The sequence below is a fragment of the Mixophyes fleayi genome, chromosome 3 (genome assembly GCF_038048845.1).
Source record: "Mixophyes fleayi isolate aMixFle1 chromosome 3, aMixFle1.hap1, whole genome shotgun sequence".
In the NCBI taxonomy this organism is placed as follows: Eukaryota; Metazoa; Chordata; class Amphibia; order Anura; family Limnodynastidae; genus Mixophyes; species Mixophyes fleayi.
In genome coordinates this window covers 27,550,541-27,683,893 of record NC_134404.1, presented here as the reverse complement: position 1 = coordinate 27,683,893, position 133,353 = coordinate 27,550,541, and the positions used below count along the sequence as shown (strand labels likewise).

General features: G+C 40.1%; 1 protein-coding gene across 1 annotated transcript; it reads right to left on the bottom strand.

Moving 5' to 3' along the window:
• Positions 1-30,929: 30,929 nt before the first annotated feature.
• Positions 30,930-107,888, bottom strand: LOC142143437 (cytochrome P450 2K1-like). The gene is made up of 9 exons (XM_075201278.1): positions 107,712-107,888; positions 101,515-101,677; positions 74,858-75,007; positions 59,709-59,869; positions 59,222-59,398; positions 45,342-45,483; positions 36,310-36,494; positions 34,298-34,439; positions 30,930-31,211 (listed from the first exon to the last, which is right to left on the bottom strand). Exons 1-9 carry the CDS (start codon positions 107,883-107,885, stop codon positions 31,033-31,035), a joined length of 1,473 nt encoding a protein of 490 aa, XP_075057379.1. The 5' UTR covers positions 107,886-107,888; the 3' UTR covers positions 30,930-31,032.
• Positions 107,889-133,353: the final 25,465 nt, after the last annotated feature.

The following is a 133,353-nucleotide window of genomic DNA, read 5'->3' as shown; positions in this document are numbered from 1 at the left end:
TGTAATTTTTTTTTGCAGAGAACACACCTGGCAATAAATGAAGGAGGCGTTATAATTTTTTTTATATCACTAAACTATGGTATCATTAATATCTCAGGCTTATTAGCACACTAGAGGCAATTCACTGAGGTAATACACCATATTTTTTGTATCCAGATACTCCTGTTTGTCTGAAAGAAATGTTCTTTCAGCCTAATACTACTTTAGAACCACTTCTTTAATTAATTAATTATTTAATTAATTAATTACACATTTTTCACTTTTCACAATTGAAACTGGATTTGCTGCATTTGAATTTTAAAAAGCAATAGTTTAAAACTAAAATGTGTGTATTATAAGGCACAGTCAACCTTCTACTTGAAAATACTTGAAAATGAAAGGATTTTTATTAGTAACTCAAAAGTTCCATGCTCATATACAATATATATTTTACATGGGGAACAGAACTTCAAGGGGTGTTTTATTCCAAATATATTTTACATGTGAAAACTTTGTATCCCTCTTCCTCAAGAATGTAAGCTCTCGCGTACAGGGTCCTCTCTACCTATTGTACCACGTCTGTCTATTGTCTGGCTCCCTCGTTCATCCTGTCACATCTTTTGCTGCACTCTGCGTGAATCCCTATAGCATTACTGACACTCAAGCCCATTCTATACAGACATGAGCTGTTCCTTTATACTGCCAATACCACACAACTGTATTCTTGCACTGAGTTGCAACTGTATATGGGCATGCGGCTGCTACTGCATTCAGGCATAGGCTGTTATTGTGTACTGGCGATAAATTTCTACTGCATTCTGACAATGGTTTGCTACTGTATAATGGCAATGGGCTGCTATTGAATAGGGGCAAGGATTTGTACTGTAAATGGACCGGGGAATCTTACAGAATACTGAAATGGGGTTATTAATGTATTCCGACAGGGACCTTTTATTGTATACTCAGATGAGTTTGTTTCTGTATATTAGGCATGAAACTATATTATATATTTGACATTTGGAGTTATAAAACTTGCTGGTGGGTGGTATTAATGGTGTCAGAGCTTGCAATTTCTCATCTGATTGCAATTTCTCATGAAGTTATTTAGCTATGTACAGTAAAACTTGTCCATTACAGGGTATGGAAGAACTAACCACTTTGTGTCTCTAGTTTCTACAGTACACCAAGCGTATGATGTCTCTGGAAGTACATTTTAAGACTGGTGGCACACTGTTTACTCTATGTGTATAGACTGTTAGATGTGTTACAGAAAGAATATTTTCAATGTCCCATGTTATTAATTAGTAGATAATGTTTTAATCCTCTCTCACAACATTCAACATACATATCTTCTCCTACACTACATTCTCCACCCCCAGTTCTTTATCTGTTGTTACTGATGATGCAGTTTTCACATTCCTATCTTCCCTTTCCCCGTCAGTCTGTCACCTTGATCTCATTTCCTCCTAAACCACCAACCCTCCCTCCAAAAATGCTTGTTAGCACCTAGGACCCTTCTTCCACCTGTCCCCCTCCAGTGGAAAAAATTATACAAATTACAAATAAAACGTAAATGTACAAGTACATGTGAGATTTACAAAGGAGGTTTACACTTGAGACAAAGGGTAATTAAGATTTTGAAATTGTGATTGTGAGAATTTTCAGTCTACAGGGAAAGGGCAATACTGATACAATCGGAGCTGGAGGAACTCAAAGTGGAGATGGGACTGTAGCTGGTAGAAGACACAGATGGGAGTGACATGTCATAAAGGAAGTGAGAGGCAGGTTAGTCATGTGGCCAATGATGTGTACACAGGTAGGTTTTAGGATCTCCTTTCTCATCCTTCTTGACCTCACTGCACTTTTCAAAACTGTTAAACACCCTCTTCTACTGCAAACCCTTCACCCCTTAATCTTTTAGCACTGTAATCATGGTTTGCCTCTTACTATTCTAACAATTGTTTCTTTTTATGACACATCCATTCCTCCCAACTTGTTAGTGTCAATCAAGCCTCTGTTCCCAGTCCTCTGCGTTCCTATTTTTATAATTCTTCTCTCAGTGAACTAATATGCGGCTTCAGCCTCCACTACCACTTCTATTTAGATGACATTTACCTATACATCATCTCCCCTTATTTCTATCCTCTATTTTATCCCATGTGTCCAACTACATCTAAACCAACTCCACTTGGATTTCCCAACTACACCTAAATTTCAGCTAGTTCAAAACTGAGCTCATCGTCTACACTTTAACCGGTGTCACTACTAAACTTCTAAATACCAGAACAAAACTGATCTTCCTCTTTCTCCACTCTCCATCCACTGTTATGACTGCCCTACTTTGTCAATGACCACACTGACTCCCCATACCCTCATTCAATATATTCTTATTCCTACCCACTAACATGTGCCTTGCTTCCTCTCTAACTACTCTCTGTTTACCACCTCACTCAAGCCTCCAAGATTTCTTTCATGCTGTTACTCACTTTTGGATCTCCCTACCAAGCTTGGCCAAACTATCCTCAAAGCTTCAATCGTTCAAGCACGTTCTCAAAACTCAACTCTTTACTATAGCCTGTCCTATTCCCACCTGATTTTACTTCCTTTGTTTAAACTAATGAACCAATCTCTTCTTTGACTCCTACTTGCTCCTGTGGTCTCAACATTGCCATCTCTCTCTGTGCTATCATAAGAAGGACCCTCTGTCTCATCTCTGCACCTTCTTAGTCAAAGTTCTGTTTTTTTTTATGATTTGTTTTTCTAATACCCACTGTCCAGCACTGGGCAGTTTTGTGGCTACTTATGAATAAACAATGTTGATGTTGATAATATACTGGGCACTGCTTCTTTTGTTTAAATAATTAAGCAAATAATTTAACTCAGGAGTGTAAGCAAGACTAGAACATTTTCACACAGGGTCATGCTTAGAGAGTTTCGTGAAGTAGTTATATGTAATTTTCTGGATTTTATTTTTTATATGTTCTGTAACTTATTAAAAGCTTTTTTTTGATGGTATTAAACTTAATGTTTTTATTATTCTTCTTTATTTTTGAACTGGAAAGACCTGTAATAATTCCATTGCACATGTAAATAAAAGATGCATGTTTAGACTTTACTCAATTTATTGCAACATATCTCGTTTCACCTTTACTCTGCAAACACAACTCAGTTCACCTTATTCTTGTATATTATTATTACATAATCTTCCATCGTCACCCAAATTACATATTACATTTTTCTCACTTCTCATATTACATAAGGGTTGACAAGAGAGGAGCAGTTGCCTATGACAACATGTACAATTGTTAAATAATTAAAACAACAACAAAATAATGAATAGCTTTTTTTGGAACTGATCGAACTGTGACACCTACAGGGGTATTCAATTGTCCGCGTATTCGCGTAATATATCGCGAATACGCGGAACCGCGGACATCGCAAAAAATCAACTTCCCGGAAATGACGGTATTCAATTGTAATACCTAATCCAGCCCCATATCGCGTAATATCCGACTTGTACGAAGTGTTTTTTTTTTTTTTACCCTTTTCCCGCCGTTCGCGATTTCCCGCCCACATTTCTATTAAAAAAAAAAACAATGTTTTGCAAAGTGCCATTTTGCAGAGATTTCGATGCTGGTGGCTGATTCCTGAGACCCTCTGGTTTTGTGAGCTTCTGGATTGTACTTTTGCATCTTTATATACCTTTATTCATTATTTTCACATTATTTACATTGCATTACATTATATTTTGCATTACATTTTGCATTACATTATAGTAAGTTATATTTTTACACAGTACTAACACCACACACTAAATCAAACACTACACAACACCACACATTTTATTTAATAGCAGACATCAATATACTGCATATAGAAAAAGTGTGCAATAATCACAATTAAATAAAAGTTTAGTTACTTTTTAGTTCCAGCATTACTTTTATTTATTTCAGCTACATAGCAGCTACATAGCATACATATATCAGTATGTCTAGGGAGCATAGGGAAAATCTTTCTGAACAGGTACACCTGGATGAAGAAGATATCAGCAGTGGAGAAGAGTGGCAGCATGAAACAGAAGAAAGAGAGCGAGCACAAGAAAGAAGAAGACAGAGATTCCTTAAAAAAGTGGCTTCCAGACCCTCGCAGCAATCTACAGTGGCTGAAGAAGATGATGGTGATGATCCTGAGGAAGGTGGTAGTAACATCACCAGAGCACCTCGTTTCTCTGAGCAGCAGAACAACATCCTGGTGGACACGATAGTAACTAACTATGATGTTCTTTATGGTAAACGGGCACATGTCACAAGTCATCAGCAGAGGAACCAGATCTGGCGTCAGATCTCTGACAAGGTGACTTCTTGTGGGCAAGTTCCAAAATCTATTGAGCATTGCAGGAAACGTTTCCGGGACTGTAAGCGGATTGTAAAGAAGAAGATGGCTGCATCCAAGAGGCATGCAAAAGGAACTGGTGGTGGGAAACCTGCAAATATCACCATGAAACCCTGGGAAGTGAGGCTGTCTGAGGTCCTGGATCCTGTACTCGTGGAAGGTGTGGAAGGTGCTGTGGACACAGAGGAACCTTCAACATATTTATCAGAAGGTATGTATATATGTTTATATGTATGAGGAAGTGTAAATTAAATTTTTTTTATTTTTTATTAATTATTTAAATAATTTTAATTTTAACACTGTTAAATTTAATTGTAGAGCCAACTTCCAAACGGCCATCTAAGAAAAGCTCAAAAGGACGTCCTGACACAGCTGCCAGCCAAGTTGGTAAGTGTTTTTTGTTTGAATATATTTTACCAGTCACACACATGTACACACACACACATACATACAAACACACACACACACACACACACACACACACACACACACATATCTCATGTCTAAAATATATTCTCAAACGAAAATCATATGTTATCATTGCCCATGGTTATTGTTACTGTACATTTGTGTTGTTTGTATTCCAAATTTATTTTACAATGTACACACAGCTGTCGATTGAAATTTGTATACATACAAAGCAATATGTAGATGAACCCCACCTTGACAATAATAACATAGGATTTTGGTGTGTGTATATCATGCAGCCCAAACTTTTTTCAATGTAAATCAAATATATTTATAGTTTTTATATGCACACATTCTCAATCAACACTGTTTTATGTATACTCATTTCTCTTTATCTAAGATATACCCATTTTAATTATATTTTTGATATAGATGAATGAATATACATTAAACAGGTGGTTGTGAATGTGTGCATATGATTATATATAGATATCTTTATTTTTTAGGTGTGTGTGTACATATATAAAAATATATACACATACATACTATGGTGTAAGAGACAAGAAAACAAACACACACATACACCAAAACATGTGAATGTTTTAGAACATAAAAAAAGTATATTAAAGCTAGACATGTATATATAAGCGTGTTTATTAACATATAAATGGATAAATATAGCCATAGCGGTTAAATTGTAGATATTGATCCATTTTTATCTTAATAATCACTCTTATATATACACGCCTATCTTTAATATACTGTTCTTATGGTCTAAAACGTGCACATCTTTTTGTGTATGTGTGTGTTTGTTTTCTTGTCTCTTACACCATAGTATGTATGTGTATATATTTTAATGTGTTTATGTGTTTATCGATGTATGTGTTAAGTCAGTTGTGTGTATATATATATATATATATATATATATATATATATATATATATATGATCCTGTGAAAGAAGGCATATAAAGGAGGAGTTTGGTCTTGAACCCTATATTTTTTTTATAATTTAATTCTAATCTATTTAATGACATGGCTCATGATTCATTAAGGATCGTAAGTTTAGAAACGTTATTTAAGTATCCTGGACAAAAACATGCAACAATGCAAGGTGTGCAAGTCAGTATTCTGTTTTGCACATAAGTTAAATACTGCCTGTTTTTTCCTGTTGCACTAATTTTTGAGAGCTTATTTGTACACAGATGATATTTGTGTGTTACGTGAAAAACGTCAGTATTTTATTTTTTTGGAAAACATTATAATATTTTGCAGCCATTTCATTGTAACATTATTTTGGCCGAGTGACCAAAATTAGCAGTTTATATAGGTAAATGGTTAATGAATCAGGCATTATTTTTTTTTGCCCAAACATTAGTCATGGGGCAATTTTGAAGAGTGTCGGGGGCAATTTTTGTTTTAAAAATATGTGTATGTCATCAATCAATATCTAAAAACCATTTTCATTGTGTTTTTTGTGTAGTTCAAACACACAAAGACATCCTACTCTCTAAGAAAAAAGGATCGCGTGCGACAACAGGTATTTATGAAAAAAAAATAATTATTTTTTTACAAAAATATATCTATGTCTTGTAATAATCTAAAACAAAGCAATTTCAAACAGAAATCCCAAGAAAACGAACGAGTGTATCATCAGTTTCTACGGTGACTAACATCACTGAAAAAAGAAGAAGAGGTTGGTTTTAAAAAAAAATATAAAAAAATCTTAAATTTATTAAAATCGGATTTTTGGCCAAATTTTTAACATTGTTTTATGTTTCAGAGACTGCATTTGAAGAGCAACCATGTAGTTCAAGGACAGAATTGGCGTCATTACAGAACATTTCGGAATCCGTTGCAGGTGAATGATAGTCCAATATACATTCTACATTGAACATTGCAAAGCCTTTTTTTTTTGTTTATTTGTTAAATATTTCAAATTGTCATTAGGTTAAAATAATCTGTTGATGAGGAAATAAATCATTTACAATTAGATAATAATAGCAACGTGTTTTATTGTTGATCCTTAGAAAACCTGAGAGAGAAGCAACAAGAGGCAAGAGCTGCAGACAGTGATGTAACCCCTATTGAGGATACAGAAACATGTGATTTTGCTAGAAATGGTAAGTAAAAATTTTCTTTGGACAAAAAATTTAACTTAGCTACTATTTATAAAATTCATCATAGGCCACTGATTAAAGGTATATAGGTTAGTCGTTTACAGGGGCTTCTTTCACATTGGCCACAATGGGCAGGTGGCCGGGGGCCCTGCAGGCCAGGTAAGTCTTTCCGAAGCAGTACAAGAAAAATATTTTTAACTTTAGGACAGCTGGCGATCTGGCTCCCTCCCTGTTGTCCTCCTCAGTGTGGCACTGGCAGTGCATTTTGGGTGACTCGTCATAACGCCCGCCAGTCAAGCATTGCGGAATGTGAAGGAGGAGGAGAACAGGGAGGTAGCCGGATCGCCAGCTGTCCTAAAAGTAAGTTTGTGGGGTTTTTTTCTCTTTTTTTTGTCTTGCGCTGCCTCAGACGTATATGGGCCCAGGTGCATGTCTTTACCCGGGGGCCCAAATAGTTGGTAAGAGGGCCCTGGTCATTTAGGATATAAATCAAACGTTTTGTGTATCTACCAGTAAGTTTCCATCATTGATACAAAGTGCCAAGTTCATACTGACCTTATTATACATACAAATGTAACTAACGTCATAAAAAAATGTACTTTTTTTTTTTCCAGAATCAGAAAACTCCCATCAGTCTGGTTCTTTATCATTTTCACCAGAAATTCCTGTGGTTCAGCGTAAGTGTAGAGTCATAATTATATTTTTTATAATGTCAAACAATATAGCATGTTTCTAAATAAATAGTTGTGAGTTTCTATATGTATGTATGCGTATATATATTTTTTTTTCTTTCAATATAGCTACAACAACAACCACAGCTTTTGAGGCCCTCCAGCAAACATTTCAGCGTTTGGAAGACACTTCACAATCTAGAATACAATGTGGGGAAAGTGCACCTTCAACATCTAGTTTTCCTAGACTTACAACACTTGCAAGAGAAATGGAAAACTCCCAGGAAGTGTTTCGGAGAACAATGGAAGACAACATGAGAGGAATCAAAGATGCCATTGTTGGACTTACTGAGGAAATGTCGAAACAGAGGCAATTACAGATAAACACAAATCGAGACATTGCCACTATTCTTTCCGGAATCTTAGCCTCCCAAGAAAGAACCGAAGTGAGTATTGGAAGAATTTCCAATACTCTTGACCAAATTTCGCAGAACCAACAACAGACTGCAGCAGCCAATATCCTCATAGCCACCAACCTTCAAAGTTTAAATGAAGAAATGCGCTCAAGAAGGCTTTTGGAAAACCTTTCTGTAAATTTTCCAGAGTTTAATGTCTCAGGAACCATCCCTCAAACAGGCCAACCACAAAGTGCTATAAGCAGCTTAAGGACCCCAGAGATACCCTTGGATTTGACAGTGCAGTCTGCAAGGCCAAGCCCAGAAGAATTGCAATCTGCACGAAGAAGACTACTATCATCTTCATCATCAGAGGATCCAGTGATGCAATCTACCCCCAACGTAAGTCAAATGTCTATCTATTTTTTTTATTATCTAATACTTCAATATTTAGTACGTTCACTAACCCAATCTATGGTCATATTTAATATTAAATAACAACATTTTAGTAACAATATATTTCTCTAATTTTTTTTTTTTTTAGAAATAGAAGATATAATTGATCTGTTGATAAATATGGAGCAACAAGTTTTACAAGTTCTCAACGTTTGAAGATTTTGGAATATTTCATTTTGATGATCACAATGAACCTTACATGTAAAAAGGTATGTATTTGCATATTTTTAAAAATTCATAAAGATATACATTTTATATATATATATATATATATATATATATATATATACATACATACATACATACATACATACATACATACATACATACATACATACATAGAGATAGAGAGATATATATATACCCAAAACTTCCAATAGAGCGCTTGTGAAGGGCAGATATAAAAACTGACCAATACTTAAATTCTGTAGGCAGCTCCCCAGTCATTCAACACCTGTCTGCAGATGAGGAAGGTACCAGCCGGCGACAATCTAGACGTCTTTTTAAGCATATTGGTCTGGTTCATTTACGGTATCACACCATTGTGGCTTGTATTTTAGTTTGCAGCTGTTCATCTTGCCCTATGTCAGGAGGCGATATCTACTATCCAGGATTACCTTTATTACCAGGTTATTCGTGGTGCCATCAGAAGGAATTCATCATATAAATCATTGGCTTGATTACTTTGAATATCTGGTACGGGAATTATATATCTCTGGATGAATATGACAATGTATCGCTTATAATTGCACTGTGTGGTGCCCCCTGTCTTCTAATTTATTTTATACATATATATACACACACATTTGTACATATATATATGTATGTGTATATAGATATATAGATATATGTGTATATGAATGCCTATATGCATGTATTTAAAAAAAAAATATATTTTTTTTTAGTTGAAAATACACAGTTACAATGGAAAAATGCACATAATCCTTCAATTACCGGAAGAATATTTAACAATGGTAAGTGAAATATTTGTGTTAAAATTAATCTGATTATGTTACATTTTATATTAGGTATTATATATATTTTTTTTTCTGTTTAAATCCCTTAGACAAAAGATTTTATAATCATCTAATGGTCTATGCTACAAATCATGAAGTTATACTAAAGAAGAACTAACGACAAGAACTTAGTTTTGCCTATAGTTAAACACGGTATGTTATTGAGATATAAATGCATTTTAAATTATTTTTATATGTTAATGTTTTTAACAATTGTAACATTCATTGTAAAAAAAAATTAAATGTAAAATGTTATTGATAACAGCGCCCAAAAAAAAAAAGTTCCAGAAATATTATCAGTGTTTTTTTTTAAAGATAATACTTAATCCTAACGAAAATTAAAATAGAGGATTGATTGTTAATGATGCTAATGTTGCAATTTTTATTCAACTGTTATGTTTTTTTTTTTTTAAAAATTAAACACTTTTAATTAATTCACAGCCAACTGAAGAGGATAGAAGAACTACTATGAAAAATACAAGAAATTGGAGAAAAGCAAAGACCACAGAAATTAAATTGTGATATATAAATTTTATTGCACAAAGAAAATATGTAAATTATTAAAAGATGTTATAGTTTTGTTTAAAACATGTGTCTTTCATTATTATAATCTAGAAAGATTGTTGTACAATATAATAGAAATATAAATACTTGTTCAACACATCAATTTGGTTAGAAAAAATTTATTAATACATTTTAAAGAGTGATTAACTTTTTGGGATACAAACAAACATTTCTCTTATAATTTATGTTTTTGGTGGTATTTAAATAGTATACATTATATTTAACAAAAAACAAACAATAGAAGTGGACCAATATTCCATGCAAATCAGAATCCAATTCCATCCAATCCAGTCTGCAATCTACAGTGGAATGGGTGTGACAGGTACATTTTGGAGAAAGGAAAAGAGAAAAAATGTAATTTCAGTGTGATTATGTGTCAGTAGTGATACTTTACATAAGGTTACATCACACAGAACATAGCATGGTGCAGTTTACATATGATGACACCCACCTGTCCAAGAAGCTGGCTCTTGAAAAGCTTCATGGCCTAGGTCTTTGAAATCCAGTCGCTGGTTCCGTCTGCAATCCACAGTGGAATGGGTGTGACAGGTACATTTTGGAGAAAGGAAAAGAGAAAAAATGTAATTTCAGTGTGATTATGTGTCAGTAGTGATACTTTACATAAGGTTACATCACACAGAACATAGCATGGTGCAGTTTACATATGATGACACCCACCTGTCCAAGAAGCTGGCTCTTGAAAAGCTTCATGGCCTAGGTCTTTGAAATCCAGTCGCTGGTTCCGTCTGCAATCCACAGTGGAATGGGTGTGACAGGTACATTTTGGAGAAAGGAAAAGAGAAAAAATGTAATTTCAGTGTGATTATGTGTCAGTAGTGATACTTTACATAAGGTTACATCACACAGAACATAGCATGGTGCAGTTTACATATGATGACACCCACCTGTCCAAGAAGCTGGCTCTTGAAAAGCTTCATGGCCTAGGTCTTTGAAATCCAGTCGCTGGTTCCGTCTGCAATCCACAGTGGAATGGGTGTGACAGGTACATTTTGGAGAAAGGAAAAGAGAAAAAATGTAATTTCAGTGTGATTATGTGTCAGTAGTGATACTTTACATAAGGTTACATCACACAGAACATAGCATGGTGCAGTTTACATATGATGACACCCACCTGTCCAAGAAGCTGGCTCTTGAAAAGCTTCATGGCCTAGGTCTTTGAAATCCAGTCGCTGGTTCCGTCTGCAATCCACAGTGGAATGGGTGTGACAGGTACATTTTGGAGAAAGGAAAAGAGAAAAAATGTAATTTCAGTGTGATTATGTGTCAGTAGTGATACTTTACATAAGGTTACATCACACAGAACATAGCATGGTGCAGTTTACATATGATGACACCCACCTGTCCAAGAAGCTGGCTCTTGAAAAGCTTCATGGCCTCGGTCTTTAAAATTCAGTTGCTGGATCCTTTTATCTTAACTAACAGTTATTAACATTAAAACATATTTTCAAATAAAAACATATATATATATATAAAAATCCTTTAATCGAACGCCGAACAACGATTGTTGGAGCTATCTCCCACTAAATAATTTGAAGTCCTGAAAAAAAACCAAAAAAAAAAAAAACTATTACTTATTAATTAATTTATATTTATAAAAAAAAATTATGACATTACAAAATTTACACTTACATGAGAAAAAATCCAAAATTAAACGCTGGCGCTCACGAGTTCCTGTTTCCCGACCAAATGCTGTGGCTGAAGAAAGGTCTTGATCCTGTAAAACAGCAGGATCTATCTCTACCTCCAAATTATTTGCCAAACAGATATTGTGCAGAATGCTGCAAGCAATAACAATAAGGCAAACTTTTGATGGTGAGTACAGAAGCGCACCGCCGGACCTGTCCAAACAGCGGAACCGGCTCTTAAGTAGCCCAAAGGTACGCTCAATTACACCTCTGGTGGCTATATGTGCCGCTTGGTACCTTTTTTCAGCATCAGAAATTGGATTGGACACTGGAGTGAGCAACCAGGGCTGGCTCCCATATCCTGCATCACCTATTAAAAAAAAAAAATTTTTTTATTAGTGCTCTTCTCATTTTAGAAATAATTATTAATAGCGAATACCTAGATATAACTTACCCAGGAGCCATCCATGAGGAAAATCTCCCTCCTCAAACCTCTTGAACACTCCTGAATTCTGCAAAATAAAAGAATCATGAGAGGAACCAGGGAAGCCAACACAAACATTTAGGATTTTTTTTCTGGCATCACACACCATCTGCACATTCATGGAATGGAAGTGCTTTCGGTTTCGAAAGCTCTCTTCCATTCTGTGCGGAGGTGTGAGTGCCACATGGGTGCAATCTATTGCACCCAGGACATTTGGCATACGTGCCACACTATAAAAATTGGATTTGACCTCCTGCCATTCTAATTCAGACTGTGGGAATTTAATAAATTCCCTAGTATGTTTTTTCATGGCTTTAAGGACCTGGAACAAACTCCGTGAAAATGTGGGTTGGGAGAAACCCGCAATTACGGACAATGTCGGTTGAAAGGTTCCCGACGCTAAAAAATGCAATGCCCCAAGCAGCTTTGCCAATCCAGGCACAGCATGGTTTGTGGGGACTGTTGGTTCCAGGTCCTCTTTAAGGAGGTCATATAAAGAATAAATTGCAACTGAGGATAGGCGATATAATCTTATCACCTCATCCTCAGGGACCCCATCAAGTAACCGACGTGTGCGGTACAGACGGGGCCGTGGGACCCGAACCCTTGCATCAAGTAATGGAGCCACAGCATTCTCTCCCTCACTTGCAGCCACATGCACATCTACATTCTCCTCTATTTCCAAAGTATTTCTTTCCTCTCCCTCAACAAGCAAACCAGCATGTGCACATTCATCAATACATGCTGCATACATAAACTGCCAAACGTTTGTTGAAAATGGCTCCATTACTAATGCCTTTGTAAATTTCTTATAAAAAAATATAAAAAAATAAATAAATTTAAGTATTAATTAAAGTATTAATTAACTATTATTATTATTATTATTATTATTATTATTATTATTATTAATTAACTACCTAGCAGTATAAATACTGCTAGATATTAAACTATTAACAGTTTTATAGAAATATAAATCATTAACTATAAATACTGCTAGATATTAAACTATTAACAGTTTTTAACTATAAATAATGCTAGATATTAACAATTTTATAGAAATAAAAAACCTTAACTATCTGCTAGATATAGATATACAAAACCAAACAGTTGTCTCAGTCTCCTCTTTAATATTTTCTCTCAGGTCAGTTGAATGAGAAATGAAACTAATGTTTTTAATTTTAATCCAGTGGACTATACCATTTGCTTTTTTCTAAAGGGGGTGTATTTAAATATCATTTTACAAACTTTTTTATTTTCATGGGATTAAAGTTATTTTTATTACACAATTATCAAGTTAGAGAAGTTTAATGAGTATAATATTATCAAAAAAGCCCCATATTAAAATAAGTTTGGACATTAAAGGAATCATTAACGCTTTTAAAAGACCTTCAATGGTGCGATCGAAAAAATGACTAAACGCGATTTTGTTGGACATGCGTTAAAGCGAAAATTTACAATTGAATAGCCTGCCTGCACTTGTTCTATGGGCTTGGTAAGATTTTGCGTAACATGTTTATTTCCGACTTAAACGCGTAAAATAAGGGGAATTGAATTGTGTGCACTCTATGCTAACGCGAAAACGCGTTAAATATTATCGGAATCGCGAAATCAAGGCTAATTGAATACCCCTTCTAGAGTTCTTCTAGGTGACTTACAAAATGTCAAAGCAAAATATAATCCTCAAAGCTTTATTGAGATCATATAGTCTAGAAACTGATTTGAAAACCTACATGTGTGCTTACCTTTAATTTCTTGTGATTTTATATTCTATCATTGAAATATTCCATGTTCGCCACCACTTTCCCTGCATCGGCTCCTCAATTGTTCTGATTGACAGCCCCTCAAATTTTTCAAAAAAACACCTCTGAGTGTGATCAAGCCACAGTAATATACTATGTATGCTGGGGATTGTAGTCTTCATGCCACATGCTGTTTGCAGTCTACAACCCCCGGCACGCAGTATCAACTTTATGTCCTTCCCTCCATAGGGATTTTTATTCTCCCTACAAATTCTGGTACTAGGACTTTCATACTCTTAAAACGCAAAACCTATATATCCGTGTGGCCTGAAGTTAGAGACATAAAATCAACCCCAAACGTCCTTTTACATTTTGAAAATTGGTTTTGGGAAAAAATCTGGTACATTCAGATGTAAAAGTGTCTCCACCTTAGAGATGTAGAAGCCCTACCCAAAAAAATAAAATACGTAAAGAATCAAGTTTTTCTGTAAGTGGTGTACAGTTGTGTTTATTTGGCCACTCATTATCTATGTGTGGTATAGGATATTTCACAATGCAAACTAATATTTGTTTCTATGCAAGTGTGGGGATAATCTCTACAGATCAGCTAATGCATCATATTTATTCCTACAGAATGCCTGAGCGTGCTCCGCCAGTTAATTCTATGGTGGGGAAGAAGTGTAGTGAGGGCAGAGCCCACAGAAAAGCCTGAGGAGGAGCAAGAGGTTCTTGATAAGCAGAAGCCCAAGGAGGCTAGGCAATGTTTTCCATTCTACAAGTGTCTGACTTGCTGAGCCTATTAAGTGTTTGTTTTCAATCAACTCCCCCACCGGCCCCCCCAAAACAAATATACAGTATATGGACAAAAATATTTGGCCACACCTGTTAATTATTGAATTGAGGTGTTTTAATCAAACTTGTTGCCAAAGGGGTATAAAATCTAGCACCTAGCTATGCAGCCTCCATATGCAAACATTTGTGATTTAAAATAGGTCATTCTGAAGCGTTCAGTGACTTCAAGCATGGTACTGTGATACGATGCCATCTTTGCAATAAGATGGTTCGTGAAAATTCATTCCTGCTGAATATTCCACGGTCAATTGTAAGTGGAAGCATTTAGGAACAACAGCAACTCAGTCACAAAGTGGAAGACCACAGAGCGAGGTCAATGACTGCTAAGGCTCATGGTGTATAAAAGTCACAAATTCTCTGCTGATTCCATAGTTGAAGAGTTCTGATCTTCCACTGGCATTAATGTAAGCATAAAAAATGTGCAGTGGGAGCTTAATGGAATGGGTTTCCATGGCCAAGCAGCTGCATGCAAGCTTCACGTCACCAAGACTAATGCCAAGCATCGGATGGAGTGGTGTAAAGCACAACAAAACTGGACTGTAGAGCAATGCAAACGTGTTCTGTGGAGTGACAAATCACGCTTCTCTGTTTGGCAGTCAGATGGATGAGTCTGAGTTTGGCGGATGCCAGAAGAACGTTGCCTGTCTGACTACATTACGCCAATTGTGAAGTTTGGTGGAGAAGGGATAATGGTATTGGGCTGTTTTTCAGGGTTTGGGCTAGGCCCCTTATCTCCAATGAAGGGCAATCTTAATAATTCAGCACACCAAGTCATTTTGGACAATGCTATGCTTTCAACTTTGTGGCAACAGTTTGGGGAAGGCACTTTTCTATTCCAACATGACTGTGTCCCAGTGCACAAAGCAAGGACTACAAAGACATGGTTTTATGAGTTTGGTGTGGAAGATCTTGACTGGCTCGCACATAACCCTGACCTCAACCCCATTGAACACCGTTGGGATGAACTGGAACGGAGATTGTGAGCAAGGCCTTCTTGCAGGGCCATCTTTTCCCATTGGGCATGCTGGGCAAGTGCCCGGAGGTCCCACGGGCAAGGGGCCCCATAAGCAGGGCTCATCTGAAGTAAACCTGAAAAAAAAGCTTACCTTCTTGCGGTCACACCATGGCGATCCAGCTCCTTCCCTGTTCCTCTCCTCCGTGCTGCGCTTGCACTGAATGTCGGGCGTGATATCATCACACTCGACATTTAAAGTGAGGAGTGCAGCACGGAGGAGCCATGACGCGACGGAGAAGCAAGTGTGGATTTAAGAAAGAAAGAAGACAGAAATTAAGAAAAAAGAGGAGAAGAAGGTGATAGAAAGGTAAGTGAAGGGGAAGAAATAAGAGAAAAAGGGCATATCATGAAAGGGCATATAATATATAAGGGCATATCATATAAGGGAATATCATATATAAGGGCATATCATATAAGGGCATATCGTATAAATGCATATCATATACAAGGGCATATCATGTATAAGTGTATATCATATATAAGGTGAGATCACAGAAGCATGATGAAGAGGGAAAAATAGAAAAATAATAAAGGGCACAGTATTTGATACAGGGGCATGGTGAAAGGGGGCAAATAGTAGCATAATGGAGGGCACAGTGTAAAATAAGAGACACATGAAGCATGATGAAGGCGGGCAAAAAGTAGCATAATGGAGGGCGCAGTGTGTGAAATACGGGAGACATGAAGGGGGACAAAAACAGCTGATGTGAATGTAAGGGGCATATGGAGAGATTTGATGGGCATGCAAGTGGCATTTAGTTAGGTTTGATGGCATGTGGAGTGGTGTTATGGGTATGTTGGTCATTTATGACTTTTTTTTATCCCCACTTCAACAGTTTCTTCCACAGCAGTTGTGAAGTACTGTGAAGAGACTATATATAGCTCTTTGACACCTCCTCCCCTGGATACAGCAGCAAAGTAAGAGTTGTACTGATTTGGTGATTATTGTGAACATTTTAGCATTGTGGAATATTTTCTTTTTAGCTTAGCAAAATATTGTAAATGATGTTATATTTTTTATATGTGTGTATATGGTATGCATGTATGTGTGTGTTTATACAGTGTATATGAATTTACACACATATATTATTAGGATTATTATTATTATTATCATAGAGTTGAATGGTGCCACAGTGCTCCACAGCGCCGTAGAGTAGGGAAAACAGGATTTACATAAAACAGGGACATACAAAATAGACAAAATAAATACAGGCATAAAAGCAAAGGGTAGAGGACTCCTATCATTAGAGAGCTTACATATTAAGAGGAAAAGGGCACAGCTGAAACATTAGGAGCGAGTGTGGCTCAGAGGGGAGATTGGGATAGTTGTGAGGGTGCATTAGTGTGAATAGTGTTATCAAGGATAAGGAAATTATGATTTTTAAAAGAGCATATAAGATTTGAAGGCTGTGGGAAAGTCTGATTTAGCGTGGTAGGGAATTCCATAAGAGGGGAGCAGCACTGGAGAAGTCTTGCAGGAGGGCGTGAGAGGTGGCTACCAGAAACAAGACAAGACGCAGTACAAAGTAGATCTAAGAGGGTGGGAGGGACAGTATTTTGATATGAGATTTGAGATGTTGGAAGGGGTGGTGCTGTTGAGGGCTTTGTAGGTAATGGTAGCAGCATTTAGGATGGATTGAATTGTGGATATATGGGTGCCAGGAATGCCAGATAGCAGGAGGTTACAATAGTCAAGACAGGAGATGATGACAGATGGTAGTATGTTGAGTAAGAAATGGGCGTATTTTGGCAATTTTTTTATATATAAAATTTAAAAAAGTTGTTTCTGCAGTATCTACAGATATTTGTGGGCTCTTCGTGTCCGACTGGTTGGTCACCCAAAAGAAACTGTGGAGTTATTACACGTTAGTGAAATTCCTAAATAACCCTTTGAGCAGCAATGAAACGTAATGTTTTGAGTGGAGAAAGAGATAATGAGTAAACTTCCAAAAGTAACATCTTTGTTCAACATCAACCAATAGTACTGCTCCTTCAAATATAGCATCCACATCTACATGCACTCCTGCAACTAATCCTTCAGTTCCAGCAGACATACCAATGGTATCAATACCTGTTCCTGCTGCTGGGGACATTCCACAAGAGAAATGGTCAAATCTGTAACATTAAAGGATTTTGCAATTCATGACACAGATGCGGGGCAATGGGATATTAGCAATACTAACAAAGTGGATTACTGGATTCATAGTTGGCTGACATTATGTCAGAATCATGACAGTAACCTTTCAAACTTATGCAGAATTTATAAATGAGCTGGAGCAGAGAATTCTCAGACAAGGTAGTTATCAAAGAATGTGTTCAAACATGACCTGCGAAATGGCGAGGCTGTGAAGCATGAATGGCTACTCTATTCACCATCCTAAGGTAGTTTGTACTGCTTTGTATGTCACCTATTTTCCAAGACAGAATATCCCATTACTACATCAGGATTGAATGACTGAAAACACAGCATTGTTATTGTAGAACATTAAAACTGAGAAGACCATCACAAGTGCATGACGGCATATTTGATTCGACAAATCAGAAATGTAGATTCTTTATTACATTAACAGCATCCCTCGGGCAGCATGGTGGCGAAGTGGTTACCACTTCTGCCTCACAGCACTGGGGTCATGAGTTCAATTCCTGACCATGCCCTTATCTGTGTGGAGTTTGTATGTTCTCCCTGTGTTTGCGTGGGTTTCCTCCGGGTGCTCCAGTTTCCTCCCACACTCCAAAAACATACTGGTAGGTTAATTGGCTGCTATAAAAAATTGACCCTAGTCTCTCTCTCTCTCTCTCTCTATCTCTCTCTCTGTATGTGTGTGTGTATGTTAGGGAACTTAGACTGTAAGCTCCAATGGGGCAGGGACTGAAGTGACTGAGTACTCTGTACAGCGCTGCGGAATCAGTGGCGCTATATAAATAAATGGTGATGATGATGATGGTCCCTCAGAGCACAAGTATTGGCACAAAGTGTTGACACGAGTGGTTTCTGTGATTTGTTTTCTTGCCTCCAGAGTTCTGCCATTTTGTGGAGAAAATCAAATAATTGGGTCAGCAAGAAATGGAAACTTTCTAGGTATTTTAGAGGTGCTAAATAAATTTGCACCTTTTTTGGAAGAACATGTCAAACTGTATAGGAATCCAGGAAAGAAGAACCCATTGTATTTCTCAGCAAACATTTGTGAGGAATTTATTAATTTAATGGGACAACATGTTCTTTGTGCTGTACTTGAAGAAATAAAAGAATTGAAGTATTATTCAATAAGTGGGGATTCAACTCCAGACATCTCACACACAGATCAGCTGACATTTACTGTCCGGTACATTCGAGGATGTGAGCCTGTGAAACGTTTTCTTAAGTTCATCTCTATATTTTCTCATGAAGCAAAGAATCTAGCACACTCTTAATGAGAACAAAATTCCATCAAACTGCTGCGGTCAGTCATATGACAATGCCTCTAATCCAACTTTTCCCCTCTTTCTAACTTCAATATGTTTCTGAGTTTACTTACCTGGATTGACTGTGTTTATTACAACTGCCTGTTGGATAGGTTTTCCTGTGTTATGCACATATTATACATAGGTAGTTACCGATCTTAAACCTTAAGGTCCCAATCCGTGATATTTTATTTATGTTTGTACCGTGTGTACATTTCTCTACCATATAATTAGATTAGTCGTTGGGTGAATTATCTTTTTCCATTGGTCAGAAGCAGAGTCACTTATTGCATAGATGTATTTGTTACCAATTCACGTTGCTATGCATGACGCCACAAATGGGAGACCCTAACACTATAAATGACCAATAGGAAAACATGATCGTTTGCCTTGATAAAGCTATTATTATCGAAACGTGTGTTGTCTTGACACGCTCCGCCAGCTCTCTATATCTTATGCCAGCCCTCTGTATTTTAGGTTTATTTAGTTAAACTTCGGTCTTCAGGGAATTAGAGACAAATTTGGTGAATATGAATTGAAAGCCAGGAGTAGGTGTCAAGATTCAGATTATAGGGATGTGTAAAAATGGGAACAAAAGCGAAGTGTGCGCCTCACTAGAAATGACCGACCAGAAGAAGAGGTACTCCTCGGTAGAAGTGAAAAGTTTAAGGTGGATACATTCCTTCCTATTTTATACTCTCTAATTTCTGAGCTGACAAAACATGCAGAAGCTTATTCATAGATTGGAATTCTGTTTTCCTTCTTCAGTGGATTGAAAACAATTTGTTCTGATGAGCTAAACTAAAAATGTGAACATCTGGCTAATGTATATCACAAAGCCCTTGATTATGGTGACCTTTTAATTGAATGTGAGCATCTCAAGCACTACATGGTTAATAATGAAGATTGTAAGACTCTTCCTGCATTATACATGAAAATAATTTTGTATAACTTGAAAGCTGTTTTTCCCAATGTTGAAATTCCACTCAGAGTGTTCATGTGCATGTTGGTGACCAACTGTGGAAGAGAACGTTCATATTCAAGACTGAAACTGATAAAAAAAAAAATCAGCTTTGCAGTACAATGGGGAAGCAACTGGCGTTCTTTCATGTGTATTGAAAATGGGTGTGGTGGGAAATAATGGCTCTGACAAAGGCGACAAAGTGTAGATCTACAATTTAACCCTGAAAACAGTAATAGCGACAGTAGGCAACTTTAATGATGTACAAATATCAATAACTACATAAAGATATCATGTCATTTCTAATAGACACGGTGCAAATGGTGCTTTTAAAGCGGCAATGGACGGACCCACTGCCTGAATTATATTATACATCCTCTGGTTACTACTGTGCTTAGCATAACATGAACCTTTGCAAAGAGTTTCAAGTTATGTAACACTTCAGACACTTCAGAATTCTGCTGAGACCGGCAAATGTGTAAGCAAAGTACATTTATAGAAGTATGTCATTTTTTTTTTCAACAGCTAAAGAGCTAAAGAGGACAACCATATTTGTTGCTCCCCAGCACAAGTATCCAGCTCCCCTCACCTAGTTGGCAATCCACCAGCCCTACTTTCCATCCACCCTGCACATGTTTTAGTTAAAAAAGATATATATTTTATTTTTTTTTAAATGTAGAAATGCTACAACAATATTATAGCTGATTTGTTTTTTTAACACAAATGTCTATATATATATGTGTGTGTTCATGTACATTTGTACCATAATGATGGGAAATTTTAAACATAAACTAATATCTAATATGCATTTGTTCGTATGTACTGAATATTGACTCCCAGAATTTTTAAACATAAGGACATTTGCGATGAAGTAGGAGGGTTAAACAAATTGATAGTCGCCTCTCTTCCCCTCTGATTACCTCCTCTCACGCACGTATCCAAGACTTCTCCCGCGCCGCTCCCCTCCATTGGAACAAGCTCCCCCACTCCATCAGAACTTCCCCTAATCTGTCCTCTTTCAAACGAACATTGAAAACCCACCTTTTCCTTAAAGCCTTCCAGTCTCATGCCTAAACTCCCACCGGTCGGCTACCTCTCTTTCTCATCCCTTCTTCCCTTCTCCCCCTTCCTCGACTCCGTCTCCGTTTCTCCAGTCTCTCCGTCTCATCCATGTGTCTGTCTGTCTTCCCCTCCCTTTAGATTGTTCGCTCCTTTGAGCAGGGCTCTCCTCCCTTCTGTTTCCATCACTTTTAACTGCGCTCTCCAGCTACTCAGCTCACCTCCTCTCAGTCCCTCTGCCCTCTGTCTCCTCTCGCTTCTCTCCGCTCCCCTCAGTGACTCTCAACCTATCATCCGTGCCCACCCTCTTGGGCCATAGTTACCTGCCTATACTCACTTTTCCCCTCCCTCCCTCTCTTTAATGCTGTGCCCGAGCCCCCAGAGTTATAGTGATTACTGTTACTTGTACTGTGCTGTTTCACCTTGTACTGTGCCATTGTTTGTCCTTGTACGGCGCTACGGATACTTTGTGGCGCCCTATAAATAAAAATTAATAATAATAATAATAATAATCCCCTTTACTGTAATGAACGAGGCAAAGTTTGTGTGGGGGATAATCGTTTACTTTCCACACACACACGCACACACACACACACACACACACACACACTATTATGGGCTCTAAGCATACTCATGAACATCATCAACATTTATTTATATAGCACCAGCAAATTCCGTAGTGCTTTACATCATATGGGTTACAGCCACAATATAGCAATAAATCATTACATTTATACAGACAATATAGTAAAAAAAAAATGGTTGGCCCCCCAAGACAGCTTAACCAATCCTAGTGCAGCCATTCTAAACAGAAACTAGCAAAAGAATGGGGGCCAAACAACATGGATTCACCCCAATTTCACAAATAACAGCTCTAGGCTTTGTCTGCCTGGGCTAGTGCCACTATAGCATTGAATCCTGCATCATGGGGTTCCCAAGCCACAACAACAACCAACCACAGAGTTGGTTGGTTGTTTGTATGGCATGGCACCGGGCTACATTCTGTAGGGAAATGTGGCCCTCCAAAACCCTCTTGCCCTCAGGGGTACACACCCCTTTGCTGAAAGCCCTATGGCCCTTCCCACACCCCTAGGCAGTGTGTGTGGGGCAATATTAATAGTTTAATGCATCAAAGTATTTTGTCCTTGGTGCACTACACTACATGCACAGCATGACCAGGCTGCCATTAAGTGTCTGGGGATGCTGGTGTGTGTAGTACTACAAGCACAAGCATACCCATGGCTGTAAAGCCATTCCGGGACCTGTAGTGTCCCAAAAAAAACATGTAAATAAAGCACAGACACAAGTGTAAACATCATTTTTAATACCATAAATACACTCCTACATCTGTAATACATTGCTGGATTCAATTAAATCCAAAACCCTGTTAGATGATGCAAAATCAGCTCCTAAGAGCTCCACTGCAAAGTAAGTGCAAGCATTAATGGACCTTTTTATAACAAGCAGACAAACGTACTCAAACGTACGTGTGCCCGTGTAGTTGGTAGTGGAACACAGCTTCCATGTTCAGATGCAGCGGTACGCCACACCAGCTGTTACGTAAATAGCTTTACTACAGAATTTATCTACCAATGTATCTTGAGATGCGTGCCTTGATTAATTTGGGCATGTGCAAAGCCAAAATACCTGCGTATAATATTAAACGCAGGTTGCGCTCACAATGCTTGCCTTGATGAATCAGGCACAGTGTGTTTCCACTTAACATGTAAAAGAAATATTAGAGTCCAGAAAACAAAGTGATTAAATATATACGGTGGTAGTCGTGTCATCGGCATTGTCAATGCCGACACACTTTACAACGACTGAAATATAACGATTACTATAATACTGAAAACATATAAATATCAACTTCAGGCCCTTTAATTGCCTCCATCTGTAAAATGCGACTTAATGTGACGTAAATTGTAAGTGTAGATATTTCTCCAAGTCGCATTTTGCAGAAGAAAGTAATTAAATTTGCCGGAAATTCTCCCTCTCTATTACATGGTAAGTGTCACGAATCCCCCTATGAGTTGAATTATCAGAACCTGTTGTTGACGAGAGCTTCACCTATAGCAACCCGCTTTCCCAGGGCCGTAACTAGGGCTGTGCGACAGGGGTGACCGCACAGGGCGCAACGCTGAAGGGGGGCGCAGTTTAGGAATATTTTAGGTTAATTTGGTTAAAATTGAGGGCTAGTGGGGAGGCATATGTCTTTTTCGCCCAGAGCACTAAAATTCTAAGTCAAGGCTCTGCCCTTTCCCATAGAACCAGATATGTCCCCAGGACTTATTCCTGAGAAGTGATAACTCAACTCCGGTACGTAGGCACCACAGAGGACTTGACAGTGGGATGCTGAGCAAAGAAACTCCTGGACCAGATAAAGCAGGAACACTGTGTAGTAACAGGATGCAGTATCAACTTCCACCAGTATTACAGATTGGCAGTGTGGAGTAGAGGATGGTGTAGTACCAGCTGTGGCCTGTGTGAGATGGAGATAGAGAGCAGCACAGTGTCAGGGAAAATTCCAGAACAAGATTGAGCTTTAAATCTGTACTGTGAAACACTGCAGACACAGGTGAGTCTGATGGAGCTAATAGCTGTCACCTCAATCCTGCGGATGGGAGCAGATCTCTCAGATGAAAAGGCAGAGTCCGAATGCAAGTAGAAGTCAGGGCCACAAGCAAACAAGCAATGTCAATATACAGGCAGAGGCCGGGGTCACGAGAAAACAAGCAAGGTCGGAATCCAGGCAGAGGTCACAATGGGTATCAATAAGGAAACTGACAGTCTAATCACAGAACCAGGAGCATGGAGAAGCAAGCGTGTGAACACTATAACTGGCAAAGGCGGAGTGAAGCTGACAGATATTTAAACCAGCAGTAGCCAATCAGGGCAGGTGTCAGATAGAGCTGCAGGTGAGAGGAGTTCAGGTGATCACACTCAGGCTGAAAATAACACTGCAGTAGCCAAAAACAAAACAGCAGTTACCTGCTGTTCCTAACAGTAAGTCGATATTTCTATGTTGTCAGTCTTATAGTAATCGCTATTTTTCAGTCACTGTAAAGTTTGTCAGCATTCTCAGTGCCGAAAATTCATACCACACCTGATATATAAGTGTTCCACAGCCTGATTGATTACAAATAGGGCATATGCTATTATCTTAATAAGCGGAACCTTCAATTCCATATTGTCTGCAATAATAATGCCGGTCTATAAGTAAAAGTTATGGTTCTTGGCTCCCCTCCACTTCTATTTACCTAAGACAGATTCTGGGAGGCTTAATAAGCAGGTCAGTAAGCACAGTTTACCATCCGATCAGTACCGTAGTAATACATGTAAGAAAAGTATACAGAAATATAGTTTTGGTCCACTAAATACTTTAGATGTCACTGATACTGCCCCTCACACAATTGCTTGCAGATTGAAACACTTGGGATTTTAAAAGCAAGATATCTATTTGCTTTTTGGGGTGCTGTGAATCATAGAGCACCCTGATTTTTCTCCACTAAATAGTTCAGATATCTATACTATATATGCTATACATTGTACTGTTTATTAAGAGCAAGCTGCTTGCATCTAACAATAGTACACACAGCTGGCCCTTAACGAGCATGCAGTGGGCAGCAAGACATACCTCCCAACTATCCTGCAGTAGAGACAAAGCGCTGACTGACCGGGACATTCACACAAAGTTGGAACTAAGGGCAGCACGGTGGCTAGGTGGTTAGCACTTCTGTATGACAGCACTGCGTTCATGAGTTCAATTCCCGACCATGGCCTTATCTGTGAGGAGTTTGTATGTTCTCCCTCAGTTTGCGTGGGTTTCCTCCTGGTTTCCTCCCAGACTCCAAAAACATACTGGTAGGTTAATTGGCTGTTAACAAATTGACCCTAGTCTGTGTGTCCGTCTGTGTGTGTCCATCTGTGTGTGTGTATGTTAGGTAATTTAGACTGTAAGCCCCAATGGGGCAGGGACTGATGTGAGTGAGTTCTCTGTTCAGCGCTGTGGAATTAGTGGCGCTATTTAAATAAATGGTAATAATAATAATAATAATAATAATAATAATAATAATAACTACCCCACCAGAATTAGGACAGTTGGCAGACTGTGCTGAACTCTCCTACCTTTCTTGAAACTTCCACTACTTGTTGCTGCCTGTGTCCTGAGATGATTTGCTGCTTGTCTAGATCCTAGAATATGTGGGCCCTGCTTGGACAAAAGGGATAGGTACAGAAAATATGGAAAGTCTAGCAGTGAGTGAACCATTTAGGTCTCTTCCTCCCATCCACAACCAGCCATCTATGTTTAATAATTCAGCTTCCCTACTTGAAACCAGTGCAGACATTAAATGAATAGCATTTATATTTAATAAATAGATGTATTGCCTCCCTACTAGCACTGATAATAAACAGAATTTGCATTTAATATATAAACCTATTTCCCCCTAATTAGCACCAACATTAAATTAATAGCATTCAGAAGTAATAGTACTTCCCCTTCAACATGTATTGACATTAAATGAACGGTACTCACATCTAATAAATTTACCCACTTCCCCCTGAACAGACCCAATATTAAATAAATAATATTCCCTTTTAATAAAAAAACTTATTTCAAAACAATTTGCACTAATATAAAATAATTGGTATTCCCAATTAACAAATAATCCTCCCTAAATTCAGCCCCATATTAAATTAATTAAATAATGCCTCACATTGCCTTCAATTAATACTTACTATGACCCATTATTAAATGATCCCATCATCAAATAAATTGCCAACCACAAATAAACTAATATTTCCCATGCACTATTAAATGATTATAATCCACCCTCATCATTAAATTAATAGTCAGCCTTCATCCTACTACAGTAAAAGCCCTTCCCCCACACTTACCCTCTACCATTTGGCTCTGTAGATTTCAGAGGCAAACTCTTCTCTCTGCCTTTCTTCACTTTCACAGACTGATCCCTAATTAAACTGCAACAAAATCACAGCTATTTCAGTATAAATAGACTTTTTCATCCTGTCCAACCATCTCCAAGTGATTTTTACAGCACAGAATTGCCACCTACAATCTGTCCACATGATAAAATGGCAGATGAGATAGGGGGGCAGGAGTGGGGGATATATATAGAAGATATTAATCCATAACTTGCAAGATTGAACATTTTACTGATGCTTTAACTTATGTTGCTTTAACTTAAATCCGATTTGGTCTCATTATTATTTTTCTAAACTTAAAACCAAGATGATTGTGACTGATATCTAAATCACATGCTATGCTTAACAGCGTACCATCATACTTTATTCATACACACACATCTACGTCTATATGCTGATGTGCATGTGTCTTAAGGTCTGTGCTGCTCGGCATATATTGGGTCGTGCCTTTGTCAAGCCCTACATTTGCTCAGCACATCTGCCACAGAGGTAGAACCTTCCACAGCAACTTCACAGCACAATGACTTATGAGTTGGAAACCTTGAAATCTAGGCATCAAAATCATAGCACAAAATGCCTCATATCTATCCATGATCATACAGAAAATGTTTCTCGTGAATCAATCTTTCAGTGTTAGAGGAGAGGAGGAGGAGGTGGAGGAGGATCTCCATCATATGGGAGATCCTCCACTCCATATGACAGAGAGCCACGTTTCTGGAAAGATCATCATCATCATCATCAACATTTATTTATATAGCGCCAGCAGATTCCGTAGCGCTTTACAATTAGGAACAAACAGTAATAAGACAATACTGGGTAATACATACAGAGAGGTAAAAGAACCCTGCTCACAATCTTACAATCTATAGGACAATGGGAGTTTGAAACACAAGGGCATGTGCTACATCATATTGAACACTGGACCAGCTAGAATGCAAAGGTAAAAGTACTGAGTGGGCTGTGTGTGTGACAATGTTGGTCAGAGAGTTGTTGTCTTGCGTTAGCTGTGTAGAGGATGGTAATAGGGTAATCTAGGGAAATTAAGATGGTGGTTAAGGAATATCATAACCTTGCCTAAAGAGGTGGGTTTTCAGTGAACACTTGAAGGTTTGAAAACTAGAGGAAAGTCTTACTGTGCGAGGGAGGGAATTCCACAAAGTGGGTGCAGCCCTGAAAAAATCCCTCCTAGAAGATTCCTGGATCTTTAGGTAGCTCACACAATAGAAGTATGAATAACTTCACTCCGACAAGAGACTCGGGACTAGACACCGCGGAAAGAGACTCAGGACCGGACACTGCGACAAGAGACTCAGGACCGGACACAGCGCAAGAGACTCAGGACCGGACACTGCAGCAAGAGACTTAGGACCGGACACAGCGACAAGAGACTCAGGACCGGACACTGTGGATGGCATCTCAGTGCAAGAGGCAGAGGCTGGAACCTCGGAACAGGAGACAGGGGCTGGGACCAGTGCCTCAGGGCAGGCGGCTGGAGCTGACGCCTCAGGACAGGCAGCTGGAGCTGGCGCCTCAGGACAGGCGGCTGGAGCTGGTGCCTCAGGATAGGCGGCTGGAGCTAGCAGATTGGGTCTCTTCCCAAAGAACAGAAATGGTGAAGCATAAACAAATCCGGAATGCGGAGAGGAAACAACAGCGGATGAATCAGTAGACTGTCGTGGTCTGCGGAGAGGACAGTCCTGTAAGAAGTGTACATTGCTGGCACAGTAGAGACACAATTTGTTAGCTAGTCTGCGCCGCCGTTCCTCTTCCATCAGATGGGGGCGTGGCCCACCTGTGATCCGGGCATTTGTTACACCATAGTTCTTAGTAAACAGCAAATTTGTAGAAGCACAATTAGGAGGTGCTGTTTGCACAGATTCCACAGTAGAGAAGGTAGGTGGAGACAAATCACCTGCTTCTGCATTAGGAGAGACAGAATCAGACAGTCTCCTGAGAGGGTTCACAAGTAAAGTGGAAATTTTAGCAAGCTGAGAACGTAGAAAGATAATATCCATTTGTAAAGTTTGTGGCAGTGGCAATTCCAAGATTGGTGAAACAGACATGTTGTAAAAAACAAATGAAAAATGAATTGCAGAAAAAGGTCCCAGAAAATAAATCTTCCACACGACTCCTAAGCTGTTTTTTTATGTAGGCTGCTCATACTGTCACGGTTCAATGCAGGAATACAGCTAGGAGCCATGAATATGGTGAAAAACACTCAATGTTTATTTGCTGAAGAGTACAAACAGAAGATAATCATGAGCTTGCAGTAAATACCAGGTACACAGCTGATGCAGGAAAGCAGGAGGTATAGAGAGATCCCAAGCAGCAAATGAACCAGGAGGAAGCAACAACAAAGTAACAACAATAACCAGCAAATAATGCTGGGAAAGACAGGTATAAGAAAGGACACACCCAGGTGCAAGGAATAATTAGTGAACAGGTTAACCCCTAATACAAACAAGAAGGCACAATTCAGCACCTCTGGTGAATGGAGGTACTGCCACAATAATAACAATGATGAAGTCCAAAAAGGCAGGAGCTGCCAGGTAAAGCAGCATGCATGGCAAAGGGCTTTCCGGCAGATCCTGACATATTTGAACACGAGATGTTGAGTGGGTTACCTGGTGTTGCTTCCATCAAGGGTTGGGGACACCCAGATACAGTCTACTCAATGGCCTGATACTGGTTTGGATGCATGTTTGGCATAATTTATACCTAAAATGGCTGCCAATAAAATGAGCGTATTTACAGCCATATGTTAAGTCATAGGTATCTCAAGATGCCAAGTTTATGACAGGCTTTTTTTTATCAGCCATATTTATATACATGCACACAACTAGGGTACAAATATAGGAAAAGTTTGTTAAAAAAAATTTGACTATGAAAACCACATATGCCCTTAGGCTTGACATGAAACAGTTTATGAATTACAGTAACAAAAATGATTATTAAATTATGCAAAAAAATTCTATATTATATGCACGATCAATGAAATAATCACTATCAGCTTCAGAGATGAATTTACAATCAGAGCAACTAACTAATGCTGGTCACTATAATAATCACCATGTATTCGGAATGAGTTGCTGTCAGCCTGCGTGGATCGGAAATGTACAGATTTGTTTTTTAGGTAAGTCTGTTTATATTCCAGTCGTTTTATTGCCAATTTTCTTTGCACGGATCCTGCTTGTTGGGTTTGTGGCAATTGGAAAATTGATTACCGCCGTTTTCTGGGAATTTGCACTACTCCTACTGTTGCAATCTACAGGTCTTTATAAGTGCAATTATTGTTGGCTAAAACATTTTAGCACCTGATAATTGTTTTATACTGTGAGTCTCTTCTGTGTTGTTGGTAATGGCTGCTTCCGCACAGTGGCCATAAGCCTAAAATGTGCCTTTCACTTGCCTTACAGAGAGACATTTGCTGATATTATGGTATCTCCATAGGGTCCATCATGCACTTGACTGCCCCACAGTCCTTCTGGCTAATATCTTGTGCCGATGAACCACCACCTAAGTCTAATAGGGTTGGCCGCACAGTGGGGAGTTCCAGAGCTGATACAGGGACAAGTCAGCAGAGTAGGTAAGGCCAAACTAGGATGTATTGCTATCTTCAGCTGACACCAGCTGAGATGAGCATTAGGACCATGAAAGCCATGCTGAAGCAAGAAGTATAACCATGACTGCAAATGTCAGTATTTCTCTCCTCCACACTCATGTATTTTCTCCTGGGGCAGTATACTCCTGAGCCAGCGGGCTTTAGAGGCAAGGGCTAAACTTGCCTCCTGTCGATCCCCATATTCACTCTTTTTCTCATTGGTCTATGATGGGACTGACTCACTAGTCGATTACAGCACTGCCAGAATATGTCACCACACGAGGAAGGGCTTCTGTGAGTCTGGCCAAGAGGTGTTGGATTTGGGTCCAGGAAGAAAAGAATGCAGGTTAGTAACACATTAAAAATTGCCAGTGTGACACAACCGTAACTGACTATTAACCTAAAAGAAAATAAATGATGAAGAGACTTTTATGTCTGCGTTCTAAGAGAAAGGTTGAACAAAAAAAGTCTTCAGGACCAGTTGTGAGTAAATTCAAATAATATATTCTTTTATTGTTATCTATTAAGTATATAATACAATAAAATGTATGCAAGAAAAAAAAACAACAACAAGCACATGGAAATGAACACACAAGTGCTGAGGAATATTCTATAGTTACCTATAATAAGTCCAGAAATATCAGTATCCTGGATGCAATTCTGTTGCACACTAATTTATCAAGGGTTACATGTCCCATTAAATCCCAGCAGAATTTAGATTGCGCAAACAAGTGGCACAAGGGGTCCATGACTCATCAATTTTAGGGGTAGATTTACTAAACCTTCTAAATAGGAAAAGTGGAAGTGATGATCATATCAACCAATCAGATTCTAACAATCATTCATCTAGTACATTCTAGAAAATGATAGTTAGCATCTAATTGGTTGTTATGGGCAATATATATACTTGTCATGTTTAAAAGGTTTGATAAATTTAACCCTTAGTTTCATTTTGCACCTCACATGTTGCCTCCTTACCATTGTATTTTATAACATACTTGGCTAAACACTCTTCCTGCATCTCATGGCTGTAGTAGAGTAGAAAGCTTAGCAATACTATTGGCTATAACAATTAACATGTATACATCAAAGTAAAACGCACTAATTCCAAATTCATTGCCAATAGCTTCAACATTGGTGGTAAGGAAAGACATATTTTTTAACCTTAAAAAAATTTATATTTAATTTCTTAAACGTTACCAGACACTGTTATTTAAATGTTCTGTAGATGCTGCAATTCTAAACAATTATGACATATCTTTCAAATGAGCTTGTCTGAAAACATGTTCTAGCTGCGAGGTATAGCACAGATTTCATAAGGTTGTGGGGCATTAATAGAACCGGTTGTAGGCGTGAGGTCCAGTTTAGCTCCAGGTGGAGCCTTGAATGTGAAGTTTTGCAGCAGCGTCGTGCAGAACAGGAATAGCTCCATTTTAGCCATGTTTTCCGCAGCACAGCTTCTTTTACCTAGAAAGAACACAAATAGGAATCATTAATAGCAGCTAAATGCTACAGTGAATATTCATCACACTTTAACACTTCATTTACTTATTTTTTATCCGATATTTCCTAAGTTAACGGCACAAATTTTCTAATTTTTAAGCTGTCAATTTTGCATTGAAAAACTTTTTATTTTGAAATCTAATTGTTATAAATGTTAGTGAATTTAGACTGTAATCTCCAATGGGGCAGGGACTGATGTGAATGAGTTCTCTGTACAGCGCTGCGGAATTAGTGGCGCTATATAAATAAATGGCGATGATGATGATGTATAGTTTTTTTTCCAGGACAGATTTTAAGTCAAAGAAACATGTTTTTTTTTTTTGTTTATGGAAATAATATATGGAAACAGATGCAATTTAAGCTGAGATGTATCTTATTTTGAGTGAAACAGGTCTTGAAGTACATTAGCTATGAGAAACTTTGGACCTACATAAACCAGGTGCAAGTCTCAAAGTTGATGATTATGATTGATGTATATTTGCTCTGGCCATATCTTTATTTCTAAAATTAGGACTGTATGAGTCTTAAGATGCAATTTGAAATACACATGTGGAAATGGAAGGGTGCAGACGCATTTTTGTCCAAATGCAAATGATGGCTGTATCAAGACCACAACCAATGGATGAAACGCGTTGCCTGTTTCTCTACAGTGCTATTGAAAGATACCACAAGTGAACCTAACAGTGTTGGATTCAACTGGAACCTTTTTACATTGTCTGCGGTTGCTGCATGAACAGCTGAGTGTACTGCTCCTTTGAATCAGGTGGTCACTTGTGAAGATTCAAAGCCGTTGCGCTAGTTGCCAGCAGAGAGACACCAAAGACCAAGTTGTTTAGATTCCTGTTTCCATGTCTATATACGAATTACGTACTAGAATTATTGGAACGTGTTTCTTCTAGACTACTGTACATACGCTATCCATTTTTTAGTGGTAACACGCTGTTTCTAAATGGAGTTCGAATCATCGCATAAAGAACACACCCAGTTTCTACTACGATCATATTCATTTGGAGCACATTTTTCTATGTATTATCGTTAAGAAATTTTGGAGGCTTGGACTTAGTTTGGAACAGTACCTGCTTTCCTAATTATTGAGTTGGCATTTAATTGCTCATTTAATGAGATCCTAGCTCTGCTGTGTTTCAATTTATATATATATATATATATATATATATATATATATATATATATATATATGTATATATATATATATATATATATATATATATATATATATATATATATTTGCATGTACATTAACTGCTAATAGCAGATTGACGTTCTGTTTGAAATGCATGCATAGTACATGCTTAGTATATGCATGCATAAACTTATTTAACATTTTTCATATATATTTATTTTGGATAAGATTCTCTTTAGTAGAAATCTAATTTTGGCCCTATGGGTATAAGCAAGAGATTTTGTTCTGTGTATTTTTTTTTTAGACATATAAATCAGTGGCGTACTGTAATATGAAAGGTACATATAAGACACAGAGATTCTCCATTTTCCACAGAAACATAATCGCTGTGTTTCAGACAATCCCTGAAGTGCCTCATGTGAAACAGTAATGAGGAATCTAATAACGAAAATATTTTATCTGCGTAATCTCCCTGTTTATAAACACCAAAGACTTCACTACGTGATTTTTAATTATAGTGCAATGTATGTTATGCTTAATAGTACTCAGTAGCCCCAAATGACTAACTCTCAGACAGATGCAGCTCCAAATCAATATCTAAAACCAAGATCATAACCAGCAGATAACAAGCAAACTAGAGAAACAGGTACAGTAAAAACATCATACCGTGTTTCCCCGATAATAAGACACTGTCTTATTTTTTTGGGGGGTCCAAAAAACAGCATAGGGCTTATTTTCGGGGTAGGTCTTATTTTAATTGACATTGACAGCAATTTCAATAAACAGGTAATGCCCCTCAGTCCTGCTTTTATCCCCATTATGCCCCTTAGTCCTGCTTTACAGTACTTTATTTACCGTTTTTTTTGTCCTCACTTTCCTCTTTTCTGTACTCTTTTCAGCGGCGCTGCTGTAAATGACGCTGGCACGCACGCCAGCGTCATTCACAGAAAAGGAGGGGAGGGTGCGCGCTCACTGTGAGAGAGTGAGATGCTGCAGCTGTGATGGATGCCACTGTTAAATCTTTGCCAGCGGCATCCATTTCATGCGGGGGGGGGGGGGCAGCGGCATCCATTTCATGCGGGGGGGGCAGCGGAGCTGGGGGCATTGTATTGTAGCACAGGGACCGGGCAAAATGGGGATTTGGCTAGGTCTTATTTTTCGGGGTAGGGCTTATTTTGGACCGTTCTGCAGAAGTAAGGGTAGGTCTTGTTATCGGGGTAGGTCTTATTATTGGGTAAACAGGGTAGAACTACCATACCATATATGACCTTGAGCATTCTTAGAGGCAGCATGGTTACAGCAGACCCTCATCCTTAAAACAAGGGTTCAGTTACAGGCAGAAGCAGCACCAAATTAGTATCTAGGATAACAGTCCATATCTAAAACCAAGATTAGGATAGTCAGATGTCATTCAGGAGAGAAACAGGGTCAAAACATCATAGAGAAATATCAGTGTATCCAGTGCTATAGACTTATATAGGTGCATAACACCTATAATTTCTCACGAGCACAATGAGATCCCAGGGAGTGTTTGGCAGCCTCTGTAGTAGCACTGCGCGATACAAAGCTGCATGATCACACTCAGTATGTGAGCAGATTAATTTACATTCTTTTTACAACTTAGTTTTTGCACTTGTCATAATGCATAGTCGGTATGTTCATCCTGTCTAAGTAAAGTGTTGGATAATATCAAGTTTCTTCTCTCAGGCTGGATGTGTTCTGCATACAGGAATTTACCAAACAGGAAAATTAGACAACTGACCAAAGACCAGTCAAGTAATATTTGCAGATAATCTTGTCTCCAAGACCCAAGTCTCATTAAAGAAAATTTCATCAGCCAAATCTGCTCAGAGTTAGTATTACCTATTGAGAAAGGTATAAATGCTTCATTCTTTTTTAAATGTCTTACCTATTGAGAAAGGTATAAATGCTTCATTCTTTTTTAAATGTCCTTCTGAAGTGAGAAAATGTTCTGGGTAAAACTCTTCTGGTTTTTCAAAATACGCAGGATCTTTCAATACAGAGGTCAACAGTGGGATAATAGTGGTTCCCTGGGGAAAAATGTTCAAAACTGTTCATTATGTAACAGAAATACATAGTTTAAAAACAAGAACATTTTTATGGAGCCCATACATTGGCAGACTTAGTTTTTAAACCATAAGGTTGAAAGGCGAAGTCTGTAGCTAACTTGACCTTATTTGTTTATTGTCAAATTAAACACATTGAACCTGAGTCATTAAGGAGAGCACAGCAAAAAAAAAAGAAGTAACTTTGCACCTCGGCAAAACTATGTTGCATTAGAGGGGGTGATAAATTTAAAATGTGGGGACAGATTTATAATTGGGGTAGAGCATTTCCTAGATCAACTTTACATTTCAGTGTAAAAATAAAGTTATCAAGTATTTGTGTGGTATGACACAAACATAAGTATTTTATTTATGTACAAAATAAAAAACTAATTTGCACCCCTTGCAATGTAACATGGCTTTGACCAGAATCAAATTTACTCCTTTTTTTGCCTTGCTCTCCTTAATGACTCAGGTCCATCATGTTTTTTGTCAACCCCATACTACCAGATCACAAGGAACCCAAACAGCGTTTATGACTGATGCTTGCAAACATACATGCCAAGGAAGTCATTGCTTTGTCCCATCCACTTGACTCATACTTCAAGCCACACTCACAATGTATTTTCATACCTTCTCCCAAACACTGGGGAAGCAATTTCCTATCTGATTCCCTACATCCTCATGGAGGAGCGCATCCCTCTCCCTTCTCACTCTCCATCTAGAAGGCTACATTTTCTTATCTCTCAAAAAACTCTGGGTAAGCCAGCTTTGCTTAAACTAAGTACTGAAAGTGTATAAGTGTAACAGGCTTTACTGAGAAATTACTGAGAGCCAGTGGGCCGTGATCCAATGCTCATAGCAAAGCAATCCAATACTAATGTCTTCACTTGTTATTTGTGAGAAGGGACAACACCACACAAGTATTTATAAAAGATCAGGTATGTATTAAATAAAAAAATCTATCTACTGTACATTATGTAAATATGACTAGTCACCTCATACAGTGAAGCTTCATGCATCCATATGTATCACTTTCATTATCATTCTAATTTTTGGCACATCAGTTTATTCTCTAGAAACTGTATATCCAGTACCCCATTCACAAATGAACATTAACAGATGAAGATATTATTGCAGTGAATATTGTAGTATAACAATCTATAAGCTTTGTAAGTAACAAGACTACACATATACTGTGATTAATCCGTGGACATGGCACACTGTTCTCTGCAATACACTATGGCTCATCTGTGGTGAGAGACAGCACGAAGAACAGTACAGAGACCTATAACAGGTAGGTTCCTTGTATGAGTTTTATGTTTCCCTTCTCCATATTAGAGGTCAGGTAAGGTGGCTCTGAATACATGTAATGATGGGCAACTCTGTGCTGTTGTCCTTGAGCATTCCACAAGAGGGGCAGACAGGAATCTCTGGCATCTACTGCTGTGTCACTGTGGAAGTGTGCTTGGGAAATTCTGCTGTCAGTAGATGGAATTGGTTTAAGCATTGCTTCCATGATAGGGGCTTTTTTAAGAGCCTTTAGGTATACACAGAGAGCTAAAAGGGAGTCAACTGCTTTTTATTGCTCTCTGTGTATAAAGGGAGTGGAGGAGAAACTCTAAATATTCCCTTTATATGCTGTGCTTTGCTCTTATTAAGCCCTTATCTTTGCCAGTGCATTTATTTTCCCATGAACTCTTTCTTTTTACTATATTACCAGTACTGTGTGTTTGTTTGTTTATTTTAACATTTGTAGCAGTATATAACTCCTTAAGAATCTTGTTGTAGACATCCTTTACTGAACCCAGCTGCATTCCTATGATATGCTGTGTGTGATAAATTTGACACTCACCTTTGAAATAAAATAGCCTTTGAATGTAACGTCTTGAGAAGTTGCATGTGGGGCATTAGCTGGAACGATATCACCAAACCGCTGAATTTCATTAAGGACCGCCTCTGTGTACGGCATTTGTTTCCTATGTTCTATTTGAGGTTGAGCTGATCCAATCACTCTTTCAATTTCATTTTGTACTTTTTCTGTTCAAAAATATGTGTTATATAAATTATAATTAATGTGACATATTTATAGTCTACAAACACAATGATAAATTCTTCTTTCTACTAAAACCTACAACACACATTACTGATTCAGTGACAGATGTGTTTAAGGTTTTCCTTTAAGCAATAGCTAAAGGGATAATTCTACCTGTGGGGATAACAACAAAGTGATTTAAATTACTAAATAGGCTGTGAGTTATTTAGCAGTAGACAGTCATTATATTTTACAGCATCCTTAAATATTTGAACAGAGATCAAAGTTCTCAAGAACTTGAAGGTAAGGTTGGTGTCACACAGATATCCAAGCTAGAGAAGAGGTAGTGTTTAGCTGGATTACACGTGCACACAGGGCCGGACTGGCCATATGTCACTTCTGGAAAATGCCAGACGGGCCGATGGCCAGATGGGCCGGCCCGACTCCTTCTGTCTTCCTGGTGGCTGGTTCTGAGAGAGGGGGTAAGAGCCAGGGGGGAAGGTGGTGCTGAGAGAAAGGGTGAGAGAGACAGGGGGTAAGGGGGTGCTGAGAGAGGGGGTGAGAGAACCAAAGGGGAAGGGGGTGCTGGGAGAGGGGTTAGAGAGCCAAAGGGGAAGGGGGTACTGAGAGAGGGGTGAGAGAGCTATGGGGTAGGGGGTGCGGGGAGAGGGGGTAAGAGAGCCAGGGGGTGCTGGGAGAGGGGTGAGTGAGCCAGGGGGTAGGGGGCACTGGAAGAGGGGGTGAGAGAGCAGCCAGGGACGTAGGGGGTTCAGGGAGAGGGGTGAGAGAGCCAGGGGGTAGGGGATGCAGGAAGAGGGGTAAGAGAGCCAGGGGGGTAGAGGGTGCAGGAAGAGGGGTGAGAGAGCCAGGGGGTAGAGGGTGCAGGAAAAAGTGTGAGTGCCAGGGGGGTAGACAGTGCAGGAAGACGTGTGAGAGTGCCAGGGGAGAAGGTGGTGCAGGAAGATGTGTGAGAGCATCAGGGGAGAAGGTGGTGCAGAAAGACGTGTGAGAGAGCCAGGGGAGAAGGTGGTACAGGGGGTTAAGTGAGAGGGACAAAGAAAAAGATGGCGCAGGGGCATAGGTAAATGAAAGTGTAAAGGGAGAGACATCTTAAGAATGGGAATGTCAGGGATGCAGCCATCATAAAACACAAGTAGTAATGAAGAATGGGAATGCACAGAGGGGACAAGTGTTAAAAAAAATAAAAAATCAAGCCTTCATACTCCATTCACTTATATTTTCCATACCCCCACTTCTAAATTTCCGCTTTGACCACTGCCTTCTGTTCCTGCTCCCGACTGCCTTTGTGAGCTGACAGCTGCTGATCCCTCCTCTCCCAGCGTGCCCAGTAGGAGAACAGAATACAATGTGTTTGTGTTTTTAACCATCCTTTCATGAACTGGGGGCACTACTGTGTATCCAATGACGTTTACAACACTATGTATTGCTCATTATTGCGCTGTAATGTTTCTTGCATATTTATCTGTACAGAGATTTTTAATTAAGAGGAAAAAACATTGCTTGTCATAAATTTTATCTGTGATTGTGTCAATTTATCTATTTTTGTTTGCATTGTAAATGGTGTATTAAGCTGCTCCTGGGACTCACACTCTCAGTATCTGATATGCTGTACCAATTTTTATTTGTGAATGAGTTTTTTTCTGGGCACTACTAATGATTTGGGGGCACTGCTAGGGCATAATGTTATTTGGGGACACTATTATGGCATAATGTGACCTTGGGGCACTACGATGTGGCATAATATGAACTAGGCGCACTACGGTGTGGCATAATATGAACTTCTGCCAAAGGCAAGTCTTTCATTGTTGAATATGATGGGAGCCCAAAGAAGTTGCTGTATCGTGGCCCAAAATTCCTCTTGTCGGCACTGCCTGTGAGTCAAGGGGGTACCTGTTACCTATATGTGTGTACGTATTCTGTTGTTGCTATTTTGTGGGAGATTTGAAAAAAGCAAAACATTGGTTTACTATAGTGTCACCTGTATAATTGGTGGTACTGCTGTAGTATGGGGTGGCGTGGTGGTGGCAATGTTGTAGTGTGTTTGGGGCTTACTATTGTTAATAAGTAGGAGAGGGTATTGCTGTAATGTGCTGGTGATGCTGGTTTCTGTATTGTTGGAGGTGATGCCAGTTGCCGTAATGTGGGGGGTGATACAGGTTGCTGTAATGTGGGGGGTGATGCTGGTTGCTGTAATGTGGGGGGTAATGCTGGTTGCTGTAATGTGGGGGGTAATGCTGGTTGCTGTAATGTGGGGGGTGATGCTAGTTGCTGTAATGTGGGTGATGATGCCGGATGCTGTAATGTGGGGGGTGATGTCAGACGCTGTAATGTGTGGGATCAGGCCAGACGCTGTAATGTGGGGGGTCATGCTGGATGCTGTAATGTGGGGGGTGATGCTGGTTGCTGGAATGTGGGGGTGATTGATGTAGTATGAGTGTGTGTGGGGGGGTTATTTATTGCTGTAATTTGGGTACTAATAATGTATTGTCATGGTATTTATTGATGTAATTGTGGTGCTAACAATGTAATGTTGAGGGTCATTAGGAGAAATAATTCTCCACACACACACACTTATAATACATCATATTGTACAGCACCAGCGACGTGCACTGCACCAGCATCAGTGTGCATGGAGCCCACAGCAGATGGGCCTGTGTGCTTTAAATGCCAGGGCTGATTTTTAGTCCCAGTCCGGCACTGCGTGCACATATGTGCAAAAGTTACACTTTCTACTCCAGGTGTGTCACTGGGAAATTTGCAGCAAACATATTTTCTGATAAGGGATTTTTTAATGGCCACGATAGATGGCAACGCAAATATATATAAATATATCAACATAAAGGAGATGTTCTTGATAAATATATTCCTTGTTATGTAAAGTCTGTTAGACAAATTTTTGTATCAAACTCAACTAGATTTACAGTATACCTATTTATTACGTCACCACCAAAGTGACTTTTTTTTCAAAGTGAGCATTTTTCTAACTTCTTTTGGTAATGTAACCCCTCTATAGTTCTCACATGTTCTTCTTACAGTAGACTTTCCTGCATACACAACACATGGTCTAATTACTGACTTATACATTGATAATACTAGGTTTGCATCATATGTATTTATTACCATTTTATATGCACCCTAAGATTTTATTTGCCTTTGCAGCTGTCACCTGTCAGATTTCTGCCAACTAGCATAAAACCTTTTTCAAATCAATGTACTCAATAGTTTTAAATTTAATGTGTAAGTAGTGTAAAAGGGTGGCAATGGGGGTTGGAACATCCTGATAGCCATGGGCACAGCGTGTGCGTCAACGTATGCAAATTTATATCTTGGTTGGTGGGAGAAGGAGATGGTGTTTAATGAACAAAATGAAATATATACCGACCATATTTTAATATGGTTTAGGTATATAGATGATATATTACTGTTATGGGAGGGAGAAACAACCTTATTCCATGAATTCACTAAACACCTTAACAATAATAAATTGAATCTCCTATTAACATCTGATATCCAGGAAAGAATGATCAATTTTCTAGATCTACAAATCTCCATTGATAGTGATGGTAAATTAATGACAGATATGTTTAGAAAATCCACAGCTACTAACAGTCTATTACACTACACGAGCGCCCATTTTCCATCAGTAATAAAAGGGGTGCCTAAAGGAGAATTCCTCCGAACAAAACGAAACTGTTCGGATATTACCACCTTCCAGAAGAGATCTGGTGAACTGAGGGATAGACTGGTACAAAGAGGCTATAGCAAAAAAAGTATACAGAAGGCCTCATATGAAGCAAATTGTAGAGAGAGAGAATCCTTGATATTCCCCACACCCAAACCTATTTCAAAAGGAAAAACAAGAATGATTGGCACATTTTGCTCCGAATGGAGGGACATCTCAAATATTTTTCAACAACATTGGCACGTCTTGTTGTTGGATCATGATCTCAGGGATAACCTTGATGACCGAGTCACAATAACATGGCGAAGAGCCCGAAATTTGAGAGATCGTCTTGTCCATAGTCACTTTACGCATAATAAGAAATCATCAAATATAATCCATGGCTTTTACAAATGTGGCAGGTGTAAAGCTTGTAAATACACTATTCAAAAACATGACTATGTTGACAGATATTCTAGAATCTGGAAAATTAACAAATTTGTTAATTGTAACTCAATGGGGGTTGTTTACTGCCTGATATGCCCGTGTGGTTTGAAGTATGTTGGCATGACAACAAGACCCTTTAAAAGACGCTTGTTGGAACATGTCAACAATATTAAAAATGCTCCCAAAGATAGAGAGAAATTTAAACCTATCACTACAGTGGCTAAGCATTTTCTTTTGTTCCACAATAACAATCCGGATCTACTTCAAGCGTTTATAATGGAACAACTATCATTAGGTATTAGGGGAGGCGATATGCAGCAGGAATTGCTAAAAAAAGAATCCAGACTGATATTTCTAATGGACAGTCTGGTACCCCATGGTCTCAATGACAAAACAAATTATATGGCATTTATCTAAATGTGAGATTTAACATATTTTTCTTCTTATTTGATAACATCACCTAAATTAATATTTGATTTTTATCACTTAAATCTGGTGTAAAATCCAGATTAATGTAATGTAATGTTGGTTCAACACTTTTTTGATATCACTTAATAAATGTAGGGACTCTTTATCTTTGGACCATGAGTCAACTCATTAATTTTTATTCAATTTCTTACACACTGGTTTAAACGGGATGTTTTTACATCTAATATGGTACTGCTGGCAGCAGTACCTCTGAAAATTACATTTAGCACATACAACATTGTAATGTTCTTATATTCATTATGGTATTAATGGTGTTAATACCTCTTAATTCACTTTATTTTGTTTTATTTAGTAAAACTTAACGTATAAATCACCTCCAAGAAATTAAAAATCTTTTATTTTCAGCACCATGAGTAGATAGGCAGTGTGTGGGTTAACCTTACCTTTAGAATAAATGTATTCTTATCACAATGTTACCGTGGGGTTAACCATATTAACATTCCTGTGTTTATATGTACTTAATAGATCTACTAATGATGCACCAATCCTAATACATATTAATGATGCCTCTCTGTTTGATAGCCTTGGTACAATAGTACATTATACATCAGTATTATTAGTGCATTCATGATCTGTGTTTACTATTTTCTCCATATATCTGTAATAAACCAATCACTACAAGGATTAGCAGGGCGGGATTTACCTCTCTGTATTGTGATTGGGTCAGTGATGTGTCTATCAATGAGTCTGTGTCCTCGAGAATGATAGATTTCTATTGGCCTGCTGGCGATGACGCCCGTATTTGGGGACGTATCTATCCCATAAAAGAGCTGTCAGCTCTGTCCTTCGGCTTGCCTGGTTAAAGCGAGTGAGCGAAACGCGCGTCGGCGTTCGCCTCGCAGTGTTATGCATATTAATTAATTATCAAAACAAATCTTTTCGGGAGGGGTCTAATCTCTGGCGTGTGTATGAATGAGTGAATGAGAGCCCATAATCAATATAAGAGGGACTCTTAGATCTGCCATTTGAATCTCAGCAACAGTTAGGGCTTTATTAGTGTGACAGACTGCGGTGATTGAATGCTCAGATGTGAGCCTCCATTATAGAGAGATACGCAGACCAGTCCTTTACTAGCCCTACTACAACATATGGTTGGGGCAGGATTTAGCCTGACTAATGCTATATTAACAACTATAATGAAATATATAATCTCTGATGTTGAAAACAACATCTTATAGCTTGGTAATCTATGGCTTATATACATCATATTTGCCAACAATTAAGAGAGAATATATTTACTCATACAGCACTTTCAAGTCTGATTTATAGTGATAAGACTACCACTGCCAGAGTTCATGTCCCACTAAACGGAGGTTACGTAATTCTGGAATACTAAGGGTTCACCATTTTGATATATATCCCTTGAATAACTATTCCATTACAACAAGGGAATAACTCGGCTTATACTACCATTACTCCGTTAATGATGTCTTATTATATATCTATGACATCTCCCGTTTAGGACCAAAAAACTTCAATGGTCCTTCATATACCTTTGGATTTATAGACAGCTATTAAAAACATTTTGTCATTTATTATAAAATCTTATTGAAGACTTTCTGGCTGTCTCATTACACTGCGAGGCTTGGCGGTGTTCTCTGCCATTTTAAAATTTATATGTTTGTTTATTTCACTATTTTTTTGTTTTTTATTTCGCAACTGGTGTCACAGGCACTATTTTTGGGACTCATTATCATTTTAATAAAACTAATAAAATGTAAGTTTTAGAATACTCCATTATCATAGAGTGCCCCTATGTTACATGATTCTTTTCTCTGTACTTGTTAATTTATGAACTAATAATACATGTATAGGGTGCACCAACTCAGTCAAAAAATAATCATATTATATGAACGAAGATAGTCTGAGTGTTTGATTCCCTAGTGCGTTGGGAATTCAATTCTTTTGAACATCCTGATAGTGTAGCAAATGTGCCAATGACAATTTGATAATCAGTGTCACTGATTACTACCCTCCACTCAATCCATTCAAAATACCATTGAAGCTCCACAACTTACAGTTCCACATTCTTGCCATCTTTAAAAACCAAAGACACAATTTTCTAATCTCTCTCTCTGAATATATATATATATATATATATATAATGTTATGCCTTCAGCATTTTTATATTTACAAATGTATTCAACACCTAGTGGCCATTCTGGTATTAGAGTGTAAACTCCACCTAGTGGTCAGTCTCGTATTAGCTTAAAATTAAACTCTCAGGGCCTCTGTAGTTTAGTTTTCAGTGCATCATGGGAATTACAGGAGGTCGCTATTTTAGATGCTAAGAAAGAAGAGGTGCAGTATATCTCTCCCCTTAGCACAGCATCGATGGTAAGATTGCTCCCTAGTTATGTATTTTCGCCATGTTTTTCATGTGTGCATTACATTGCATCTGTTCATGTTATAAAAGTACTCCATTATTTCTGTATTACAGTTTTACCACTTGAATTATTATGTTCTTAACTACTTGAGTAAACAACATTAAAGTAGGAGTGGTTATGCTATCTATCAACTACTGAACTTAGTTTCCTTAGTACACATGGGTGACAAGGTGCTTTATCTATCTTAATCTTGTTTAGGTGCAATTGCACAACTTTCAGCATTAGACAAGCAACAGTTTTTAGTGTACATACTACTGCTAAATACCTTATTTTCTAGCATTATATTTTTCCTTTGTGAATATAGATTAAGAAAAAAAACATTTAACAATCAACTTTCTCTTTATCTTCTAAATTGATTTTTCCTACTTTAACATTTAGTGGCCAAGTATAACTTTTATTTTTATTCCTGTTTATGTACCTTTTACTTTTTCATTACTGTTTATGTTGAAACCTTTTGGGAATGTTTGCAGCCAATTTATTCTGCTCTGTGTATTACAGTTTTACCACTTGAATTATTATGTTCTTAACTACTTGAGTAAACAACATTAAAGTAGGAGTGGTTATGCTATCTATCAACTACTGAACTTAGTTTCCTTAGTACACATGGGTGACAAGGTGCTTTATCTATCTTAATCTTGTTTAGGTGCAATTGCACAACTTTCAGCATTAGACAAGCAACAGTTTTTAGTGTACATACTACTGCTACATACCTTATTTTCTAGCATTATATTTTTCCTTTGTGAATATAGATTAAGAAAAAAAACATTTAACAATCAACTTTCTCTTTATCTTCTAAATTGATTTTTCCTACTTTAACATTTAGTGGCCAAGTATAACTTTTATTTTTATTCCTGTTTATGTACCTTTTACTTTTTCATTACTGTTTATGTTGAAACCTTTTGGGAATGTTTGCAGCCAATTTATTCTGCTCTGTGCAAGATTTACATTCCACGCAGGAAAAATTGATGGTGGAATTCAGGGGAGAGTATTTTAGGAAAATTGTCAGCTGAAGAAATGTGTAAGATGCACTACTAAAATGCAGAATGGGGTAAATGTTTTGCAGAAAATTGTGAAAATGTATTCTCAACTAGTCAATAAAAATTATATCTTTCATTATGGTGGCCATATTACAACAAATCTCATACATGGAAGAGGGTTGCATATAATATAGTTAAACTTTTTATACAGTGTGCATTAACAATATTCTTCCAACATTGATGTTACTTTAGCCGTACATTACACTGCCAGCAGCAGCCCTAGAGTCATCTCCTTTCCCATATAGTCTATTGCAGATACAATCCTATCACAATCAGCAGTGTGACACATGTCCTTCTTTTCCTTAAAAAATACATAGTGTTAGGGCCACAGCCATCGATAAGCCTTAAGAACTGGACTAGTAGAGATCTTCACCTTTAGCAGCCGCCTTTCCCATAGAACTATGCACATTCACAGGTACTCGGATGCCCCCAGCACTTATCTCTATGGTAGTAGAGGCTTATCAGAATAAGCATGGTTCCAGGTAGAGAAACCGGAAGGCTGGAAGCAGGAAAACCAGGAACAGGTCTCGTTACACATAGTTAAACAATAATTATACCAAAACATAATCTAATAAGATAATATAACCTAAAAAAAACTATTTTTTTTTTATTTATCAGAAACTGCTATGCATGTATTATGAGTAGTGATGCAGCCCCTATTTTGAAATATTTGGATATGAACAGTCACCATAGAAAACCACGCTCGGCCTACGGCCTTATGCTTTTATATAGGCACAAAACTCTCAGGTGCCTTCTCATATCCTTGTATTTCCCAGTATGAGTGTATTATCCCATATATAGATTTCTCACTTTGGATATCTGGATGTTTTATCATCAGCAGGAGGCCCCATCTCAGAGTGGTAGTGGTTGTCTCCATTCCAGCACCAAATAGATCCACCATCAGTGCAACCAAGTTGTCATTGTGGTAATACAGAGCGGATTCTGGCTTCCCCTGCATAATAAAAATTGAACTACATTATGCTGAATACTATTTACTATAATACATTTATCTTCACAAGTGGCAACTGACATGTTATTGAACAATAAAGTAGCACCAACAGTGATATTTATTTTATGATATATGGTACATAGCCTCTTTTGCATTGCTAAATGTATTTTTGGGAAATAATTAAAGCGTTCTATGATATATGGTTTTAAAATGTTGTCAGTTAATCAAGTACAGAATAAGAACTCTTGTGGCAATTGGTGATTTGTAGAAAACACATTCATTTTTTTTGTTCCAGCTTTCAGTGAAAAATTTAAGGAAAACAAACTGTCTGTGAAAAGATGCGTGAAATGGGAGAGCAGAGGGGGTGCATTTAGCCTGACTTGTGAGGAAAAAAATCAATAAATAGAAGGTTCATTCATATAGTACTTTCCTTCCACTGATAACATCTCTTGTGTGTGCTTTAACTTTCACAGCAAATGGATTAGTTCAGATCAACTACTTGGATGTCACAAAGTTTCTTGCAATTGTATTCAATGTAACAAGACACATTATTAGCAGTATAGTTTTTAATTTTAGTCATGAGGTAAACCCTTTTATGATTAGGTGGTAATGAAATAATTAAAGAATGATTGCATTGTTATGCCGATCGATATCCAGTCTGTGGTTGAAATTTGCACAGCAACCCAGAGGTTAATAGCAATATGGTCGAACAGCACCTACAGGCTGTCTGTGTATACAGTGAGCCTGAAATCACAAATGAAGAAGTTGTGGGAGACCCTATAGTGTTGGGCATATGTCACTAATTGTGTATATACCGAATAGGTTACTAAGAAGTAAAGTAATATGTCCGTTTTTATGGATATTGTATGGTGTCTAATTTTAAATGATTAAGGGGGCCTCTTAAGTGCTGTGGGCGTATATTGTTTGAAGCAAAGGAGGCATGAATTAGCACGGCAGGTAAACACTCACTGTCAGGCCACACACAGATGCGGTTCAAATATCGGAAGAAATTATTGGCTCACTTAGGTGTAAATAGACAAAGATCTTAGTATCCAAACGCATTGGCTGGGGTATCACACCTGGTCTAGAGAATCTCTTCCTCTGTGATCTGGGCCAGTGGAGTACCAGCTCTCTACTGTGATATTACCGACGCATATACCATCAGGTGCAGGGTAGGAGGCCACCCACAGCGGAATGTGTTGAGATTTTTTTATGGGTGTGCATTTCAATAGTTTTTGTATTTTATACATTTTATTCTTTTTGCAATAAAAACCATTGCATGAAAAGGTAATGCACTATTAGTATATTCTTTCTTCTTACACACATGCCTGACTATATGCGGACCATATGTGTACACTGGAAGAGAGATGATCAATACAAGTGAAGGAGGAACAAAAGACCATATTATATGCTGAATATCATTTAAGCGCTTGTAAGTGCATACCCTAAGGGGGACATTTTGGAATTTTCACTCAGGACACTGTGGTGTTGTATGCTAAATTATAAGGAATGTGGAATAGAGGAATTTGTCCAAATGAGATTGCACTATGATTGTTCTTTCTTTTTGGTCTTTCATATACTATCCTGAGGATATATAAGGAACTTTGTGACATCTAAGGTCGATGATCTGAACTAATCCATTTGCTGGATCAATAATCAGTAAGGTTTATGTGGAAGGGCTAAAGCACACATGACGTTTTCAGTAGAAGGAGAGTACTATATGAATGAACTTTCTATTTATTGATTTTTTCCTCACAAGCATTTGTTATTCACATCAGTTACTAGCGCCAGTCCTATATACATTTGTTTATTGGTATTTGACTTTCACCTCATTTGTGGATCAAAGGTGGTATATAGGTGGCTGCTGCCATACTGAGGTTCACACTAATATACCACTTACCTTTTTTCTGCATCCCACTAGAAAGTCTAAATGCTAGACCACAAGTAAGTAACATAAGGGACAAAGTGTCACTTATGGTATTCCATCAGAGACAGTATATCCAGAATTGGGAGGAATTATCCTGAATTTTAGGATACTTTACCACCTGTCATTAAAATGGATTAAAAATTAAATACTTATTCAGGGCTGATATAATTACAATGTAAGGGCCAAAAATGCACAACAGACCATCCATTATTGTGGGAATAATCTGTGTTGTATCATTGCCTGTATGAGATCAGCTGTGAAATATATTGTATGGAAGTAAAAAGAGGTTACTTCTGGTCTCTTGGACCAGGACCACTAATAACACAGGTCTGCCCCAAAAATTTTTTGGACAGCTGTTTTGGTTTAGTTGACTGTTACTTATGTTTTTTGGTGCGCTGAATTCAAAAATGACAGCCGTTTTGTCTAGGGATGAGCGCACTCGGATTTATGAAATCCGAGCCCACCCGAACGTTGCGGATCCGAGTCGGATCCGAGACAGATCCGGGTATTGGCGCCAAATTCAAAAGTGAAACTGAGGCTCTGACTCATAATCCCGTTGTCGGATCTCGCGATACTCGGATCCTATAAATTCCCCGCTAGTCGCCGCCATCTTCACTCGGGCATTGATCAGGGTAGAGGGAGGGTGTGTTAGGTGGTCCTCTGTGCTGTTTAGTTCTGTGCTGTTTAGTTCTGTGCTGTTTAGTTCTGTGCTGTTTAGTGCTGTGCTGTTTAGTGCTGTGCTGTGCTGTGCTGTGCTGTGCTGTGCTGTGCAGTGCTGTGCTGTGCTGTGCTGTGCTGTGTTCTGCAGTATCAGTCCAGTGGTGCTGTGTGCTGTGCTCTGTCCTTCTGAGGTCAGTGGTGCTGCTGGGTCCTGTGCTGTGTCCTGTTCAGTCCAGTGGTGCTGTGTCCTGTGCTCTGTGCTTCTAAGGGCATAGTTATTTCCCCATTATTCCCAAGTTTTTAAAAAATAAAAAAAAAGTAAAAAAAAATAAAAAATTAGAAATTTAAAAAAATATATATAATTATAACCAAATGTGCAAAACCAATCCAGCAGTATAAGTCCATTGGTACTGCAATATTACCAAGTTCACACATTCTGCAGTATCAGTCCAGTGGTGCTGTGTCCTGTGCTCTGTCCTGCTGAGTTCCGTAGTGCTGCTGGGTCCTGTGCCGTGTCCTGTTCAGTCCAGTGGTGCTGTGTCCTGTGCTCTGTGCTTCTAAGGGCATAGTTATTTCCCCATTATTCCCAAGTTTTTAAAAAATAGAAAAAAAGTAAAAAAAAATAAAAAATTAGAAATTAAAAAAAATATATATAATTATAACCAAATGTGCAAAACCAATCCAGCAGTATAAGTCCATTGGTACTGCAATATTACCAAGTTCACACATTCTGCAGTATCAGTCCAGTGGTGCTGTGTCCTGTGCTCTGTCCTGCTGAGTTCCGTAGTGCTGCTGGGTCCTGTGCCGTGTCCTGTTCAGTCCAGTGGTGCTGTGTCCTGTGCTCTGTGCTTCTAAGGGCATAGTTTTTTCCCCACTATTCCCAAGTTTTTTAAAAATTAAAAAAAAGTAAAAAAAAATAAAAAATTTAAAAAAAAAAAAAAATATATAATAATTTAAACCAAATTTGCAAAACCAATCCAGCAGTATAAGTCCATTGGTACTGCAATATTACCAAGTTCACACATTCTGCAGTATCTTGTGCTACATATAATGGAGACCAAAAATTTGGAGGATAAAGTAGGGAAAGATCAAGACCCACTTCCTCCTAATGCTGAAGCTGCTGCCACTAGTCATGACATAGACGATGAAATGCCATCAACGTCGTCTTCCAAGCCCGATGCCCAATCTCGTAGTACCGGGCATGTAAAATCCAAAAACCCCAAGTTAAGAAAAAGTAGCAAAAAGAGAAACTTTAAATCATCTGAGGAGAAACGTAAAGTTGCCAATATGCCATTTACGACACGGAGTGGCAAGGAACGGCTTAGGCCCTGGCCCGTGTTCATGACTAGTGGTTCAGCTTCACCCACGGATCTTAGCCCTCCTCCTCCTCCCCCCCCTACAAAAAATTGAAGAGAGTTATGCTGTCAGCAACAAAACAGCAAACAACTCTGCCTTCTAAAGAGAAATTATCACAAATCCCCAAGGCGAGTCCAAGGGTGTTGGTGGTTGTCAAGCCTGACCTTCCCATCACTGTACGGGAAGAGGTGGCTCGGGAGGAGGCTATTGATGATGTAGCTGGCGCTGTGGAGGAACTTGATGATGAGGATGGTGATGTGGTTATTGTAAATGAGGCACCAGGGGGGGAAACAGCTGATGTCCATGGGATGAAAAAGCCCATCGTCATGCCTGGTCAGAAGACCAAAAAATGCACCTCTTCGGTCTGGAGTTATTTTTATCCAAATCCAGACAACCAATGTATGGCCATATGTAGCTTATGTAAAGCTCAAATAAGCAGGGGTAAGGATCTTGCCCACCTAGGAACATCCTCCCTTATACGTCACCTGAATAACCTTCATAGTTCAGTGGTTAGTTCAGGAACTGGGGCTAGGACCCTCATCGGTACAGGGACACCTAAATCCCGTGGTCCAGTTGGATACACACCAGCAACACCCTCCTCGTCAACTTCCTCCACAATCTCCATCAGATTCAGTCCTGCAGCCCAAGTCAGCAGCCAGACTGAGTCCTCCTCAATACGGGATTCATCCGAGGAATCCTGCAGCGGTACGCCTACTACTGCCACTGCTGCTGTTGCTGCTGTTAGTCGGTCATCTTCCCAGAGGGGAAGTCGTAAGACCGCTAAGTCTTTCACAAAACAATTGACCGTCCAACAGTCGTTTGCCATGACCACAAAATACGATAGTAGTCACCCTATTGCAAAGCGTATAACTGCGGCTGTAACTGCAATGTTGGTGTTAGACGTGCGCCCGGTGTCCGCCATCAGTGGAGTGGGATTTAGAGGGTTGATGGAGGTATTGTGTCCCCGGTACCAAATCCCCTCGAGATTCCACTTCACTAGGCAGGCGATACCAAAAATGTACAGAGAAGTACGATCAAGTGTCCTCAGTGCTCTTAAAAATGCGGTTGTACCCACTGTCCACTTAACCACGGACATGTGGACAAGTGGTTCTGGGCAAACGAAGGACTATATGACTGTGACAGCCCACTGGGTAGATGCATCCCCTTCCGCAGCAACAGCAACAGCTGCATCAGTAGCAGCATCTACAAAATGGCTGCTCATGCAAAGGCAGGCAACATTGTGCATTACAGGCTTTAATAAGAGGCACAACGCTGACAACATATTAGAGAAAATGAGGGAAATTATCTCCCAGTGGCTTACCCCACTTAGACTCTCATGGGGATTTGTGGTGTCAGACAATGCCAGTAACATTGTGCGGGCATTAAATATGGGCAATTTCCAGCACGTCCCATGTTTTGCCCACACCATTAATTTGGTGGTGCAGCATTACCTCAAGAGTGACAGGGGTGTGCAGGAGATGCTTGCGGTGGCGCGCAAAATTGCTGGACACTTTCGGCATTCAGCCAGTGCCTACCGCAGACTAGAGGCACATCAAAAAAGCATGAACCTGCCCTGCCATCACCTCAAACAAGAGGTTGTGACGCGCTGGAACTCCACCCTCTATATGCTGCAGAGGATGGAGGAGCAGCAAAAGGCCATTCAGGCCTACACAGCCACCTACGACATAGGCAAAGGAGTGGGGATGCGCCTCAGTCAAGCGCAGTGGAGACTGATTTCCGTGTTGTGCAAGGTTCTGCAGCCATTTGAACTTGCCACACGAGAAGTCAGTTCCGACACTGCCAGCTTGAGTCAGGTCATTCCCCTGATCAGGCTGTTGCAGAAGCAGCTGGAGAAAGTGAGGGAGGAGCTGGTAAGCCATTGCGATTACACCAAGCATGTAGCTCTTGTGGATGTAGCCCTTCGTACGCTTTGCCAGGATCCGAGGGTGGTCACTCTTTTAAAGTCAGAGGAATACATTCTGGCCACCGTGCTCGATCCTCGGTTTAAAGCGTATGTTGTGTCTCTGTTTCCGGCGGACACAAGTCTACAGCGGTGCAAAGACCTGCTGGTCAGGAGATTGTCCTCTGAAGAGGACCGTGACATGCCAACAGCTCCACCCTCATTTTCTTCCACATCTTTGGCTGCGAGGAAAAAGCTCAGTTTTCCCAAAAGAGGCACTGGCGGGGATGCTGATAACATCTGGTCTGGACTGAAGGACCTGCCAACCATTGCAGACATGTCTACTCTCGCTGCATTGGATTCTGTCACAATTGAAAAAATTGTGGATGATTACTTTGCTGACACCATCCAAGTAGACATGTCAGACAGTCCATATTGTTACTGGCAGGAAAAAAAGGCAGTTTGGAAGCCCCTGTACAAACTGGCTCTATTTTACCTGAGTTGTCCCCCCTCCAGTGTGTACTCGGAAAGAGTTTTTAGTGCAGCGGGGAACCTGGTCAGTGAGCGGCGAAGGAGGTTGCTTCCTCATAACGTTGAAAAAATGATGTTTATAAAAATGAATAATCAATTCCTCAATGAAGTACAGCACTGCCCTCCAGATACTACAGAGGGACCTGTGGTTGTGGAGTCCAGCGGGGACGAATTGATAATGTGTGATGAGGAGGAAGTACACACTGTAGGGGGAGAGGAATCAGAGGTTGAGGATGAGGACGACATCTTGCCTCAGTAGAGCCTGTTTAGTCTGTACAGGGAGAGATGAATAGCTTTTTTGGTGTGGGGGCCCAAACAAACCAATCATTTCAGCCAAAGTTGTTTGGTAGGCCCTGTCGCTGAAATGATTGGTTTGTTAAAGTGTGCATGTCCTATTTCAACAACATAAGGGTGGGTGTGAGGGCCCAAGGACAATTCCATCTTGGAACTTTTTTTTTGGCATTATATGACCAATCAACAGTCGTTTGCCATGTTCAAAAAGTAAAACCAAATGTAAAAAAATTCAAGAAATTAAACCAAAAGTAAAATGCCGTGTCATAATTTAAAACAAGAGGTATTGACGTGCTCTAAAACTACTGTATTGTTGTTTATATTTTATAAACACTACACTTGAAAGCTTGAGTCTTTCAATAGAAAAGTAACTGTCCATTGCATGAATATTTGCAACAGGGACAATTTTAGGGTTAAGAAAGTCAACTAATAACACTTCGACGCTGTCTGTCTTTATAAACACTACACTTGGAAGTTGGAGGAGGTATTTTGGCCCCGGCACCAAATTTACTACCGGGGCCACTCCACTGTGCAGTCCATATTTAGGTGTATCAGATATTAAACAACGGTGACAGTTGATGCCCAATTTTTTAATTATATTGTGGCCTCGGTACCAAATTGTGTACCGGGGCCACCACACTACGCAGTCCAGATACTTGTTTGGTGGAATTCAGACCAGTTGAGGGTTTTATTATTATATTGTGTGGACCACTCTATCTATACCACACTACAACTCTATACCACTCTATTTCATACTTTAATTCTATTTCATACTTTAATTCTATTTCATACTTTAATTCTATTTCATACTTTAATTCTATTTCATACTTTAATTCTATTACTAATTAATTACCATAAAGAGGAACAAAATAAACCAATTTTACCAAAAGTATAATATGACTTAGACTTACAAACACTACACTTGAAAGATCGTGCCTTTAAATGAAAAAGTCAGTCTTCATTGCACGACTATGTGCAACAGGGACAGTTTTTTGGGTTTACAAAGTCAAACAATAACACTTTGACCCTGTCTGTCTGGGATCTCAATGACGAATTGTCTGTACCATGTTTGGAGGAGGTATTGTGGCCCCGGTATCAAATTGGGTACCGGGGCCACCCCACTATGCAGTCCAGATACTTGTTTGGTGGAATTCAGACACGTGGAGGGTTTTTTAATTATATTGTGGCCTCGGTACCAAATTGTGTACCGGGGCCACCACACTACGCAGTCAAGATAGATAGATGCGTATTGCGTATCATAGATAAAGTACATTCAGTGGTGTGGGGCAAATTGAAAAATATTCAAAATGCACTGACATTATCAAAAACAAGAGGTTGTCACACGCTAAAACTCCAACATGTATATGATGGAGAGGATGGAGGAGCAGCCGTATGTGTAGTGTAATGCAGATCTGTTGAAGGTTTTTTATATATTTTATTGTGGTGCCCAGTGCCCACTCCTCTACGCAGTCCAGGTACATTTATTGGTGCGAATCATAAAAGTTCAGGGTTTTTAAGATATTGTGGTGACCCACTCCTCTTCGCAGTCCAGGTACAATTATTGGTGCGATTCATAAAAGTTCAGGGTTTTTAATTTATATTGTGGTGACCCACTCCTCTACGCAGTCCAGGTACAATTATTGGTGCGATTCATAAAAGTTCAGGGTTTTTAATATATATTGTGGTGACCCACTCCTCTACGCAGTCCAGGTACATTTATTGGTGCGAATCATAAAAGTTCAGGGTTTTTAAGATATTGTGGTGACCCACTCCTCTACGCAGTCCAGGTACAATTATTGGTGCGAATCATAAAAGTTCAGGGTTTTTAATATATTGTGGTGACCCACTCCTCTACGCAGTCCAGGTACAATTATTGGTGCGATTCATAAAAGTTCAGGGTTTTTAATTTATATTGTGGTGACCCACTCCTCTACGCAGTCCAGGTACAATTATTGGTGCGATTCATAAAAGTTCAGGGTTTTTAATTTATATTGTGGTGACCCACTCCTCTACGCAGTCCAGGTACAATTATTGGTGCGATTCATAAAAGTTCAGGGTTTTTAATATATATTGTGGTGACCCACTCCTCTACGCAGTCCAGGTACAATTATTGGTGCGATTCATAAAAGTTCAGGGTTTTTAATTTATATTGTGGTGACCCACTCCTCTACGCAGTCCAGGTACAATTATTGGTGCGATTCATAAAAGTTCAGGGTTTTTAATTTATATTGTGGTGACCCACTCCTCTACGCAGTCCAGGTACAATTATTGGTGCGATTCATAAAAGTTCAGGGTTTTTAATTTATATTGTGGTGACCCACTCCTCTACGCAGTCCAGGTACAATTATTGGTGCGATTCATAAAAGTTCAGGGTTTTTAATTTATATTGTGGTGACCCACTCCTCTACGCAGTCCAGGTACAATTATTGGTGCGATTCATAAAAGTTCAGGGTTTTTAATTTATATTGTGGTGACCCACTCCTCTACGCAGTCCAGGTACAATTATTGGTGCGATTCATAAAAGTTCAGGGTTTTTAATATATATTGTGGTGACCCACTCCTCTACGCAGTCCAGGTACATTTATTGGTGCGAATCATAAAAGTTCAGGGTTTTTAAGATATATTGTGGTGACCCACTCCTCTACGCAGTCCAGGTACATTTATTGGTGCGAATCATAAAAGTTCAGGGTTTTTAAGATATATTGTGGTGACCCACTCCTCTACGCAGTCCAGGTACAATTATTGGTGCGATTCATAAAAGTTCAGGGTTTTTAAGATATATTGTGGTGACCCACTCCTCTACGCAGTCCAGGTACATTTATTGGTGCGAATCATAAAAGTTCAGGGTTTTTAATATATATTGTGGTGACCCACTCCTCTACGCAGTCCAGAAAGATACCTTGTTGCAACGTTTTGGACTAATAACTATATTGTGAGGTGTTCAGAATACACTGTAAATTAGTGGAAATGCTTGTTATTGAATGTTATTGAGGTTAATAATAGCCTAGGAGTGAAAATAAGCCCAAAAACTTGATTTTTAAACTTTTTATGTTTTTTTCAAAAAAAATCCGAATCCAATACCTTAAATCCGAACCGAGACCTTTCGTCAAGTGTTTTGCGAGACAAATCCGAACCTCAAAAATAACGAAAATCCGGATCCAAAACACAAAACACGAGACCTCAAAAGTCGCCGGTGCACATCCCTAGTTTTGTCCTAGGTTTTCGAACAAACGGGTGGTCATCGTTTAAAAAAATCTCTTAACGCAAATATTTTATTTACATGAAAAATATTAACTCATTTGCACAGGTGACGATAAAATGAACACACTCAAGTAGATTGCTTGTGAAATCGTCTTTTTTTAAACTCTAAACTTCTTTTTGAGCTTTTCCTCTTGTAGGTGGTTTCCGGAAGATCCCTGTACAACATCCAGCAGTAGTCAGCCATCATCGTAACACTCCATTTTCCTTGATATCTTCTTTCCATTTCTTTTATATCTTGATGGAAACGTTCTCTCTGCTCTTCACTCACTGCTCCCAAATTTTCTGGAAAATAGTCAAGGTGTGAGTTGAGAAAATTGACTTTTAAGGTCATGTAGCAACCAAGCTTGTGGAACGCTTTCAACATTGTTTCCATCATTTCCTTGTAATTTGGGTCCTTTTGGTTTCCCAAAAAGTTATTTATGACCACAGTAAAGGCAACCCACGCTTATTTTTGAGTTGGAGTCATTGAACTGATGAAGTCTTTGTCAGATATGAGTTTTCTAATATCCGGGTCAACAAAAACCCCCTCTTTCAGTTTTGCCTCCGTTAAACCTGGAAACTTGAATCCCAAGTACTTGAAGCATTCGCTATCTTTGGGAAGTACCTTAACAAATTGTTTTATTAATCCTAATTATATATGGAGTGGTGGTAATAAAACCTTCTCAGGGGGTACCAATGTATCTCTGAGAACATTCTTTTCACCAACAACTAGAATTCTTTGTGGCCAATTTTTTTGCTTCCAGTGATTTTGTCGGTCTCTACTGTCCCGTAAACATAGAAAACAAGGGTATTTGCAAGGGTACCCAGCCTGTTGTCCCAGCAGCATACACAATACTTTTAAATCCCCACATACCAACCAGTTTTGGTTTCTGCAGTTGCTGCTGCTTTTTCACCATGAACTCTCCATATATGAAACAGAAACTGTCAGGCAAATTTACACACTTTCTGGGGGGAATTGCACTAATTTTGAACCACACAGACAATAGCAGGATGACGACTGAAATGAAATACAAGATTGTGAAGGAATCAGAGAACAAGTTAATGCATGAAAGAACATGTCCGGGCAGGCCCTAGCAAGCACACTAAACAATGCTGATTACCATCAGGACCAATAAAAAAAAAATTTGTTTTTCCATGTTCATTTTTTTTCCCCCAAGTATGATGAATTTGAAATTTAGCGATTTCCAGCTACCTGTTTGACCAAGGCACATTTCGATTGTGAAAAAACCTCATATCCCAGGAAAAAAACGGTGGTCATTTTCGAATTCAGTGCACCAAAAAAAATAAGAATCAGATAAAATTATGAAAACAGCTTTTTGGTTGAAGACTTGTGTAATTAGTATCCTCCCTTGGCTTTTAAATGGTTACCAAGCCCTTCCAGCCGACATTCCAGTGCAAGCTCATCTATGGTTTCAACCACAGGTGCAAAAGCAAACTAAATATAACTCTGAGAACTAGGGCAGACCTGGGAATTCACAATGTAAAATTTCACAGCCTCACTGTGTTCTTGCTGTCTGACACAAGAAACTGGGTCACTATTAAAGCTGACCTCCCTCTGGATACCAAAGTAAACTTTTAGAACAAGACAAGTCTTCACCTATGGCAAGATGACTTTCCAATAGAGAGTGATAGTCTCACAGGTTTTCAGATGCCCCCAGGACTTAAACTCAAAGTAGTAAAAGTTTAACTTAGTGATGAGGTAGAGAGACTGGGAATATAGTACACATAGGTAGTATATGGAATGCAAACCAGTAAAAATGCATAAAGTTGAGGACAGACAGCGAGCAGAATCAACCATGGACAAGCCAAATGGTCAGGGAGAGCAGCGAGCAGGGATGTCCATAAACAAGCATGGGTTAAGACTGGCAGCAGACAGAACATTCAGGTATAGACAAAAGGTCAAGCAATAGGTAGTCAATATGTTTAGTCAATGACAACAGTCTTCATGAAGTGTAGGCACAACAATAATGTAATGCCACAAAATTAGGAAGCTCCCTGGAACGAGCTGCCCCCCTCTCTGCTGTGTAAGATGCAATCATATTGTCTAAAAATGTCAGTAATAAAAACAGCTCAGAAGAAAGAGGAATAGAGCGAGCCATTGCAACTAGCGCAGCTTCTCCATACTTTCCCTCACCCCAACATTAGTTTCAATCTGGAGCAATCTTGCTTTTTCAGCTGGTTTTGACCACATATTCCTCTTTGTAGATAAAAAAGGGGTTTATTTTTGTCATACATTGCACCACTTTGTAGTTTACCTTCATTCATAGACTACTGGGGGCTATATCAGTACCTACAAAAAATAGACTTGTATAGCAATTTCTTCAAGGGACATTTACTACCACAGGGTTCCAACTAGAAGATTATTTGCTGGTACCATTCTTCCACTAGAAGACTCTTCCCCTATATATAGATACTCCTAAGGGGCAAACTCGAAGAGTCATCATGAGATGGAATGGGAATGGGAGAGGGTAGAGATATTGGGTGGTAGTGTCTGAATATAAAAGCTAACATTGCCTCACATTCCATTAGAGAATATGCCACTATATTTTTATTTTTAACATGTTATTAATATATGGCCCCCAAGGCTGGAGTGCCAAAGAGTCTCTCCCTCACCCAATCTTGAACTTTAATTTAGTCTTGTATGTATACCTGGAGATGGGGAGGTTAGCCCTTGACTTTGCTTTTCCTTTAGTCCTTGCCAAAATGTTGCTTGCATTTGAACTTTTGTTTCAAAGTATTTAATTTGTGTCTGTGCTTCTTGTATAGTATTGGCAGTGTGGGGGCACAAGAAGCTGTCTATTTAATGTTATTGGATTGACCTGCTATCGCTTTATGTATTCGCTATGGATTATATTAGACTGCCACCCCCACTCTCCCTACCTCCTGTCCCTTTTTCTTTTCTGTTTCCCACACTTCTCCCACAATGTATTGCAAAAATATCAATAAAAATGCTTTTTAAAATAACAAAGATATTAAAATCTCTCATGCAATTCAAAATTGAAAAATAGAAAAAATAACATTGCAATGTTCTTTCAAAGTGATAAAATATTGAATATGGTCAATTTCACATAACTCTAATAAAAACATATATATCATATATAAATGCAGTTCAAATCCCTCCCATACAGCAGAATCCTAACATATGACAGGCAGCAGTGTCAGATTTTTATCCATAGCCTCAATTACCTTCTACATAAAAACTGACACCTCTCTGCCTGGAAAACACATCACCGCTAGCACTAATGTGACTGAGACAGGACTGTTGAACATGCTGTTACATGGACATACCTAATTCATACTTGCCAACTCTCCCGGAAAGCATTTTGCGAGAGTCTCCCGGACTCCCGGGCGAGTGTGGCAATCTCCTGAATTCTACCCACTTCACTAGGAAGTGCCCACTCGGCCCACTTTACTAGGAAGTGCCCTAGTGAAGTGGGCAGAATTAGATCCCAAATGCCGCGATTCCCGAAACGACACGATTTTGGCCGCCCCGCCCCCTCACGCCCCCCTCCACTGGCTGGCTCCCGGAAGGGAGTTGAAGAAAGTAGGTAAGTATGACCTAATTTCAGAAGCATTACCATGTGTCTCAGGTTAATGTTAGATTATATTTTTATGCCAGTACTACAGTTTTGTAAAATAAACAATAGTTAAACACCAAAGAGACTTGTATTACTATTTTAGGGGAGCAACTTCTATATATAACATTTAGTAAACACACAGTAAAATTATATTAGTGGAAATGGAGGCAATAATACTTTTACATACATTTCTTCTTATGTCAAATAAATGCTAAAATAATAACATGTAAATTATACCTCTTGCTGCTTAGCCAGAAATGCATCAATCAGATTCTTCTGATCATTCACATCCAGTTCTTGCTTCTGTTTTGTAAATGCTGTTCTTACAAAACTGTGCATATGTCTAATGTTTTTGAAGATTATTTTGTGAACACCTGGTAGCCAGCCCATCACAGACGGAAAAGTGTTATATAGCTTTAAAAGAAAAATGCAATTTTAAACAAATTTGAAAAGTATACAAGAGGTTTAAATCATTTTATTTTCATATAAAGTCCAACATTGTGATATGAGTTAAAATAAGATGAATTGATATAAAAAATATAGAATTGTGCTGTTATCTTGTTGTAATGGCTCTTTTAACTTGAGCAAGACCAATAAGCATTGCATACTCAGTGTATCTAACTATAAACTGCCTTGTCAGCAGCACTACATGTTTCTGCAAATATATTTAAAAGTTAAGCAGAAGCCCAAAAAACTCTGAAATAGTGATAAGAGAATAACTTACCATGACCATAGGTTTTCCCGAGAACCGTACATTGTCATTAATTATACTCATGAGCTGCAGTATGGTTGGATCATCATATTCAAATCTATGATTGAGTAGTATTGAAACGATTATATTGGCTACAGCAGCATTCAAGATGGTCCTATGATTAAAGGGTTTTCCTATAAATGGAAGAAAAATATGAATAGTTATATGTAGAAATTGGTGAAATGGTTTGGAGGCAGGCCAATAAGTGTGCAGAGAACATGTTTGTGGATTCAGTATAAATGCCCTTTAGAAGTGTTATTTCAGAACAAAATTTAATTTTTAAATTCACCGTTTTGCATGGTGGCACAATACTTGCCTCACAGGATTCCATTGTTCGATCCCTACCTTGATCCTATCTGTGTGGGGCTTGTATGCTCTCCCCATGATTGCATGGGCTTTACTCCATGTATTCCGATTTCCTCCAACACAGTCCAAAAACATACTAGTAAGTAAGATTCTGACAAACAGGGAGCCTAATATGTATGCGTTACAGGAAATTAAAATTTAAGCTCCAAAGTGGCAAGAACATATATGAATTATAACTAGAGATGGTCACTGACCCCCGTGTTTTGGTTTTGGATTCGGTTTTGGATCTGGATTACCGTCGTGTTTTGGTTTTGGTTTTGGTTTTGCAAAACCGCCATTGCGTGTTTTGGTTTTGGTTTTGGTTTTGTTTGGTTTTGCTATTTTTTGGGAAAATCCATGTTTTTGGGCCTAAATTAACCCAATTTAGTGCTCCAACTGTTTTAGAGACAAGTAATCTAATTGTTGAGGTAATAAATCATCCAAAAAAACAGTTTAATTCTTCGTTGGTAGGCCTATTCTACACACAAAACAGATTGTCTTCCTCTCCATCTATGCATATTGGCAATGCAGCCATCGTCTTTGAATGTATATTACACCCTACACTTATAGTTAAATATGTAAAGAAATGGAAAAAGCCAGTTTGGTTTCTGTCTCTCAAGGCCCCCCTCCACTTGTATAAAATAGCAAAAAATTCAGCCATTATAGACTGTACAATATTAATTGACATGGAGAAAGCCAGTTTGGTTTCTGTCTCTCTAGGCCCCCCTCCACTTGTATAAAATACTAAAAAATTCAGCCATTATAGACTGTACAATATTAATTGACATGGAGAAAGACAGTTTGGGGTCACTCTGTCTCTCTAGGCCCCCCTCCACTTGTATAAAATACCAAAAAATTCAGCCATTATAGACTGTACAATATTAATTGACATGGAGAAAGCCAGTTTGGTTTCTGTCTCTCTAGGCCCCCCTCCACTTGTATAAAATACTAAAAAATTCAGCCATTATAGACTGTACAATATTAATTGACATGGAGAAAGACAGTTTGGGGTCACTCTGTCTCTCTAGGCCCCCCTCCACTTGTATAAAATAGCAAAAAATTCAGCCATTATAGACTGTACAATATTAATTGACATGGAGAAAGCCAGTTTGGTTTCTGTCTCTCTAGGCCCCCCTCCACTTGTATAAAATACTAAAAAATTCAGCCATTATAGACTGTACAATATTAATTGACATGGAGAAAGACAGTTTGGGGTCACTCTGTCTCTCTAGGCCCCCCTCCACTTGTATAAAATACCAAAAAATTCAGCCATTATAGACTGTACAATATTAATTGACATGGAGAAAGCCAGTTTGGTTTCTGTCTCTCTAGGCCCCCCTCCACTTGTATAAAATACTAAAAAATTCAGCCATTATAGACTGTACAATATTAATTGACATGGAGAAAGACAGTTTGGGGTCACTCTGTCTCTCTAGGCCCCCCTCCACTTGTATAAAATACCAAAAAATTCAGCCATTATAGACTGTACAATATTAATTGACATGGAGAAAGCCAGTTTGGTTTCTGTCTCTCTAGGCCCCCCTCCACTTGTATAAAATACTAAAAAATTCAGCCATTATAGACTGTACAATATTAATTGACATGGAGAAAGACAGTTTGGGGTCACTCTGTCTCTCTAGGCCCCCCTCCACTTGTATAAAATACCAAAAAATTCAGCCATTATAGACTGTACAATATTAATTGACATGGAGAAAGCCAGTTTGGTTTCTGTCTCTCTAGGCCCCCCTCCACTTGTATAAAATACTAAAAAATTCAGCCATTATAGACTGTACAATATTAATTGACATGGAGAAAGACAGTTTGGGGTCACTCTGTCTCTCTAGGCCCCCCTCCACTTGTATAAAATACCAAAAAATTCAGCCATTATAGACTGTACAATATTAATTGACATGGAGAAAGCCAGTTTGGTTTCTGTCTCTCTAGGCCCCCCTCCACTTGTATAAAATACTAAAAAATTCAGCCATTATAGACTGTACAATATTATGAAAAATGGACAAAGCCAGTTTAGGGTCACTCTGTCTATGACACCCTACCCTTAAGGATAAATTGCCCTAACAGCAGCCTTTCAAGATGGTATGTGATATGGAAATGCCACAAGTCCCTTTCCTCTTTGGGGGTAGATTGCACCCTACACTTACATAGAAAGTTTTAAAAAGATGTTATCGGCATCATCTTCAGCTTCATCCTCACCCTCATCAGTGTGTACGTCATCATCACAGACTATCAATTCATCGCCGCTTGAATCCGCCATTAGAGAACAGTCAGTGCTTGGATGTCTTGGATGGTGAAGGCCTTCCTCGTGGAAGATGTAGTTCATTTTTATAAACATCATTTTCTCCACATTTTTGGGAAGTAACCTTCTACGGCGATCACTGACTAAGTTCCCTGCTGTGCTGAACACTCGTTCAGAGTACACACTGGAGGGTGGGCAGCTTAGGTATTGCAAAGCAAGTTTGTACATGGGTTTCCAAATGGCCTGCTTTTCTTCCCAGTAAGGAAAGGGACTGTCTGACATTTCCATATCAACTACCTCTTGAAAGTAATCCTCCACCATCCTTTGCATGTTTATACTCATATTGGATGGACTTATGGGCAAAGTGACACTTTTTTTTGAAAAATCCTTCAAACCAGCCCAGATGTTAAATTGTTCTCGTCTGCCCCCTGTGTCTTCCCTGCTTCTTTTTTGGAAATTTAATTTTTTACGAGCAACAGCTTGAGAAAGTGAAGGAGGACACGTCGTCAAGCCGAGGCCCAGTTCAGCGGCCAACTTGCTGAGCAATAGCTCTTTGCAAAAGTTCACATCTCGCTCATTTACAAGTAAAGACTCAATGTAGGTTTTAAACCTTGGATCAAGCACAGTGGCCAAAACGTACTGATCCGAGTTCAAGATCTTAATAACTCGAGGATCATTGTGAAGCGAATTAAGTACTTGATCGACAAGGCCAACATACTTTGCTGAATTGCTTGCTTTCAGCTCCTCCTTCATTTTCTCAAGCTGCTTTTCCAATAGTCTAATTAAAGGAATGACTTGGCTCAAACTAGCAGAGTCTGCACTGACCTCACATGTCACAACTTCAAATGGTTTCAGCACCTTGCACAGCACTGAAAGGATTCCCCACTGTGCAAGAGTGAAATACATCCCCCCTCCTTTCCCAATGTCATGACTTGTGCAATATGCTTGGATGGCTTTGCGCTGTTCCTCCATCCTCTGAAGCATGTACAGGGTGGAATTCCACCGAGTTACCACCTCTTGCTTAAGTTGGTGGCAGGGCAAGTTAAACTGCTCTTGGAGCTGCTGTAATCTCCTACATGCTGTGGCTGAATGCCTGAAATGGCCTGAAATTTTACGGGCCACCGAAAGCATCTCCTGCACCTCACGGTTATTTCGTAGGAAGCTCTGCACCACCAAGTTGATGGTGTGAGCAAAACAGGGAATATGTTGGAAATCACCCAGCTGTAATGCTCGCACTATATTGTTGGCGTTATCTGAAATGACATACCCTGGGGAGAGTCCGAGTGGTATAAGCCATGCATCAATCACATCTCTCAGTTTGCGTAACAAATTGTCAGCCGTATGCCTGTTAGTGAAGCCGGTGATACAAAGAGTGGCCTGCCTGTGACAAATGTTACGTAGTGGTGTACATGCTGCTGCTGTTCCTGCTGGTGAAGGTGAATGACCAACCCAGTGGGCTGTCACAGTCATATAGTCTTTGGTTTGGCCACTTCCACTTGTCCACATATCTGTGGTTAAGTGAACAGTGGGCAGAATGGCATTTTTCAGCGCAATCTCTACATTTTTACACACTTTTTGGTATAGTTGTGGAATAGCTTTACGGGAGAAATGGTGTCGCGATGGAATTCTGTAACGCGGACACAAAACCTCAATTAACTGTGAAAAACCAGCTGCGTTTATTGTGGAGATTGGACGCAGATCTAACACTAACATTGCAGCCATGGCGTCTGTGATTCGCTTGGCGACTGGGTGACTGCTGTCATATTTGCTTCCCCTCGCAAATGATTGTTTCACAGTTAATTGCTGAAATGTAGGACTGCTCATTTTATTCACCTGCCTCTGGGATGACGATTCACCCCCAGCAGCAGCAACAGCAGCAGCAGGACTAACGCTTTCTTCAGAGGAATCAATAATAGTGCCGGAGTCATCCAGCCTTAAGTGGGATGCCGGGCTAACTCCGAGCGCTACTGAGGATATTGATGAGGATGGTGTGGTGGGTGTATTTTGTAGCCGTCGGTATGTCGGTGAGCGGAGGGTCTTAGCTGATGAGGGAGTGCTTGTATTCTTTTGGGAAGAACTTTCAGCTTTTCCCAACACTTTGCCATGAACTCTCGTTAAATGGCGTAACATAGACGAGGTTCCAAGATGGTTAAGGTCCCTCCCTCGACTGACTGTGGCTTCACATACACTACAAATGGCTATACAATTGTTGTCTGGATTTGGGTAGAAATAATTCCACACATAAGAAGTGGATTTTTTTGTTTTATGCCCAGGCATGACAATGGCCTTTTTCTTGTCACGTGCCAGAACTGCTGCCACTGGTGCAGGACTTACACAAACAACCTCATCCTCATCAACATCCTCATTAGCGCCCTCGTCGCCTACACAAATCTCCCCCTCATCCTCTTCTAATTCCAAAGTGGCATCCTCAATTTGGGTATCACCGGCTACACTCGGGCTATTAAGGCACACATCAGCAGAATGCTCACGATTAGACATCCCACTGTTGGATGGACTCTCCACAGGGATTGTTGTCATTTGTGAATCAGAGCAAATATTCTCCTGTAATGCCTCACTGGTATCTTGCAGCTCAGCTTTGACGCGTAACAGTAGTTGTGCACCAATTGTAGCCTGGGTAACTTTTTGGGATCTGCCACTAATAGCCAAAGGTGAAGGCCTCATTCTCTCTTTGCCACTGCGTGTGTAGAATGGCATGCTTGCAATTTTTTTTTTATCGTCACTTAACTTTTGCTCAGTTACACTTCTTTTTCGCTTCAATACAGTAAATTTTTTTTTGGTTTTTGTTTTTTGCACTAATTTGAAAACACTCTGTTGTTTGACATCGCCTTGGCCAGATGACGTACTGGGAACACTAACATCAGGACTGGTGACAGAACCTGGTTGCTCATTTAGATCATATGTGGACTGCTTTGAATCCATTCTGAGCGCAAACCACTGAGGAGTGCTAAAAATTATTGAGTAGATACTGCTGACAGATATGACTTTTGACAGCCAGAAATATTAATGCACAATTAGGGAGGACACCCCAAAAACACTGAGGAGTGCTAAAAATTATTGAGTAGATACTGCTGACAGATATGACTTTTGACAGCCAGAAATATTAATGCACAATTAGGGAGGACACCCCAAAAACACTGAGGAGTGCTAAAAATTATTGAGTAGATACTGCTGACAGATATGACTTTTGACAGCCAGAAATATTAATGCACAATTAGGGAGGACACCCCAAAAACACTGAGGAGTGCTAAAAATTATTGAGTAGATACTGCTGACAGATATGACTTTTGACAGCCAGAAATATTAATGCACAATTAGGGAGGACACCCCAAAAACACTGAGGAGTGCTAAAAATTATTGAGTAGATACTGCTGACAGATATGACTTTTGACAGCCAGAAATATTAATGCACAATTAGGGAGGACACCCCAAAAACACTGAGGAGTGCTAAAAATTATTGAGTAGATACTGCTGACAGATATGACTTTTGACAGCCAGAAATATTAATGCACAATTAGGGAGGACACCCCAAAAACACTGAGGAGTGCTAAAAATTATTGAGTAGATACTGCTGACAGATATGACTTTTGACAGCCAGAAATATTAATGCACAATTAGGGAGGACACCCCAAAAACACTGAGGAGTGCTAAAAATTATTGAGTAGATACTGCTGACAGATATGACTTTTGACAGCCAGAAATATTAATGCACAATTAGGGAGGACACCCCAAAAACACTGAGGAGTGCTAAAAATTATTGAGTAGATACTGCTGACAGATATGACTTTTGACAGCCAGAAATATTAATGCACAATTAGGGAGGACACCCCAAAAACACTGAGGAGTGCTAAAAATTATTGAGTAGATACTGCTGACAGATATGACTTTTGACAGCCAGAAATATTAATGCACAATTAGGGAGGACACCCCAAAAACACTGAGGAGTGCTAAAAATTATTGAGTAGATACTGCTGACAGATATGACTTTTGACAGCCAGAAATATTAATGCACAATTAGGGAGGACACCCCAAAAACACTGAGGAGTGCTAAAAATTATTGAGTAGATACTGCTGACAGATATGACTTTTGACAGCCAGAAATATTAATGCACAATTAGGGAGGACACCCCAAAAACACTGAGGAGTGCTAAAAATTATTGAGTAGATACTGCTGACAGATATGACTTTTGACAGCCAGAAATATTAATGCACAATTATGGGGGACACCCCAAAAACACTGAGGTGTGCTACAAATTATTGAGTAGATACTGCTGACAGATATGACTTTTGACAGCCAGAAATATTAATGCACAATTAGGGAGGACACCCCAAAAACACTGAGGAGTGCTAAAAATTATTGAGTAGATACTGCTGACAGATATGACTTTTGACAGCCAGAAATATTAATGCACAATTATGGGGGACACCCCAAAAACACTGAGGTGTGCTACAAATTATTGAGTAGATACTGCTGACAGATATGACTTTTGACAGCCAGAAATATTAATGCACAATTAGGGAGGACACCCCAAAAACACTGAGGAGTGCTAAAAATTATTGAGTAGATACTGCTGACAGATATGACTTTTGACAGCCAGAAATATTAATGCACAATTAGGGAGGACACCCCAAAAACACTGAGGAGTGCTAAAAATTATTGAGTAGATACTGCTGACAGATATGACTTTTGACAGCCAGAAATATTAATGCACAATTATGGGGGACACCCCAAAAACACTGAGGTGTGCTACAAATTATTGAGTAGATACTGCTGACAGATATGACTTTTGACAGCCAGAAATATTAATGCACAATTATGGGGGACACCCCAAAAGCGCTGGGGAGTGCCAAATATGAAGAAAAAATAATAAACCTCTATCCTCCTCTCTGCACTAGCGATTTTGGTTAGAGCAATTGCAAGAACAATATGGTATTCTCTGTCCCTGCTCTAATTAGCCTATGACTACACCCTGCTCTCTCCCTCTGTCAAATGGCGATGGATTGCTGTGGAGGCGTGTATTTATAAAGTTGAAGTATCGCGAGAACCGAGTCCCGAGATCCGACGACGTCACAATGACGTTCGGCCTCGATTTGGATTCGGAATGGGCGGGAGAGTACCGAGCTGCTCAGCTCGGTACTCGGATACCCAAAGTTCGGGTGGGTTCGGTTCTCGGAGAACCGGACCCGCCCATCTCTAATTATAACATCTGCTTATTAAATGTCTTTTTGTAAATAACATTAATAAAAGGTCCATGAAGCAATGTGTTAAAAATAAAATGAGTGGTCAATAACACAATAGTGCCATGAACTGAACAGCAGCAGTTACTCTCATCTCTACATTTAAGCCATTTTTGTATTATTACATCTCATCTATGTAATAGCCATAATTGTATCGTTACCCTCATCTCTATGTTTAAGCTATCATTGTATTGTTACCCTTATCTCTATGTATAAGTCATCATTGTACCATTACCCTCACATCTATAAAAAACCATCACTGTATAATTACCGTTATCTCTAAGAATAAACCATCTTTGTATCTTTACCATTACTTCTATATATAAACCATCATTGTTTCATTTTTAGAGATGAGCAGTTCTGATTCTGAGAATTCCGACAGATCTGAGTTTTTGGAGTTCCGAGTAAAAATGAGTCATGGCTCTAAAAAACGAAGTAAAAATAATTTCTGGGAATTTTTCTTTGCAATACAATCGAGAGTTTTGAATTGATATCACCCATGAGCCCCCTCCCCCCCCCCGAGAGTTTACCACCGTCTTTCCTTCACTTTTCTTCCGTAAGTCACTCCCTGATGTAGTGCTTCCGCGGAATGCAGTAATCACTTTACTGAGGAGATCTTGTGAGAGTGAGACTATGAGTTATAGTCTCACTCTCACAAGATCTCCTTAGTAGGGAAATTACTGTGCTCCACGGAACTACTACAGTGACAGCAGCAGCTAACAGCATAACATTTGATGTTAGCTGCCTGCTATTCTACGTGACCATCATCTGATACTTGGAGCCTCTGGTCACGCTACAGTTGAGCAGCTCAAACCCCCCCCCTCAAAAAAAACAAACAGGTTCAAAGGCCCCCCCAGATGCCCAAGAACCCTGGGCTTTAGCCCAGTTAGATCTCGGGTTATACCGGCCCTGTCTGATGGTAGTGTTCAAGGTGAAAGAGGGACATAGAAACCAAGAGAATTGTTAATTATTGTAAAGCAGTTCTGTAGAGATCAGTCTGCTAGAATAGTTTGCTGATCAATTGCTTTAAATTTCAATCTTTGTTGAATGCTAATATTAAATAGTTTTGTGTCAAAAATGACAAAAGTATTTTATGAGTGATACCTTTATTGGCTAATCAAAAAAAAATATTATATTTGCTAGCTTTCAGAGCACAGAGCGTCCTTCATCAGGCAAGTTTACAAATGAATGACTGAGTAAAAAGCATAACATTTAAGAGCTGTTACATTAAGAAATTTGTACAGAGGGGGTTTGGGAATACATCATCAAGATAAGCTAAAGTAATAAAAAGGAGATTTTCATTATGGATGGAAGAGTGAAAGTCCTATGAGTTCAGAGGTCTGCACTCTGCTGCGGGGTATGAGTTGTGTCCATGTAGTGGGTCATAAATCCACGTGTTAGACTGAGTCCTTTAGTCAATGAATGCAATGTTTTATCAGCTCAAATACCCATATTTTTATCTCCTTGTCATTTTTAGGCCTTTCAGTTTTAGGACTTTTAAATCTGTCATACTCTGTCCTAGTCCAGAGAAGTGTTTACCCACGGGGATGTCCAGAGTCATCTTTATTGTGTGTCTGTGTAAATTCATCCTGGATTGCAGTTACTGCTTGGTCTCTCCAATGTAAATTCCCTCAGGGCACCTTGTATACAATATCATGTTACATGATATATCATGTTACACGAACTAGATAAATTAAATTAATTAAACAACAACTAAAATTTTGTGTAAAGTGCAAGAGATAAAAATGTTGAAACGCTATGCACACACTAAATTTGGAATGTTACACAGCATGCATCATGGAGAGTGAAGAGGCAGTAACAATCAGATGTCATGGACAGAGGACAGAGGCAACAGTAGATATTTAGACAAGTAGATACCCAATTGTAAAGAGCTACACAATATGCTGTCGCTATATAAATAAATGTTGTTGATGATAGACGTAGGTGGCCTATACCCATACTACAAAACTATGCACACAATAAATTTTGAATCTTACAGGGCATTCATCATAGACAATGACGCTACAGTAACAGTCAGAGTTCATTGGATGGGCAATGGTATGAATGAATAAAGTTAAACATTCATAAAAGTAATTAGACGAAGGTGCGCTACACCCATAATACAAAACTTCAAAGGCTACACAAACAATACAAATCTCGAAGGGCTGAAAATTTATCGGTAGCCAAGAGCGGAGCTTTCCTAACCTTGTCACTATATAAATAAATGATGATGCTGATAGATGAAGGTGGCCTGCATCCATACTAAAAAACTTCAAAGAAAATGCACACAATACACTTCTTGATGGGCAGAGCACTCATCAGTATCCAAAGTGCAGAATTTTCATACCTTGTTTTACTAATATGCTGTATGTCGTATTGGTTGCCAAAAACATCTGTCTTGACAAGACAATGCAATTGAAAGAGAACAATGTAGGCTGGTTAATTATATTTTTAATTGAATCGAAGAAAGCAATGTCACCAATGGCAGATTTACAAAATCCTTCATTAAGACAACAGTGGGCACAATACCTCAACAATGGACGGCGGCATTAGTTTAAAAGATGATGAGAGGGCACAATGTTAAATAATGCAAGTCCAGATAACATTTTCCGTGGCGTAAGTTTAACCTGTACCGTAATGCTGCCATTCTGAAATAAATCAAGAAACTAGCAAATATTTATAGGGAGGGCTTAAGAATCAGTCCCCAGGGAGAAGCTTGGTCCAACCCGGGGTAAAGGGGACTACCCATGACTTGCTCCAGAATTGGTCCCGGGAAGGATCACTTTGATGCCAGATTTTGCGCCGGCTAATAGTTTGTACTAAGCCGTAGCATCCTGCCCATTGCCCTGGCAGCCAGGATGTCGCTTCCCGGTCCTTCAAGTTTCTGTCTTTGCCAGAGCAACCGAGACGCCACTCATAATGCCACTGTGTCCGACTTGTAACAGGCAGCCAGGGCCTGCGGCTGTAATTAAATTATTGCTGCTTCATGAGTGGACATGAGGGGCATGCTCTTGGCCCCATTTTTGATTTGTGCCTATCAGTTTAAAGGGCAGGGAGGGCTTAGCCTTTCTGCTGGTTACAGCACTTTGCCCTCCAATAGTTTACCTGCTGTCTGTGCTGTGAAACCTCTGAATACCTCTGAATTATTTCTGTTGTGACCCTTGGCTTGTTTCCTTGACCTTCCTTGCTTGCTAATTGCCCCTGACCTCTTGACTCATTCTTCTGGACTATCCTTGTTTGCTGCCAGCCTCCACCTATTTGCCTGTTTGTGATGCTCCATACTCATTGCTGACACATTGTTCGCAGCACAGAAGATATGCTTTTGTCAGGGTTAGCACAGGCCTATCCAAGGTGCAAAGTCTAACAAACCCCCCAGTCTTCACAAAGAACCAAGGTAGGTTGGATTTTGCTGCCGGGAGTTCACAGGTCGTGGCCCTCTGACGTGATAGATGAATAGATGGAAGGCTGCGACAGATCACTGGTGAGTAAAGTGAAATAACTATGCGCAAAAGTAGCCAAGCAGAGGAGGTGCAAATCAGTTTCCAAAACCGTAGTAAGGATGGAAGCAACGAACTAGTACACAGTCACAGAGTGGTACAAGGGAGAATCTGGAGCCGTAGTCAGAGTGAGTAAGCAGAGGTCTGTTACACAGTAGCAGTGGCTTATAAGGGAGAATCCGGAGCCATAGTTATAGTGAATAAGCAGAGGTCTGGTATACAGTAGAAGCGTGGTATAAGGGAGAATCTGGAGTCGTAGTCAGAGTAAGCAGAGGTCTGGTACATAGTAGCAGCGTGCACAAGGTAGAACCCAGGAACAAGGTCAGAAAACAGAATTCATACACAGGGGAGGCAGGTATTTGCTCTAAGGCCACACTATTAGGACTCAGACACAGGGGCAGAAAGCCTATTGCTCTATCACAGGCTAAGTGTGATTCTTAGATAGCAACAGGAAATTCAAATTTCCCAAATATGATCACATAACTGCAGCAAGCAAAGTATGCAGCAAGCAAAGTTACTCGCTCAAATATTGACAGTACGGGCACCAGTAATCGGGAGCTGGAGCGTGGAACAGGTAAGTTTTTTAGACCCATGACCTCTGTCCTCAGTGCCAGGGGTCTATACCAGGTTCTAAGTCCTCCAGGCATCTGTAGGGACCCTTGGAACCTAACCCTTTGTCATACAAGCTGACTGATGACCGATGATTTTCAGGGGGGGCTTATTGTGCAGCTGAAACCCTGTGCTTCTAGAAAACCTACTGAAACAGGGTTTGCTGCGCCTTACCCTGATTATATGTCTCCAGACCCTCCAGACCCTCAAGGCCTGCATTTGTCCTCACAACCGTGGTCCCCAGTAAGCCAGAAATCAGGCTGACCCGACTTCCTGTTTGCGGCAGTTCCAGTTGGCTTCTACACGCTGGGAGTCCGCAACTTTCTAAGAAAGGAGACACAGCTGCGGGGTTGTGCTCTTTGCTGCTGGAGTTATAGTACTTCAGGTATAATATAATCCATACCCCATCCATCTACTCCAGCCGTTTTGAGGAGAACATCTAAGTGTCTTCAAGCACTGTATCAAACTCCATCAGGGAGAAATAGCTTTGAAAATGATGCTTCTGCCTTAAAAAGCAGTCTTCACTGCCCCTCGCATGCATCCTACAATGTATAGCTGGGTACAGTCTGCCCATGAATCAGAAGAGATGATGCCTTGTCCATATCTTCATATGTTCTAAAATATATTGACTAGGCTATCAGGAATCACTTCCTGTGTTACATGGAACCCTAGATCCAGTTTTAATTCTAACCACATATTTTCTGCATCGAGCAAACCGAAACAGTTTTCCTGAAAGTTCCATTGGTGATTTCGACACTAATCTGTATCCCTCAGGATGGCTCCTAAAGAATTTAAAAGGATTACCCCATCTAAGCCTGCTAAGCAGCTTCCTTTCTTTAAACTTCAAAGCCAGAGAGCCGCATCCTCATCCTCAGGGGCGAAGAAAGCCCCAGAGATGCGCAGTCTCAGCTTGGTGCTATGTCGTTGGATCCCCCTTCTCCTGACGATGCTCCTCAGCAGATCGATCCCGAGGCTCCGATCTCTTAAATCAATGCAGCACCTGTTGGCTACCCTAAAAGCTGATTTGTTTGCGGAAATGCTCTCCTCCATTAAAGCCCTTCAATCTGAGGTAGTGAAACTGGGGAACAGGACTGATCACCTGGAAAATAAAACGGATGAGATAGTGGAATCTCACAATGAGCTAATAACATCCCATGAGGAGTTGGAGGCTCAAGTGAACTCCATGAGAGTTAAATTGGCAGACATGGAAGACAGATCTCGCCGAAACAATATAAAAATTCGGCGAATCCCAGAACAAGTTTCAAATGCAGATCTCTACTCTATTGCTACCAATCTTTTCCAGAAGCTACTACCAGCGGCATCTACACAGGGACTACGTATCGACCGCAGGGTGTTTGTCCTTCCGCTTCCCTTTTTTTTCTTTTTTCTGTATCCCTTAAAAATTCTTTAAACCTAATAAAAAAATGTAAAGTTAAAAAAATTAGTGCATTTGCAGAAATTCTGAGACCGATAGTGCACCAAGTCTGAAACTGTCGTGTGGACCCAGTGATTTACATTGAAGCTTGTGCAAAATATAAAGCCAGAGTAACTTTAACTTGTATGATACTTATATATAGCGAGTTAGGGACATAATTGATGTTGGATCAAGCTGATGCTGGGAAGTCAGGAAAGCTACTACAGAGGAAAGGACAAGAGTGAGAAATTATGGAGTATGTAAAGTGTGGAGTATCAGCTCTTGTGTAACTTATTTATATGCAACTCATAAGTGTGTGTTGAAAGTTTTCAATAAAGGTGTAGACTGTATAGAGAGAGTTTCTGTAGCAGCAAGGCTAGTTTCATCAGAGGGTTTGTGATAGAGAAATGCATAGGAATGAAGGGCAATTAAACCTACTGCAACTTTAATTTACCATCACAATGTATAAGCACAGCAATTATAGAATAAGGCAATTATTAGATCAAGCAGAGAACAACACTGACTTTGAAAATAAGTTTATTCAACATAATGTTACACTGCACGTGTACCTGTTAGCTACACACAGTGGATGCAGGCAGGAAAGTACGGTTCTAGCATGCCTGGCACCCCTCTGCAAAAAATAAATTTGCGCCATTTTCTTTTATAAATTATTTGTTCATTCAATAATGCTTTTCTTCTTTTAATACAAATCATATTATAAACTTTCATAAAGAGGGTAATACAAGTAAGTACATTAAATTGTTCTATGAATAATCTAAATGAAGAATATGTATTCTTTGCAATAAAATTTAACATTTTTAGCAAGTTAATTTGGTGAGAAGTATAGAAGAGAAAAAAATGCCCCTTCCTCACACTGTGACCTCCTTCATCACACTGTGCACCCCCTTTCATCACACTTTTGTCTCTTCATCACACTGTGCCCTCCTCCATCAGCCCCCCCCACTGTGCCCTCCTCCATCACCCCTCCACACTATGCCCTCCTCCATCACCCCCCCACTGTGTCCTCCTCCATCACCCCCCCACTTTGTTCTTCTCCATCACTACCCCACTGTACCCTCCTTCATCACCTCTCACCGTATCACCCCTGATGCATCACCCTCTCACTATTTCACCCTTGCAGCATCACCCCCCTTCACTGTATCACCCCTGCAGCATCACCCCCCTTCACTGTATCACCCCTGCAGCATTACCCCTTCACAGTTTCACTCCTGCAGCATCCACCCATCACTGTTTCTCCCTTGCAGCATCCACCACTAAATTTTCACACTGTCCCCTCTGTTTTTACTTACCTTTATGGTCTTTTCCTCTTCCTCTTCTGTCTTCTTGTCTTTGGTGACCTCCTCTGTGAGGCACCTCACTGACAGTGTCGGGGTGTGATGACATCAGTGTGCAGGGAGCACAGAGGAGGTCACCGGGCACCACAGCAAGGAATTTTTTTTTTGTAGCAGGGCCGGTGGATGGCGGAAAAGGCCAGCTGGGGAAGTGTCTCTCCAGGATGGCGCCTCCTTCCCCCTGCCTTACCGCATTCCCCCGGCCCTGGTTCTTATAGAATTCTTATAGGTTCTTATAGAATTAATAATCTGCAGTTTCATGATTAGTTATTTGCCTACAAAGATAGCTGTCTCCTCTGTGAAATTGTTAGGAATAGTTTATGTGTATAACACTAACAAAATTGTTATAGTCAACTCTATTCTGTTTTTGTGGAAATTATAAAGTAACCACTCACCTCCATATGATTTAAATGCTTGTGTTAAACATTCAGCCTCTTCAATAATCTTATTTTCTAAAGTTTTCTTCCCCATCCCAAAATCTCGTAATGTTGAAATAGTAAATCTTCTCATTACTTTCCAGTTCTCCCCGTTAGCAAAGATAACACCTGAACAGAACAAATACAGAATTCATTAGTTCTACAAATTAAATATTTATGGCACTAAGAATACAATTTTCCTTAAAAACTTGTGTATAGTATGACGTCAGTTCTCCATCAGTCTATCACCAACTCCCAACCTAATCCACCTTCTCATGTCCCATTGCACTTTAACCTGAACTTTTTACATGTACAGTGGTGAGGGAATATCTCTGAGCTCCCTAGAGTTATCTTTATTCATGAATTTATGGTACACTATATTATATTACACTATATTTGACCTAAATGTGATCAGATCTTGATCTATTTAATAATAAGAAACAACAGGATTAATCGGTAGTAGGAAAATTGATGGAAACACTCTTTAAAGAAAGAGTTGTTGAATATCTCAAATCAAGTAACTTACAGGATGTCAAACAGCATAGATTTACTGGGGGAGAATATGTCAAACAAATGTTATTGACTTTTTGACTGGGAAACTGAAGTAATAGATCAAGGGGGTGGGATTTAGCTTATCTAGATTTTAGTAAGGCTTTTGACACTGTCCCTTTAAATTAAATTAACAGCTTGGGATCGAATTCTAAGATGGTCGAATGGATAAGATCTTGGTTGCAGGATAGAATACATAGAATTGTAGTAAATTATGTGCATTCACAGGAGGGGAAGGGTACCAGTGGATTACCCCAAGGATTTCTAATTGGACCAGTGATTTTTAATATCTTTATTGGCGACATTGTAAATGGTAGGGAAACTATGCCTTTTTTGCAGATGACACAAAGATAAGCAAAAGGATAGACACACCAGGAAGGGTAAAACAAATGATTGATGATCTAGATAGACTAGAGGAATGTTCAAGAGAGTGACAAGTACAATTTAATGCCAAAAACTGCAAAATCATGTACTTGGGCCTCAAAAACCCAAAGACTTTATATAATATTAATGGCACTTTAATGAAAACTACTTAGGAGGAAAGGGATCTAGGAGTCACTATTTCAGGTGACTTAAAGATAGGTATGCAATGTAACAAAGCAATGAGGAAGCAAGTCAGATGCGTGGTTGCATAGGGAGAGGAATCTGTAGCAGAAAGAAAGAAGTAATAATGCCACATATTGGTACGGGCTCATCTAGAATACTGTGTTTATTTCTGGAGGTCATATCTCCAGAAGGATATCAATACATAAGAGACTGTTGTGGAAGTTGAATAATTGGATGAAGTCAGCTAAATTAATTAATATTGATTTAATGTGTGATTGCGATTAGTACATCACATCTAATGACGGAATTGCACAGGTAAATAACACCCACACTTACATTTATACTTATACTTATAAATAGTATATATTTTCTAAAAGTTACAACCCACACTTTATTATTTAATAAATGAAGTAAAGGTTTTTTTATACATTGATAATATTATAGTAAAGGTTTTTATGTTTCAGGTCCTCTAAAATATATGAAGTTTGGTCTCATATTAATTCATATTTTACCAGCAGAAACCCGGTTTCAACAGAGTAGTGATTGCAGCTAGTGGTCTCTAGTTATGAACAATATGAGATTAATACTCAAAAGCACTCTGTTAATGGGTTAGTTTAAACTGGTTCTTCGGCGGGAAGACACATATGCAACAGTTGGAGTGAGTTGCCCCCTCCTTTGGAAGAAGATGAAATGAACTGACCTATGACCAGCAGTCTACTGGAACATCGTGAACCCTGAACCAATGAAGAACTCTCTTAGTGTTATCTGTGTATTGTTTTGTGACATCATCAGTATTTGTGAACAACATATAAGCAGACCTCTGATTCAGGAACGGTCTCTCTTTGCCAACAGACATCAGCTTTGATGGAGAGTTCCTGGATCCAGGGCTGCACAGTGTATGCATCGGTTGTACTTTGTATTATTATTGTGTTCTGCTAAAATTTTGTTATTAATTCTCTTTTCTACTTTGGAACCATATTAATTGCATCTTACAATAATAATTGGTAGCAACAATACAAGCATAACAATTTAGGGGCTTGTGAAGTGCCGCCACATTACTCGAGGATTTGCAAAACCTACTGATTTCGGTTTACCAACAAAGTGTCGAGACATGTCATATACAGGTAAGAACGCAAATAGTTCTTTACCTTTTATCATACAGTGTTGCCAAACCAAATATCCGCTTTCTGTGATCTAACAAGAAAGAAAAATTGTTTCTTTTTCATATCATTTTGCAATTTAAACGTGGTTTGTTTACATAGCATATGCATATATTTCCCTGTATATTTGCCACTTGTTGAAACGGTTGTATTAATAGATATTCCTGTTTGATTTTTTAGTGAAAGAAATTGTTAAACCTCTGAGAAGTTATTATCGACATTTAGGAAAGTATTTTTCTGTACAGAAAACAAAGGTATATGTGGATTGTGAATAGTGTAATTGTGAAAGTGGACAGACTGTTGAGAAAACAGGGTATAAAAAGAGACTGTTGAAGAAACAGGATATAAAGTGGATGTCAAGGATTATATAAGAGGTATATGTTGAAAACGAAGGTTTTCGTGACAATCCCAATAGTAATCGTAGAGCATATAGATAACTTGTATCTGCAAGCTGTGCGATTGGACCGCACATGTTGCTGATGCGACTTGTTGATGGTCTGTGGAAATTCGCTGGAAAAGATTATATTATTCAATATTTAGTGCTCCCAGTACTAAAGTACTAAGCAGGAACTTCACTCAAAATGCGGGGTATCGTTTTGTGCTGCAAAGCGTTGAGGAGTGGGCAGAGATCGTAGTGACTTAAGAAGAGTAGGCGTTAACCTCCAGATCCGTTGTATAGATAAGAACCAGTACTTAGCGTTAAGTCCAAACTTATAGCCACAGGGCCGAATCAGCCACAAAACTAAACTGTTGAAAAACCATAGTTTGTTTAAAACAACCCTAATCACAGCTAAATATGCACAACATACACCTGAATACACCTCTCTCATAACAAATAACTGTCATTTTTTTATTATTAATGTCAATGATTATACAATATATTATTTTACCTCAAAATCCATGGTAGATGCACAGTTTTAATCAATTGCAATGTAAAGTAGTTGATGTATAATATAATAATTGTAATAATAATAGTAATAATAATAGTTAGACTTGTTTGTCATTTTTTGACTTCTGTAGTTTTTTTGGGATGACTTAGGTGTTTTTTTGCTTTTATCTGGATGTCTAAACTGTATGCAGTCTGTTGTGAGCCATAATAATGTATCTCTATTTTAAAATGTGGTTTTATTTGGCTGTAGCATACATTTTCACATGCTTTATTGCATGACATTTTGCTTTGGCTTGTCTGTGTATCTCTTATCTGTGTATTTTTTCTATTTGTTTGCATTAACTTTATTTTGATCAGCTGCTTGTCTCTGGTGCAGCTCCACACAAATAAAAAAAAAATATTTAGGGATATTCGCCAACTTGGGTCAGGAATTGAACTCATGACCCCACTGTGGACAGGTGGAATAGCTAGCTACTAAGGTAACTTGCAGATGGAAAAAATATATACATTATATAGATTACAACGACAAGCACAACAATACACCATGGTTGCAAATGATATAGCTGCTACATATCACATATCATCATCATCATCATCATCATTTATTTATATAGCGCCAACATATTCCGTAGCGCTTTACAATTGGGGACAAACGTAATAAACTAATAAACAAACTGGGTAAAACAGACAAAGAGGTGAGAAGGCCCTGCTCGCAAGCTTACAATCTATGGGACAATGGGAGATTGACACATGAGGTTAAGTATACATTTTGCATCTTGGCCCAGCCAGACTGCAAAGGTAGGGTGACTCATAAGCTAAATGATCCTGTCACACAATAATGTTGGTCCGGGGGTAGTTGTCTTGTGTGAAATTGTGTAACAGGCTAAAGGTAGTGAGGTTAAGATGGTGGTTGAGGAATATTATACGCTTGTCTGAATAGGTAGGTTTTCAGAGAACGCTTGAAAGTTTTTAGAACAGAGGAGAGTCTTATTGTGCGAGGGAGAGAGTTCCATAGAGTGGGTGCAGCCCGAAAAAAGTCCTGTAACCGGGAATGGGAGGATGTAATGAGGGTGGATGAGAGACGCAGATCTTTTGCAGAACGGAGTTGCCGAGTTGGGAGATATTTTGAGACAAGAGAGGAGATGTATGTTGGTGCAGCTTTGTTGATGGCCTTGTAGGTTAGTAAAAGTATTTTATATTGGATTCGGTAGAAGACAGGCAGCCAGTGTAGAGACATACAGAGTGATTCAACAGAGGAATAGCTATTTGCAAGGAAAATCAGTCTTGCCGAAGCATGCATATGGCACATATATTAGTGCTCTAAACACAAAAAAAGCACAACACCACAGATACTGTGTTGGCATCCTCAAGTGTTAATTTGAAACAATAACAATAAGATTTACACACACACATTCTTATTCTCCAACATGAAAGATGTGTAACCAGTAATGTTTGTTTTAGTAACAAATGTCGAATGCGAGTTCAAAGGCTAATAAATTGCAAACATAAATAAATACAGGTGTGACAATACTGTATGAACAAATTATGAGGAAAATCCTAGCGTACTCTTCTATAAGCGACACATAGGAGAAAACCCACAGAGATATGGGGAGAAGACTTGAACAACAAGCACCATGGCTGCAAGTCCTGTAGGTGCTAGATAATAGTGCTAGCAAACATACAGTCAAACAGAGACAGTAGTGTGAACATCAAGGTTTAATGAGAAACAATAAGAGTTACACACACATTCTTATTCTCCCACATGAAGAACGTGTCATCTGTAATTTTGTTTTAGGAATTAATGTTGATGCTAATTGAACGGCTAATAGTTTGCAAGCATAAATAAACATAGTCTATAAAATACTCACTATAAACAGAGGCAGGAACAAAACAAATCCTAGCGTACTCTTCTATAAGCGACACATAGGAGTAAGCCCACAGAATCATGGGAAGAATAAACAAACTCCACACATATATGGCGTGACTCAGGATTTAAACTCATGACACTGCTGGCAGGTGGAATGGCTAACCACTAAGGCAATGTACAGATAGAAAAATAGATACATTATATAGAATACAATGACAAGCACAACAATACACCATAGCTACACATGATCTAAGTGCTAGATATCACATATAGAACATATGTGATATGATTGTTTTATGTGCTCAAAATAGACATACATCACAACACAGGCACTAGTGGCAACCTGAAGTGTTAATGAGCATAATTAAATAAACAATTGCACACCCCTTCTTAATCACTGGAATGAAGGATCATGTTTTTTTTTATTTAAAATAAGAATGTCTATGCAAATGCATATCAGACTAATTCGCAATCATAAATAAACTCAAACATTATAGTTATCAGTATAAAAATAACCAAGACATACACGTAAACAGTGTTGCATAAACCCAGCAGCAGATCTTGTCATTTGATACCACAGTGGGGCATACACCTGCATACATTTGTCTCATTACAATCCACTGGTTCATGCACACTTGAAGTTGGTTAGGAGTCTATAGTGGAGTTTACTGGTGTGGATTTGTATAGTTGACTTTTATTTGTATTGATAGGTATATGTTCTCTTACTCTTTTTTAGACACTTTAAAAGTTTGTATTTGTAACATATTTTATGTTCCACAATAACAGTGCATTTCTATTTTCATATGTAATGTGCATTTTAATGTGTGTGTGTTGTCTGTATTATAATTTGTAACCCCCAATTTTTTTGGGGGGGTGTTGTGAAGCTTTTCTATTTATAAGATGTATCTTATGTGTCTTCATGTTACATGTTTATCAAACAGTCCTCAGCCCTCCTGAAACTGTGGAGGCAGCCAACTTCAGGTTCAAGACTGATTTGCAAGGTAAAATATTTGACAAAGATGGTTTATAGTACTCTTTTTAAATTTCTTAAGAGCATAAAAATATAATTGTTATTTGGTGATGAAAGTAAAGCCATGTTTATTTTTTTCTAAACATAAACATATACAAATGCATGCATCAGACAGTTTAAACTGAAAAAATGTTTACCTTTTAAATCTGCAAATATTTTCTAATCATACTGTAACGGCCGCCTCAACCCCTGCTGTGATTTTCAGATGTGAGTTTTCTAGCCATAGCACTTATAAAAATAATGTTGAAGCTTGACTGCTAGAGTCCAGCTGAAATAAAACAAACTAAAGGCTTTCATTAATGAGCTACCAAGCTTTAGCTGTAAGATTTCTGTCTCACCTGAAAATTAATCAGCAATCAAACATATTCTGTGTTAATCATATATCTGACTCACTATATGAATGTTCTTTTCTGGCCAGGTCAAGTACATCAAGTAACTGTTGTGTCTGTTTATTGAGTTTAAGGCACTGATTTGTCAATGTGTTCTAATGGTGAAACCTTACATTATCTGTCACTTTGTGGATGAGTGAAAAACAAAGACACTTTTTAGTAAATAGCTAAATGTGTCTAATTTATTCCAACAGACCTTATGATCCAGCAGGCAGCTGGAGCACTAAAGAGGTGTGGCCAGGGATGAGGGCCAAGTTCATGTCATAAAGTTTGTTTTAAAGTTATTTTGCTTTATTTTATTCAGAAAAATGTGTTCATTTACAATTAAATATTAATATTTTCTTTTCACATTAAGCATTCTCCTGTACCTCTCTGCTGCTTTTCACACTGTTGAACACCCGCTTCTACTACACACCCTTAACTCCATTGTCCTTTGTGAAACATTTATGCACCGGTTCACTTCCAACATATCTTATGTATCCTTTATTATTTTACCTCGGGCACGTACACGACTCAACTACCACTATCTTTTTGGATCACACATTTTTCTAATTTTTCAGTCCATTTTTCAGCTCTTATCTTGTCCCACTATAGAGCTCATTTGCACTCTACTACCACCTGTAAGCTGAGGCCAGGCCAATCTATATATCTTCCCCTGACCTCTCTCCTTCTGTACTATGTTGTGTCCGCAAATATGTTTATGCTCTGTACAAATGGATGTCTCTACACTACCTAAAGTTGCACATGTCCAAACCAGATTCCATTATTTCACCTGACAGAGTCCAGACTTTGCTACGTATCTCCTGCATGGTCAATAAAAAGACAAAATGCTCTATCTAACAAGGCCGCCTCCTTACTGTTCGACGTGAGTCCACACTCTGCTTTATTCTTCACATCCAGACTCTCTCCAAGTCCAGTTGAGTCCACCATTAAAGCACTGACACAATCCTGCCTTTTCTTATTCAACCTGCTTCAAAAATTCATATCCCTTCTAGCATCATCTCCCATCTTGTCATTTGCTACCACATGCAATCTGCCATTTCTGACACACATATATCCACACTTTCATCCATCCTAATTCCTGCCGCTACACAGATCTTACTCTCTCACCACTCCACATCTACTGCACCACTTAGCCAAAAACTCGCTCCCTGTGTCCAACAGAATCCAAATGAAATCACTTCCCTTTACCTACCAAGCCAGCAACCACACTATCACTACATACATCTCAAATCTCATATCCAAACACTCTCCCTCCCACCCTCTTACATCTACCTCTCACCTGTGCCTTGTCTCATCTCTGTTAATATACCTACTGACTGCCTCCTACAACACTTCTCCCATGCTGCTACCCACTGATGGATAACTGTGTCATGTTCAATCAGACTAGCACACACCTGTTATATCTTGAGATGGGTTTTGCAAAGAAATCCCTTTGTTACAGGTGAGCTTAGCCTCGAGAACAATATTCACACATTACATCTTACACTTAGAATGCATTTGCTATAATGAGCCGGTCCTTAAAGGCCTTTGTTTTTATCATCTGCATGTATTGGGTTTACCTTGTATGTCTGTGTTTAGTTTGCTGCTCAGAGGGGAAATAATTGAACTGGCCAGAATATACAGCTGCATCATAAAGTGTATTAGGAAATTTTAATTAAACTAGTGTTGTTTTGCAGCCACAAAGAACGCACATCATTGGAAACTGATATTTATATTCTGCAATTATATACACTTCTATAGATTAAGAAAAGTCAGGAATCAAACAAAGACACCTTTATATAGAGCACACATAGGATAATGATGGAACAACGATTTGTGGTCCCCACGAGATTCAGGTTTTAAATCACTAGTCCACACTTATTCACATTTTTAAATCAATATTTTGTCTTTGGACAATGATATTACTATATCAAATAAGTTACAATTGTTGAAAACATTTTTTACTTTAATCATTGATAAGATTTTAAATTCATATAATGGTTTATATATGAGGGCCTCCAAATATCAGAAGCTTAATTTTTATTTTTTTGATGTAATATAAGGTCATGGATCTGGTGGAGCATCTCCTGTGTAAATAATCAAGGAATTATCCACATTTTTAACATTGAAAGCCTAACACAAATTAAATATACAATGAAGGGACATATACCAAAATTAAGCAACTTAGGTTCTCATTTGGTGTGTATTTCTAATAATTTCTATATCTAAGATTACTCCTAATGCTAACCAAGAAAAAAATTGGGGTGGAAATTTAAGTTTTCAAAAAAGCTACAACATGTCATTATTTATAATAAAGAAGGTACATTAGTTCCATACTTTGTTTGTAAATGAACATCGCTATCTTCCTACTGCATATTAACTCCCATACATTTATAGGCATCACTACATTTATGATGAGGGTAGTCGGTATCCATAATTCAAACTTTACCTAAAACCACCCCTACATTTGGGTATACCAAGATAACCCATTTTAAATTTAAATCTCCTACACAGCTTCAACAATAAGAATAATGAAAAAATAATAGGAAGTGTACTATCCCTTATTTCACTATCATACAGCAATTTAATTGGCCTCCCACAGCATAGTGTACTCCTACCATAATGACAACCAAGCCCAGAATAGTCAGCACTGCCCAGCACACCCTAGAGAGATGTGACACTCACCCCCTTTCACATAGGTGTATCCACCCAATGGCTGAAAATAATATATCCCTCCACTAAGCAGTGTGTTTATGTGTGATAATAATATTACCTGAATGACACTGGACACTGGACCAGTATAGGTCCATGGAAGGACAGGTTGAACCTAAGTAGCAATAGTACTACAAGCCCAAAAATACGCCATGCCTACACGGCCATGCTATGACCTAGAGGGGCTGATTCATGAAGGAAAGGAGAGCACATCCAATGTGTCACTTTTAACCTTTGCTAAACCATGTCACAAAGCAAGGGAGAGCAAATAGTTTTTTTTTTTGTCAAAATAAGGAAAATACAATAATTTGTTCAAGTAGCCCTCCCCCCACCAGAAAAACAAACTTTAATTAAACACTGACATGTAATGTTCAAGTAGGACAATCCTGAGCACAAATAAAACACTGCCTAAGATTCATTAAGCGAAATGAATTTAAAATTTGATCAAGTAGTCTCCTGGACAAAACTATGTTACAAAGCAAGGGATGCAAATGAGTTTTTAATTTTGAACGTAAGTTAAATTGTGTCTGTTTATTAATGTAGCACACAAATATCAACATTAGCTTATTTGTACACTATAATATAATGTTGATATTTGTGTGCTAAATGAAAAACCAGACAGTATTTAACTTCTGTGCAAAATTGAAAATTAATTTGCACCCCTTGCATTGTAACATGGTTTTGTCAAATTGTAAATTCACTTCCCTTAATGAATCAAGGCCTTGGTCCCCACATTGTACATTTACCTCACACTCCAATGCCACATGGTTTTGCAAAACTGAATAATGACTCGTTATTTTCATTTACTTTCCTTAAGGAAATAGCCACAGAGGGTACCAAAAAATCTGTGCATACAACATAGACTCCAGTCAAAAGAGCCTTTGCCTGTTCTAAATTAAGAAGTACACACACATTAATGGACCCCACATTAAGGAACACATATCTAAAAATGTGTCTTTATTTGCAAAATTTGCACCATGACCAACTATTTCATGTCAAGGACAAACACAATTAAGCATCCATGATTCTCAATATCCAAAGCTCTAGTGTACTCTTACTATACAGACCTGTCCCTGTGGCGAAAGCAGCTTTTCAGGCAAACATTTTTGAGTAGCATTTACAATTTACCTTTTGGATTGGTGTTATTGTTGGGGGGGGGGGGAGTGCTTGTGTATATGTTTGTTTAAACTCACCCACAACAAACCCATTAATATAAGCCTTACAAATTAGCCACAAATTTGCTGCCCCATTTGCCGCTGAAACAGATATTTGTGGGCTTGGATATTTTGAGTTTCAAGTATGTAGAGTCTGTGTATGGATTTTCGGTGTACTCTCCTACACCTATCTGTTGTCAATGTCCCTTTTTGCATAATATTTGGACAATAAACAAAGAGATGGCATTTAGATGTTAATGTCATAATTTAATTTCATTAGATAATTGAAAAATTACATTTTAAAAATATATATAAAACAAAGAAACTACAAGTTAAATCACTTTTTTTTTTAATTTTTTTGCTGGTATCTTTTTGGCTACAGGCCTTGCTTCTAGTCACCCGTGATGTGGAGGGCTCAGAAGAAGAAGAAGCAGAGCTTACTTGGTCAGCAGGGTGTGACCGACGGCGTGAGGAAGGGTAATGGGTGTAGCGGGGGGTTGCCAAGGGGGTAGGCATGGGGGTGGGATGGGTGTGCCGAAGGATGTGCCAGAGCCAGAGAAGAGGCAGGAGCCAGAGAATGGGCAGGAGCCAGAGAATGGGCAGGAGCCAGAGAAGTCTGGGCGTCTCTATGTGGACTTAGTGATAATTGAGGGGCAATAGTAGAAATTTGTGGAATAGAAAGGGTGAAAGATTTGGATGATGAAACTGAGGGTCCGGGGTCGAAAAAATCTGTTGAGTGTGTACATTATGGAATTGGGTGAAGGAGTGTAATTTATTCAAGGACGTTGTGAAGTGTGCTGCTAAGAGTCGTGAAAAGAGGTTGCACAGATGTGTGAGAGTAGAATTTAAAGTTGGTAGGTGGGTATCAAATTTGTGCTCATTACGAGTGAGGGTAGTGGATATATCACAGATGTGGGAAGGGACTGAGTGGTGGTTTGGAAGTGTTTGTACAAGTGAGAGAGTGTCTGCTGCCTAGCGAGTCGTGCAGCCTCCATCCGAGTCTCCTCCACATCACTGCCAACCTCCCCCACTGTCTGTGGGTGACCTGCGGATCTTGCATCATCATCATCCTCCTCCACATCCTCCAGACCTGACAAGTACAAAAATCCATATAGACAGATGTTTAGTTACTAAAAATATTACCTACAGGTTGCCTATTTTAATTAATGGCAATTGTGAGGCTATTATGACCATTACTTTAGAAAATGTAGATACAAGCATGCATTTTTTTAAAAAAACAAAAAACACTGTATAAATCTGCATGTATTAGTATGTAATTATCAAAGAGGCATAATTTTGTGTATGTTTAGATTTTTGAAACAATTAAAACAAAATGATATTCACTGAGGAATTAATGTACTATGTGATGTGATACAAGAACTGAGTATTATTGTCAAGGTATCATTAACCCACATACTGATAGAGATGGCACATGTTCCGAGACACAACAGAAACATTAACAGAGACAATTATTAGAGAGTTAGCATGTACCTAGTGGCCTTGATGGTCGTGTTAGGGGTGGGTCCCAGCCGGTATCAATTCGGACCTTGCTAACCAGAGTCACCTCTGAAAAACAGACTGATGCTCTTTACTCCAGTGGTGACAGTTGGAGTGGGGGGGCCACTTCCGGTCGCTTGAGCATGCTTCCTTAGCTCGATTATTTTTTGGCATAATTTAAGTTTATAATCAGACCAGCTGTAAAAAATAGAGAAATATATTAGGTTGCTAACATCAACAAATGTATACATGGACCTTAACATTGTTTACTTTAAAGCTACAGACATTTATCACTCACACACACACAGCAAAATGTGTGTGCCTCGCCCTGAGTGGATAATTGTAATAAAGTAAAAATTAAATGTTGAAGAAAACACTTTAACACCCCATAGAAAAAAGTACTAGGTTCAAATATGGCCTTCAAAATTTTAATATACACATATGCTTCAAATGTGTCATGTTAGCAGTCACCTGACCTCTACTATGTTTACACTAAATCAATATATTTATGAGTTTTACAAAGTATAACATGTGACCATTTCTCACATCATTGGACATCTGCCGACATGGAGACATTATAAAGAGATGCAAAAAAAGAGAGCCATGTGGAACAAATGTAAATAAAATGATTGTTGTACCTGAAACCCCCCAAAATACAAGTGTTTGCATCCTTAAGCAAAACAATGCACTCCTCTGGCATCTACAGAGTTTAGCAGTACATGCACATTAGTATAGGTTTGCTATTAATGTTAAACTGCACACCTGCAGAGACAGACAACTACACCCCTATAAATTGTAAACAAAGTGGCTTCTCTAAACTAAGAGGTATTCATTTTTAAAAATACCTCTGGAACATATTTTGAGACATATGAAATTGTACTCACCCCAATAATGTTGTCAAAAGGAAAACGAATTCAGTCGCAACTCCCAAGGCTCCAGCATAAGGACCAAAAGAGCAGAAGTAAATTACCTGTACAGCAGCTATTAAATACTCCACACAGGTCAGGTGTAATAGCTCCAGATACAGATGTCTATAATTGGGTATAGCGTTATACACTTCGCATAGATCTGTCACACCATCTCCCTCCATTGCTCGGATACGAGGAATGAATGACAAACCGACATTTTGCACAGGTATGGAAGTGATCTGCAATTGTTGTAATCTCGCCCACACATGCTCTGAGAATCAATCATAGACCAGTGCATTGGAAAGTAAAGCATTTCCAAATTGAGAGCCAGCACAGTCGCAAGGCATGAGCTGCCGGTGTTTGGCAGAGACCATGGATAGTATGCCCACAAGGAGATACATCTCCAACCAGATGAAACTGCGGGCATACCAGAGGGTGCGCCGATTCAGCGGATGGTGGTTCAACCGGCGCCACTCCATGGTACAACTCCGGCAACGCTGGAGCGTCAGCCACAATTGTTGGAAGAGCTAAAGCAGGAGATTATTAGCCGGTAGTTCACTATTAATCGGATGAAATATTGTCATACAAACACTTGCATTATTTTTAAAAATAGTTTCAAACTTTTTCCAGGACATGGCAATAAATTAATTTATATACTAATAAAATAAAAATTAATAGAGAAGTATGTTATACAATAATTAGTAATAAAAACCATAATATCACTGTATAACGTTATGCACATATTTTATAAAATAGGGTTAATGAGATGCATTTCCCTATGGATAATTACACTAATATTAAATTTACGTTACACCAATATCACACATATAAATTTTAATTAATTTATTCATTATTTTAACTCACTTATTCACTAATATTTTACACATAAAAAATTATTCTTCCACTTTATTCACTTTTGGATTTTTGCTTTTTTCTATCTTGATTTTGTCTTTATTTAACTTAACTTAATGGATCAATTACAATAACAAAAATTAAATGGTTTAACAATCTAGTTGTGTCTCAAAAGTATAAAAAATGCTTGATCCTAATGGATCGATAATATACAATAAAATAAAAGGGATATTTAAATTGAAATAATACATTTATATCCAGTGATAATTTATTCATGTTATCTCATAATATTGGGCATTTTAACTTTACATCGAACATATTTGATATGAATGATGGGTTCATAAACAAACACATAAAATAAATAATATAAAGGTTTAAGACCAAATTAATATGAAGAAGTATATGAAAATTCCTATTAGGTAATCCATAATCCTCATGGACAGTCCAAAATGCTGATAAGAGTATATATTTAAAAATTTTGTTTTATAGGATACAATGCTCAATATAATTATATTATTATTTGTGAGATAATCCCTAATTACGTTATATTACATCAGAGAATTTCACTGCTTATTGCTGTAAGCCTATAATTTAAAATTTGGAGAAAATATTGTGTTAGTTAATGTTCAATAAAAAATATCTCTTTATCTAAGTTACATTAGAATATCCAGATATGTTATAATTACTTTGTGAGTAATTATAACATGCTTATTTATCTCGATCATCGATTGAGAGAGCCAGTGAATGATCGCATTGGCTCTTACAAGTTTCGGACAATTCAGGAATAACAAGACTGGACAGAGTTAGTATAAATACTTACTGGCAACAACAAACTGGTTAACTGCTTGAAAAAGCGTAGAGCGAAAAGTGCGTCAGGACACAGCATCTTAGCACGCCGATTATGTGATAGTCACTTAGCATACAATATGTCCTGTAAAAGTTGTTTTAACAACTGGTATTTCTCTTGCTGTATTTGGAAACATGAGCTGCTAATTTGACTAGCTTTCAGTGAAAACTAGATAGAGAGTAGGTGCATGGCATCATAGTACACTAACATATGACACTATCACAGCTACAATCTGTATTCAAATCAGTTTCCATATAGACTGATACTTTCCTTAGCTGTGTCAAAAAATTTTAAGCAGCTAGTCTAGTTATAACATATCGCTAGAGGGATAAAAAGGTCAGAATACACAGCATCAGAGTACAAAATCACATGATAACTACATAGTAACAGTTGGTTTTTACAACTGAAACATTTGAAGTGTAATATATTATAAAGCTTTAGTTATCCAATCATCTACAATTAGAACTGAATACAAAGATACACAGGACACATGAAATAATAAACAAGATATTGATACAATGTATGTAATGTTAATAAAATATAAATATCTTGAAAAATAGTATTGCTAAGTTGTGAACAATCACATGGATTTTAATAACATTTATTATCTTTTTTCACTTCTTACTATTTATTATTTCGGTCATAATGTATTTTAATAAGTACAACAATAAAATAATTATTTTAAGAGAATTTATGAACCCTTAGAGTACATCCTTATGGGAGAATCCTTTTTCTCTTACTACAAATGTATCTCCCCTCCAATGCAAAATGCTTTTGGACATGTGTCCAGTTAATTTGTTAAGGACTCATGACCCCAGTGCTGTGAGGGAGAAGATCTAATCACTAAGGCAACCTGCTGTTTTAAACTCCCATACATTTTTAAGACAACACTTGGCGGTGGCTACTGCTCTAATTAGTGCCAACCTCATTTTTCCATATTGCATGGCCTTACCCAAATGTCTCCCTAATCTGTCTCTATTTATATTATATAAATATTGATCAGGAAAAACAAAATATTGATGTAATACTTATTTTGTAAAATAAAACATGTCATTTCAACATCCCTTTGTCACCTAAGCCAAATCCAAGAATTGTTACAGACTAACTGAAAGTTGTGTGTGCCCCTAAATAGTATTTTTTTAAGTTAAAGACACTCAATTATGTCTGTGGCTAAATGCATGTTTCACAATGTCAACTCACATTATTATATGGCTATATTTAGGTAACTGTGAAACTGGGAGAACATTTAAAAATAAACTAATGCGTTATACTTATTCCAACAGGCCGTCAGAGCTGTTTCCAACAAGAGGCCAAGGAGGAGGAGGAGCAGGAGGAGCTGGTCACGAAGGACCTGGAGGAAGAGGAGCAGGTGGAGCTGGCCAGGGAGGAGCCAGAAGAGGAGGAGCAGGAGGAGCCGGCCAGGGAGGAGCAGGAGGAAGAGAAACAGGAGGCTGTGGCGAGGGAGGAGGAGGAAGCCCAAGTGGAGGCTTTGATGAAATGTAAGTATTTTTCACAAAGTTTTAAAAGAAATGAGGGAGCTTATTTTCTTGTCTGTACTAAGCTCCAACCAACCACAATGTAATAAAAACAACTTTATTAAATTAGTATAAAACTTGATAAACCATCATTATCATAACATATAACAATCCACCTTGTATAGCAAAAATGATTTAATCTGGAGTGTGCACCTCTGGATCAATATAAAATTGGAGTGAAATTTCTAACATAAATAATGCTGTTTTGCTATACAAGGTGGATTATTATATGTTATATGACCCAAGGAAAGATTTGGCCAAATGTCAGAAATTTGTTAAAGATCTGGTTAATGCTCATGAGCCAACTAATACGGATTGGCAAGTGGTGTTGAGGGCATTTCTTCCTCCCAAACCTGAAATACAAAAGTCTATTAAGGATTGTATGTTGGAGGAAGATGAAGAGACTCAAATCAATATCAAACATATAACCTCCCAATTGTATATATACTTTTCAGTAGTAGCGAACTGGAGCAAAATTTTCACTATGAAAAGGAAGGATGGTAAACCTGCATCAGATTAAATTTCCAGAGCCCTAACAGCAATGACCAGATACACTGGGGTATCAGACATAAAATATGATGTACATCACAGGGCAGTAGCTGTTACAGTACTAATGGATGGTCTCAGGGTACATCTAAAAATAGGGTACAAACCTCTTTGCCTAATTGGAGGGGGATCACGGTAGACACCCTTAGGGAGTCAGCTGTGGAACACGACACAAATATAGCTAAAAAGAGAGAAGCACAGAACGAAAGGTTAATAATGGTAAGTATCTAAGCACTAGAAAGACTACATACACGTACCAATCACCTATATTGCAAATTGGAGAAGTGCATTTTTGATCAACGTCAGGTTCCCTTTCTCAGGTATATAATCTCCGGACTGGGTATTCAAATAGATCCTGAAAAGGTAGAATCTATCCTTAGTTGGCCTCATCCCTTTGGCCTAAAGGCTACTCAGCGTTTGATTGGATTCTGCAACTATTACCGGCAATTCATTTAAAACTTCTCTTCGTTAATCTCACCCATCACGTCACGTACCCATAAAGGTGGACTAGCCAAAACTGGCTTCAGGAGGCAGTTTGGGCCTTCAAAGTTCTTAAGGAAGCTTTCACCACCGCTCCTGTCTTGATATGGCCTGACCAACTACAACCGTTCTTTCTAGAGGTTGATGCTTTCTCGGTGGGTGTGGGAGCAGTTCTCTCTCAGAAGAATAATGTTGGCACTTTCTCTCCATGTGGCTTTCTCTCCAGGAAATGTTTACCCTGTGAGGCCAACTATAGCATCAGGGACAAGGAGCTCCTGGCCATCAAGATAGTCTTAGAAGAATGGTGGTACCTGCTTGAAGACGCCCTCCATCCTATCACGGTATTCACAGATCACAAATACCTCACCTATATGGAATATAGTGTCTTAACCCTCGTCAGGACTGCTGGTCACTTTTTTTCTAGATTCTAGTTGATCCTGACTTATCGTGCTGGGTCAAAAAAATCCAGGGTCGATGCAGTTTCCAGGTCTTTTGATTCTTCGGATTCTTGCCAGCCAGACATTAGACCTATAATCAGTCCTCTGAAGATTCTGGTCATGACTAAATCCTTAGTTAAGACACCCCTATTGGACGCTCTTTTGTCCCAGACTGTTGGCTTGGGCACACGATTCCAGATTTGCTGGTCATTGTGGGGTTAAGAAGACCATTGCTCTTTTATCCTGCAGCTATTTGTGGCTGTCCTTGAGTCTTGACGTTCACAAGTATGTTGCAGCTTGCAGAGTATGTGCTCATCACAAGACACCCAGGCATCCGCTAGCTGGGCTTCTTCTTCAGCTCCGGATCCAGACTCACCTTGGGCAAGCATCAGCATGGATTTTATTACTGTCCCAATATTCATGGCTTCAATATTATTTGGGTGGCGGACGATCGTTTCTCCAAATGGGCACATTTTGTCCCTCTCAAGAAATTGCCATTTGCTGCTGATATAGTCCCTATTTTCATTAAGAATATTTTTTGCATCCACGGTTGCCCCATTGAGATCATCTCCGACAGAGGTGTACAATTAATTTCAAGATTCTGAAGTTCCTTTAGCAACAATCTAGGAATTAAGCAAAAATTCTCCTCGGGATACCATCCCAGACCAATGGTCAGACTGAGCGGGTCAACCATGATTTGGAGACGTTCCTCCGTTTTTATTGCTCTGATCACCTATCTAAACTCGTACAGTCCTCGAAACGGCATAAACACTTTGCTGATCGTCAACGTAGGAAGATTCCAGTTCTTAACATTAGGGACAAGATGTGGCTGTCCACACGTAATTTCAGACTCAAGCTACCGTCAATAAAATTCGCTCCCGATATTTTGGGCACATCCGCATTTCTCGTATTATTAATGTGGTTACCTATAAGCTCCATCTACTTCCTTCTCTCCTTGTGCATAATTCAATTCATATTTCCTTATTAAAACCATTGGTTCTTGATAAATTCCCCAACCTTCAGCCTCCGCCTCCTCCCATAATGCGGCCTTGGGCGACGAATATGAGATTGAATGCATCTTGAAATCCCGATCCATTTGTGGTAAGACTCAGTTCCTCGTCCACTGGAAGGGTTATTGCTCTGAAGAAAGGTCCTGGGTGGATAAGAAAGATCTACATGCCCCCTATCTGCTGTCAAAGTTTTTGAAGAATCCGATTTCCAATGCTTTTTCAGGGGAGAGGGGTACTGTCAGGCGCCGTCTCCGCACTGACACTTGGTGCAAGAGATGGACGCTTGCACCTTCTCGGCAGCCACGCAGTTGTTTCTTGCACGCAATGCGTATGCATGCTCTGTCCAGCCGTGTCCCCTTGCTAGACAGCGGGACGCTATCTCCGCTCACCTGTCGGCAGTCAGCATGTCTGATCGCTAAATCTCCATCACCCAATCAAGATGCTCCTTATGGTTTATAGAGCACCCTCTGACACATGTTTGTTGCCAGAGTATTGGTTCACTCTTGCTCCTCTTCCTGAACTTCTGATCCAGTGTTCTTTGGTTCTGACTCGGCTTCCTGTTACTATTCTCTTGTGTTTCGCTTTGGTACCTCGCTGCCAGGCTGGTTTCACTATTTGGCTTGACCTGACTTCTCTCTGGAACCTCCCTGTTTAGCGCACCGCTCATTTGGCTTTGATCTGGACTGCCTGACTATGCCTGCCTACTACTGTCGCTAAACCAGTGACTATCTTGGAGAACCGCGACCTGCGCACCCTCTGCAGCTAAGCCCAAACTCCCTTACGGGGGTCCTTGGTGAATACCGGGGGTACGTTAGACTCTGTGCCTCCTGTTCAGTTGCTTCACCTCTCACAGACAGGACACAATGTTGCAAAGGATAAATTACAGCCATGTCAGATCAAAGTCAAATACTTGGCACACTGTCTCACCCAGGGGCTAAGGCACCTGACAATGGACATAATTCAGACCATACAAGGCATGACACTACCCCTAAATCAACAGCAGATCTGTACCTTCTTAGTGATGTGTGGGTATTGTAGATCATGGATCCAGGTTTTTCAATTCTGGTCTTACCATTGCAGGAGTTAGTCTCATTCTGAAATCTTAAGCTTGATATACATACAGAGGAGTCAGAGCAAGCATTATATAACTTTAAAGAGAGTCTGACTAAAGCACCTGCTCTTGGAATACCTGATTATGAAAAACCTTTTGAGTTATATTGTACGGAAGCTGATGGTGGTGCAGCAGGTGTTTTGACATAGAAACATGATGAAGTTAGCAAATCGGTAGCATGCTACAGTGCACAATTGGACACTGTGGCAAGATCTCTCCTTACGTGTTTAAGAAGTGTAGCAGCAACTGCTCCTAAGGTAAGTAAGAGTGAGGAAGTAGTACTACAACATGATTCAACTGACTATACACCACATGAAGTATCTGCTCTGTTAAAATATGCTAAAACTTAGTATGTCTCCTCAGCAGGGTTTACAAAATGAGAATTAGTTCTGATGGCACCTGCAAATATCACTATTAAAAGGTGCAATACTTTAAACCCAGCTACATACCTACCCATATGTGCCTCGAGATACACACAGGGTGGAAGGACAGGAGACTCTAGCTGAGGGTGAATTTGGCAGGTATACAGATACGCATGATTGTATGGAATATCTGAACTAGACTTTTACTACAAGACTACATATTTGACACCCCCTTAGAAAATGTAGATTTTACAGTTTACACGGATGGGAGTTGTCATAGAGAAACTGACACGGTAGAACTATGTGCTGGTTATGCTGTCGTAGATATCGAGGATGTTATAGAAGCTTTACCCCTTGGTCCACCTCACTCAGCCACAGTAGCCAAACTGGTGGCATTGAGAAAAGCGTGTGAGTTAGCAGAGGGTAAATCAGCTTATATATACACTGACTCAGGGTACGTTTTTGGGGTAGTGCATGACTTCAGGGTCCTCTTGCATCTTAGGAACTTTATGACAGTGGTAGACACACCAGTAGCACACTCCCAGCACATAAAAGGTCTCTTGACAGCAATACATTTACCAAAGGCAGTAGCTGTCATCAAGTGCAAAGCCCACACATATGAAGATGACCCGTATCATTGGGTAATACCAGGGTAGACTAAGCTGCCAAATAGGCAGCAGATTTAACTGTAAACATGACAACTTACAAGAAGATGGTTTTCCAAACGACAAACACACAAAAATGTATTTAAATGCAAGATTTGTGTTCCCTACAAGAAAAGGCGTTCTGGAAGGTGAAGGGATGTGGTCAAGAGTCATCTGGACTCTGGAGAGATGGTAGGCCCATGACTCCCAGAGCATTTTTCCCAGGACTCGCTGAGGCAGCACATGGTCTGACTCCACTAGGTAAAGAAGGTATGTGTAAGCTGGTTAGAGCATATTGGTGTGCACCAGGCTTTTCTTCTCAAGCTAGTATAAATCAGTGTCCTGTCTTACTTGTTTGAGGAAAAATGTCGGAAAGACAATACCAACGGAGCCATCCAATATCCCTCCTACAGACGGAGCTTTCCAGGTAATACAAACTGACTTCATCCAATTACCACCTTGCAGGAATCTTAAGCATGTATTAATATGTACTGATGTATTTCGAACTGGGTAGAGGCATTTCAGGCTGCCACTAATACTGCTGTTTTTACTCATTTTAATGGTGATATCTTTCAAATTATGTGTAAACTCATGGCAAATGATAGCAAACATCCTACTCCCTACCGATCACAAATCAGTGGGAAGGTGGAAAGGGAAAACAGTACCATTAAGAACAAATTAAGTAAGGTAATAGCTGAAACTGGATTGGCGTGGCCAGAAGCTTTGTCACTAGTTTTCCATAGCATCAGAACTACTCCCAGACCACCTCTTAATTTGTCCCCTATTGAGATACTTTTTGGCCGACAACCTCATTTGATGATTGGTCCACAGGATGATTTAAAATGCAACAATGAAATGACTGTTCAATATCTCAAAAAGATGAGCAAGCAGCTAGGACAGCAGCAATAGAAACTCAAAATACTGTCACCTGGTATGCCAGACACTAACTGTCACAATGTTGAACCTGGGGAATATGTCATGATCCACAATTTCTTATGCTCATTTTGTTTTACAGTCCCATATCAAGTGTTGATGATCACCACCACATCTCAGAAAGTAGCAGAAAGAGACCTTGGTTCCATTCCACCCACTGCAGAAAAGTCAATAATCTGGAGAAGGTATAAGATAAAACCAAGGCTAATACCCCAAACTGTCACTCGTGAATCTGTTCCAGGAAACCTACAGACTGCAGATACTAACACCCGAGCCAAGGAAGTTGCAGCCAAATCAAATTGAACTTCTCTTCTGCATATCATAAGCAGACCAATGGTTAGACAGAAAAAGTCAACCAGATCTAGAAATTTTCATCTCAAGATGATTGGTCAACTCTGCTTCCCTGGGCAGAGTTTCCACACAATTCTCGCTATCACGAATCCTCTTGCTCTACTCCATTTTTCTTGGTTTATGGACTTCATTTCTGAGTTCCAGTATTTTCTCCACTACCTGCAAATTCAGTTCCAGCTTCTGAATCGGCTTTGAGAGAATTTGCAGACAACTGGTGGCAGGTCCGCGAAGGCTTACTCAATGCGTCTCATAACTATAAAATTTGAGCAGACAAAAAATGTAGAGCCATTCGTCATCTAAATATTGGAGGCAGAGTTTGGCTTTCTACCCGCAATCTCCGCTTCAGAGTACCTGCCATGAAGTTGACCCCTCGCTTCATCGGTCCAAAATTTACAAGGTAATCAACTTTGTTTGATATAAGCTTCACTTGCCAGAGTACCTCAAAGTACCAAACAACTTCCACAATTCTCTTTTAAAACCTCTAGTATTGAACAGATTTTATTACCCTAAATCTGGTTCACCTCCCATCCAAAGTGAACAAGGTGAGGAATATGAGATAAAGACCATTCTGGACTCTCGCTTTCGACATAATCATCTACAATATCTAGTTGTTTGGAAGGGCTATATGGTCCTGAGGAGAGGTCCTGGATCAAAGCTACCGATGTTCATGCTCCTGTCCTAATCAGAAAATTACATCCGAGGTTTACTGCTAAGCCCCATCTTAAGTGTCCAGTGGCCACTCTTCGAGGGGGGGGTGTACTGTCATGAATTGGGGTCTTAGCCCTATTTACGCCACTCAGTGGTATCAAATCTCCCTCCTGTCAGAATGCAGCATTCTAAATCCTGTAACAAAGCGTGACTTCTGTCTGCTGTACAGGAGGCTATCATCTTGGTTGAGACATTTTGCTACATCCTGCTTATTCTGGGCACCTAACTTTATTCACCTTTCCAGGCTATTCACCTTTCCAGGCTATAAAAGTCATCTCCTACACTCAGCTAATTGCCAGTGCAACACTTTCCTAGTTCCTGGTTCTAGATAACCACTGTTGCTGTTTGTATGCTGCTTTAATCTCCCTGCTGTAAAACAGACTTCAGTCATTAAACCTTCATGTGAATTCAGCTTTATTCTGCTTGCTGTATTACAGACTTCAGTCATTAAACCTTCGTGTGAATTCATCGTCATTTTGCCTGCTGTAATTCAGACTTCAGCCATTAAACCTTCATGTGAATTCAGCTTTATTCTGCCTACTGTATTACAGACTTCAGTCTTTAAACCTTCGTGTGAATTCAGCTTCATTCTGCCTACTGTAATTCAGACTTCAGCCATTAAACCTTCATGTGAATTCCGCTTTATTTTGCCTGCTGTATTACAGACTTCAGCCATTAACCCTTCGTGTGAATTCAGTTTCATTCTGCCTACTGTAATACAGACTTCATCCATTACCCCTTCGTGTGAATTCAGCTTCATTCTACCTGCTGTAATATAGACTTCAGCCATTAACCCTTCATGTGGATTCAGCTCCATTCTGTCTGCTGCTGTTCAGATTTTGCCTGTCACCCCTCGTGGAGATCCAGCTCTCTTCAACCTATTCTTGTCTCACCTAGTTGCTAATTGGGATAGTAGAGTCTTCCAACTTCTGGAGCCATCTCTGTGTCTCTGGGTACCAACTTCCAGTTCCAGGCTTGCCGCAGGTTAACAGTTCTAAGTTGTCCAGAGCCATTTACAGGTTCATGCAGCTCAGACGGTAGTCACCCCTGATAATCTGCTGCCTGTGTTCTGAGTCTTCCCAGTCGCAGTTCTGAAACTATATTCATCTGAGTTTCTGGATCTTTGAAGGTACTGAGTCTCTGGCCGTGGGTTCGGTCTCTCTGTTCCTGCATCCAGTTTCCAGACCACCAGGTCCAAATCCACTCGTTTATTTCGGTACGGAGTCCAGTCTAGCATTCTTCCTCCTAACAACTGGTATACAGGAAAAGAGCAAGACCTTCATCTGGCCTCCTAGTTTCCACTTCATCCCTGCCACAGCTAGTCCCAAGGATCCCAGAAACCCTATTGCTGTGACACATATATGATCAGGCAAGGCCTATGAATAGATCAATAATTATCTATTATAACATACTGATCCAAGGTTTTTCAAAATACATTTGTTAACAAAATGCTGAATGTAGCTGGAGCTTTAACAAATCGAAATGGCATCCAAAATATTTGAAATGTCCATATCAAGTCCAGAATGCCATCTTCCAGTTATCTCCAGGACGTATACATATATGATCATATGTTTCTAAATCCAATTTGGGAAAAGACTCGTGCAGAGCATAACCTCTTGAATAATTCCTGAATGAGGTATAAAAGGCAATTGCTGCATATGGTGATGGCATTTTTTGTGCCTAGCAACCTACAGATGAGCAAAGATCTCCATTTTTCTTACCCACAAAAAAAAATGCAATCCGACAGGTGAAGTAGAAGGTCAAATAAAACATCTTTAAAAAATATCAGCAATTTATTTATCCTAGATTGGCAGACATCTTGTGGCACCTTATAAATAAAGTTATTATCAGTAATAATAATAACAATAATGATAATAATAATAATTGTAAGGATGATAATGTGGCAAAGCTTGTCTCTATATGAAAACATCTTTAAATTCTTGATACTGAAAGGGAATCTTAAGAACATATACTGAAATTGAACCTGCAATAGCCTCATTTTCAGAAGAAGTTAAACAAAAACTTTCACGAAACTTGGATGTGAACAAGAGTTTCTTAGTAGCCCAATTGATGGTAGGATTTGGTATATTAAGCCAAAAGATTCACAAAACCACAATTTTGGGGATTGAAACATATCCAAACTAAATAATTCTAAACTACATCATTTATAATGTCCCTCTGGAGGTTTTAGCAGCAAGGCTATAGTCTTTTTATTCACAGGCATAGATGCAATACATAAGCCATTTATGGTCTCTAGAGCAATAGTTGTGGTACCATTCAATATTTCTCAATGGTAGGAATATATAGTCAATTGACAATTCCAGTGTCAATAAAATGTCCCAATAATGCAGAATTCACCAACTCCGGAGCAGGTATTTAACAGTCACCTTGGCCCAGAATAGTTGAAAGAAGCTGTAACAGTGTGGGATACAGTTAGAAGACATCAGAGGATTTCTCCAAATAGGGGATGTAGTATGACCCAGGTGCTAAAGGTCTCCAGATGGCTTACAATTCTTTCCTCAGGTAGGCAAAAAAATATTTTGAGCTGGCACAGTGGTAGCAAAGATTCAGTTCTCTCATCCAAACTTTTTCAAGCATACATGTTGTATTGGCAAAAGAACACGTTTCTTTTTATTTCTCCATGGAACGTTCAGTGTCTATTGTGATGTATCTGTCCATAAAAATATCCAGATCCTGAGGATAGTGTAAGCAGGCTAATTTATACTTAATTTTATCATTAAGTCAGTGCCAAAACAGAAGTTGTTTGGCAGCCATATTTCAGCCTGTATCCTCCATCCACTGATGAAATTATATAACATATTCTAATACAGAATGGGGAACATTGACATAGATTGTACAGGATTAATTCACAGTAGCTGTCTTGTATGGATCATAAAAAGCCTTGCGATAAGCTTGCAAGAAGAGTGATAAAGAATATAAAATGAGATCTTGCTTTTACAATAATGATGTGGCCCAGAATAAGGCATTTACTTTAAGTAAAGTAAGGATCAAGCCCACATTTAAGGAATCTGTGCCACAGGTTCTGATAGATAAACCTACATTGGGACATAACAGAGCAAAATTGTACTTTGTTTCCCTGAAATTCTCTGGAAGTTTCATCTTTGGTTCAGGCTCCGTAGTGTTTGGCCATGGCAGGGTAATCACAGGTGATGCAGAAACTGTTCTGTTGCTATGGCATTGGCCCCAGTGATAGCCATAATATATGGCCAAATTATTCTGTAATGGTATGTGCAAGTAGCTTGCATAATAAGAAATGGACTTGAATGGTTGGTGGCTATATAATCATCAATAGTTGTGGCTAGTGAAGCAAATATCCACACTATATGCAAAGGAGCCTCCTGACAGCTATAGTCAAAAGGATAATTGAGGTTAAGGACTGCAATACTGGCCATATACAGAATTTCCGATTTTCTGTAAGAATCAGAATTAGTGCCCAAGTTTTGGCAAACAACGCGTCTTGAAGATTAAAAGTTGCTATGGTAGCAATAAATGTCCAGGGGTTATCTGTTCTTGTGTCAATGTGAATGCTAAAGTTAGTAACCATGCTCAGGGAAAGTAACAAAGATTGCACATGGGAAAGCCACATATGTATTTGCAGGTCCTGCAAGGGTTAATACCCAAAGTGTAGTGCACATAAGAGCCAAGGAATAATAGTAGTCATGGTAAGGGACAAGCCAAAGATTCTGTACACTAAAAGGTGGTAAAGAGAGCTATAGGAAAGAAAGGCACTTGTTTAGGACACTGGCAAGGGACTGATATGCTTGCTGAGTACATATAGCAGCTAAGGTGCACAGGGCGCCAATAAAGTTTCTGCTGATCGAGTGATTCACACACAGGGATATTGTTTATTATGGACACAACAGCCTCCCATTCCTTCCCCTCTCCCGACAGCGCCCCTTTGTCTCAACCAGAACTCCAGAGACAGAAAAGCACATGAGGAATATTTACAAGCAAGTCATTCAGAGAAGCTGACCCTGATGGCATAGAACCTGTGATACTGTTAATGCGGTTTGTGATAAAAATAAGCCAACAGATTTACTTTCAGCTCTAACATTTTCAAAACATACTCATAATATATATATATATATATTCTTTAGGAAAGTGGGAAAAAAATACCATAGTCCTTTTGCATTTTAGATATCGCTGGACGGCTTGGTCTGTCAGAAAATTGATCAGCATGTGTGATTAGAGCATCTTTAATAGTATCAAAACCACATAAGATGACCATCTTTGACATGCCTAACTGGAAGCTGAAAACTTTGCCGTACTTCTTAGACAACTGTAAATACAATAAACAATAGCAGAAGTAATTGGATTATAGTCAGCATTAAATTACATTATGTCAGTAAAGTAATAATTTCCTGCTGTTGGAATCCATAACCTGTGGATTACCAGGAACTGCAGGAGCTATTCCAATTTTTAAGTAAATATCCAAAAAGGTATTCCTATAGTAAAGTGGAGATCTTAAAACCTAAGACGTGAAAGGATATAAGGGATCGGATATCACTTGTTACTGCTAGGAACGCCCAAGCCAGTACAATGAAACTCGGGGACTACTCTGAAGGCCCGGTGTTCGCTGGAGCCCTTAGTGGTGGGGACAGACTTGGCTGCGGGCCGACCGAGGGTCGAGTAACGTATACTGACTTTAAGGAGAGCCCAGGGGTGGAGTGATTGGCAGACAATAGTGAGGAGGAGAACCAAGGTCAAAGGTCACAAGCACAGGTACGAAATCCAGGGACAAGCAAAAGGTCAGGTGCACTAGCACAGGAGCAGAATCCGGAATTCAGGCAAATGGTCAGGGTCAGAAGCGAAGGTTCAATGGTCCAGGAACAAGCAAAGGTCATACACGGGAAGTCAATGAAGGGTAACAATAACCAAGCAGGGAGAGAACAAGCAGGCAGCAGAACTGAGGACAGAACGCTATAACCGGCAGTGAGGCTGCAGACCTCACTGCCTTAAATACTAGAATTAGCCAATCAGAGCTTAGCTTTGAAATCATATGACAAGTTCAGATACTCACAAGTAATTAGCCCGCAGGCTTGTGAGTGCTCCCGCGCATGCGCCCGGCTGTCCCCAGCTGCCGGGACACAGCGCTCCCTCTATTGGCGTGCCCTGGCAACGGCCGGGTGAAATCCGGAAGTGAGGTCCCGGTCGCCATAGCGACGGCCGGGACGTCCAGAAGAGAGAGGTTAGAGTCGCGGCGGTGCCCGCGGCAGCCGCGACTACTGACAGTACCCACCCCTTGAGGAGGGGTCAAGGAACCCCGACATCCAGATTTCGTTGGAAACTTTTTAAAAAACTCTTTGATGAGCCTTCCAGCGTGGAGGCGCCTCTGTGGTATCCAAAAACGCTCCTCAGGGCCAATGTACGAGGAATTGAACTTGGCCTTGAACCTTCCTTGAGTCAAGGATTCTTTCGATAATATATTCGTGGTCCCCGTTCACCATCAGAGGCCTAGGCCTGTTAGAGAGAAGCCGTTAAAACTTGCTGGGAGCAGCGACTTTCTTCAGAAGCGAACAATGAAAAGTAGCAGGTATTTTTAAGGAAGTTGGTAATTTTAACCTAAATGCCACTGGATTCATTTTTTCTCAATTGGAAACGGTCCAATGTATCGGGGCCCCAACTTCCTGCAGGGTTGCCGCAACCTGATGTTCCGTGTGGATAACCAAACCCGATCCCCCACTGTCAATGAACAAGGTCTACGATGGCGGTCAGCGAAGACCTTAGATTTTTGGGAGGCTTGCCCTAATGCGGAGTGCACCTTCTTCCAGACAGACCTCAACCTGGCAGTAAAAGCTGGTGTTCCGAAATCCCCACAGGGAATGGTAGTAGAGAACGAGTTGGATCTCAGGTGAAACCCGAGGTTGCAAAAGAACGGGGATGTATGTATAGCGGAATGGCAGGAATTGTTGTACGCAAATTCTGCCCAGGGCAAGAGAGAGGAACAGTTGTCGTGGAATTTAGAAACGTAGATGCGCAGAAACTGTTCTAAAGCCTGGTTAGTGCTCTCTGTCTGTCCATTCGACTGTGGGTGATACGCCAAGGACAGACTGATAGAGATCCCGATGGACTTACAAAAAGATCTCCAAAACTGGGCAATAAACTGGGATCCTTGATCTGAGACGATGTGTTCGGGAATCCCATGGAGACGAAAAATATGTGTCAAAAACAAGGTGGCCAAGGTTCTGGCATCAGGTAACTTGGGCAATGATATGAAATGTGCCATCTTACTGAACCGATCCACGACTACCAAAATGGTGTTATGTCCTGCGGATACTGGTAGGTCAACAATGAAATCCATCGACAGATGGGTCCAAGGCCTGCTTGGAGCAGGCAAGGGTAACAATAGACCAGAAGGACGGTTTCTATCAGATTTATTTCTGGCACAATCAGGACAGGCCTGAACATAAGCCTCCACATCGTCTGATAAAGTGGGCCACCAAAGCCAACGAGAAAGAACTTCGATAGTCCTACAAATTCCCGGATGACCAGCAGAGCGGTTGTTGTGACCTTCCATGAGGACAGATTTCCTTAAGTGCACCAATACAAATAATTTGTTGACCGGTGTCTAAACTGGAGCGATTCTCTGGAAGTGTCGGATAGTTGCTCCTAGATCCTGGGTGAGTCCGAGATGAACAGCAGTTGCAGGAACAATAGGCAATGGGTCAGGAGACTGAGGATGATGGGCCAAAAAACTTCGGGACAAGGAATCGGCCTAGGTATTTTTAGAACCTGGACGGAATGTAATAACGAACCTAAATCTGGTGAAGACTAAAGCCCAGCGGGCCTGCCTGGGATTCAGAGTCTTAGCGGTCTGGATGTATTGGAGGTTTTTATGATCCGTAAAGATGGTAATGGTATGAACGGCTCCCTCTAACCAATGTCGCCATTCCTCCAATGCCAACTTAATGGCCAACAATTCACGATTTCCGACATCATAATTACATTCAGCAGACAGAATTTTTCTAGAGAAAAAGGCACAAGGATGTAACCTTTTACTCCGTGGGTCTTTCTGTGAGAGGATGGCGCCGACACCGACATCCGAAGCGTCCTCCTCTACAATGAACGGAAGTTCTGGGTCAGGATGTCTCAGCACTGGAGCAGAAATGAAAGCAGCTTTGAGTGCTGAAAAACTTGCCAATGCTTCCGAAGACCACTTTGCTGGGTTAGCTCCTTTTCGGGTGAGGGCAGTGAAAGGAGCCACTAATGAGGAGAATGAATCAATAAACCTACGGTAATAATTGGCGAACCCAAGGAATATTTGGATCGCCTTCAGATTAGTAGGGAGAACCCAATCCTGGATTGCCTGAACATTGGCAGGGTCCATTGTGAATCCTGATGAGGAGATGATGTACCCCAGGAACGACACTGTGGACACCTCGAATTCACATTTCTCCCTCTTTGCATATAGATGATGTTCCCGTAATTTCAGCAAAACATGACGAACATGCTGACGGTGCTGAGGTAAAGATTCGGAATAGATTAAAATGTCATCCAAATAAACAACCACTGTTTTACCCAGGAACTCCAGTAAAACATCGTTGATCAGGTCCTGGAATCCCGCCGGAGCGTTGCATAGCCCGATTGGCATTACGAGATATTCATAATGTCCCGACTGAGTATTGAAGGCGGTCTTCCACTCATCCCCCTTCTTGATTCGGATAAGATTGTAAGCCCCTCGGAGGTCAATCTTCGAAAATATAGTGGCTGTTTTCAATTGATCAAACAGAACAGAAATCAACGGTAACGGATACATATTCCTAACTGTGATGTTATTCAGTCCACGGAAATCAATGCAAGGTTTAAGACTGCCATCTTTTTTTGACACGAAAATGCAACCTGCGCCTACGGGAGATTTAGAAGGATGAATGAATCCTTTCTTCAGGTTTTCCTCTACATATAGCTCCATGGCCTGAGTTTCAGGAATGGACAAAGAATATAAACGCCCTTTGGGCAACTTGGAACCTGGTACTAAATCAATTGCGCAGTCATATTCTCGGTGTGGTGGAAATGAATCAGCTTTCTTTTTGCAGAACACATCACTGAAGTCCTGGTAGGGTACCGGCAACAAGTCTGGACTAGGCCGTAGGATTCTAAGCGGCAAGGTCAAGCAAGACGTAGAGCACTCGGGACTCCAACGGATAATCTCTCCGCTTTTCCAGTCAGTAAGGGGGTTATGACTGCGAAGCCAAGGATACCCCAGAATCAAAGGAGCAGAGGGACAGGTAATAAGGTAGAAGGAGAGTTCCTCCATATGGAGGGCTCCTACAGACAACCGAACCATTGTAGTCCTAGTGAGATTTCTTCTCCCAGGCAAGGGGTTACCATCCAAACCACATGTGGTGCTGCTTGATCCTAGCTTGATATGCGGAATATCGAGCGTCAGAGCCAAATGTATATCCAGGAAATTACCGGCCGCACCACTATCAAGAAATGCTGTCAGATCCATGGATTTTCCACGGAAGGCTAAACGTCCAGGGACTAATAAAGAGATTTCTGAAGAGATAATTTGAAGACCTAAGCGCACCTCTTCACCTGCACTTAGGCTTTGGAGTTTCCCAGTTTATTGGGACAAGAACGTACTAAGTGGCCCTGTTGACCACAATACATGCACAGGCCTAGTGAGCGTCTTCTGGAGCGTTCCTCCGGAGGCAAGCGGTAAGCGCCCAACTGCATGGGTTCAGAGGAATCGGACAAAGCGGTACCGGAGCTAAAGGATAAGTCCATAGGAACAGAGGATTCCAGTTCAGTCTTCCTTTCTCTGATCCGACGGGCAATTTTAATTACGAGTTGCATCAACTCCTCCAGTGAGTCGGGTACTGGATACTGGACTAAGGAATCCTTAATCTGCTCGGTAAGACCTAAGCGAAATTGACTTTGCAGTGGTGGATCGTTCCAGGCACTATCGGTGGACCATCACCGGAATTCCGCACAATATTCTCCCGTGGAGTGACGTCCTTGCCTTAACGCTCGGAGATGAGACTCAGCTGAGGCCACCCTGTCTGGGTCATCGTACAGTAACCCCAGAGCTTGGAAAAAAGCATCCACAGTCTGCAAGGCCGGGACTCGTTGAAGGCAAGGAGAAGGCCCAAGACTGAGGGTCACCCTGCAATAGGGAGATAATGATCCCTACCCTTTGTTGTTCAGAACCAGAGGAGCGTGGTTTCAGGCGGTAGTACAACTTGCAACTTGCAACTCTCTTTAAAATAACGGAAGGCTGACCTGCTACCAGAGAATCGGTCAGGCAAGTTCATTTTGGGCTCTGGTATGTCACCAGCGGGGACTTGCTGAAGCTGCAGGTCTCTGGAAGCCCCCTCTTGGACTGCCAAGTGCTGGGATAAATTCTGCACAACTTGAGAAATCGCCTGTATCTGATTCGACAGGATCTGGTCTGGAGACAGGTTCGGATCACCAATCTTCCTTGGCCGGTTATAATGTTAGGAACTCCCAATCCAGTACAATGAAACTCGGGGTCTACTCTGAAGGCCCGTGTTCGCTGGAGCCCCTAGTAGTGGGGACAGACTTGGCTGCGGGCCGACCGAGGGTCGAGTAATGTATACCGACTTTAAGGAGAACCCAGGGGTGGAGTGATTGGCAGACAATAGTGAGGAGGAGAACCAAGGTCAAAGGTCAAAAGCACAGGTACGAAATCTAGGGACAAGCGAAAGGTCAGGTGCACTAGCATAGGAGCAAAATCCGGAATTCAGGCAAATGGTCAGGGTCAGAAGCGAAGATTCAATGGTCCAGGAACAAGCAAAGGTCATACACGGGAAGTCAATCAAAGGTAACAATAACCAAGCAGGGAGAGAACAAGCAGGCAGCAGAACTGAGGACAGAACGCTATAACCGGCAGTGAGGCTGCAGACCTCACTGCCTTAAATACTAGTATCAGCCAATCAGAGCTTAGCTCTGAAATCATATGACAAGTTCAGATACTCACAAGTAATTAGCCCGCAGGCTTGTGAGTGCTCCCGCGCATGCGCCCGGCTGTCCCCAGCTGCCGGGACACAGCGCTCCCTCTATTGGCGTCCGGCCATTGCCCTGGCAAAGGCTGGGTGAAATCCGGAAGTGACGTCCCGGTCGCCATTCTACACAAGCAGTTCCTTATCATTTGAGGTTCAATTTTATAAATATGTCCAAATATCTGCCCATTTCTCCTATTATAAACAATGTGGGGAAATTAATTATCCTAATTTAAATTCCCTTGAATTACTTTTTGGACTAGAGAAGGAAAAATATCAGTCTAAAAGCATATTTATTTTAATTGTAGATATAAATTCTTTGGTGATGTTTTTGCAGAAGTAATGTATTACCTCTAGGAATGTTTTATGAGGTCTTGCCATGTCGATCATGTGTAAATTTCCAATGATTGGTAATGGCTTTGGTCCCGGAGGGAATTTCTTACAATTGTGTCTTTTCCGATTGTTAAAAACATGTGCCAAAAAAAGGATGATTACAGCAGACAGAAAAATTGAGACAAGATCCATAGCAAACAATGTCTTCTGCAAAACCTAGATAGGAAAGACAAAACAGGTCTGTTATTAGAAAACTATATAAATGGTAATTAAAAGTGGTTGCTTAATGATGCTAACAGTCAAGTATACATATAGTTTTTAACTTGCAATAAGGCAAAGTCTCAAGCGCAAACAATAAGATAACAATCAATGCTAACATGGACTTATGAACTGAGTCCGTAATGCAACCTATGACAGGGATAAGAAAAAAAAGAAGGGGAGGTAGAAAAGAGTGAGGAAAAGCTGAGTGTGTTAGTATGGGAAAGATAAGAGAATATGGGTGAAGAAGAAAGAGATTAGAATTGTGGAGGAGTATGAACTCTCAAGGCATTTAAAAAAACATTCAAGGTGAGAGATAGAGAAATCAAGAAGTAAAATAGTTAAACCAAGACTGCCAGGTTGACAAAAATTGGTTGGGACTTAATGATAACTAGTAATATGTTTCAATTTGTGAATCTGCCATACATTGTTAATTAAGTTTGAAATAGAAGTGAAAGGAGAAAATAATAGAAATGGAATGAAAATTGGATTTGTGTAAGTTTACTAATTTGGGGATAAATGTATGAATCTCCGGATTCTTCATTTCCGGCGTGTTCAGCCTCTTCAGCGCTTAAATTTAAAGCGGCGCTGCATTGTAAAGGGAAACTAATGAATCAGGTCCCTAGACATCATTTAGATGTTGGAGCTACTAGGGGTAAAATGTTTTTTTTTTATATAGTTCGGGATAGAGATAGTTGATTAATTGCAGTGTTGAGTGTTTGTTTTGAAATGGAACAAAACTAAGAGAGCTATGGAGCTCTATCAGAATATTTCTGTGGATAAATGTAATTTGTAATTACACCCTTATGCATAAGTAAAGCTACATGATTAGAACAACATAATAGGACCCACTATTAAATTAAATAGCCCCACCAATAAATGAAATTGCTCCACCATCACCCCACAAATAAAATAGCACTCATTAAATTACATATTACAGTTTCTCTTGATATAACAAATCGGTGAGAATGGGATTTATTTTTCCAATTCTCTTAATGACCATTTTGAAAATGTAAATTGCTGTTGGTGTCTATTGTTTTGATTTAATTCCTATTTTCACTAGTTTTATGCCTAAACTTAATATTAAAATATTTTTTCTCAGTGTTTAAAGTAAAATGTAAAAAGATTTCCGTTGTCCTTTTCATACTATTAAATAGTATAGTATCTGTATATCTTGTATAAAAGATAATAATACTTTCAAAATATATCTTATTGCTATAAATACATTCTCACTGTTGTTATCTCATAAAAGAGAACAGCAGCATTACATTCTAGCTATACAACCACGCATCTCTATAAATTCAACATCTCTTACAAACCTATCATGTGAAGCAGGCACAATATCTACTTATATGAGCATGGTATTATCGTCATCATCTATTTATATAGCGCCACTAATTTTGCAGCACTGTACAGAGAGCTCACTCACATCAGTCCATGCCCATTGGAGCTTACATTGTAAACTGCCTAACATACACAAACACTAAGAGAGACCAAGGTCAATTTAATTGCAGCCAATTAACCTACTAGTATGTTTTTCCAGTGTGGGAGGAAATCAAAACATCTGGAGGAAACCCACGGAAACACAGGGAGAACATACAAACTCCACATAGATAAGGCCATGGTTGGGAATCGAACTTATGACCTCAGTGCTGTGAGGCAGAAGTGCTAACCCCTAAGCCACCATGCTGTCCCAATTTGATCTCCAGATTTAACCCCTGCCATCTAAGGGAAGGTTTATTTCTCATATCCAAGAAGAAGTAACTGTATATTTATGCTCTATTTATTTTTTATATTTTAAAAATGAGGGTTTTTTCCTTACACTCATCCTAGGTATAACTATAGGAAAGGAAAATGGAAGAAAGCCCATCACACAAGAGCATTGGCCTGGGCACTTTAAGCAGGGTAACCTCCTATGATGTAGCATGGTTATCATTTTAGACAAATACACAGGCAATACTGTGTGTACTACTGTTAGGTTCACACAGTTCAGCCTTCACGAGCAGTACACGGTGAAGCGGGACATAACTCCCAACTGTCCTAAGCAAAACAGTCACCCAAATTCGAGACTGTACCTCCAGATTCAGGACAGTTGGCAGACTGTCCTGCTCTCTCCTACAAGTCTTGTCACTGTCAACACTTGTGGCTGCTGGTTACTTTAGCTCATTTGCTGGTTGTCTGGATCCTGAAATGTTGGAGGCTCTATTTGGCAAAAAAATGAGTATATGAGATTTAGAAAACTCAAACTAGCCCCAGTGTTAAATCAGTAGCACTCAAGTTTTAGAATTAGACCTCCCTCCACCCCAACATTAAAATACTAAAATTCACATTTGCTAAATAGATCTATTTCCCTCTAACCAGCCCCAACATTAAATTAATAGTATTCCCATTTAATACGTAATCCTTTTTCCCTCCCTCCAAACAACCCCAGCAATAAATTAAATATTTACAATTACAATTAATAAATAGCCCTCAGTTCCAAAATCAGTCCCATATTAAATTAATACCCCCAATCCACCTCACCTTAAATTAATAGGACACAATATTAAATGAAATAGCCCCATCAATAAATTAATTTGCCCCACCATTACCCCACAAATAAAATAGCACTCATTAAATAATTAATCCCACCTGCACTCCACCATTAAATAGCCTACCTCTCACACTATATTAAGACCCCCCTTCCCTCACCTATATTAACATACTGTCCCCACACACACTATATTAACATACTGCCCTACACACACTATATTTATATATACTGCCCACACACACACACTATATACTGCCCACACACACACACACACACACACACACACTATATACTGCCCACACACACACACACACACACACACACAATATATACTGCCCACATGTGCACACACAATATATACTGCCCACACACACAATATATACTGCTCACACACATATGCACACACACACAACAAATACTTCACACACACACACTTACCTTATTCCACCCAAGCTACTGTAGCATTGCACTGCTTACACATGGGATGGCACCTGTCATGTGGTGCGCATCCATGTGACAAGCGGAGGAGGGGAGAGGGACCGCGGCCAATGGTGAAAGGTGACGGGTCCCGAAGGAGAGGCTAGCCACCAAATAATAGAGACTTGGGCCAGTTCATGCACCTGCCCAAAATATTAATTTTTTGTCCTGCCGGGGGGCATGTGCCCCCGTGCCCCCTCGCCCAGCCCGCCCCTGATGATCGCCCTCCTATTTCAGCATGTATTGCACAAATTTTATGCTAAACAATCATATAAAACCGAGTACCTCTTTACCCCTTTTTGAGCAATGCAGCTTCCGCAGTCCAGTTCTCTCTACCTGCTCCTTTCTGCAATTCTTTCTCTTGCCTTCACTAGAGAAGGTGACTCCTCTCTAAATCGGCATTGATATATTATGTGACGACTGCACCAATAAAAAATATATTGTCAAATAAAACCACAAGCATAAAAACACTAGGTTGATTTTATTAAAAAAAAAAAAAAAAAACCTACCAGGTATGTTTTTGTGCCACTGAAGACAACATGTGAACAGGGAGATAATATAGACACTCAACACAGACAGCACCGTAATCATAATCAAAATGGCCCCAGCCATGTGCAGCAATGCTGACCACTATAGCGCTAATTTGGACTTAGACATAAGTTAGATTTTTGAGTAAGATACACACCTCCATACTGTGCATAGACTCTATAAATACATATGCGGGCGTCCATATTTGGGTTTTTGTATATCATTTACTTACATCACCTAATACCTGGAGATGCAGAATACAGGAGGGCAATACAGGACTTGTATGTCAAGTGCATGTTCATATAATTGTAATGCAATTAGACATGGACGCAACTGCAGAAAAATCTTTTAAGAGGAGAATCTCTTGTGGGTGCTGGTGGGCTGGTGCAATGATACATTTTGATGATGATGATGAGGAGGATCAGCAGCACAAGCTAGCTGCTTCTGATTGGCTGTTTGCATAATGACCCCTCCAGTACTTAAATAATTAGTGGGTATATTACATGAAGTGGCTGCTCTCTATCCACATTGCTTAATTAACATTTTTAATAGGACTACCGAATAAAAGAAGGTATCTGTTTGAATTTAAAAGGAAATAACAGATGTTTGAGTTTATTTTTATTTGTATTTTAGATTTGTCGTTTTATTTAATTGCATTTTATATTGAATGTAAGTTTTGCATTGACTGATAGACACTATTATGTCTTACGTGCATTACACTGCATTACATTATTGAATTGTGGGCAAATAGGAAATGTGACTTTAGCATTTATTACTAATACTGTCAAGCCACATGTTTTTGTTAGTGAGGACATATATCTGACGTACGCAAAAGGTTACTGTTTTGGGACTGGATGCATCATGGTATCAGTAGGACTGAAGCTAATATGCGTTTTTTGTGAGCATCTTATCTTTAGCTACATTATGAGTACATATATGTGTCTACCTCTGAATGAGCCACTATGTCACTGTGCTAATAAATAATTAACTACTTATAGTAAGTACATATTATTATAGTGAGACACAACAAGACATGCAAATAAACATTTATGCGTACTAGATGATATGGCTTACTCATCTGAATATTTAGTATTAGGTATTAGTAAATAAGCATATAAGTATTGGTTTATACAGGCAAATGACAAATAATTACATTGAAATGTCTTTAAGCTAAGTCAAAATGTTTTATGAAAATTCTGAGAAATTGGTTTCTTACTGAGTGCTGTCGCAGTTACACAAAGCGCTGATTCAGTCCTCTGTGCAGTATTCTGTTCTCCTGCAGAGAGTTGTGTGATTTTAAACTCCCAGAGAATGTTTAACCCATATGATAAGAACACACCTGACCTGCAGAAGACTGTATAAATTCCAAATGACTCCACACTGCACACAGAAACACTTTGGAAAGTCTGTATACTAGTCTTTCACAGTAATGTACATGGGGGGAATTCAATTCCCACATAGTAGCGCAGCGTTAAACCTATTACTGTTATTACGGTAAATTTAACCTGGCTTTCTGCTCGCAGCTCAGGGAGCAAAAAGAAGTTACTTTTTACAGTAATGCGCCCATTTGAATTCCCCCCTATGTATAATATACATGAGTGGTGTGAATGCTCATACAGTGCTCCCTTTGTATATGCTAGTTTAAAACAAGGGCCAAAACTGACATTATAGCAACAGTGGTGTTACAAAGAGAGTGACATGTAATGGAATAAACACATTTTAATGTACTTTCTGTTTTTGCAGAGAAAACACCTGGAATAAATGAGGGAGGAGTTCAGGTGTGCCGAAAGAAGGGGGGGGGTGCGGGGGGGGGGAGGGGGGGGGGCGGGTCCTGGCCTGCCTGGGAGGCCCAGGCCCCATAGTCTGGTAATTTATTTTATTTTTATTTAATTTTTTCTGTTGAGAGCAGCTCCTAGTCCTTGGACAGTGTGTGACATCACACACTGTCCAAGCAGCAAAGAGAAGTGGTTCTAGCTCAACTTAGGTAAGTGTGCTGGGGTAGTGGGGGTTTATGATGTTTTGGGGGGTTATGATTTGTCTGGGGGGGTTATGAAGTGTTTTTTGGGGGGTATTAATGTGGCTCTGGTGGTGTAATGTTTCTGTTGAAGTGGCGTGATGTAGCTGGGGGGTGGTGTGTTAAATGCTATGTTTTTATTATTTTGGTTGTCGCATATACTGCAAGCAAAAAATTAAGAGGCACTCAAGAACCCATATATAAGAGAGATTCCAACTGTAATTGCCAGCAATGTGCGCAGCACAATGTCCGCATGCCACATCACCGGCAATTTAATCTCCCCATATTGGTTAGGGTTAGGGTTGGCAGCATCATTAATGAAAGTTAAAGAGAAGGGTTGGTAGTGTTCCTAAAAGTCTCCAGTGACATTCTACAGAGTTATAGCTCACACAGAATCAGGAGAGGTGCCAGTGTTCTTGCCAGTCTACAGTCTACGTGCCATTGCTCATTGTCAGTACTGAAACAGAAATAATAGGACTAGCTGTCTTCTTAACAGTCTCCAGTCACATTGTACTGTGTTATTATGGCTCACACAGAAACAAGAGAGGTGCCAGTGTCCTTGCCAGGCTACAGTCTACGTGCCATTGCTGAAAAATAAGTAATAGGGCTGGCAGTCTTCTTAAAAGTCTCCATTCACATTGTCTGTGTTATTATAGCTCACACAGAAACAGGAGAGGTGCCAGTGTTCTTGCCTTTGTACAGTCTTCATGCCTTTGCTCATTGTCAGTGCTGAAACAGAAATAGTAGGGCTGGCGGTGTTCTTAATCGCTTGTCACCAATCACTTTGTACTGTGTCATCAAAATGGATTCATATCAGTCCACAGAAGACCAGGAGCATCAAGCACCTGCTGGCACCAGCCATGATAATAGCAATCCCTCTACGCCATTTGCTAAAGCCTATGTTAAAGTGCCTAGTGTTTTTAAGTCATGGAAACAAAAATGTATAAAACCTTTTACTTTGCCTTGATTACAGGTGTTTATTTCTTTAATAAAGTTAACTGCAGACATTTTTTTGGCCAACATGCCATTCTACAAAAGCAGTGGCAAGGAAAGAATCTTCTTGTAAGGTCAGTCATTCTGAAAAAAGTGTTGCCCAAATACTTTTACGTGTAAAAGCTGATTTGGAAGAAAACAGTAAGGCATTAGAAGAAACTGTATGTTCAGATTCCGAAATGACACTCTCTGAGGAGAATCTATCCACGAGTGTTATGTGTAAGCCTGACCTTCCTGATACTGTACTCATAAAGAATTCTCCTTTCAGCATTTCTTTAGATGTGTGAATGAGCAGCCCAAATGTAGTAAATATGGTGATACACAATTTGAGAAGGCCATCTTGGAATTGCAACAGGATGAGGGGTATATTTGTGTAGCTAATGATGGAGCTAATCAGGATGTTGATGAGGATGATGTTGTTTGTGTAAGTCCTGCAGTGGAAGCAGTTCTTCCACGTGATAAGAAGAAGGCCATTGTCATGCCTGGGCATAAGACCAAAATATCAACCTTTTATGTGTAGAATTATTTTTACCCAAATCTTGACAACAGTCCACCCATTTGTAGCGTTTGTAAAGCCACAGTCAGTAGAGCTAGGGACGTTAACCATCTAGGAACCTCATCCATGTTACGCCATTTGAAACGAGTTAATGGCAAGATGTTGAGAAAATCTGAAACATGCTAAAAATTAACAGCAAGCGGTTCAGCATCAGCTAGCTCCCTTCTCTCACCTAGATCCCGGCATCTGCAATCTACACCCACAACACCGTCCTCATCAATATCCTCAGTAGCGATCGGAGTTAGTCATGCATCCAAGTTGCTAAGGCTAGATGACTCCTCCACTATCCAGGATTCCTCAGAAGAATTCTTGAGCATTAGTCCCATTGCTGCTGCTGCTGCTGGATCTTCATCCCACAAGTAGACCATGAAGAAGGCTACTAGTAGTTCACTACAATTGACTGTTAAACAATTATTTGCAAGAAGAGGCAAGTACGAAAGCTGTCACCAAGTCACAAAGTGGATCACAGACACCATGGCAACTATGCTAGTATTAGATCTGTGTCCAATATCCGCTATTAACGCATCTGGTTTTAGACAGTTAATTGAGGCCTTGTGTCTCCATTACCAAATTCCATCATGACACCATTTTACTAGGAAAGCTATTGCTCACTTGTACAAGAAGGTTCGTAAAAATGTAATTGTTGGGCTACAAAATGCCATTCTACCTACTATACACTTAGCCACAGATATGTGGACAAGCGGAACTGGGAAAATTAATAATTATATAACTGTGACAGCCCACTGGGTTGTGATTTGCCTCCCCCAGCAGGAACAGCAGCAGCATGTACCCAACTATGTCACATTTTTCAGAGGCAGGGTACTCTGTGTAATACCGGTTTCACTAAGAGGCATACAACTGACAATCTGTTAAAAAAACTAAGGGATTTCATTTCAACATGGCTTATCCCACTTGGATTCTCCTAAGGATAAGTAATTTCTGACAATGCCACCAATATTGTGAGAGCATTACAGATGGGTGAAAGGAGGTGTTGTTGCTAGCTGCAGTAAACCAAAAGATCCCTGGGATAGCGCCCAGGGGACTATGCGGGAACCTGGGGAGAAGGTGATGGAGAATCCCGAGGCTTCTGGAACTACCCTAGACCCAAACAAAAAGAAGCAAACCTGTGGGGGAGATTTGAAGGAGAGTCCCCAGGCTTCAGGGCCTAGCTTAGGGCCCTGCTCTCTCTGAGCTAAATTTACAGAACAGCTTGACTGGGGATGAGAGCAAACCATGTGTATTTGGACATTGTCTGGAGGAAACTCAGAGCTCTGTTCCAATTTCATGTGGAAATAACCCAGGAGACCTGATTTCAACAATTGGCTAGAGAAGGCCTGGAAAGGCTCCTAAAGTAAGGAAACTTTGGATAACATGTCAACATTGACTGTGGTGCATGCAAACTCACAGCAGAAAAGTCAGCATACGTTTATTCAGTGAGAAGACATGGAAGGTAAAGTTCAAATTAACTGTGTGCATGAACAATGTGAATTAACAGCTCCAATGCCTACTACTGTGTCTGCTACTGCTACAGTGCCTGCCACTACTATAGCTGTAATATCTGCAGCTGCTTCAACTACAGTGTTTGCTATTAATATAGTGCCTGCTACTAATACAACTGTGGTGCCTGTTACTACTACAGCTGTAATTGCTGCTACAGCTACAGTATCTGGTACTAATATGGTGCCTGCTACTAATACATCTGCGGTCCCTTCTACTGCTATGGCTGCAATGTCTGCCAATACTGCAGCTGCAGTATTTGCTGCTCCTGCAGCTACAGTGCATGTCTGTGAAGACACCTCTGTTCCTGCTGGAGAGGCAGAGATTAATGCCGCAAGTGTGGAACAGGCCAATTCAGAGACAAGTGATCTTGATGAATCAACAGTGAATGAGTGTATACAGGTTCTGGAGTCAGATATTTGTAAGATAAGGAAGCAAATTATGTTTAAAAAGAAACAAAAAACCAATGCTTACAGCCGTGAATGCACTGGGTATGCTTTGGAAATTGACCGCCTGGAGGAAGCAACGGCAGTTGCAAGATCTGCTTTCCCGGTTACAATTGTCTACATCAGAGGAGATTATGTCAGAGAGGGAAGAAATCTATGCATATGAATGTACCCGTCTCGGGTGTGCCGGACTCGGTGGGTAACCCTCTATATGATCGCATCCGTGAGCTGGAAGGGAAGCCATCTATGGGGTCAGGTGAGGCTGGTGGCAGTTAATGTGGCTAGACCGGAAGGCTCCCCATCTGTACCGCTTCCCACTAATGTGGTGTGCTCTGCCCCTAATATCCAAAGTGTGTGCCCCGCTACGGTAATGAACTCTCAGCCTGTTTCAAACTAAAATATAGATACAGGGTAAGATTGCGGTCAGGTGCGGTAGCTACAAGCTGATGTGGTGTGCGCTCATCTCGACTCTTGGTGGGGGTTATCCCCGTGTGCTCTGAATGCAGTACTGGTGTCTGTGGCTAGCCGGTCTGTTCCTGCAGTTCCTCTATTAGGGTGTGATGGTGCGACTAAGCAAGGTCTCAATAGAGCCGGTCTGAGTGTAATTCAAACATAGGTGATGGACTCCATATATGATCCTGTACAGGTGCCCTCTGCCCTGGTTCCAGCACCAGTAACAGGTGTAATATCTTATGCGGGGATTGTGTCTGGGACAGCAGCACCTCGGGCTCCTCCAGTGACCCCAAGAGGTCAAGGGGGAGAAACATGGTGCAATTAAGGTACACAGGCAGTGAAGCTCCAAGTAGACCAGACTTTCTCAGCATGTTCTTTTCTAGCTTTGGTTTTACTGCAATTGATTTATTTGTTGCATCCACCTTGTGGGTACGATGGAATATGACATCAGTTTTGTTACATATTACGGGCTTCAAGCCTTTTGGTTACATTGGGCAGAGCGTAGAAAGCTGACCCCTGGTCAAGCTTTAAAGTGTTTGCAATCACCCATCAGGAGAGGGTTAAAGTGACCATTCAAATGAGGAATGAGTCCCTCCCGGCCTTTGATCTTTTATTTTGGTTAAAGAGATATGCAGACCCATTTTCTCAACTAGAGAAGGTGCCAGATCTGGCTCATCATGCCTGGGTTATCAGATGGTCCACCACGGTCAAACTGCAGTGCACGAGGGTTGGTACCATGTTGATTCTATCGGCTGCTCTCATTGGTAGTGATCGCATACAAAGCGAGGCCATCCAGGCCAGCCGAGGATGTGTCACTGCTGTGGGGACTTCCATCATCTCAACATGAACTGCCCGGTGCAGAAGTGTGGCCATTGTGGTGGGTTAGGTCATGAGTCCTGCACTTGTACAAAAATCAAATATAACCAGTATGGGTAGGAAGGCCACTGTTTTAGTAGGTGCCCCCATGCTTCCCATAATGTTGTTGCTATATCTGATGCTGATATAGTAAGGGCTGCAGAGCTGATAAAAACTGGAGATACGACACCTCAGGCTGGGGGCTCTATTCAGGGTCCGATATCCTCTCCTGTGTCAGGCCCTCCATAGCCAGTTTCTGTCTTGCCTCAGCCAAATGTCCCAGTTACCAAAACACCTGTTCCAGTGACAGAAGTGCCATTTGTGACCAAAATAAGGAGAAGAGGGAGGTGGAGCCATGGCCCGAGGGAGGAGGGCTTGATCTTGTCAAACAATTTTTTGGTTCTTTCAAGTGATGAGGAAAAAGAGGGTGAGGTGGTGAGGAATGGTGAAGGGGAGCTGATTTTTAGGCCCTAAATAGTAAAGAGGAAAAAGGCAAAAAAGTCATCCCCGTATGGCCCCCCTTTTGTACCAGAAGTCTAAGAGGAGAGATGGTGAGAAAACATCAAAAAAGGTGGAGGTACAATAACATCGAATATTTTGACAATCCTATATTATTCTGGGAGGCATCTAAGGCAGTCTTGTGAGGGAATATAATAGCATATATGGCCAATCGGAAAAAAGAATTGAATAAAATCTACCAATCCCTTTCACAAACAAGGCGAACTCAATACAATGCCTATCTTTCTGATCCTAAAGATATAACATATGCTAGCTATAAACAGGCAAAACAAACATTAGAAAATTTCTTACTGGCCCAAGCTCAGTCTAGAGTAGATTACACAAAAAATAGATACTATAGGTGGGGCAATAGAACTGGTAGACTTTTGACAAACCTCTCCAAGCCTTTTAGATGTAGAAGTCATATAGTGACAATCAAAACACCAGAATCCCCACTGCGCCTCACTAAATCTAAAGAAGTAGCTGGAGCCTTCTTAGAATATTACCAGACACTTTATACAGCTACTCCATCTAATAATACACTCCTAAATGAAATATTGCAAGAAGCTAATCTGCTGAAACTGTCTCCTGAACAACAGGAATTATTAAATACAGAGATTTCGGATTCTATCTCAGATCTGAAGCTTCATAAATTCCCTGGTCCTGATGGATTTACAGGTGAATATTATAAACTCCTAAAAGTAGAGATAGTTCCGACCCTACTGGAACTATATCGGACAATTCACCATCACTGTCCTCACTACCCATCCTTCAACCAGGCATACACTACTCTAATCCCAAAGCCAAATAAGGATCCTATGTTAATGTCCTCATATCGCCCTATAACTCTGTTAAACCTGGATTTTAAAATTCTTTCCCGTATAATGGCCAAACGCCTCCAAACTATACTGACCTCCCTGTTGACCTCACACCAGTTAGGTTTTGTGCACGGCCGCCAGTCTGTGCGTGGTATTCGTACTGCAATAGCTTCAATAATTGGCTCTTCCCAAGATCCCCGCTCATCCAATAGCTTCTCAGCTTGGATGCTCATAAAGCATTTGATACAGTGTCCTGGTCTTTCTTATCAGCCGTATTGAATGAGAGGGAATTTGGTCAAGACTTTATAGCAATGATAGATTATTTCTATGAAACCCCATCAACGTCTCTAATCATTAATACATTATTGGGAGACCCACTAGTGATGACAAGAGGCACTCGACAGGGGTGCCCAAAGTCCTCACTGTTGTTTAATTTATCGCTAGATCGAATGCTGAGATTGATTCAGCAGTGGCCCCAGATGAAGGGCATCTCGGTTGATACAGAGTGCACAAAAATGACAGCATTCGCCGACGATATTCTACTTCATATCTCAAACCCAGAGTCTTGTCTGGGCCCGCTGATGGAGAAAATTCTGGAAATAGGATCAGTTTCAGGATTCAAAGTAAATCATGAAAAATCAACGACTATCTATTTGGGGAGAGGTCTGGCAGAGCCTCAGTGGGCTCGACCCCCTGGGCTGCAGTGGGAAAATAGGTCAATATCATATTTGGGGGTCCGACTCCCGAAGAACATGGCCACTCTCTATAATCTTAATATTAGCAAAGTCATAACAGACATGCAAAGGGAGCTAGAGGATTGGGAACGACTCAACGTATCCTACTTGGTCAGGGCAAACCTCCTGAAGATGATATAGTTTCCGCGATTACTATACCCATTACAAACATTACCACTCCTTCTAACACAAAAAGATGCACAACAAATGAATTATCTATTGCGTAAATTTATTTGGGAAAAGAAGCGCCCCAGGATTAGCCTTATCAAATTTCAATAACCCAAGACTAATGGGGGCATAAATTTCCGGGACATAGTTCAGTATAGTCATGCAGCTCATCTGCAATATCTGAAGGATTGGTTAATGTATCAGAGCACTTATACAAATTTAGCAGTAGAAAAACAATTTCTTTCGGATATTCATTTAAAGGCTTTTCTTCACCTACATGATCAGGAATTGCCTTCTCATACTTTTGAAAACCCTCTTGTTCTTTCGGTTAGAAAGATCTGGCATATACTAAGACTTAAACTTCATCTTAATCCTTATAAATCCATACATCTACCGTTTGTCAAAAATCCCGTGTTTCAGGACGGCATGGTGGCTCGCCCCTTTACGATGTGGGAGAGGGAGGGACTGCACACAGTTGAGCGCTGTTGAACAGGACTGGGAGAAAGCCAGTCCGCCACGTGGAGGCACTGGAGCTGTTTCCATTTTTGGGTCCATGTGGTCTTTCTTTCATTCAGGTCCAGCACTATGTCCGAGAGGTGATCTCACTCTTCACAGCAGTGAATTGGGATAACCCTCTTGATTCTCTTTATTATTAGTTGTTTCCTCCAAGAGAGGAGCAATTTCATCCAACTATGTTTTTCTGAGAACTATAATAGATCACACTAAAATAAATTCGGGCTTGAGTGGATGGTTGCTCCATTTCCCCCGATTAACAGAGCAGGTGTTGTTGAAAGGGCTGGCCACTTCAAAAAAGCTTTTCCCAGCTTCTATATATGTAGAGATGTTCCTTAACATATTCCATAGAGGTTACCTCTCACCTTATCGTCAAAATATTATTGGTCTTTCAGCTGACTCTAGGTGCCCTAAATCCGGCGAAACCCAAGCAGATCAATACCATTGTTTATCAGCATGTCCTATGATCAGGGCCTTCTGGACCCTAGTATGGAGGTTTGCAACTGCAGATTTAGTTAATTATTTGTCACTCACTCCTGATTGGGCAATACTGGGTATTTTGCCTTCTGATACGCAAACCTCTGTAGGGGGAAGAAGGTTGCTTATGACAATATCTGCAGCAGCTAGAAAATCGATCCTCAATATGTGGATCCAAAACTCCCCTCCAACACTCGATCTGTTAAAACAAAAGATGTACTTTCTCCTGAGAATGGACTGGCTGGAGGCTTCTCTCCAGAAAAGTACTCTAACTCATAAATTTTGTTGAGACTTGGGAAAGTTTAATTAATATCCTACCCTCCGAACTACGAAATCAACTTTATGAATTCTTTCAAGAGACGCTGTGGTATGAAACAAGTGTTTTCCTTCGAGACCCTCCAATTTTTGCTCAGGATGATAGGACGGGCCTGTCCTCTTCCTCTGGTCTCTCCGCACCCTGTTGATAGGTTGGGGGAGGGGAAGCTGTAATGTTGTGATTGCTCCTTTCATTGGGGGATGGTGCCATATTTATTTTCATCACTAATTTTATCACTATTGCAGTTTTGACTCGTTCCATGTTACAAACCTATAATATATTAATATCGGACACATATATCTTAGAGCGTCTGTGACATAGTGTTGTTAAACCTCCTTAAGTGGAACCCATAAAAGATGTAACAATATTTATGTACATGTACATTGATTGTATTTACAATTGAATGTTTATCTTTCTTTATGTAACAAACAGTATTGCATGATTGATGTCTGATTATCTTCAATAAAAATGTTTTGAAAAAAAAAAAAAGAGGTGGAGGTATTGGCAGAAAAGTTTCTTAAGAAGGCACCTGTAAAGTCTACCTTGTCAGTAGAGGATTTAGCTCCTAAGCTTCCTATCTCCTCGATTTCAGACCCTTTAACTGCATCCCCTAGTGAGGAAGAACAATCTATCTCAGAATTGCCTGTCCAGGCCTCCACCCCTTCTATTCTGGATCCTGATCCCCTGGCACCTGTTCCTCCTGACCCACAAGAAGTTGTTTTGGTTGGTCCGATTCTGGGTGGTTCAGCCGCCTGAATTAGGTGTGGTAGAGAGGGCAGTTGTTGTGGATTTACCCTACTAGGCACTACTTCTAGTGGGGTTGTTTCAGAGGTTAATGAGGTATCCCCAGAAGATGAGAGCAAGGACATAGTCCTACTTGATGATGGGGTAATACCTGCAGGTGTTAGTATTAAACTGTGGGGCGAGGATTCCGGTAAGCAAGCAAGAAAAAAGTGATCTGGATCCTACTTTATAACTCAGAATGGTAGTTTCCCAACCCATTAGATTTGCCACCATTAATGTGGCGTCTATATTGTCCGAGCGTGCTCGTTATGTGGCCTTCACTTTTTCAATGCGCTTGAGCTTGGTTTTGAACAAGTTGAGATTCAGGTATAGCTGGGAAATCCAAGTGTAGATAGTGTAAATGTCATCTAAATAGAAGTGGGGGTGAAGGCTGAAAGAGACCATTAGTTTACTGAGAGAAGAATTATAAAAATAGAAAAGCAGATGGCTGGGAACAGAGTCTTGAATGATACTAGCAGATCGGGAGGAGTGGATGTGTCATAAAAAAGAAAACAATGGTTAGAATAGTAAGTGGCAAACCAAGAATACAGTGCTAAAAGGCAAGGGTGGAGGGTTTGCAGTAGAGGAGGGTGTATGACAGTTTTGTGAAGTGCCAGAGAGGTCAAGGAGGATGAGAAGGGAGATTCTAAAACCTACCTGTGTACACATTGTTGGCCACCTGACTATCCTACCTCTCACTTCCTTTATGATAAGTACTTGTCATTCCAATCTGTGTGTTCTACCAGCTACAGTCCCATCTCCACTCTGTGTTCCACCAGCTCCAATTGTTTTAGTATTGCCCTTACCCTTTAGACTGCAAAATCTCACAATCAGTGCCTTATCTAAGCTTTACCACAAGTCTACAGTCATGGCCAAAAGTTTTGATAATGACACAACTATTTTTTTTTTTTACAAAGTCTGCTGCGTCAGATTTTATGATGGCAATTTGCATATACTCCAGAATGTCGTGAAGAAGGATCAGATTAATTGCAATTAATTTCAAAGTCCCTCTTTGCCATGACAATGAACGTTCTCCCAAAAACAACATTTCCACTACATTTCAGCCCTGCCACAAAAGGACCTACTGACATCAGGTCAGTGATTCTCTCATTAACATAGGTGATGGTGTTGATAAAGAAAAGGCTACAGATCATCCTGTCATGCTGATTGAGTCAGTATGACAGACTGGGTGTTAGGAACTCCCAAGTCAGTACAGTGAAACTCGGGAACTACTTAGAAGGCCAGGTGTTCGCTGGAGCCCCTAGTGGTGGGGACAGACTGGGCTGCGGGCCGACCAAGGGTCGAGAAACGTATACTGACTTAAAGGAGTTCCCAGGAGTGGAGTGATTGGTGAACAGTAGTATAAGAAGAATCCTAGGTCAAAAGGTCACAGGCACAGATGCAACATCTAAGGGCAAGTCAAAGGTCAAACTCACAGGCAGAGAAGCAAAATCCGAATTCCAGGCAAAAGGTCAAGGTCAGAAGAGAAGGGTCACAGGTCCAATAACAAGCAGGGGTCAAAACACGGGTAGTCAAATCCAAGGTAGCAGGAACCAAAATGGATAGCACAAGCAGGCAGCAGAACTGAGGACAGAACGCTATAACCGGCAGTGAGGCTGCAGACCTCACTGCCCTAAATACTACAAGCCACCAATCAGAGCCTAGCTCTGAGTCTCACACAGCCCCATGAATAATTGCATTAATCAGCCCACAGGCTGTGTTAAATTACGCGCATGCGCCGGGATGCAGCGCTATATTATCAGCGTCGGACCGTTGGCAACGGCCGACCAGGAAGCGTAAGTGACGTCCCGGTATGCTAGCAGGACCAGGAGACGAGCCGCGGTGACTCGTAACAGTACCCCCCCTTGAGGAGGGGTTAAGGAACCCCGACACCCCGGTTTAGTAGGAAACTTCCTGAAAAATTCTCTAATGAGTCTCCCAACATGGAGACGCCTCCGCGGTATCCAGCATCGCTCCTCAGGGCCATAACCATTCCAGTGCACCAGAAACTGAACTTGGCCTTGGACTCTCCTTGAGTCAAGGATTCTTTCAATGATATATTCCTGGTCTCCATTCACATCCAACGGCCGGGGCCTGGTAGAGGAAGGCTGACTGAATCTGCTGGGAGCAGCGACTTTCTTCAGAAGCGAACAATGCAAAGTAGATGGTATTTTTAAAGACAGTGGAAGTTTCAACCTGAAAGCCACCGGATTTATCTTTTTCTCAATTGAAAATGGTCCAATGTATCGGGGCCCCAGTTTCTTGCAAGGTTGCCTTAACTTGATGTTCCGTGTGGACAACCAAAGTCGATCTCCCACCTTCAGAGAACATGGCACACGATGGCGATCAGCGAAAGCCTTGGATTTTTGCGAGGCTTGACCCAGGGCAGAGTGCACCTTTTTCCAGATAGATCTCAACCTAGCCGTAAAAGCAGGTGTTCCAGAATCCCCACTGGGAACAGCAGTAGAGAAAGAGTTAGACTTCGGGTGAAATCCAAGGTTGCAGAAGAACGGAGATGTGTGTATTGTGAAATGGCAGGAATTGTTGTAAGCGAATTCCGCCCAGGGCAAGAGAGAGGACCAGTTATCATGAAATTTTGAAACATAGATGCGTAAAAACTGTTCCAAGGACGTGTTGGTTCTTTCTGTCTGTCCATTCGACTGCGGGTGATACGCTGAGGACAAACTGATAGTGATCCCAATGGACTTACAAAAAGATCTCCAGAATCGTGCAATAAACTGAGATCCTCTGTCCGAGACGATGTCTTCAGGAAGACCATGGAGACGAAAGATGTGGGTCAGGAACAAGGTAGCCAAAGTCCTGGTATCCGGTAGTTTGGGTAAGGAAATAAAATGTGCCATCTTACTGAATCGGTCCACGACTACCCAAATGCTGCGGATACTGGAAGGTCAACAATAAAATCCATCGAAAGATGGGACAAAGGTCTGCTTGGAGCAGGCAAGGGTAGCAGTAGACCAGCAGGACGGTTCCTAGCAGATTTGTTTCTAGCACACTCAGGACAGGCACGAACGTAAGTCTCCACGTCATCCGATAAGGTGGGCCACCAAAGCCAGCGAAAAAAGGTTTCAATAGTCCTACGAATTCCCGGATGACCAGCAGAGCGGTTGTTGTGACCCTCTATGAGGACAGGTCTCCTTAGATGAACCGGGACAAATAACTTGTTGAGAGGTGTCTGAACGGGAGCAATTTTCTGGAAGTGTTGGATAGTGGCTCCCAGATCCTGGGTGAGTCCGAGATGAATTGAAGTGGAAGGAATAATAGACTGTGAGTCAGGAGTTTGGGGATTCTGAGCCAAAAAACTTCGGGACAAAGAATCAGCCTTAACATTTTTTGCACCTGGACGAAATGTGATGATGAACCTAAATCTGGTGAAGAATAGGGCCCAGCGAGTTTTTGCAGTCTGAATATATTGGAGGTTTTTATGGTCTGTGAAGATGGTAATGGTGTGTGCAGCCACCTCCAACCAATGTCGCCATTCCTCCAATGCCAACTTAACAGCCAATAGTTCACGGTTTCCGACGTCATAATTACATTCCGCTGGCAGAAATTTTCTCGAGATAAATGCACAAGGATGTAGTTTTTTACTCCGTGAATCTTTCTGAGAGAGGATGGCACCAGCACCGACATCCGAAGTATCCACCTCCACAATAAACGGAAGTCCTGGGTCCGGGTGTCTAAGGACTGGGGCGGAAATGAATGCAGCTTTGAGAGCTGAAAAACTCGCCAGTGCTTCTGCGGACCACTCCGCTGGGTTTGCTCCTTTTCGAGGGAGGGCAGTGATAGGAGCCACTAATGAGGAGAATGACCCAATAAACCTACGATAATAATTGGCGAAGCCAAGGAATCTTTGGATCGCTTTCAAGTTAGTAGGTAGGACCCAATCCTGAATTGCCTGCACCTTGGCGGGATCCATAGCGAATCCTGATGAGGAGATAATATAACCCAGGAATGCCACTGTGGACACCTCGAATTCGCATTTCTCCCGTTTTGCGTACAGATGATGTTCACGCAATCTCAATAAAACCTGGCGGACGTGCTGACGATGCTGAGATAGGGATTCAGAATAAATTAAGATGTCATCCAAATAAACAACCACTGTTTTTCCCAAGAACTCACGTAAAACATTGTTAATCAGATCATGAAAGACTGCCGGAGCGTTGCACAAACTGAATGGCATTATGAGATATTCGTAATGTCCCGAGTGGGTATTAAAGGCAGTCTTCCACTCATCCCCCTTCCTGATTCGGATAAGATTGTAGGCCCCTCGGAGGTCAATTTTAGAGAATACAGTAGCTGTCTTCAATTGATCGAACAGAACAGAGTTAAAGGGTAACGGATACATATTCTTAATTGTGATACTATTTAGTCCACGGAAATCGATGCAAGGCCTCAGGCTGCCATCTTTTATAGAAACGAAAAAACAACCTGCGCCAACCGGGGACTTAGAAGGGCGGATGAACCCTTTCTCCAGGTTTTCTTTTACGTATAATTCCATGGCCTGAGTTTCAGGAAGGGATAGTGAATATAAACGCCCTTTGGGCAACTTAGAACTGGGTACCAATTCAATGGCGCAGTCGTATTCCCGGTGTGGTGGAAGTGAATCAGCTTTCTTCTTGCAAAAGACAACACTGAAGTCCTGATAGGGTACAGGCAACAATTCTGGAGTAGGCTGCATAATTCTAAGAGGCAAAGTCAAGCAGGACGTAGAGCACCCGGGACTCCAAAGGACAATCTCCCCTGTTTTCCAATCAATAAGGGGGTTATGACTGCGAAGCCATGGATACCCCAATATCAAAGGAGCAGAGGGACAAGAGATGAAATAAAAGGAGAGCTCCTCCGTATGGAGGACTCCTACAGACAACCGAACCATTGGAGTCCTGGCGAGAATCCTTCCTCCAGGCAAGGGGTTACCGTCCAAACCACATGTGGTGATGCTTGATCCCAACCTGATATGTGGAATATCAAGTGTCTGAGCCAAATGCATATCCAGGAAATTACCAGCCGCACCACTGTCGAGAAAAGCTTTCAGGTCCATGGATCTCTCACGGAAAGTTAGACGTCCAGGGACTAATAAGGAATTGTCTGAAGAGGTAATCTGAAGACCCAAGCGCACCTCTTCACCTGCACTTAGGCTTTGGAGTTTCCCGGCTTGCTGGGACATGAACGGACTAAGTGGCCTGGTTGACCACAATACATACACAAACCTAGTGAGCGTCTTCTGGAGCGTTCCTCCGGAGGCAAGCGATAAGCGCCCAATTGCATAGGTTCAGAGGAATCGGGCAAAGTGTTATCAGAGCTTGTGAAAACGTCCATCGGTGCAGCAGACTCCCGTTCAGCCTTTCTCTCTCTGATCCGACGATCAATTTTTATGACAAGTTGCATCAGGTTCTCCAGCGTGTCGGACATCGGATACTGAACTAAGGAATCCTTAATCTGCTCAGTAAGTCCTAAGCGAAATTGGCTTCGCAATGCTGGGTCGTTCCAGGCGCTATCAGTGGACCATCGCCGAAATTCCGCACAATACTCTTCCGCTGAGCGACGTCCTTGCCTTAGCGTACGGAGATGAGCCTCAGCTGAGGCTACCCTGTCCGGGTCATCGTACAATAGCCCCAAAGCTTGAAAGAAGGCATCCACAGACTGTAAGGACTTGTGGAAGGCAAGGAGAAGGCCCAAGACTGCGGAGCAATGAGATGATGATCCCTACCCTCTGCTGTTCGGAACCAGAGGAACGTGGTTTCAGACGGAAGTACAATTTGCAGCTCTCTTTGAAATTACGGAAGGCTGGCCTGCTTCCACAGAATCGGTCAGGCAAATTCATTTTAGGCTCCGGTGTGTCACCAGCGGGAACTTTCTGGAGCTGCCGGTCTCTGGAAACCCCTTCTCTGACTGCCAGACGCTGGGATAAGGTCTGCACCACTTGGGAAACCGCCTGTATCTGGTTGGCCAGAATCTGGGCTGGGGACAGATTCAACTCTTCTCCGTCCATGGCCGTATAATACCAATCTTCCTTGGCCGGTTATAATGTTAGGAACTCCCAAGTCAGTACAGTGAAACTCGGGATCTACTCAGAAGGCCAGATGTTCGCTGGAGCCCCTAGTGGTGGGGACAGACTGGGCTGCGGGCCAACCGAGGGTCGAGAAACGTATACTGACTTAAAGGAGTTCCCAGGAGTGGAGTGATTGGTGAACAGTAGTATAAGAAGAATCCTAGGTCAAAAGGTCACAGGCACAGATGCAATATCCAAGGGCAAGCCAAAGGTCAAACTCACAGGCAGAGAAGCAAAATCCGAATTACAGGCAAAAGGTCAAGGTCAGAAGAGAAGGGTCACAGGTCCAATAATAAGCAGGGGTCAAAACACGGGTAGTCAAATCCAAGGTAGCAGGAACCAAAATGGATAGCACAAGCAGGCAGCAGAACTGAGGACAGAACGCTATAACCGGCAGTGAGGCTGCAGACCTCACTGCCCTAAATACTACAAGCCACAATCAGAGCCTAGCTCTGAGTCTCACACAGCCCCCATGAATAATTGCATTAATCAGCCCACAGGCTGTGTTAAATTACGCGCATGCGCTCTGCCACTAGTACCGCCGGGACGCAGCGCTATATAATCAGCGTCGGACCGTTGCCTTGGCAACGGCCGACCAGAAAGCGGAAGTGACGTCCTGGTCGTCAAGGTGACGGCCGGGACGCTAGCAGGACCAGGAGACGAGCCGCGGCGGCTCGTAACACTGGGAGCTTTAAAATGAGGTTTGTGCTTGAAATCAGAGTTCTTCCTCTATTAACCAAGGTTATCTGAAAATAAAAACGTGCAGTCATCATTGCTTTGCACAAAAAGGGCTTCACAGGCATGGATATTGCTGTTAGTAAGATTGCACCATATCAACCATTTATTGGATCATCAAGAACTTCAAGGAGAGAGGTTCAATAGTTGTGAAGAAGGCTTCAGGTCGCCCAAGAATTTCCAGCAAGTGCTGTCTCCTAGGAAGTTTATTCAGCTGTAGGATTGGGGCACCACCAGTGCAGAGCTTGCTCAGGAATGGCAGCAGGCAGGTGTGAGTACATCTGCACGCACAGTGAGGTGAAGACTTTTGAAGGATGGACTGGTGTCAAGAAGGCCAGCAAAGAAGACACTTCTCTTGGACTGCAGAAGACTGGGATAAAGTCATTTTCTCTGATAAATCCCCTTTCAGTTTGTTTGGGGCATCTGGAGAAATGCTTGTCCGGAGAAAGAAAGGTGAGCGCTACTAATAGTCCTGTGTCATGCCAACAGTAAAGCACCCTGAGAACATTCATGTGTGGGGTTGCTTCTCAGCCAAGGAAGTGGGATCACTCACAATTTTTTTTAAGAAGACAGCCATGAATTAAGAATGGTACCAAAATATTCTCCAAGAGCAACTTCTCCCAACCATCCAAGATCAGTTTGGTGCTGAGCAAAGCCTTATTCCAGCATGATGGAGTACCTTACCATAAAGCAAAAGGGATAACTAAGTGAGAGAGCAAAACATCAATATTTTGGGTCCATGGCCAGGAAACTCCCCAGATCTTAATCCCATTGAGAACTCGTGTTCAATCCTCAAGAGGCGGGTGGACAAACAAAAACCCACAATTTCTGACAAATTCCAAGCATTTATTATTCAAGAATGGGTGGCCATCAGTCAGTATGTGGCCCAGAATTTGATTGACAGCATGCCGGGGTGAATTGCAGAGGTCTTTAAAAAATAGCGTCAACACTACAAAGATTGACTCTTTGCATAAACATAATGTGATTGTCAATAAAAGTTTTTGACACTTATGAAATGCTTGTAATTTTTACTTCAGTATATCATAGCAACAGCTAACAAAAAGATCTAAAAACACTGAAGCAGCAAACTTGTGTCATTCTAATTAGGGAATTTAGACTGTAAGCTCCAATGGGGCAGGGACTGATGTGAATGAGTTCTCTGTACAGCGCTGCGGAATTAGTGGCACTATATAAATAAATGATGATGATGATTCTCAAAACTTTTGGCCATGACTGTACACCTCCTCTGTCAATCTCATATGTACTTCTCCTTTTATGTTTTATTTGTATTTTGTATCATTTTTGCCAGTGGAGGGGGACAGGTTAATAGCGCGGTGGCTAAGTGGTTAGCACCTCTGCCTCACAGCGCTGGAGTCATGAGTTCAATTCCTGACCATGGCCTTATCTGTGTGGAGTTTGTATGTTCTCCTCGTGTTTGCGTGGGTTTCCTTCGGGAGCTCCGGATTCCTCCCACACTCCAAAAACATACTAGTAGGTTAATTGGCTGCTATCAAAAATTGACCCTAGTCTCTCTCTCTCTCTCTGTCTGTCTGTGTATGTATGTTAGGGAATTTAGACTGTAAGCTCCAATGGGGCAGGGACTGATGTGGATGAGTTCTCTGTACAGCGCTGCTGAATCAGTGGCGCTATGATGATGATGATAATGATGATGAGGTTGAAGAGTGCTGCTAGGACAAGGTTTTTTGGGTGGACAGGTGGAGGTTTTGGAGAAAATGGTATCAAGGGGCAGATTAACTGGAAAAGGGAAGATAGGAATGTGAAAACTGCATCCTCAGTAACAATAGATAAAGAGCTGTGGGTGGGTATTTAGTGTAGGAGAAGATATGTGTGTGGAGTGTTGAATGTTGTGAGAGGGGATTATAACATTATCCACTAATTTATAATATGAGACTTTGAAAATATACTTTCTGTAATGCATGCAACAGTCAATACACATGGATTACACAGTGTGCCACCAGTCCTAATGTACTTCCAGAGACATCATACTCTTGGTGCACTGTAGGAACTAGAGACACAAGCATAGTGGTTAGTTCTTTCTTACCCTGTAATGGACACAGTTTTACTGTACATATTAAACGTCATGAGAAATTGCAATCAGATGGGAAATTGCAAGCGCTGACACCATTAATATAACCCACCATCATGTTTTATAATCCCAAATGTTGAATATATAATAATGTTTCATGCTTAATATACAGAAACAACCTCATTTGAGTATACAGTAAGAGGTCCCTTCCTGAATACATTAATAACTCTATTCCAGTATTCTGTAAAGTCCCCCTGTCCATATACAGTCTAAATCCATGACCCTCTTCAATAGCAGCTTGTTGCCATTATACAATAGCAAACCATTGACAGAATGCAGTAGAAGCTTATCACCAGTACACAATAACAGCCTATGCCTGAATGCAGTAGCAGCCTCGTGCACATATAAAATAGCAGCTCAGTGCAAGCATACAGTTGTGTTGTATTGGCAGCATAAAGTAACAGCACATGTTTGTATACAATAGGCTTAGGCCATGGGTACCAGCATGTAACAACTCCAATGACTGTAATTACAAAACAAAAATCATTCAACACAGCCAATCTGACCAGTAAAAATGCTGCATACTCGCCCAGCTGGCCAGCATAAAAAGTTATAACATCTAATATTTATTTGGAATAATTCACCCCTTGGAGTTCTGTTCTCCATGTAAAATCTATATTGTATATGAGCATGAAATTCTTGAGTTACTAATAAAACCCTCGTATTTTCAAGTAGGAGGTGCACTATGCCTTATAATTAGAGATGTTCACTGACCCCTGTGTTTTTGTTTTTGTTTTGGATCTGTATTTTTTAGAAAAATTGCTAAAATATGCTAAAGTCACATAATTTTGCTCGTTTTTGTTCCTACATTATTATTAACCTCAATGACACTAATTGCCAGTCAATTTTGAACACCTCACATGTCACAGTATTATTTTAATACACTTTTGGACAAAGACTGTGGTGAGCTGGCTGAATGCTAGGTGACAGAGCAATGATACAAACACACAGAAGTTCTTAGCACAGCTAGGAAACATTGCCACACAGCAATGGCAGAAAAGAAAAGTGGTACAAGATGCATTTGTCTTAGGGACCTCTGACCCACCCTTATGTAAGATATTAAAAAAGGACATGTACAGTTTAACAAACCAAGGACTCCAGCGACAGGGAGTGCCAGTTTTGTGGCTGAAGTGCTTGGTTTTTTCGGGCCCCCACAAAACAAGCTAACAATAGTTTAGCTGCCTTAAGTCCAACAGTACTGTCAATGAACTTTACATTATTAAACCATAGTCAAGGCGAAGAAAATGATTGTTCTGTCGCAATGATTGTAGGGAGTATCCTTATTTTCACATTCTCTCTAGATTCCTCTATTGGATTCTATGAGGGGTGCAACCAATAAAACTTAATGAATTAAGTACAAAAAAAAGACAGAAGTTTTATTTGTAGAAGATTTAGTTGCACTCAGATTCCCACTTAGTTACTTGAGCATATTATTTTCTGACCGAGAGAACATCATGAATAATAATTAAAATATAACTTTTATTGATAGTAAAATAAAATGAGTGAAATTTCAAAGTGCTAGTGAATAAACAAATAAGTGATATTTAAAATCACTTGATGCACTATCAAATATCTCTTCAATAAAGGGAGGTTAAATTACTTATACTGTTGAAATTGATATTATTGTAATCACGTATAAAGATATAGAGCTTCGGTTATGTACTCATTTATAGCGCTCATGAACAACTACTCTGTGACATTGAAAGTCCGATATCGGTGCTGCTTTTGAAGGGATTAATTGTCCTTTTGTGAAATATAATAATTGAATGTTTTTACCTGTAAGACGTGATCCCAATAAGATAAATAGTAGTTAAGTTAAAAGAATCTCTCTGTA

Bases quoted from the DNA above. Each gene is read 5' to 3' on its own strand.
- LOC142143437 (XM_075201278.1), bottom strand. From the start codon at position 107,885: ATGGATCTTGTCTCAATTTTTCTGTCTGCTGTAATCATCCTTTTTTTG. The intron at 101,678-107,711 runs GTAATACATTAC...TTGTATTTACAG, and splicing joins CTCATAAAACATTCCTAGAG to TTGTCTAAGAAGTACGGCAA. The intron at 75,008-101,514 runs GTATTTTTTTCC...TGTTCTGTTCAG, and splicing joins TAAAATGCAAAAGGACTATG to GTGTTATCTTTGCTAACGGG.